This window comes from Delphinus delphis, chromosome 11 (genome assembly GCF_949987515.2).
Source record: "Delphinus delphis chromosome 11, mDelDel1.2, whole genome shotgun sequence".
NCBI lineage: Eukaryota > Metazoa > Chordata > Mammalia > Artiodactyla > Delphinidae > Delphinus > Delphinus delphis.
In genome coordinates, this window is record NC_082693.1 from 94,426,411 (window position 1) to 94,570,589 (window position 144,179).

The window sequence follows — 144,179 nt, forward strand, 5'->3', positions numbered from 1 at the left end:
CCAGGGAAGCCCCTAACTATATATTTTTAAGCAGAAAAAAGGTCCTTTAGTTTTCCTTCTTATAGCATCATTGGCACAAGAACAGAACATTTCTGGTTTAGAAATGATGTTCAGTTTCTACAAAAATGAAGATGTACTTTGTATTAACTTATTAAAAGTCTAAAAAGCACAGGATACATTTTCAGACCAATTTTACTTTTACCCACGTATGGTAATATGTGCAACGTTAGAATGTACTTAGGTAATGTGTAAATCAAATGAAAAATCCAGAAGCAGCTGGTCCTGAATTACAGCACACACTAGAAATTTTGAGAAAGGAGAACACATATTAACAAAAAGAACACCAGCAAGGTCACACTCAAGTTTATATGCTGAGTATTTTTAAAGGGTTTAAAAAGCATAGTCAGCATACAGCTTTTTCTCACTTAACAGATGCATTTCTATTTGCTTGCATACAGCAAAGGGTAAAAACTTGAATCAACTTACTTATGATTTCAGAAATGTACTCCATGGAATTTACTTCACTGCTCCTACCACTGATTCTTCAAATAAGCAAAGTACAGAGGGTCTCATCCCCTGAAACTGCTTTTAAACTAGCACTTTACATTGAAAAATAAGTAGAAACCTAGCAATTCCTGGTACAGTGCCTGGACTTAGCCTCATTTAATATAAGAATTGGATGTACAACAAAAAATTTATCATTTTCTTTATCCTTGGAGGACAGGGAAGGAATAAGGAGAGGTGGGGACATGGCTGCAGTATTTAAGAGCTGAATAGAACAATGCATCTTTCACAATGCTGAGAACTCCACAAAGAAGAATCACCATGAATCTCATCAATTTTTTTAGTTCATGCTGGATTAGGAATTTAGATGCCCCTCTTTGTGTATCAATTAATTCAAACTTCTCCCAAAATTAATACTACAAGATAAACTCTAACTGCAATAGGTATTTCCTAAGTAGGAGACCAAACACCAAAGGGAATCCCTTCTTCCAACATCTTTTGGTATGTTAAGATTTCACCAAAGAGGAAATCTAACACTTAAATATGAAATCTCTTGGCCAAGTAAGAAACTACAGCTATTATGGGTATTACCCTACATAGCCATTATTTGTATTACATATTAAATTAAACCCAGCGTTAAATATGCTTGCATAATTATGCTGTGAATGATGATAGCAGTGATGACGCTAGTGAAAAAGCATCATCTTTACCCCAAGAAGAGTAGGATGAAAAAAATGTGAAAACAAGGAGAAAGCAGACGAAGAGTTGGGCATTTTCTGATCTGAAAAGAACATTTTAAACATAGAAATACAAAAAGAAAAGTATTCCCTTATTTCCCCTGTGTGGCAATGTGAAACATTTATTTTAGATATCAGACAAGAACAGAGCGAAGTAATCCAATTTTACTGCAGCAGTATAAAAATCATCCTTTCACCACAGTGTAAGATTTAAGTTAATCTGCACAAGGGTACACATTATATAAAATGTAGTAAGATTACTGCTGCCCTGCCAAGTACTTCCAGTCCCTACCCAGGTCCTACTGCAAGACTGGTGGTCCCAATAGTTTCATGGAAGCAAATCATTAAAAAAAATAATAATAAAGCAATTAAAAAGACAAATCAAAATGCCTCAGTGACCATATATCCAACTCAAACTTCATCTATTTAAATGTTACATTTGCTTCCCACTAATAAATCTTTATTTCACTCAAACTTGAACAATAAATCTTCCATACTGAAGTATCTTCCTTGCCTAACTAATTCAAAGGAAAAAACCAAAATGATTAGTAAAGAAAAATGTAGGGATTAACACACCCTCGTTTTAAATATTTTTAAGGTTTAAAAATTGTTTAAAGTTTTAAATTTCTAGTAAGAAAACATTATCTGAATGAATATCCTAATGGCAAACCACTGTAAAATGTTTCAGCTGCATTTGGAGCAGAGGGGTAGGGATTATCTTCAAAGCACCCCAGCTTTCTTCATGAGAAGATCAGAGGTACAATGGTTTGTATTATTGCGACATCCATTAGGTGATCTAAGTTGCTTTTTCTTCAGCAGGGGCTTTATTTGTCAGAAGGGCATTATGCTTGACCTCCAAATTTGGCCGACAATTTACTGATGAGATTCATAACCTTTGGGTTGCTCTGATATTTTGACATATTTGCCGGGTTCTGAGCCACATCCTGGAAGGCCACCATAACTTCTGGATCCTGCAAAGAAAGGTGTGTCTGTGTATATATATATGTGTATACATATATATATGTTTAGTATGAAAAAAATGTTCTATGGGTCATCAATTTTGTTATCCTAAATCCTATCTCTTTATTCAGACCTTCAAATTTGTCATGGCTAAGTCAACTCAGGTTTGGACAAGTCCCTGAAGCGTAAACATTATTAATGTGTACTTCCAACTCCAACTCAATGATGTCACTTCAGACAATGAAAAAAAAGATATACAATTTTGATACAAAGAAAAGGACAACAGGATATAATTACCAACTATTACAGAGTATTTCCCTATAAACCACTTTTAAAAACTTAAGCTCATTCTGAAAAAAAGAACATGAATGTCACAACTGCATAATAAGCTATTTGGTAATTCAGCTCAATAAAATATGGCCAACAGAGTAACCTTAACCTGTCTCCACACAGAATTATGAAAGAAATGCCTCAGTGATATAAAGTCCAACTTTGTTCTTCCAAGTCTTACCTGCATGGCTGCAAGAACCTCTGGATCACTAAGAATTTCATTGAGCCCAGGCATTCCTGCCATTCCAGGCATGCCCCCTCCCATTCCAGGCATTCCTCCAGGAAAATTACCAGGCATTCCGCCAGGAAAGCCACCTACAAGAATAAATGAAAGATCTGTACCAAGTATATTCCCAAGCAGTCTGAGTACACTATTTCCTCCTGATTAAAATAACACATGTGCATGCACAAAGCACAAGTGTGCTACTAGACACAAAGTAGTCTGAACATTCTAACTGGATGTAACAAGACATAATTTTTAACATTAATTATTTAAAAATAAGGCTGTAAATATGTTTTTCCTAGTAACAAACCTTTAAAAAGAAAACTAGTCTTACCTCAGAGAGAAAACTAACAGTCCCTTGGAATTATAAAATTAAAAAGTCTCCTAAGTCACCTTGTATCTTATTTTCTCATTCTTTAATATTATTTGTCTGTTTCAATTTAAAGTTAATTCATAAGAGTTTAGTTTTTTTTTTTCCCCAAAAAACTATATTCCCCTAAGCTAACTGCTTCCTTCAAGAACTACCTGAAATGCTTGTTATAAAAAGCTGTGGATTTTTGGGAGTCCCCTGGTGGTCCAGTGGTTAGGATTTGGTGCTTTTCACTGCCGCGAGCCAGGTTCAATCCCTGGTCAGGGAACTGAGATTCTGCAAGCTGCAGGACTCAGCCAAAATTTAAAAAAAAAAAAAAAAAAAAAGCTGTGGATCTTAATCTCCACCCTGACTGCCTCAAATTTTCTGAAAGTAAAACTGAAAATCTGCATTTTTAACAAGCAGTCCTGGTGTCTCTTTTTTACACTGAAAACAATGCTCTAGTAAAAAAGATTTAATTCTCCCAGTATATTTTTAGATTACAGACCCAAACTTTTCTCCTCAGTTTTTCACTACCATAAACCTTTATGTCCACTGGAGATATCCTAAAATCACAATTAACACCAACATAGGGACATCCTAAAAAGAAATACAGGTAACATTAATCTACAGATCAAGGGTCATTACAAATAAAGCTATCATAAAGAAGAAACACCTATAACACAGTGATTTCCATCTGTCTCAACAATACAAACGTGCCCATAAATAACTAACAATCACAGATAAGGAGATCTAATCGGGGGCCTGAAAACAACTTCTAGCTTCTTATGCTACTGCTGACTTTTTAAAACTACTTTCTACAAAAATTACTGACCCAAGGCAACAAAAGTTAGCCAGTCTGCTTGTCAAATCCATATAATAAAACCCACAAAACAAAAAATTATCTCTAGTACTAGTCCACATTAGTGGTCATTTTCTAAAACAAAGGTACCTGATATAAGATATTATCTAATAAACAGAAAGTAAGCTATGAGCTAAAATTTATTTTCTTGCTTTTTCTCCAAGTCATCCCCAATGTATGTTCCTTCCTTTTTTTTTTTTTTTTTTAGTTGCTTGCACATGACCTTTCAGATTAGAGGCTACCCTTCCTAGCCTCTGACCATGTGGTAAATTCTAAGCAAGGGAAGCATAAGTGGTGTGCAGCTGCCTCTATAAACCTTTACAAGAAAGCTAGTTGCAGCTGCTGATCCCCCATTACAATTACAAACTTAAAAAAAAAAAAACCTCTCTTCTCTTTACATAAATTTCACACTGCCTCATTAAGGAAGCATTCTCTGAGTGCCTTTTTAACAGCTCTTCTACCTGTATCGTATAGGCCTCTGCTATCATTCAAGGCTTTGCCTCACTAGTAATTTCTGATCACTTGACATTTGCAAGAAAGGGAAGAATGTGTTGATATATTAATTCTACACTGGATGCAGAACTTTTTGTGCTTAATGATTCCATGCTTTTACCTAGTATCCTCATGAATATCAATGTATAATAGAACAAAATTCCATTACAGCCATTTAGGAATACTCTAATTAATACATCATAATAAATTCTTATAGTCTTTTAATAAAATACAATGCTCAGACCTCAGTAAATTTTATCTATTTTTAAAAAGTATACTACTCAAAATATGAGGAAAATAATATACTGTATTTCCACTAACAAAATTTTTAACAAGAATGAAACTTTATAGAGGCTGACATTCTAAAGACTCAGTGTTCCAGGGACTAATGGTACAAAATACAATATACATACCTGAGCCTCCAAATCAGAATATTACCCAATTATTTACAATATTAAGAGTTTTAATTTTTCTTTCAAAATACCTGGAAAAGAGCCATACTGAGCTCCTGATTGTCGTCTGGCTTCTTCCTCCTTTAATACAAACAGGAAATAAATTATATAATAAGAAGGCGGAAGTCTGCTGTCCACGCCTACCTTATCCATGCAAAACCATGAAAAAAATTGTAAAATAAGCTAGTTAGAGGACTTACAAGTTTTGACAAGTTTCAAATGGCAATGTTGGACTAAAGGAGACACCCCATCTCCCAAAAAACAATTTTCAACTGGATTCTCAATGGGTATTACTTTTGGTAATGATTTCAAGTAATATTTTTGATTTGTAACTAAAACTAAAAAATAACTAGAGTCAATTTTAAATAGCTACGAATCCACTATTAAAACGGAAGTAATCATAAAACTTAAAATATCAGGGCTTGCATCCTAAAGAAAGCAAATAATACTGCCAAGTTTTAAATTAATTACTTGATCAGGAAAAAGTCTTGATTTTAGGAGAACACAAACAAGGATATAAATTGGTGCTATACAAACTCATTTGAGAATTTGAAGACTAAGCAATGAAGGGAAGGAAAACTTCCTTTAAGTAGTATCACTATCCTACAGAACTGCAGCCAGCTCTTTTTATTTAACAAGAGCCAGGAATTAGAATGATATCCAAAAAAGTCTCATCTACTATATTTTGCTTTAATGGTTTAAGTATAGAAACCTTACCCTCTGGGCTCTCTCATGTTCTTCCCGAGCCTTCTTGACTCTTTCTATTCTTTCTTTGATCTCTCGTTCTTCACGTTTTCGCTCATACTTTCTCCGATGTTCAGCAATTTTCTGGGCCTAGGGAAGTAACAGCCACAGAAAAATGTCTTCTCTGAAAGTTGAATAAGGTCAGCACAAATCAATGGTTTTGTTAAAGAATTACTTTTCTTTGTGGAGAGATTTAATTCAACACATAGTTGTGAAAAATGGGTTAGATTTACCCTACAGAAAAAGACCTAACTCAGGCTTTAACAAGTCCACTGTGAAACAAAGAAAAGAGGCTGGGATTTGAAGATAGAGAAAAGTGTTAAAAATTTCAAACAATTACCTAGTGCAAGGATGACAAACAGATGTCAAATTGCATGACAATTTTTGCCTGATACCTGCCATGGGAAGGCAGAGACTGGGAACACACATACCAGTTACTTCCCACAGTCTAACTATACTGAAGTTTTCCTCATCAATAAAATGAGAGGGCAGGGAGAAGTATGTTAGTCTTAACTATAACAATCAAGAGAAAATATGTACCAGGCACTAGTACATAGTCCATGCCAAACATTTGGAGTCTAGTATTTATTCACAGAATAATATAAACGTAAGAGATTCATATTCAACCATTATTTTAGCTTGTTTATGATTATTTTTTAAAAACCTTGTGTCCTAGAATATCTCATCCGATAACCTTGCTGAGTTAGCCCTGTTACAAAAAGAAAGAAAATCAAATCATCTGATAGATTAAATTCAATAAAACGTCCACCATCTTAAAGCCTCCGATAGTAAATTCTTGAACTTCCCACAAAGCTGAAAGATTTACCATGTAAACGCACTAAGTTGTTTTAACTAACAATTTTAGATAGAAATAAGAACCAGACTCAATCTTGGGCTGCATTTTATAAATTTTCTATTTGTTCTTTTGCTGTAAACTTGATGCCCCTTTTCCATTTCTAACCTTCTGGTTATAATTTTGCAGGGTTGCAAACAAAATAACATAGCTTGCTGTAATACTGCATGAGAAATTAAAGCATGAAAACCCAATGAGATTTCCTGAGTTCAACACAAATTTAAGTGATTACAGATTATAACTTCCAAAGATTGTTTCTTTGCATCTGTTTTGCAGTTAATTTACTGCTAGGGAGTTAAGTACTAGAGCCATTAGTAATGACTTTTCCCTTCTCTACTTTACCATACCCTTGGTTGAACTTCTTTCAGCATTGCACTAGCATCTTCATCATAATCCAGCTTACAGGCAAGGGCAAGATCATGGGCAGCTTCTTCCCAATGGCCCAAAAGTCTGAAACAGATTTTAAGTAATTTTTGGAGCCTTTTACACATATTCACTTATGTAGCATGGTGTCTTACTTCCTTATTATAAAAAAGGACTGTTACAGAAAAGGTTTAGATATTCAACTACAAATTTTCATGAACCAATTCAATTAGTATGTTCCACTCCATAAAAATTTAGTTTAAATTTCCTCTATGGTAACTGTGAAGCTGTTCTACTAAAAAATGTTTAAAAGCTTTTAAAAATTTGTTTTAATTCACAGTATTATGATGTTTTAAAAAATTATATAGAGCCACAACTTTCAACTCATTAAAAACAGGGTTAACATGATGCGTATTCAGCATGCTACCTTCTATATGGGATAGAAAACAACATGTGTGCACATATTATTTAAAAAGGAGAGATGGGGGCTTCCCTGGTGGCGCAGTGGTTGACAGTCTGCCTGCCGATGCAGGGGACGCGGGTTCGTGCCCCGCTCAGGGAAGATCCCACATGCCGTGGGGAGTGGCTAGGCCCGTGAGCCATGGTCGCTGAGCCTGCGCATCCAGAGCCTGTGCTCCGCAACGGGAGAGGTCACAACAGTGAGAGGCCCACGTACCGCAAAAAAATAAATAAATAAAAAGGAGACATGAGATGGATCAGAAACTAAAGGCTGATGGAGATAGGTAAATATGGAGTAGAGGAGATAGCAATGGAAATGAGACTTCTCTGGTTATACCTATTAACTCAGTTTTAAACATGCAAATGTTTTACAAACTCAAGTAAGAAAATTAAATCAGAAAGGACAGAAATAAAGCAAGCCCAAACCCTGAATACAAACAAATAAAAAGAGGCTAATTATTTATCACATTGACAACATAAACCATACAGGAAAAATTAATTCAAGTAATTTTTAAACCAGTATTCTGACTGTATATCTTAAGTGAGATATATCCTAGGGATAAGAAAGAACTGCAAAATAAACTTTACTTAAAGGGTATATTATTTTTAATGCATGATTCTAGGAGAATACTGTCTAAAATACAAAATGGAAAACATTTAATGTTGAATTTTAGTTGAGAATATCGGTATAAACTCAAAATTTCTCAATTTCTTTCTCTAAAATCATTATTTTTAAAGGTTTTTTCTGACTGTTAATTGAAATGACAATGACGATATCCTGGAAACAACAAACATACCTAGTGGCCAAATTTCAGTTTCCACAAAATAATCCCCACTAAAACAAACCAAGATTTTCTGGAGAAATGGTCTATTCCAAGCTGTTTGTTTTTTAATGGCTTTCTTTGATGTTATATAGTGTATTTTTAAAATTTATTTTTTATTTATTTACTTTTTTGGCTGCATTGGGTCTTAGTTGTGGCACGTGGGATCTTACTTCCCTGACCAGGGATCGAACCTGCGTCCCCTGCATTGGAATGCAGATTCTTTACCACTGGACCACCAGGGAAGTCCCTGGTCTATTCCAAGCTAAAGTACAAGATGAGTTCTTACACCAGAAGGCCAAGAAATGCTCGAAGACTAATGGGGTCGATCTCAAGACAATCAACAGCAATGCATGACCTTTCATATACCCAGAGAGCATTAATATAAATTTTCCAATCTTTTACCTGTACCTTTGACATCTGTCTTCATAATCACTAGAGCTACTTTTTGAGTCACCTAATACAGAGGGTCCCAAGCATATTCATGTTCATTTCCATCCACACTTGAAGCACAGTACCTTTTCAATCCATGTAAGATGTAAATAGCACAGGACATTTCATCCCAAACCACAAAGACTCATCTGTATATTAAGTTTTGGTTCCAGGTTTGATTACTGATCTGGGTTAAATTCACCTCTTTATTTTCCCCCTTATCTGACTCTTCAAGTGACCTAACAGTGATCGAAGTAGTCTGAAGCTAGTATATTCCTTTTTCCATAATATATTGGCTGTTTAATGTTAAGTTACAAAGTCTGAAAATAACAGAAAGTTTGTAAGACACTGATATAAAGCCACTCTCTTTTCTTGGCGATAACTGAGAAAAATCCTTACCTTACATTTGGCTATATGCGGCCAAAAACTGTTAACACTGGTATTCACTGAATGGAAGCAGTGAAAAGAATTTTTATTTTCTTACTTGTTCCTTATGACATTCTCTCAATTCTACATATTGAGCATGCATTACATTAAAATTAAATCCTTAGGCAATTTTTAAAATATTTTTTTTGATGTGGACCATTTTTAAAGTCTTTATTGAGTTTGTTACAATACTGCTTCTGTTTTATGTTTTGGTTTTTTGGCTGTGAGGCATGTGGGATCTTAGCTCCCCAACCGGGAATCGAACCCACACCCCCTGCATTAGAAGGCGAAGTGTCTTAACCACTGGGCCGCCAGGGAAATCCCGCCATTTTTTTTTTAAAATAAGGTATATTAAAACATCAGATTTAAACTTAAAGAGCTCTGAAAATAACTAAGTCTCATTATTTACCTGTGTGCTTTCCCTCGCCACTTGTATGGCTGAGCAGAATCAGGATTTATTTCAATAGCTCTGTCACAGTCTCGGATGGCAGCATTTGGCTTCTGTAATTTGATGAAGACACTAAAAAATAAGTATGATATTAAAAAGTATTCATTTCAAACAGTAACTTTTTGGGGGTTGCCACAGAAGCAATTCTATCTAAACAAATAAGCAGAAATCAGTTTTTATTTAGAATTCTCACCTCGCTCTCTTGGCATAAAGAATGGCCAAACGAGGATTTAGCTTGATGGCATCTGTGAACAAGTCAATGGCTTTCTGTAGTTCACCTAAAGTGAAACAAAAGTTTATTGAGAAATAGTGGATAAAAAATATTAATAAAAACTGTTGGTCTCTTTAATTAGCCTTTCACATTTCCCTTTTAGCCTAGTAAGACTAGTTTCTGAATTAACATACAAAACTGTCTCTTTAAAGCAAAATCTTTACCATACCTATACTGTAAATCACTCAAGACAGACAATTTTGGGGAACATAACCCCCCTAAAAAATATTAGAATACCACATTCTTGGTAGGACTCATTGGCTTTTAAATTTAGATAAAATCAAAGGATAAGTCAATTTTATTCTATTAATTACATTTTCTTGTATCCATTAAGTTAAAAGGACAGGGCTTCCCTGGTGGCGCAGTGGTTAAGAACCCGCCCGCCAATGCAGGGGACATGGGTTCGAGCCCTGGTCCAGGAAGATCCCACATGCCGCGGAGCAACTAAGCCCATGCACCACAGCTACTGATCCTGCACTCTAGAGCCCACGAGCCACAACTACTGAGCCCACGTGCCACAACTACTGACACCCACGCACCTAGAGCCCATGCTCTGCAACAAGAGAAGCCACTGCCATGAGAAGCCGGCGCACTGCAACGAAAAGTAGCCCCCCCTCACCGCAACTAGAGAAAGCCCGCGCACAGCAACGAAGACCCAGCCAAAAGTTAACTAATTTTTATTAATATATTAATTAATTAATGCAGCCAAAAATTAATTTTTAAGTTGTTTCTATGATACAAAAGCAAGAACTGTAGAAAAAGAGATGTGGAGCAGTGAGGGTGGCAATGTCCAATCTGATTCCAAGATCTGAGAAGCTGTTTAATGCCCAACATATATCCACTGCTCACTAGAAAATAAACATGGTTATTAAAGGATGAAATTAAATATATTTTCTTTCCATTTGTATTATTTTTTTCAAACAATCACTAACTTGTTAGGACATAGATACTTACTAAATTGTTTGAATCTAACTATATTATAAACTAAACTCTTATGTATTTCTTTTGGCCTAGGAGTGCTGTGAAAAAAGTGAAAATGGTGAGGACACTATAAACAGAGCAAGTTTGGGAAACTCTGCCCCAATGCAAAGCTATCATCATTAGCTACCTGGACTACAAAAATTTCTTCCCTCCCTCTGTGGAGTCATGAAAATGCACCTTAGATTTGCTGCAGCGAGCACAACTGCTGGAGAACGCCGCCTTCTAGGCTCAAGGCTATATTCCATAAGCTGCTCCCAGCTAATGACTGAATACAGGAAGGATACCCAGGTAGGCCCATTCTTGTGAGACGTGCAACTCCTCTAATGGGCAACCTTGGCTTGCCTAGACTTTTAGAAACACACACACCGTTGAAGACTTTTCCTACACAACCTTCCATCTCTCCTACAGAGGGTAAGACCTACATGATAGCCTCACTGTCTTCCCAGACTCCTCCAGTTCTCCCTGCTCCCCCACCTTGCCTCACAGATATTTTCCTAATATACCTCTGCCACACCAACTCATGTCTTGGCTTCTACTTCTCCAATGAACATACCCTTAATTTGCCCCTAAAATCTGATCTACACAGAGTAGCAAGAATAATCCTTTTCAAAAGTAAATTCTCACTATGAAATCCTCCTAGTCAAAAAACCCTCAACGGCTTTGCATAATCAAGGATAAAATCCTAAATCCTTAGCATGATCTACTAAGTTCTTTAGTGAGCTGTCAATCATCTGTCCTCCTCACCACCTTCCCACCATCCATCTCCCACCCCCCAAGCACTTCTCTGACCTCAACTCTACCACTGTTATCCCTTCGCTCAGCACACTCCAGATAGTCTGGCCTTTCTGCTATTCCTTGAACACGTAATTGCCCCCAATGCTCTCCCAATTAACCTCTGTATTTGTTCTCCCCTATGTCCCCAAAAGCGCTTCTTTACACGGCTTGCTCCCTGCACTTCATCAGGTGCTTTCCTGACCACCTTATATAAAATATAGCTTCCATCATTGACTATCCCTTTACTCAGCTCTATTTTTCTTCATAGCACTAATTACCACCTAACTTTATATTATAAATTTGTTTATTTTTGTTCTCCCAAAATATAAAGTCTACGAAGTAAAGAACTTGGTCTGCTTTGTTTCCCGCTGTATATCCGGCATCTGGAACATGGTAAGCCTTCAATAAATACTTGTCGAATAAATATATTAAACTAAAAAGCCTAACAGAAATACCTCTAATAATGTGACAGCTGGAAACACTAAGGTCTTAATAAGAAAAGTACCAGTACCTTAATATTAGTACCAGGTACTATTCTAGGCATATTATATACACATTTACTCATTTATTCCTTATGACTCTATTAGGTAGGTATTATTATCCATATTTTACAAGGGAGGGAACAAAAACAGAGGCAGAGAGAGTAACTTCTCCAAGTTTACGTAGCTAGTAAGCCCCAGAGCTGGGATTCAAACCCAGGAACTTGGGCTCCTTAAACCCAGGGTTTAACTATATTCCTGTCTCTCCGACCCCAGGTGGGGCCTGAACCTACAATCCCTAGCTTATAATACTAGTGTTTTATCCCTGTAACATACACCATGAAATTGTACCTATTCTAAAATTAGAACTAGGCTATATTTACACATCAACATAGCTTGGAAAAAAATAAGGAAAAACAAAAATGTGATTTATTAGGTGGTGGCTGCTTCATTTTCACTTTGTTAAATATTGCTTAGACAATATATAAGTAAATTTTAAAAAATACAATATGCCAAAATAAGTGACAAAAATAATGAGTTGATAGTATGGCACAGTAAGATCCTGGGCAAGTCAAAACCCCTCTAAGCCCTCAGATTATTCACTGATCTGTAAAATGGGACTAGTATGAGATTTTAATGAAATAATGCACATTAAAATATAATAAAGCTGGCAGAAATGTAGAAGGCACAATTATATGTTAGGTAAATAGAAATCTTAGGTGGTAGGGAAATTAAGAAAAGATTAGTGTGGAAAAGGAATGGTCAGGAAGAGAAGTGGCTGGGATGAATTGATGGGTACAACTTAAAAGTTGAAATAGGTGAAGAAGAGCTTTACAGAGAAGCACAAGTAAAGAAACATTCTAGGAAAGTGAGGTCTGGCTGGAATGGAAGGTTAATACTCAAAAAGAATAAGGCTGGGAAGGCAAAATACAGGATCTGACTCTAGCGGGTCCAATGCTATGATGAGCTTCAAAATGTATGCAAAAGTTAGTCACAGGTTACAAGCAAAGGAGTGTGCACCAATAAAAACAAGTTCTAAATAAGAATGATCTAGGGGCAGTGAATAGAAAGCAATGAAGTAGAGACATGTCAGGTAGACAAACTATTAAGGTAACTGCAATAGTATAAACATATAAGACATGTCAGGTAGACAAACTATTAAGGTAACTGCAATAGTATAAACATATAAGGACTTAAGCTAAGAAGGTGGTGGGATTACAATGAAAAGGAACCTGAACAGGAATCGATACTGAACTCATTCTAAAATAAAACTTTAGTCATCTTCTAAGTCTAAGGATGAAGTACAAATGCACAACAGCATCATACAATAGCATCTATTCAATGATGGCATTGTGACACACTACACCACACAGCTATAAAGGGGTTTGCACAGTACCCAAGTTAATAAATAATTTGTTCTTATAAATTTTAACTAATTAAACATAATACTTAATACTACCAGCACTTTCCCACTCTGATAGGATTTTCTGAAGGGGTTCTAACATGCAGAAACTAGAACAAGAGTGTTGTATTGAAGGACAATATTTGTCAAGGGTGTTACAATGTAAAAAGTCGAGGATCATCGATCTAACACCATTTTGGGGGAAAACCTTTCAGCTTTTATTATTACTTTTTTTTCAGGTTTTCCCATCAGGCTTTTATTATAAAGAAGGTTCCAAAGCCTCCTGTCAGTGGAGAAACACTAGACTATAGTCAGGAAAGTACAGTCTTTGAGTTATAATCAGGATCTGTACACGCCCTGAGGGAAGATAATTGATACTTGAGTGATTTCAGCCTCTTTATTAACGGGAAAGGGGTGAGTGGAGGACAGGATGCTTTCTTCTCCAGTACCATATACTCAATAAATTTAAGTTCCCTTCCAGTTTCCCACCATTAACAGTTACTGCAGCAGAGAAGTAGAGAAGAGAATATCCAGACTACTATAGGAAATGTAGCAAAGAGAAAAAAAAAAAAATCACTCACCATCATTTAGGGCATCAATGGCAGCCACTTTTTTATCATTTGCCTGATCCATCATCTCCTCAGTTATCTAAGGGGAAATTGAATATCAACTAAGTAGTAGAAGAAAAGCAAAGGGAAGGAGGAAACAATTTGGACTTTCTTAGGGATGTGGTAGTCACAACCCCCATTTCCACTCATTTTTCTCTGGTCTCAAGGGAACAAAGAGGAGAATTATAATAAAGGATTAGTAAGAAATCCTACAGGATACATTTTAATCTTTCATACTAAATAATAAATTTCATTCCCTATACTCTGCCCTAGACATGACTTTTGCTTCCCTCCATCCCGATCGAGCAGGTTTTTCTGCCCTAGTTTTTACCAAATTCTTTCTAGTTATTCACAAGTATAGGCACAGCTTATTTTATTGCACTTGGCAGACAGCACAAATTTTACAAATTGAAGGTTTCTGGCAATGCTGTGAGTCTACTGGAGCCATTTTTCCAACAACATTTGCTTACTTTGTGTCATTTTGGCAACTCTTCCAGTATTTCAAATTTTTTCATTATTGTATTTGCTATGGTGATCTGTGATGTTACTACTATGACTTGCTGAAGGCTCAGATGGTTAGCATTTTTTAGCAATAAAGTATTTTTAAATTAAAGTATGTACATTGTTTTTTAGACATAATGCTATTGTACACTTTAATAGACTACAACATAGTGTAAACATAACTCCTACATGCACTGGGAAACCAAAAAATTTGTGTGACTCACCTTATTGTGGTGGTCTAGAACCTAACTCACAAAGAGATCTTGGAGGTATACCTGTACTAAAACCCAGTCTCCCCACAAGTGGAAAAGCTAGTTCCTAAGAGGCTTGAATCTTAGAAATGTCTCATTCTTTTGGTCCTATGAACATCTATTGAGCACCTATACTAGATAGAACAAACATCGTACAAGATGCTGACAGTACAATGATCATTAATAACGAAAACGTACAGCAAACCTCCTACAAGAAGCGATTTCTTTAACAATCAAAAATCCACTCTATCACCATCACTGTAAAATATTACTAAAGGTGCTGGCTAATCATTAAGAAAATGATTTGATACGTTTAAAAACTGGAAGGAAAATACCAGCTGTCTTTATACACATACCTAGAAAATCTAATAGAACTGACAAGCTATTAGATCTACTATGACAATTCAGTAAAGTTCTCTTTACTGAAGAGAACAACAAGAGAATACAAGAGCAACATAAAAAACAAACCCAGAGTTCTTCCACATCAGCAACAATTATAAAATATAATAGAACAAGATACCATTCTAAGAGCACACAAGACTTTCATGGGAGGGAGCAGGGGAAAAGATAAAATTCTATTAAAGGACACAGATATATACCATGCTCATGAAAAAATTATCAACTGTATCAATCTACCCCCAAGTTACTCAATAAATTCAAAGCATTTCAAACAAAAATCCCTACAAGTTTTGGACAAACTAAAACTTTTTAAAAGAATAAAGGAAAACACACTTTCCACATAGTAAGACATCCTACAGAGCCAGGATAATTTGCAAAAAGACGACCTCAGTTTATGGCAATATGATGCACATGATACTCTGAACAAGTCTAAAACACACCTTTTATCAATAAAAGCCATCTTTGGCCTAAGAATGTAGAAATCCTCAAACAGCAAAATAAAGTGAAGGCTTGAAATCCAGCCAGGTGCCAAGTGCTCCATCTGCTATCACCCTTGTGGAAGGTGTCAAGCTGGGTGACCTTGCAATTCTGTTTTTGAAGATAGTGCAGGACACATGAAACAAAGTCTAGATTCAGGTGAAACAAATGTATGTTGTCTAATCAGACATCCTCCAAAACAAATCTGGAACCCCAAATGCCTATACTTGCAGGCATAATGGTATATCAAAAATAAACCTGTCCCAAAGAGGGAAACCTATATAGAGACAAGAAAAAGAAATCTCCCCTGAAAATTCATAACCACAAGCCAGCCTTTGCACTGGAATTCACATTACTTCTGTAGTTAAATAAGCAATGAAAAAACCATGCTGAGAATCTGAAGTGATCCTTGAGCTGGTCGCACCAACTCAGCGTCTTGATTGAAGCAAACATCTCTCTCTTTGGAGGAACACACCTTCTACTCAGGCCTCAAAACCTTTCCACAGGTAAAGTTTACAAGAACTCATGGTCAACACACACACGCGTGCATGCGCACGCACACACACAAACTACAGTAAACAAAGTACCTCAATGAGCAAGAGTCAGGAAAAATAACAGGAGAATAAGACCAGCAAAACAGTCCGATAAAGAATTTAATGTGTTTAAGAAAATAAATGCAAGTTCTGAAAATGAGTAAGGAGCAAGAGACTTAAAAATAACCAAATGGTCTTTAAAAAGAATCAAAGAGAAAGTATCAAAATGAAAAACAAGCATTCAAATTCAAACATCAATGGAACAGCTGATTAGACAAAGAAAGCATACATAATTCGTCAGTGATAAAGAGATGGAACTTAATAATGAAAGTCTGTATCTAACTACGGCTCCAGAATGAGAGTAGAGAGAATGGGAAAGAAGCCATTTTTGAAAGAGATACTAGCTGAAAATATTCCAGAGCTAAAAAAAGTTAACCCTAGGATTTACGATGCCCAGTAAATCCCAAGTAGGATAAATAAAAAGTATTATAAACCTAGACACACCGAGATGAACGGCACCATCAATAAATAGAACATGATTAATTTTTTTAACAAATATTGACAAAGTATTTATGTTCGTTATGGAGAAAAAGTTAAATTATTTACAGACATTAAAAAAGACCTAAAAATAAAACAGACATCACATTCATGGATAATCTCAACAATGAGGAGATGTAGCTCCTCCATTTGTTAATTTAGGTTTAATGCAATTCTAACGGAGGGGGGATAACAATCTGATTCTAAAATTTATATGGATGAACAAAGGGCCAATAGCAACCAAAATTACTCCTAAAGGTTTGGGGGTCCTTGCCCTACAAGATAACAGACTTAATATAAAGCTAAATACAACAATGTTTCATTAGTGCATGGAAAAAAATTAGACAAGTAGAACAAGAAAACACCAAAACAGACCCACACATATACAGAAACCGTGTATTTTGGCATTGGTGAGGAAAAGGATTTTTCAATTATGGTGTTGATGGTTAAAGGTGAAAGGCAAACATAAAATTTTCGGAAGGAAAAAACCAATATATTACAGCAATTATAACCTTAAGGTAATAAAGCATATAAAAGAACTTTCAATTTAACTATATTAGAAGATTTTGTATGGGGGGAGGGATAAATCAGGAACTTGGGATTAACATACACACACTACTGTATATAAAATAGATATCCAGCAAGGACCTACTGTACAGCACAGGGAACACTACTCAATATTCTGTAATAACCTATATGGGAAATATTCTAAAAAAGAATTAATAGATGTATATGTATAACTGAATTACTTTGCTGTACACCTGAAACTAACAACATTGTAAATCAACTATATTCCAATAAAATTAAAATATTTAAGAAAAGACTTTGTATACTAAGACAATGTAAAGGAAGTGAAGAGAAACCACAAACTAGTAGAAAAAAATGTGGAGCACACAGACGACAAACTGTTGGCATCAACTGTTAGCAGAATATAAACTGAACTTAAAAATCAGCAAGAAAGAGATGAACCAGTAAAAAAAAAAAAAGGGAAAAGTCAGAATAAGACTTCACAAGCACCTGTGAATAACCAATAAACATGAGAATATGTCAACTTTATTAGAAATCAGGAAAATGCAAACTTAAAAGCCACAAGGACATATCATTTCACACAGTAAGGCTGGCAAAGATGAATTATGACAATATCAAGAACTGGTGAGAATATGGACCAATCTTTTAAACTGCAATTAGTATATTACAATGTTTCTCAAGCTTTGTTTCATTATCAACCCCCAAAGAGCCTTTTTAGGCAATTTTTTCTTACTTCTCACCTCCTCCATTTTAATATTGCAGATATAGTGCATATATGTGAATGTGCTATGACCTTTGGAGTACCACTAACCATTGTAACACCTAAGTTTTTTTCAAGCCCCCCTCCCAAGAACCGATTTTCACCACCTTGAGGGCAATATCTTTTGTTGGGACAAAACCATTTTAGAAAACTGGCGATAGATATCCCATTAACAGGCAATTCCACTTGTAGAAATAAATGTTAGATGAACCCTATGGTCTCAAAAGCAGTCGAACCAGATGCAAACTGAAATAGGTAAACAGAATACAAGTATTTCAGAGATCGTTAGAGACTACGATTAAAAATAAAGGGAATTTTCACAAATATTTTAAAGAATAAAATGCTTTCCTAGATGCCTTAAGTCAGAGAAAGATTCAACTTGCGCTTTTCCTAGAAGAGAGATGTCATAAAATTATTACAGTAGGTAGGCTTTCACATTCCTGGCAGCAAGCAGAAAATAAGCCATTGAACTTACCTCTACATTTTCATCTCCCATTTCTTGAGGGGCATCAGTGTCTGGTTCAATCACACCTTCATTGTCAATTTCTGTTGAAGTTAAGAAAATGAAAATAAGACCTGGGCTATCCAATATAGTAGCCACTAGCCACATGAGGCTATTAAAAATGAATTAACCTTGGCTAGTGCAACTGATGAACTGAACATTTTACTCTAGATTAATTTAAATATTTTACTTTGTTAATTTTATTTAAACTGGTACACTGTAAAATATTTCCCTGTTAAACACAATCTTATTGTTTTGGTAAAATTATATTTCATTTTAATAGTCACATAATGCAAGGTATTTATTATCATATTGTAGTAGGTACTCTGGCAAGTGCATAGTTTCTATTCCTATTACATATTACACAGACATACTAATTTAGTCAGTGTCAACAAACTGATTCAGTTGAAATATTGTGTTCTACACACCAATATACTATAATGTTTTTTTAAAAAATATTTTATGCAGATAGCACAAGTTATAGTGAAACTGTGATGTAAATCATGATAAAATATTTAATTTTACCATTTTCTGCCTTTGAAAACATAGTATGGATAAATTTTAAACTAAAAGTATACTACTCGTACAGAACTGACCCCCAAAGATAGCACCACAAAGAGCTATGCTGCAAACTTCATGATGGACAACTGTATAAACAAAACAAAGTAACTGTTATATATCAAAAATTTTTTAAACAATAAACATTAGGAGGCATTTTTAGCAAAGAGTAAATGTGATAAAAGCAGTTTCCTCTCAACTGTCAAAAAAGAATGAAATCAAAATTGGCTACCTGAAATCAGAATTAACATCCAACAATAAATTTTTAATCAATTTTTAACAGGAACTGAGCTTGTAACTTTTTCTAATTATAAAACAGCTTGATTCCTGCACAAAATGCTTTTAGATGGTGTTAATTTTTAAAAAAATATTAGTCATGGTAATTGTTAGAAAATTGTAAGACTAAAAAAATTTTACAAAAAGTAAAAGATCTGATTAAGCCCCCAAACAACAAACCCTTTCTAACATACCAAAGATCAACGGACTCAAAATTTGAAAATTTGAAAAATGAGTATTTTTTTTAAACTTTTAGATAGGTTCTGTGAATTAAGAGACTGCCCAATTAATAACTGGGGTATACATTTATAGTCTCAAAGGACCTCCAAATTTATGAAGAAATTTGTCAGTTTTCAGTCTAAAAAAACCAAACCAAACAAACAAATAAAACCCCAAGCCCATGGCATAGACATCAATTCTTCTAAACTGAACCAGTTTTATTAACACAGATGCAGGTACTAAAGGAAAATAATTTTTTGGTACTGGATTCATTTATTGGAAAACTTTTACATATGTCTAGAAAAACCTGGGTATCTGACCCAACTTATTCAAATACAAATTTCATGAAGTCTGAATACTGATCAAGTATTTCCATTAAAAAGGTAACATCTGCATTGAGATACGCTATAAATACTCTGGATTTGAAGACCTAGTATGAAAAAAGGAAAACAGCTCATTAATAATTTTCCCATATTGATTACATGCTGAAATGGTACCATTTTACATATTGTTTAAAATATATTATTTGAATTAATTTCAACTGCTTTAAATTTTTAAAACGTGGTTACTAGAAAATTTTAAATTTCATATGTAGCTCATGTTATACTTCTATTAGATAGCACTAATTTAGTCAATTTAGTAAAAATCAACACAGGACCATATCATGAGATTATCAAATACAAACTAACTACCATCTCCTCACCTAGATCACTCTCCTCACTTGATGGTTCGTCTGTCTTTATGTTTTCCTCCGCCTTCCTACTATCTGTTTTTTCTTCCTAGCAAAAGGAAGGCAAACAATGCTATCAGCATTTAATATCACACCCAACATATATGCTATTAATTTATACCAATTTATGTATAAACTATTCAGATACGCTGTATTTCAGTTCTTGATGCTCTTTCTTGTTTTGTTTTGGTAAACTAGCTTTTGTTTTCTATTTTTATTTCTCTTTTTAAATTAAAGGGACTTCCCTGGTGGCACAGTGGTTAAGAATCCGCCTGCCAATGCTGGGGACACAGGTTCGATCCCTGGTCCGGGAAAACCCCACATGCAGTGGAGCAACTAAGCCCATGCGCCACAACTACTGAGCCTGTGCTCTAGAGCCCATGCACTGCAACTACTGAGCCCACGTGCTACAACACTGAAGCCTGCGTGCTGTAGGGCCCACATGCTGCAACTGAGTCCAAGCGCCTAGAGCCCATGCTCCGCAACAAAGAGAAGCCACTGCAATGAGAAGCCCACGCACCGCAACGAAGAGTAGCCTCCGCTCGCCACAATTAGAGAAAGCCCGCGCATAGCAACGAAGACCCAACGGAGCCAAAAAAATAAATAAATAAAAATAAATTAATTAATTAAGTATAGGTCCAGTCCCTCATCCAAACCATTTAGAAAATGAGTTTTAGAATTTTTAAAATTTTGGATTTTAGGAAGCTAATAAAGTGGACATACCACATATTATGTAACACCCTTAACAGGCACTGTAGTCCACAACTCTCCATAATCAAACACATACTACTTTCGCAAAATAAAAATTTTTTAGCAGAGATATAAGTTAATACAATTTTGTCTTCACACATGTATCACATGGCAAAATATCTTACCTAGGGCTCAGAATCTACCAAACTCTGACAATTGACTCACCAAAAAAAGAATTACTACTTCTGAAGTTTTTACTTAACTTCTCTCATTTCACTGTTCAAAGATAAGCTAAATAATAAAACAGCAAATTTTCTTATCAATTTAAGATAGCTAGTCAGAAGACTCTGAGGAAAAAAACCTTTTAGACATGAAGGCAGAAAATAGGAGAAAAAGGAATTCCAAAGGGAGCATTCTTTTTTTAAAAAATTAATTAATTAATTTATTTATTTATTTTCGGCTGTATTAGGTCTTCTTTGTTGCTGTGCACGGGCTTTCTCTAGTTGTGGCGCGAGCAGGGGCTACTCTCTGTCGTGGTGCACAGGCTTCTCATTGCGGTGGTTTCTCTTGTTGCAGAGCTCGGGCTCTAGGTGCATGGGCTTCAGTAGTTGTGGCACACAGGCTCAGTAGTTGTGGCTCGCGGGCTTAGTTGCTCCACAACATGTGGGATCTTCCCAGACCAGGGCTTGAACCAGTGTCCCCTGCATTCGCAGGCGGGTTCTCAACCACTGTACCACCAGGGAAGTCCCAAGGGAGCATTAAGAGTACATCTTCCCCCATCCCCATCTCTAAACTTTAGATACCAGCAACCTCCTCCTGTTTGTACACACCTTTTTGGCAAATACGCTAAAGCAACTCCATGAACCACACTCAGAAATATTCCTCAGGTGGTAGGGCAGAAAAGAAAATTGAGAGTAACTATTTTGGGCTGTTTTTTCATTTACTTTCCAAATATTAATAAAGTACCTACAAAAACACTATGCTAAAAAAAAAAAAAAAAAACACTATGCTACGTGCTAAAAACCAACCAACCAAAAATGATGAATGGGAATTCCCTGGCAGTCCGGTAGTTAGAACTCAGCACTTTCACTGCTGTGGGCCCAGGTTCAATCCCTGGTCAGGGAACTAAGATCCCACAAGCAGCGCTGAGTGGCTAAAAAAATAATAAATAAAGATGAAGACTACAAATGCACACAGACACAGAGCTTACCACTTACAGGTCACGCATATAACATATATCCAGCATTTATTCTCACTTACTCTATACAACATAGTGAACATTCAACCCCACATTCTCAGTGTTAAATCAGATTATAGAGATTTGATGTCCAAATAGAAATTTTACAAAGATGTTACTTCCAAGTGATTTCTCGGGGAAATCAGGAATGGCAATTTGAGGGCAGAAGGTGACAAACATCCCTAAGAAACCTTATTGTACTTTATCACTAAACATACAAATGAAATTCATAGCTTACCTTGGTATTTTCTTCCAATTTAGTTTTATGAGTAGCAGGTGGTATTTTACCCCCCATGCTTGAGAAAGATGAAAGAAAAGATATTTGTTTAGAAAACTAAAATTCAGTAAGCCAAGAAACATTTATTTATGCTGAGAAAAAGGTTACATATTTAAATAGTTACCTTTTCAAACCTTTAAGGGTAAACTCATTTGAATGCTTCAGTACTGTAAGTTTCTTTCAGCTTAAAAATTTATTTACTTTTAGGATACTGGTTAATAAAAATCTAACCCTTTCCTTGTCTCAATAAGTCTAGTAAACTTAATTATACAGCTTCTCTGCCCATTCCCAGAGAAAAAGGAAAAGAGGTAGAGAAACATGCAATGACAAAATCATTTGTACAAATTGTTAGAGTTCAGTAGATATACTCGAATCCAAAACTTTGAATTTTTGAATCAAAAGTTTGACATTTAGTAAGAATAGCTCAATTAAATTCAAATAGGCAGTTTATAAAATAACCATACGAAGTCACAGTGCAATGATTCAAAACATTTGTTTCCTCTGACTAGTACCTACAAGGGTTCTTCTTGGTTATATTCATATGCCCCTCACACTGAAGATTTTCTCCTTATCACCTCTAAACTTCACCCATTAGAATTTCTTCTTGGCCTTGCAAGCCCTTCTTTCCCAAATACTCCAGGCCAACGAAGTGAGTTATACATAAATAACTTAAAAATAAGGAAAAAATAAGACCATTAAGAGTTAGTGTTATATGCTCCTTCTAAGCATAAGGGCTACATGCAACAGTCCAGTGATTAAAAAATTCAGTGGATTAAGAGCACTCCACAATAGTGAGAGCTGGAGATCACAAAGACTTAACATGTGCCTTAAAAAAAAAAAAAAAGAGGCCATTAACTTTTATGTAAAACAAAGATATGTTAACTTGGAAAACAGAAAGGAACCTAGTCCAAAACACGTGTAAGCGTCGATTCTTTATAACTTAGAGTTATCAGAGCCATGCTTACATTAATTTCAGTTGGGTGGGATTTCTGGACATAAGGTATGAGTATACTGGATTTAAATAGATATTGGTTTTCCAAAGTTCTTTTACCAACTTACACATCTATTACCAGTGTATGAGAATTCATCTGTTCCACACTTAGCTACTGTCCATCTTTTAAATTTTTAGCATTTTTAACAGGTGTGTAGTGGTATCTTATTGTAATTTGTAGCTACTGTCCATCTTTTAAATTTTTAGCATTTTTAACAGGTGTGTAGTGGTATCTTATTGTAACAGGTGTGTAGTGGTATCTCTTTTCATACATTTACTGGCCATTTTAAAAACCTTTTTCGTAAAGTTCACCTCTTGTCCAGCCTTCTATTAGGTTGTCTATCATGTTTGTAGGTGTTCTTTGTATATTCCGCATATGCACATTCTGTCAGTTTTACAAGTTGCAAATGTCTTCTCCCACCCTGTGGCTTGCCTATTCACTCAATAGTATCTTTTGATAAGGCCAACATGAAGTATAAATGCAAAGGAACAAATGTAATGAGAAACAAAATTTGCAATTTCTTGTATGTACCATTCAATTAAGAAAAATGTGTACCTTTCCCATTCTGTTTAATGTGACAGTAATAAAAAAAATCTTCAGTTACTCAGTACCTTTGATAAGGAAAAATGGCTCCCGTGTGCCAATCATTAAATCATTACACAATCCAAAACATCTAACTAGCAATTCAGCAAAGTGAAATGGTTTAATGATAGGGAACAAGCATACAAACAGGACAAAATTCTTTAAAATTCTATTCTACCGAAAAACTTTTCGAAAGAGCACAGTAATCAAATACCAGTTCTTTGCAGTTAAATTTTAATGAAGGCACCAGACTTCCTAAACTGTGTTTTTCCTAAGTTTCAAAATGCAGCATCCAAGAATGTATTTAGAGTGACATCCAAACACAGTCCTAACAGTGTAATTTATGTTAAAACTTTGGGAGGTGATAGTCCTGCCAACTAATGTGTTAAACTAAATCTAATCCTAAGGAAATATCAGACAAACCCAAATTGAGGGAAATTCTACAAAATAACTGACCCATAATACTCAAAATTGCCAAGGTCATGAAAATCAGTGAAAGACTGAAGAATTATTTCAGAACGAAGAGACATGAGTACGAAGTGTAACATGTAATTCTCAAGATTAGATACTATTAATGTATCAGTATCAGTTTCCTGAGTTGATGGCTGTACTGCAGAGGACTGTCCTTGTTTGCAGAAAACACACCCTAAATGGTGTTGGGGACACAGTGTTGGAAATAGTTCAGGAAAAAATTTCCTTGTACTATACTTGCATTTTGTTTGCAAGCTAGAAACTGTTTCCAAAAAATTAAAAAATTTAAAACTTGGGAGGAAAACCCAAGAGAGTTTATTCATAAACTAGATTTAGAGTTTCTCACATTCCAAATTCTAGTTAACTATTGGAAGGTAGCACCAATTTATAGGTACAGAAGTTTCATTTTATGCTTCCAAGATTTAAAACAAGATAGTTCTCCGCCAAAAATGGCAAACTGGACTTTGCCAATATAGGCATTTATGTGGGACCACACAAGACTTCAGCCATAATTCTCTTAATTTGGTAACATTAAACCTACTCTGTGCTATATTTACTTACACACATGTACAAAACACTGGGTGCTATATTCACTGAGGGTACAAATGCATCCTGTTCATTTCATTTAAAATATCTGCTGAAGGGCTTCCCTGGTGGCGCAGTAGTTGAGAGTCCACCTGCCGATGCAGGGGACACGGGTTCATGCCCCGGTCCAGGAAGATCCCACATGCCGCGGAGCGGCTGGGCCCGTGGGCCATGGCCGCTGAGCCTGCGCGTCTGGAGCCTGTGCTCCGCAACGGGAGAGGCCACAACAGTGAGAGGCCCACGTACCACAAAAAAAAAAAAACAACAAAAAAACCCAAATCTGCTGAAAAGCCATGTGCCATGCATGCACTGTGCTGGAGACTAGAATACAAAGATTCTCCCTTTGATCTTAAATTGCCATAAAATAAAAGGATAAAAGTAACTGCAAGATACAAAGTAGACCGAGTTGTGATATAGGAGCAAATAGCATCAGAAAATACTTCTCCCCCTAGAAAAACAAAAATATTCCAAAACATTATTTCTTGGAAAGAATGTAGTCTCCCTGATTCCCACTGACTATTGGGCCAAAATTTTTTTCTTCATATTTCTCTTGTTCAATTTATTAAACTTATATATTCTTAAAACCAAATAAAATTTTAAGCTATAAACAATAGTAGAAATTATGGCAAATAAGCAAATGGACTGTTCTTCAATGTCTAAGCCTGGATATCCATGACTAATTTAGTATGGACTAAAGGAAAACCTGAGATGGTTTCTACTTGAGGAACCCTAAAAGTAGGATTAGGTTTAGGAATATTACTGGACCTAGAAGTCTCCACATTCAACCCTATCTCCTATAACTTTGGACTGCTTTAAGAAGACTGATACCAAGACAGAAAAGAGAGGAACTGATACACTTCAGAGACTACAATACTTGACAGAATTTTCAGACCATAAATCGGAATTCTCTACACAGCCACAATCACTTCAGCACAAGTTACAACACTGCTCTCGGATGCGTGTTAACTTTTTCCTCAGTGTCCTCTACCTCTCTAGGAGTGGAACATAACATTGTATCAACGCAATATACCACTCACTCTTGGTGCCAGATATTTCTTCCTGCAGTATAGGTCCGCTTTACCTGGAATTTTAAGAACTTATTAATTGTAGGCTCTTTTCTCCAATGAGTAAGTTTAAGAGGAGGACAAAAGCATACAAATATCTTAAGTGACATTTTTGGATCAAGTTACTCAACAGAGAAAATGACTAAAATCTAGACCTCAATTCCTAGTCCTAAAAATTTTTCTGTTAAAAAGCACAATTTGCAAAACGCTATTAACTGTTAACAACTGTTATTAAGCTACTACAGTAACTAATTGTAAGTGTTCTCAGAATTTTACATAAATTAACATGAGCAAAAATCTTACAGTAGCTAGAAACCTGGTGGGGGAAAAAAGGACTGAGAAACTTCCTAGAGGAAAAAAATTACTATCCCACCACAGACAACGTTGATAGATCTGAACTTAAGTTTCTTCGTTAGAACAAGCTCACTGGAAGAAATATTCTTTCAAATGTTGGCTAATCGTTGGTTCATCTTCCCCTATAAAAATGTTACTAAAATAAACAAATCAACGTTTAGGGTAGTACCTTTTACAAGTCATATTGTTTTACACTATTTATCCCTTTTTACTCGCTATTTATCACCGTGAGATGCAATTTGTATGTCATCTCTTTTAAATTCCTCACCAGGAGTACTGACTCTAAAGAATCATCTCGGGGAAGAGTTCCCTTTCTCCCTTAAGTTCCCCTTCAATACGAAGAATACTAATCTCTATTACATGCTAAATACCAAGACGAATTTCTGTACTTATCCATCTGTATCCCTAAATAGATTGTACTTAAACTGTTTCCTAGCTAGCACCTGGCACAATGCCTGTCCAATTAATTTCACGCTCGTAGCGCCGTACTCTGAAGTTAAAGATAACAAGAATAGACCGTGTGAACATGTGGGTCCTTGAAAACTCAGTTTTTTAAAAGTGTTTGGCGTGATGGCACTGCCACTACGGAGGTACAATAAGCGATTCCCAAAATAATTCTACGCACTTAGAATCGCTGTAATTGTAAAAGTAATCAAACACAGTTACCACTTTTATTGTAACTTATTAAATAACTTACACATCACACCACTTTTTAAAGGCACAGTGCGTAAAGGAGCTGCTTCGTGTCACTGCGACCTCAGCAGGACACCACAGATTTCAAGAAAAACAACTCCATGAGAAAGCTAAGTCTTGCCGCTTTCACCCCTCCCCCTCACGGCTACAGTGCCCTGCTGCCCGCAACCATCTGCATCTCCGTATTTCGCCGAAGACACACCCCTGGCGACCTCAGAGCGGAGGAAACCCAGCTCTGCCTTTTCCTTCCCTGCCTCTGAACCATCTAAGCTTCCCGATCCTCCACGAGCCCCTCGACGTCGCCGCCAGGGAGCGAGACTCGCCGCCGAGCTCCAGGTTCCTCCGCCCCGCGCCAGCTCGGGCCCAGCTCCCCCTCCCGCCGTCCCTGTTCCCTCCCCCATCGGCCCTCAGGCCCGGGTCTCACCTCTCCACCCACTCCTTCAGGAAGCGCATTTCCTCGGTGTGCAGAACGCTTGGGTCCTGCTTGCACATTTTCACAAAGGCTCGAAGCTCGCTCACTTTGCGGGGGTCCATGGTCCGGAGGCGGCGGGAGGCAGCAGTAGGCGGCGGGCGCTGCAGAGGCTGCAGCCCGATCCCAAGCCCGGGCTAGCTCAGCGTGACCGCGTAAAGGGGGCGGCTGCTGCGAGGCAGAACAGACTAGAACCTCCCCGGCCGCTGGCTCCGCCTACCCAACGGTCTCGTGACCCCGGGTCCTTCGCCCGTTCATTCCTATTCCTCTGCAGCCGCGCTGTGCACTGGCTAGAATCTTCTAGAAGTGTGGCTGTTCGTGCTGGTGCCTGCCTCTCCATGCACGGATTCTTATCTTCACTCAGAACAGTGCTCTAAATGGATCAACCTTCTATCCGGTGCTTTCAAGGAAGCGGGAGCTGTCAGCCCCTGCGGGGAGTCATTTAGAATGAAATATTCTGTGATTGTGGCCGTTAAATGGAACATGACGTCATGACGCCAGGGTGGCCCTCCGGCCGGAGCGGCGGTCACGCGCCGGGCGTGACGTCAACATACTGCGCCCCTGTGGGAGGAAAGCCCGTCGAGCAGCGCCGGCCGGAAGGGGAGGGACGCCTGGCCTGGTTTCCGGGCGACTCAACCCTGCCGGCGGCGGCATCATCGTCAGTTTTCCGCGTTTACTTCCTGAAGTGCAAGCGTGGCGGTCATGCCTTGGATACTCTCGGCAACTAAGCTTGTTCCCGCGGTAGCAAGCGCCCGCAGCCTCTCAGGTTAGACTCACCTCCCACAGTGTCTCCTTCGGGGCTTGCTCTGAGAAGCCTGAGGCGCACCAGAGGGGTCCAGGTTGGTCTGAGGCGACCCCTGCTTCAGTGGACTCTTCTGCTGGGGTCTCCACTCCCAAACCCCCTGTGCGCTCCTTGGATTTCTTCTCTACCCCCTGTCCCTGGAAAAGGGTGGGCCCGGGGTTCTTTCTGCAGTTGAGGTATTCTAAGAGGTTGAAATGACTGCAGAGAGAAAAGGGTGTGCTGTCTTCCCAGAGGGGCTGTCTTCAAAGTAACTCGGACTCATGGAAGTTGTGTCAGTTATCACACTTGCCCAGGTGACACAGTGTCTCACATCACGTAGCTCTTGTTTCTGTTAGGTTAACTTACAGTCGGATTTTCGTGTTTTCAAAGAGTAGACGTGAGAGCTGGCTGCAGAATGTACGGGAAACACATTTTAGTAGTACACATCTTTTGAGTAGTTCCTCTCAGAAGAGGTAATATTTGAAAATACTCCTGAGGCTTTTTATGTCTGAAAGCCTTGCTCGAAAAGGCAAGGTAGTAAGTCAGGAAGAGAAAAACAAATACCGTATATTAACGCATATATGTGGAGCCTAGAAAAATGATACAGATGAACTGGTTTGCAGGGTAGAAGTTGAGACACGGATGTAGAGAACAAACGTATGGACACCAAGGGGGGAAAGCCGCGGAGGGGTGGGGGTGGTGGTGTGATGAATTGGGCGATTGGGATTGACGTGTATAAAATGGATGACTGATAAGAACCTGCTGTATAAAAATATAAATTAAATAAAATTCAAAAAAATGAAACTTAGAAAAAGAAAAGGCAAGATAGAGTAGTCCAGGAATGGGGGGCGGGGCATTTTTTTAGGGTGTATTCTGTCGCAAGCAGTGAAGATGAAGCTTGATCGGTGAAAGCTGAATCGTCTTTCAGGCAGATCTGTCGTTGGATCATATTTTAGTTTTGGGGGCCGATAGGTGAACAATGTGTGAGCCGGAGCATATGGTATTTGGCACGAGTGTTAAGTCTTGACATGTGTTTTTTACGTTGGTATACCTGAATTTATTGAAAATGGAATGGTAATTATATCAAGACTTACTTCTTACTCTAGAAAGTAAAATTAAAAAGTAATCATTGTTAAGTGCACAGAACTTGCTCTTTGCTTCTAACACTTAAGTTCCATAAAGCTGTCCCTCTCCATGGGAGTAGGTGAATAGATACGCAGTTAGTCAGTCCTTTTTTTTTTTTTTTTTTTTTTTTTTTTGCGGTACGCGGGCCTCTCACCGCTGTGGCCTCTCCCGTGGCGGAGCACAGGCTCCGGAAGCGCAGGCCCAGCGGCCATGGCTCACGGGCCCAGCCGCTCTGCGGCGTGCGGGATCCTCCCTGACCGGGGCACAAACCCGTGTCCCCCGCATTGGCAGGCGGACCCTCAACCACTGTGCCACCAGGGAAGCCCACAGTTAGTCAGTCTTGATCACAGAGGCCATAACTTGTGATTTAGAGCTGGAACCATTCTTTGCTTGTAACTTTTTTTCCATTTGTTGAGGCTTTGTGTAAAACCTGATTAATCAAAATTTAGAGCTAGGTACTGGATTATACACACCAGTGTCCTGGAAAAATGTAGTCATTATGCTTCATTTTGCTTCAGTGGAATAAGTAAATTTAACCACTTCTCATATTAACATCATAATATACATATATAGGCTTTTTGAATGAATGAATGATCTCCTTGGATCTTCACAAGTCCAGTAAGTTAGAGCAAATATCATTTTACTGATGGGGAACTGAAACTAACACGGTATCACAAGTAACAAGTCAGGAATGTTAGTTGTATGATTCCCATCTAGTCCTTTTTCTGTTATACCTCTGCTAGGTCTTACTCTGCTTAGTAGAGTCCTTTTGGACCTTTTTATTGAGCCAGAAAGAATGTATCTTCATTCAGTAACTTTTGAGTTAGCAGTCATTGTGGGTGAATCTCCACTTCCCTGGAGTTACAGTCTAGTCAGATGATAGAGAAGCAACAAATAAATGAATATATATAGCAAAGGATGGTAATAGAGTCTTGACTCAAGTGACATGGGAGCCCAAGAAAGGCAATAATGTGTTGTAAGTATGTTATTCTGGGATTTTATAAAGTTTTAGAATTTGAAAATTCCACCGACTTTAGATGTTCATAAATAGAACTTCAAATGTCTGTGGTGCTCTTGGGTGCTTTTCCTTAGGAAGACTCTGGGAACAGGGTATTGAGTACCATAGGTAACTTCCTATTCTGTGAAAGTCATGCATTCCTAAAGTGAAAATGCTTTGGCTAATTAAGAGTGTGATTTCATTAGTTGTGATATAGTTATTAACACCTAGTCATTTGAGAAAAAGCAAAATAAAGCATTAATGATGCATAAGTAAGTTTTATATTTTAAAAGACTAGATCATTTAAATATAAGTGTGAGATGAGGAAGGGAAATATTGAAAACATTAAAGAATAAGTAGAAAATAATTTTTAAAAGCCTGTTTGCAGTTAATTCTGTTAACATTAATTGAGCACCACATAGGAGAACTAAGCACACACAAAAAGTTTCTACCATCATGCGAGACGGACAAAAAAGCAAGTAATTGTGGGCTTCCCTGGTGGCGCAGTGGTTGAGGGTCTGCCTGCCGATGCAGGGGACGTGGGTTCGTGCCCCGGTCCAGGAAGATCCCACATGCCATGGAGCGGCTGGGCCCGTGAGCCATGGCCGCTGAGCCTGTGCGTCCGGAGCCTGTGCTCCGCAACGGGAGAGGCCACAGCAATGAGAGGCCCGCGTACCACAATAAATAAATAAATAAAATAAAAAGGGCAGAGAGGGGCAAAGAGGAAACGTGGGCGTGACTTCAAAGGTTAGGAGAGTTGAGACTTGAAAGAAGGCTTAAATTCACCAAGCCAACTAGAGTGATGGAGCCATCCTGGCAGAGAGAATGAATGCAAAGGCCCAGAACTCTGAAACAGAATGACTGGTACAAAGCTTTGCATCATTAATAAGCCTGGAGCTTTTTTGAAATATGTTGCTGGGCATGTTAGTAGCTGTTACACCAAAAGGGTTCTGTGGTCAAATAAGTATGGGGAATGCTGCATTTTATAGTGCTCATAATAGACTATTTCCATGTCTCTAAGAGGGAAATGTCTTTGACATTAATTTGCAAAATGTATTTGACCATGCAGCCCTTTTTCTCTGGTGAGTCTTGAACTGGTATCCCTTTGAACACAGTTTGGGAAAAGTTGGGCTCAAGCATGAGATGTGTAAGAAGACACATGATAGAAAGTCAAGTTGGGAAGAAAGCTGGTGGCTGGCTCGTGGAGTGTCTTGTATATTATGTTAAGCAACATTGAACTTTTTCCTCTAGGCAGTAGGAAACGAATAATTTTAAGGTATTGAATAAGATTAAATCTGAATTTTTAGTTATCTGTTAAGAATAAAATAAAAAATGGACCAGAGGGCATGTTATTGCATTCTCAAATTTTCAGAGACACTGGTTTTTGCTTTTGTTGAAAAATTGCATTTTTTCTAAGTCTGATTAGTCCCACATGTGTAACAATAAATAAATTCTACTAAATGTCACATTTTATATAAGTGGCATTTAAAATACTCTGAGCTTTTATGATTTTATTTTCTGTAAATAAGCATTAAATGCTAATTGTCCCCAGTCTCTCCTGTAGAATAAATGAACTTTCCTCCCCACCCACCTACCAACTAAAAATCAAACAAAACAAGAGCTCACGCTTTATTCTAGCAGTCATTTAAAAATAGTTGATCCTAGGGCTTCCCTGGTGGCGCAGTGGTTGAGAGTCCGCCTGCTGATGCAGGGGACACGGGTTCATGCCCCGGTCCGGGAAGATCCCACATGCCGCAGAGCGGCTAGGCCCGTGAGACATGGCTGCTGAGCCTGCAGCATCCGGAGCCTGTGCTCCGCAACGGGAGAGGCCACAACAGTGAGAGGCCCGCATACCGAAAAAAAAAATAGTCGATCCTAGAATTTTTTCTGGTTTCAAAATTTGTTGCATTGCTATATATCACTGAACTATGTTTTTCGAAAGGTGGTTGGGTTTTAAGTGCTACTAGATTATTTGCTCCTATCTTTTAGTCACATTAAAATTTATAGTAATTATATTTCTAAGATAAAAGATTAATATGATCAATAAGATCTGTTAAAAAAAAAGGAAGAATTCAATGACAGGGAACATGCAGGATGCAAGTCAACGTAGGAAATTCTTTTTTTGTTGCTTAATAAATTCGGGTACTTGAATGTAGCACATCCAAAATTTAACACCTCCAGGCCTATCTCAGATTAATGGCACTTCTCTTCTTTCAGTTGCTAAGGCCAAAAATCCTGACTTCTGTCATACCCCACATCCAGTCTGTCAGCAAATTCCATTTGGCCCTACCTTTAGAATATATCCAGAGTCTGATCTCTCTTTACCACCACCGCCTCCACCACCTTGGCCAAGCTACTGCAGTCTCTGGCCTGGATTGTGGCAGTAGCCTGCATTTCCCTGCTTTTACCCCTGCTTACTTAGAGTCTGTTTTTAATGACGGCAACCAGCACAGGCCTGTTTAAGTATGTCAGATTATGTCACTCTTCTGCTCACAGCCTCCATTGGCTTCCTGTCTGACAATTATAACATAGTTCATACTGTGATCTAGCAGTCCCTGCATAATCTGCTCTTCTGTTACCTTTCTTACTTCATCTACTTGCTCTCATACTGGCCACACTGATCTCCATGTTCCTCAAACACACCTTATACAGTCTGCTTTAGGGACATTTCGCTTGCTAGTCCTGCTGCCTGGAATCTTCTTTGACCAAATATCCACATGGCTAACTCCTTCATTTCATTTAGATCTTTTTCCTGGCTACCTTAGCTAAAATTTCAAAACTCATTAATCTTTGCTGTTTTCTAAATTCTTAGTATCACTGTTACCACAAATTCATCTTTTTCTAACATACCTAATCCAAACAGCCACTCATCAGATGTTTACAGTCCTGCTAAATACGTTAAAAACATAATCTTAGTGTGGTATTAAACAAATATTGTCTGCAAAACTCTAACAGAAACACACAAAGATGGTGTGATGAATTGGATTGACATATATACACTAATATGAATAAAGTGGATAACTAATAAGAACCTGCTGTATAAAAATATAAATAAAATAAAATTTTAAAAGAAGAAGCACATAAAGAGCTGTGTTCAAATGTTATATGAACATTATGTGTCTGAAGAGTCAATTTAATGATTCCTTTTAGTTGACTTCTTCTTCTGTACCTCTTTATGCTTCTTTTTTTTCCTCTTACCACCTTCTTTGAGTCCTGCTGAGAAAATAGAGGGATTCCAGTTGCAAAAGTATATTGAGATACATGTTTGGGGCTGCAGGACTTCTTTGCCATATTTATCATAAATGTCCCGTTTTTCATCATTTGATAATACCTCATATGCCTCAGCTACTTCTTTGAATTTTCTCTCGGCTTCTTCTTTATTTTCTGGATTTTTATCAGGGTGCCATGTAAGTGCCACTTTTCAATAAGCCTTTTTAATGTCCACAGGTGAAGTATATCTCTGCAATTCTAGAACTTCATAGTAATCCACTATGTTGTAACAGATGGTTGGAAAGGGGTGCTCAGGGTAGTGAGAACCGTGGTTTCCTCTCAGCTTAGGCTCTGCTGGTGATGGTGGTAGAGGCAGTGACTGCAGATAGGCACATTTTTACATTGAAGACAATGTTATTACCATGGACCACTGCTAGGACACATTAGGATACTGATTATATGGCAAGCAGAGTTACAAGCTTATGTCAGGGAGGGCTGCATTGTGGTGTCATTATGGGGTTGGGGTAGGGACTAGACCTTCCAAACAGAGCTAGTCCAGAGTCATACCAGACCATCCTTAACCCTCTGGACTATTTCCCCTATATTTTCCTGGAAGCCTCAAACAGTGCCTTATAAACCAGTGGGAGCTGTTGTTTATGGCCACAGCATACCTCTTGCATAATATGACCTCTGGGTTACTGAGCTTTAATAACTTACTTCTCAGTTGTTCCATGTTTTGGTTTGAAAAAATGAAGAATTTGTGAACTATGAAAAAATAATCAAGCACTTGACATATTTATTTATTTCAACCTTAGTAAGTCATTGTATTAGTCCTGAGGCTACCATAACAAATTACCATGAACATGTCTGCTTAAAACAACAGAAATGTATTGTCTCACAGTTCTGGAGGCCAGAAGCCCGAGATCATGTGTCAGCAGGACTACACTCCTTCCCGGGGCACTAGGAGAGAATCCGTTCTTCCCCTCTTCCAGCTTCTGGTGGCTATACATATTCCTTGGCTTGTGGCCACATCTCTTCTGTTTCTGCCTCCGTGGTTACATTGCTTCCTCCTCTTCTGTCTCAATTCTCCCTGTGCATTTCTCTTACAAGGACACATGTCATTGGATTTAGGATCATCCCAGATAATGCAGGATGATCCGTTCATCTCAAGTTCCTTAATTACATCTGCAAAAACCCTTTTTCCAATTAACAGTCACAAGTTCTGGAGATTAGGATGTGGACGTATCTTCTGGGGGCCACCATTCCAGACACTGCAGTAATAAAATCATTTTAGTGCACTGAGGCAAGCTTATTTTTAATGGAATAGGGCAGCAAAAATAACAGTCACAGAAAGAATAGTATTTAGTGAAATTTCTATATACATTATACATATATATGTCTGTATATACTAGGTTACTGTGTAAAATATATTTCTTACTGTGGGTCTTGGTTTTAAAAATTTGAAAGCCGCTACCTAATATAACGGCTTTATTTCACAGGTGAAGAAATAAGTACAGAGGAGTTATGTAACATGCCAAGATCATGTAGATAGTAGAACTAAACTAGAACTAGCACTTTTTTCTACTATACCATGCTGCCTTTAATTCTTTCTCTTAGATTGCCTTCTGGAGTACATGCTTATTTCCTTCATTTTTCTCTATGGTCGCTTCATCTTTCTTTTTTTTTCAACTTTTTTATTATGGAAAATTTCAAACATATACACAAGTAGAGTAGTATAATGAACTCTGATGTACCCATCACACAGCTTCAATAATTATCAACTCATGGCCAGTCTTGTTTCATTCAAATCCCCATTCATCCTCTCCGCAATCCACCCCACCCCCATATTATTTTGAGACAAACCTGAGATCATATCACTTCATCTGTAAATATTTCTATTTATATCTCTAAAAGCTAAGTTTCTTTTTAACATAATCACAACATCATTATCACACGTTAAAACAAATATTACTTCCGTAATACCATCAAATATGCAATCACTGTCCCAATTTCCAGTGATCTCATAAATATAATGTATTTGTTTTACAGTTTGTTGCTTGAATTGGGATCCAGTTAAGGTTCACATATTACAGTTGGTTGATAATGTCTTTTAAGGCTTAATCTATAGAGTCCCCCTTCCATACCTTACCACCCCTACCTGCCTTCGAATTTATGTGGAAAAAGCTGAATTGTTTGTCTGGTAGTGTCTTTGTTGATTGCTTCCCTGTGGTGTCACTTAGCAGGTTTCTCTGTATTTTTGTAAATTGCTTGCCTCATCTTTGTTAAGCTTTCAACCTGTGTAGACTGGGCATATTCCTTAATATGTATTCTGTACATTTTCTAAAGACAGATTCCAGGAAATACTTAATATTTTGTCCTTTTTCTCATTTTCCACTATTCTTAACTGTATTTTCATACTGCCTGGAAACCTGTACCATTTTCTCTGTCTTTTTAATCATTCAAGAAGCTATAATTTTTCTCAATAACCCTTTGTAAATTTAATTCAAAGTTAATGTTTAAGACTTCTTAACTCTCCAAATAGATACGCTGTCATTCATGCTTTATAATCCCTACTAAAACCTTTAACTTGATCCAGACTTACCGCGTTTTGCTGTGGTAGTGATTGTATGTTCACGGGGAGATTGTACAGTACTAATTGTATTGTTGGGATTTAGCAGAGAAGACTTACTGAGTGACAGAGTAGAGGGATAAGAGCAAAGATTTTGAAGTTAAGTAAAACTGAGTTTGAATCCCAGCTTCCCTAGTACTAACTGTGTAACATTGCACAAATTACTTCTCTGAGTCTGATTCCTTATTTGTTAAAAAAAAATAAAAAAGAAGGCGATGATAATGCCTACCTCACGTAACAGTTAAAAATCTAATTCCTTAGTTTGGTGTACAAAGCCTTCAATGGTTTGATCCTTACCTTGCTGATCTTTTCCTCTCCCACCAGCAGCAACACTGACCTGAAATTCTCTTTCTATCCCTTTTCCCTCTACACGCACACATGGGCACATGTGAATGTGGTGCTTTCTATGCCTTCCCTTTCATAATCTCATTCATGATACCTTCAGCTCCCCTTGTCACTTTCACTGACTAATTCCTACTCAGAGTAGGCATTTCTACTTCTGCAGTCTCACACAAGTGCCTGTAGTGTGCTTCTCTGTTCCCCAGATCACTGTGTCCTATCGTCATTGTACCCGTCCCACAGCGTTGTGTTAGTTTTTGTGCTCTCAAAAACCTTGTGTATGAATCCACCACTGCGTTCACAATGTAGTATTGCTCTGTCTCACCTCCACTAGACTGTATGTTCTTTCCAGACCAGGACAGATAGTCTTGTGTTATTCTTGTGTCTTTCCCAGCATGTGCCAATCACACACTTAATAAATCTTGCTGAATGAATGCTAATAATATTACTTCTTATGGGCTAAATATGATTAAGCATTTTTCAGATATTTCACTAGCTCTAACATTCCAAGATTAATGAGATAAGATGTGCATATTTTCTCAAACTTCACATATTCTCAATAAAAATGTTAATTCTCTTTTTCTGAATTTTAGGACACAGCATAACACTACCTCAATGAAATACTTCCTACCCCCTCCCCTGCTTTTGTTTGTTGTCTTTCTTCTGTTCCCATAGCTCCTATTCATACATTAATCATACTGTATGTATATATACCTCTATTATATTCAGGTAGACTAAAGTCACTAAAGGTAAAGATAATCTCATTTCTGTATCCCTAAGGCCCAACACAGGCTCTGGCTGGCCCAGAGGAAGGACCATATAAATACTGAAGGAGATACTAATTTGCATTTTTCTAAAGCATCCTACTGCTGGAGGTAGATAAATGTGTATATACTGTCAGGACTTTCTAGGTACACTATTCCATTTCATCCTCTTTATCTCTCCTTCAGGATGCATGTCATGTTCACAGCGAAGGTACTCCCTGCAGCCCATCCCAGAGAGGAGGATTCCAAACCGATACTTAGGCCAGCCCAGCCCCTTTACACACCCACACCTCCTCAGACCAGGTAAGGCCTTTTAACTGTAATGACTGTCTCTCTCTTTAGGGGCTTTGTCTAGAACTGTGCTATCCAATAGAATTTTTGCAGCAGTGGGAATGTTCTAGAGCTTTGCTGTCCAATACAGTAGCCACTATACACAAGTGGCTACTGTACACTTAAAATGTTGCTAGTGCAACTGAGGAACTAAGTTTTTTAAAATTTTATTTTAATTAATTTAAATTTAAACAGCTACATGTGGCTAATAGTACTGTATAGACAGCACCATCTAGAGCAATAAATACGATTAGCCTTATAATTCAGAAGTATCAGTGAAAAGTATGTATTTCAAGATGTTTTTAAAGAAAAATTCTGTTACTTTCTAAAACATGGTGTCTAGAACTGTGTTCTAACTATTGATTCTTTGTGAACTACTGTGTTAAAGACATTTTAGGAAACATTTTTCTTGAAAGCATTAAATGCTCATGTCAATATTAAGAAAAATATTTTTATATAGGTTACACAAGATTTCCAGATGTGATTGTCACAACTTTGAGAAGTGATAACAGTGATAAAGGTGATGCAAAAAGTTGATAAAGGTTTACTTCACTAATTTTTTTTTTCTACTTTAAGATTCCAGCGTTCCTGCTGGAAGATGTGTTATCATTATTGTTCAAATTCATGCCTAAGGTTTTCTGTTTTGTTTTGTTTTTTTAAAGACACTTAAGGGATGAACTATGATGAATGAGTATCATTCCAAAGAGGTAGGCAGGGTAAAACCAAATGCTTTGGAGAAAAATCAGTCAGGTTTTCAAGGGAGATTAATTGTTGCTTCTGCCATGCGAAGTTAAATCTGTATTTACTGTGTAAGCATATATATTAATAATCTAAATTGCCTCTGGAAATATGTTGCTCTTTCACTGTCTCCACTCAGTGAATGATACCAGTGTGTCTCTCAGTGAGGGCTTCCTTTTGCTGATTCTTCATCAGACTGGAATTCCTGCTGGGAAGTCGGCTGAGACTCAGGAAATGCAGCTCACCACTGAAACACACAGGAAATCAGAGTTTTTCAAAGCTGTAAGGTAAGCTTAATAGCAATACAGTTGATATTAATTTAAGTATTTCTCCATCCAATCAACCTACCTGTAGCTTCAATTTAATACTAAGTTTTACCAGCTTTGAAAATTACTGATTTCTCGTGGTGAGATACTTTTACATGGTGAGCTGCATTTTCCAGGCCTTGAAACTAGTAATCATATTGTCAAGAAGATGGCCTCTGTATCTAGACTGTTATTTGTGTTATGTGCATGTTAACTATGTTAAAAATGAATGTAAATAAATACACACATACAAGTTCATATATATACATATGTTCATATAAACTATGGGGGAAAAGGAATACCTATCATAATTTTTTTTTTTTTTTTTTTGCGATATGCGGGCCTCTCACTGTTGTGGCCTCTCCCGTTGCGGAGCACAGGCTCCATACGCCGCAGGCTCAGCGGCCATGGCTCACGGGCCCAGCTGCTCCTTGGCATGTGGGATCTTCCCGGACCAGGGCATGAACCCGTGTCCCCTGCATCGGCAGGCGGACTCTCAACCACTGTGCCACCAGGGAAGCCCACCTATCATAATTTTTATTCTCCTGTACAATAGGGATTGGGGTAAGTGAGAAGGGATAAAAGTAGATAGAATTTTAAAAGAGAATTATCAGTGTTAAAGAAACCACCAGATATACAATAGCCAAAGTGTTAATCACTTACCTTTCTCCACGTAGAGAAGCAAAACTTACAGAAGTGTTAAAATAATTGAGGGGTGGAGGAAGAGTCAATTATTAAGAAAAATTAAGAGGCATTTAATACTTTTTTTAAAATCTCTTTTACAAAGCCAAGGTCAGTTTGTTAGTTTGGGGTTTAAAAGTATGTTTCTATTATGTGGTTTGCTCCAAAAGGTTTCATGTTTGGAATATTTCCCCAGTACTTGCCAGTACTTTAAACTTTTGGAAAATATCTCAGTCCCTTTCCTAATTATTATACAAGTTCCATATATATGATAGACAAATTAGAGAATACAGATAGGGCTTCCCTGGTGGCGCAGTGGTTGAGAGTCCGCCTGCCGATGCAGGGAACACGGGTTCGTGCCCCGGTCTGGGAAGATCCCACATGCCGCAGAGCGGCTAGGACCGTGAGTCATGGCCACTGAGCCTGCGGCGTCCGGAGCCTGTGCTCCGCAATGGGAGAGGCCACAACAGTGAGAGGCCCGCGTACCACAAAAGAAAAAAAAAAAAAAAGCTCCTGAATCACTTAACTCATTCTTGTCATTGTGTGAGAAAACCAGATAATTCAGGGCTTTCATGTAAATAATTACTTTGATAGGGATAATGGTCATCCCTATAAATTTTACTCTTTCAAGATCCTACCTGGCTTTGTATTACCAGGATGACAACCTCTTCAAGTGTAAATTATTTATTGTGGTAATAATTATAACTAATATTTATATAGTGCTAACTGTTCTAAGTATTTCATTAACTTATTAAATCCTCCTGACAACTTTGTGAAGTGGGTGCTATTATTATCTCCACTTTACAGATGAGGACACAGGCACAGAACAGTTTGGTAGCTCTCCCCAAGTCACTCAGTAGGTTGTTAAGCCAGAATTCCAACTCAGCAAAAGTCTGAGTCCACAACCACAAAACAGCACATAACACCCATGCCAAAGAATACTATATGGGAATTTTTTTAAGTCTTTTTTTTGATATAATATTTTTGGTAAGAAGAAATTCAAGTGAGAGAAGTCTTGATGTAAAAGGTATTTCAGGGGCTTCCCTGGTGGTGCAGTGGTTGAGAGTCCGCCTGCCGATGCAGGGGACACGGGTTCGTGCCCCGGTCCGGGAAGATCCCACATGCTGCGGAGCGGCTGGGCCCGTGAGCCATGGCCGCTGAGCCTGTGCGTCCGGAGCCTGTGCTCCGCAACGGGAGAGGCCGCAGCAGTGAGAGGCCCACGTACCGCAAAAAAAAAAAAGGTATTTCAGCTTTAGAGAGTGGTATAGTCATCCCTTAGTATCCTTAGGGGATTGGTTCCAGGACCCTCTCAGATGCCAGAATCTGCGGATGCTTAAGTCCCTTACCTAAAATGGCATAGTATATGACTGCAATCCATGCACATCCTCCCATATACTATAGTCCGTCTCTAGATTACTTATAATACCTAATACAATGTAAATGCTATGTAAGTAGTTGCTCATGCACAGCAAATTGAAGTTTTGCTTTTTGCGACTTTCTGGAATTTTTTTTCCAAATATTTTTGATCTGTGGTTGGTTGAATCCCCAGATGCAGAACCTATGGATATGGAGGGCCAGCTGTACTTATTTTTTTAATGTGATAAAATTTACATTAGGTGAATTGCACAGAGCTTAAATATGCAATTCAGTGAGTTTTGACAAAGGTACACCAATATAACCCATACCCCATTCAAGATATAGGGCATTTCCGTCACCCCAGAAAGTCCCCTCATACCCTTCTAGTCAGTCCCCACCTCCATCCTTAACCACTGCTCTAGTTTCTATCAACATGATTGTTTTGCCTGTTCTTGAGTTTCGTGTAAGTGGAATCATACAGTATGAACCCTTTCTGTCTGGCTTGTTTTGCTCAGTATATGCAAATAAAATCCATTGAGAGTATTTTAAAATTATTTATTTGATCATTTCATTTTTTTCAGAGAGGTCTGTGTTTTACTTTATAAAGGAAATGTTTATTAGCTTTTTCTTTACCCCCATTTTCCAACTACATAGTAATAGATCATTTTATGCACTACTTCCTTATATACAATAAAAAACTCCTAATATTAAACAGAATTCAAGGACACTGCTTCAGGCCACGTTAAAATCCTAACCTAGTTAGTTTCAGGAAATAATTAAAATACATACCTAGATTGTAGCAAAGATTTGCATATTTCCATCCATTTTCTGTCTTCATAAAACTTTTCCTCTCTGGGTTTTCTGCCTGGCTGATAAAATATGAAGAACATTTTTCTTATTCTCTCGAGAGGTCCAATCCTAGATGTCCTGGAAGAGCTTTTCTTCTTGGCTGCACAGTCTCAGGATTGATTGTGAGACTTTGTTATTTACAGAGTCCAGATTGTGACATCTAGGCATTTGATTAATTAAATAACTTGTTAGAGTAGCCCTTCTATCCTTAATTGACTCCACATGACAAAATACTGACTTTGCTTCTTAATACTTTACAATTTGACAAAGTTACCAGAATGTCTATTCAGATGCAGTTTTGTCTGAAGAAAGTCAGGCTAGATAGACTATAATGGTTAGTTCTATGATCAAAGGCCATAACAACTGCCAGGTTTACCTCTAGGGTTGAAGTTCATTGCTTTATCACACTTTTTTTCCCTCCTTCAGTTGATAAGGTGTGTTTTTCCTTGGTTAATTTTTCTGTTGTGATGAAGAGTTCTTCGAAATTTCAGAAGTTTGGAAGCATATAGTTAATGGTCACTGTATAGTGTTTACAATTAGTAAGCTTGGGAAAATGTAGTCAGTGTTTTAAATAAATATTTCTCATATAGTCATTTGTATGAAATTAGATTCAGCAACGAGGAATGCTTTGAAGGGCGAAAAAGGTGGTTTTGCAATCCTGCTTTGATTTTTAAATAATTTTATCTTTTTTTCAGAAGTTACTTCCTAATATACATATATGTATACTCTGTTATTAATGAAAATGAGAGATAACACATTGATTAAGATCATTAATATTGTGAATTTTCTTATTTCCAAAGTTTTTTTAAAAACACAATGAATTGATTTTTTAAGTTTAGTTTTATTACATGGACCATAGCTGGGAAATGACCAAAAGCAAAGCACAGGATAGGGACCAAGTAAAATGACAAAAAGGAAAAGTTGGATAATCCACCAATTATAACCAGCCTCTGCTTTTAGAAAAGAGTATTTGCTGCTTGGGTAAATTAGGAAATTTCCAATATTGAGTAACAGTGGCAGACTTAACATGAATAATTATCAGGGAGATAAATAGTTAAGCTGTTCTTGGGCTCTGGTATAAAGTTCGATATTCTACCCTAGAGCCCCAGGGGACTCTTAGCCAACTCAATCCTCAGAGAAAGAAATGTGATGTGAGCTTTTCTAGGACCAACTCTGTTGCTTTGCCTGGCCTGTAAGGCCCTCTCTTATTTATCTCTTTTGTTTCTTACCAATTTTGTTAATAAAAATGTAAATTTTTATATTGTAGGTAAATAAAAGTTAAATAAAAATTTATTAATGGGATAGAACTACAGAATTTTCTGGAGAGATAAACTATGCATAGGTAAAACAACTAGACAGTTCCAAAGTAATCATAAACAGCTGAGTTGCATGTACTGCACATGAGTACTAAGAAAACTCGAAGGACTTTGATCCACTAATTTCTCTCCTGGGACTATCCCACAGAAATAAAAGCAACAGTACATAGGGCATTTAAAAGTACCCTATGTATATAAGTAGAAAGATGTTCATTATTGCAGCAAAAAGCTGAAAATAATATGAATGCCCAGCAGTATGGAAATGGATCAGGAAGTTATGATACATTCCCCCAAGAAATAATATGGAGACATCAAGCAGAATGAGTTGAAGTTATGCTAAATGAGTTGTTGGGAGGGACTTCTATGAGGTATTGTTGTGTTAGAAAGACAACATAAACACAAGACTGTGTAGTATCCCATTTTTGTAAAACACTAGTGACTCAAAAAACCCTAAATGCAGGTATATGTGTATGTGATTATATGAGTATTGAGAAAAATAGGAAAGGATACATACTAAATTACAAATATGAGGGTGGTTCTAATGTGGGTAGAAGGAGGGAAGGGGAGTGAGGTCTCAAACAATGAAGAAATGGGGGAAAAGTGTTTAACTATTGAAAGAGTATGGTATGATTACATTTATACACAACTATAAGATGTGTATATGAAAATAGTTGGCTTTAAAAAAAATGTAATTCAAAGGAACAAATCAACATGATCTGGGCTAATCAAGAAAGCCTTTTGAATCAGAAGGGTCTAAAAACAAACATATATTGAGCTCCAAGTCTTGAGTGGAATTGCTTTGGAGGGAGAAGAAATTTTAGAAAGGGGACACACTGTAAGGAAGGTAACAGGTTGGACTTATGTAAGATATAGAAGGAATTAATTTCAGAATAATTGGGGGAATGATAAGAAAAAAGTTGGCCACGTCACCAAAGAACACATCTTGTGTGATTTCATTTATATGAAATCTGTACTATAGACAAACCCAGAGAGGCAGAAAATAGATTAGTCGTTGTCAAGGGCTGGATTGGATTTGGAGGAAACAGGGAGTAACTATTGATTGGCATGGGATTTCTTTTTGGAGTGATGAAATATTCTAAAATTGTTTAGGGTAATGGTTGCACAAATCTGTGAATACACCAAAAATCATTGAATTGTACACTTGTAAGTGGGCGAATTGTATGGTATGAAAATATCTCAGTAGAGCTGTTACCAAAAAAAGTTGGCCAGATAAGTTGAAGTCACCTGGTAGAGAACATTAAAATGTTACATTTAAATGTAAGTGTTAAAGTGGCTTAAGAGTATGAATTTGATCTGACAGATGATAAAGAACCATTGTAGGTTATGAGTATGGAGTGGACTGTCCATGGTTTCCCTTTTTTAACCTCTTTTTCTCTTTATTTGGGACTTTAATTATAAGAGTATATATACTCATTGAAACAGAATTCAAATAATGTAATAAATCATGTTAAATAGAAAATTTCAGTTTATGTCACTCTCCATAGGTTACCACTATAAAAATTCTGATTCTTTTCTAAATTCTTTTTTCTCTCTCCTTTGTTTTTTTTAAACATAATGAGAACATATTGTCCATCTTCTTATTTAACTTTCTTACACAGCAGTGTTTCATGGCTATCTTCCCATACTTGCATGTGGAGACTGGCTACCACAGGGAATAATAATAATTCCCCACGTCATAGAGTCATTGTAAAGATAAAATAAGTTGATACGTGTAAATAATTAGAATAGTACAGACACGTAGTAAGCGTTCAATAAGCATTAGATGTTGTTTTACTATTATTATTGTTAAGTGTAGGCTTAGGGATACAGCTTTTGTGAGTAATTGTTTTAGTAGTTCTTTTGTCTGGGAACCTAAAGTGAAAGCAGGCATAATTTCCATTTCAGAAGTGAAGCGTTCACCCAGTCATCACTGGGCTAGCAGCCAAGCAGTCTGTTAGGTACTAGTATTAAGAACTAACACATATTACAATAGCCAGGACATGGAAGCAACCTAATTGTCCATCAATAGATGAATGGATAAAGAAGATGTGGCACATATATACGATGGAATATTACTCAGCCATAAAAAGAAACGAAATTGAGTTATTTGCAGTGAGGTGGATGGACCTAGAGACTGTCATACAGAGTGAAGTAAGTCAGAAAGAGAAAAACAAATACCATATGCTAACACATATATATGGAATCTAAAAAAAAAAAAGGTTCTGAAGAACCTAGGGGCAGGACAGGAATAAAGACGCAGACGTAGAGAATGGACTTGAGGACACAGAGAGGGGGAAGGGTAAGCTGGGACCAAGTGAGAGAGTAGCATTGACATATATACACTACCAAATGTAAAATAGATAGCCAGTGGGAAGCAGCTGCATAGCTCAGGGAGATCAGCTCAGTGCTTTGTGTCCCCCTAGAGGGGTGGGATAGGGAGGGTGGGAGGGAGATGCAAGAGGGAGGGGATATGGGGATATATGTATACATATAGCTGATTCACTTTGTTACACAGCAGCAACTAACACAACATTGTAAAGCAATTATACTCCACTAAAGATGTTAAAAAAATAAATAAATAATAAATAAAAGGAGAAAAGACTAAAATAAAGAACTAACATAACACTTCATAGCAAAGTTTCTTTTTTTATATATATGTTTATTTATTTATTTATTTTTGGCTGCATCTGGTCTTAGTTGTAGCACACAGGATCTTCTTTGCAGCATGCAGGCTTCTCTCTAGTTGTGGTGCAAGGGCTTCTCTCTAGTGTGGCGTGCAGGCTCCAGAGCACATGGGCTCTGTAGTTGTGGTGCATGGGCTCAGTAGTTGCAGCTTGTGGGCTTAGTTGCCCCACGGCATGTGGGATCTTAGTTCCCCAACCAGGGATCAAACCCACATCCCCTGCATTGGAAGGCAGATTCTTAACCACTGGACCACCAGGGAGGTCCCACAGGCGTTCTTAATATGGGTTTTTTGCGTGCACTTACAGGAATGTGAGACTCTTGAAATTGTATGTCAAAAGTTTGTATTTGGGCTTCCCTGGTGGCACAGTGGTTAAGAATCCGCCTACCAATGCAGGGGCCACTGGTTCGAGCCCTGGTCCGGGAAGATCCTACTTGCTGCGGAGCAGCTAAGCCCGCGTATCACAACTACTGAAACCCACGCGCCTGGAGCCCGTGCTCCGCAACAAGAGAAGCCACCACAATAAGCCCATGCACCACAACGAAGAGTAGCCCCTGCTCGTCACAACTAGAGAAAAGCCCACATGCAGCAACGAAGACCCAACGCAGCCAAAAATAAAATAAAATAAATAAATTTTTAAAAAAATGTTTGTATGTGCCTACATGCCATTTAGTAAACAGAATACATCCATAGCTTTCAAAAGATTTTCTAGGATGTCTTCCAATCCTTAAGAACCACATGCTTTATCAAATTTGATTCTCATGACAGCCCCAAGAGGTGGATAATATTACTAGAGTTTCGAAGGATACGAAGATGGTTCTGACCATCAAAGAGGTTATGTATACCCAGCTCACTGTTAATACAAGGTAGAAAGTGAAAAGCCCTGTTAGAAAGATATTATTATGCTTTGGAAATTCAGAAGGAGAAATTTATTCTAACTCTTGAAATTGGGGAAAGCTTTTTGGCCTTCAACTCTAAAATTACTGTAGCCCATTTGACAATTATCAAATGCCTACTATATTCCAGTTGTTATTCTAGGCGCTGGGAATATAACGTTGAGCAAACAGACAAAACTCTGTGTCTTCGAGGAGCTTACATTCCTTTGGGGAAGTCTTACACAGAAAATGTGATCCTTCTTCTCACCTTGTATATTGAAACTTCAGGGCAACTTGGATTATTTGCCTAACAATGCCTTCCATATAATAATGTTTAGTAAATATTTGATTGGATGAGTGAAAGAATGAACCAAAGAGCTGGAAGAGATCTTAAGGGGTCATGATCCCATTTTTCAGGCAGGACCACATGTAATTATCTTTTCTTCCAAATTTTTGCAATGGAATCGAAATTTGAAACCTGGGTTATCTCCTTAATTTGCCGTGTGCTATGAGGAGATTGGGCATAAATTGAAGAAATGAACTTGGGTGTCTCCATCTAATATTAAACTCTCTTAAGTACTTTGGCACTATAGAAATGCAAAGCATCACTGTTTTTTGTCATTTCTAGGGGAGGTGACGCCAGGACTATCCCAGGTGGAATATGCACTTCGCAGACACAAACTAATATCTCTGATCCACAAGGAAGCACAAGGGCAGAGTGGTACAGACCACACAGTGGTACTGCTGTCCAACCCTACATACTATATGAGCAATGATATCCCCTATACTTTCCACCAAGACAACAATTTCCTGTACCTGTGTGGATTCCAAGAGCCTGATAGCATTCTGGTCCTTCAAAGCCTCCCCGGCAAGCAGTTACCAGCACACAAGGCCATACTTTTTGTGCCTCAGAGAGATCCCAGTCGAGAACTTTGGGATGGCCCCCGATCTGGTACTGATGGAGCAATAGCTCTAACTGGAGTGGATGAAGCCTATACGCTGGAAGAATTTCAACATCTTGTACCAAAACTGAAAGGTAACAAATGGGAGCAGAAGTCAAATCATAGGCCAGATTGGGACTAAGACCTTCCTTGCCTGTTTAGACAAAGTTCTTCATTTCCTAAAATAATCATCATAGCAGCATTGCCCTGGGCACCATGAAAAGAATATAAATCTTGGGCTTCCCTGGTGGCACAGTGGTTGAGAGTCCGCCTGCCAATGCAGGGGACACGGGTTCGTGCCCTGGTCTGGGAAGATCCCACGTGCCGTGGAGCGGCTGGGCCCGTGAGCCATGGTCGCTGAGCCTGTACGTCCGGAGCCTGTGCTCCACAATGGGAGAGGCCACAACAGTGAGAGGTCCGCGTACCGCCAAAAAAAAAAAGAATATAAATCTTTTCCACAAGACTTTAAAGATTTCATTTATTCATTTGCTAAATCTTCATTGGATTATTCATTCACAGAGACTTTTAACTGTTCTAGTTTGAAATCGCAGACAGAGAATTTTAAAGTGGAGGATGAGCATGGGCTGCTTTTCAAGATTACTGATTTTCAAGATTACTGATTTTCAAGATTACTGACCAGTCTATTGACCTTTGATTACTACTTATCATACTGCTTTTGCCAACTCTTCAAAAAACGGCAGTATTCTCAAAGAATGATTTATTCATCACCAGCATGAGAATCACCTGGTGATGCATTATAGAATTACAAATGCATAATAGATACTGGAAATGTAAAATCTGCAGCCCCCACTCCATACCTACTAAATCAGGATCTGCATTTTAACAAGATTCTCAGGTGGTTCGTGTACACGGTTGAATTCATGCCCCTTGAAATAGTCACTTTCTCTACGCTTATTCTGGTGAAATTATGATCACTCAGAATGTTTTGGGATTCCTTTTCTGGAACTTTTCAGAATGTACACTGCATTATAAACTATCCTTAGTGATTCTTACAAATCTACAACTCTAGTAAGCATTTTATTTTTTGAAGTGTCCAAAAGTCACTTAGATCCGAATTTGATAAATAAGATAGATGATCAAGTTGGAAAATACTTGATTTTAGACAAAATAATGTATGATCGTAAAATTTTAGTCATTTTCTTGTAAGGTTTATAAACATTTCTGAAGTCAGTCTCTAAAAGAGAATTTCAAAACTGTTTCCAGTGATCATAGATTGAAAGTTTAAAAACCTAAAAAGGTTGGTCTGTGATTTTATAAGCTGACAGCAGATGGTCATGGTTGTTCTACTTTTTAAAAATTACAGCAATTAAATTTCTATTGAAAATAAGATTAGAGTTCTACCTGTAATCTACATTTAAAATCACTTTTATTTTAAAGTGAAAATATTTAGGAGATTGTACCACTAATACATATCCGATCAAAATTTTTAGGATTTTTCCCTCTTCGGTCCCAAAGTCCATCGTATGAAACATACAAACAAACCTTCAGACTTAGATTGTCATGAATACTACTCATAGGTTTCTTTTTTATTATTACTATTTATTTATTTATTTATTTATTTTTGGCTGTGTTGGGTCTTTGTTGCTGCGCACGGGCTTTCTTTAGGTGCGTCGAGCGGGGGCTACTCTTCGTTGTGGTGCACGGGCTTCTCATTGTGGTGGCTTCTCTTGTTGCGGAGCACAGACTCTAGGCACGTGGGCTCCAGTAGTTGTGGCACGTGGGCTCAGTAGTTGTGGCTCACAGGCTCTAGAGCACAGGCTCAGTAGTTGTGGCGCACGGGCTTAGTTGCTTTGTGGCATGTGGGATCTTCCCGGACCAGGGCTCAAACCTGTGTCCCCTGCATTGGCAGGTGGATTCTTAACCACTGCGCCACCAGGGAAGCCCCTACTCAGGTTTCTGTCAGAAAAAAAAGAAAGGAACAAATAGAGACCTGATGTAAATGGAAAAGATTTTCATAATGAGCCTCATCTTATATCTCAGGCAAAAACTGACCATTTCCTTGGGTCTCTAAAGTGAGATGGTGAACTGTGGTTGTCTGTAATGAGAATACATGGCAGATGGAAAAGGAAGGATTTCCTGGGTAAGTGTGGATTAGCATGTATTATCAACTATGAGAGCTCCTTTCACCAATACTGAGATTGTTTGTAAGGGATGGAACACTTTTAACCATAAGGTGATGAGCTGAGTACTTTTTTCTGTCCTTTTGTGTTTAGTTATTTAATGATGCCTCTAGCGCAGTTGTGTGGAGAACAATTGTCATAATTGTTCTTTAACAGTTAATAAGTAATAAAATCAAAGCTTGCATAAAGCTTTAGTCTCATCTATCATCTTTATTAAAAACACTGAAGTTTGAGGACAGAAAAAGCTGTGTGTTCAGTCTCAGAATATCTTGCTGTTTTCAGGGAATGGCCTTTCCAATGATTTACGATCCAATCCTTCAATTACTTCAGTCCTGAGAGTTTGTGTTCAACCCTTTAGAGTTCTATACTACATATTTTATAGTTTTGACTCTTGTTCAAGTCATTATGACAGGTGGTATTTCTTGTTGCTGTTTTATTTTAAATCTGTTTTAAGCCGAGACACATACACTGTGGTATGACTGGATGAGGCCCCCTCACATTCAGCTCCACTGTGACTACATGCAGCAGTTGACAGAGGTCAAAGCCAGGAGCAAGAACAAGGTTCGGGCTGTGCAGCAGCTGGTACAGCATCTCAGGCTGATCAAATCTCCTGCAGAAATTGAACGAATGCAGATTGCTGGGAAACTGACATCACAGGTATGGCTCCTACTGAAAAAGTTCTTTCCAAATTAAAAAATCTCAGCTCTTAGGGTTCAGTGGGCACCTTGAGGTTGTGTACCCAATGTAGTAATCTCATGGCACATGGACATTTAGCTTCGCTTTGATGTTTACTGAATGTGCCTAGAGACTTGCTCAGAACCTTGCAAGGCATATCAAGTATCCCTCTTGTATCTTTTACCCATGATCTTAGTTGTTTCTCCTTGCAACAACATAAATTAATTCATTTTATTTCCTTTCCTTACCATATCTACAATAATAGCAGCAGTTAGAGTTTGTTAAAGAAGATTCGTAGGACCTAAAATGACAGTGCTTACAAAACTGCAGTTTATTACAGGAGAAGGGTACAGTATAGCAACAGCATTAATGTAAGTATACCTGTCACACCCAATGGCTGTCTCACAGCCAGGTCCAGAGAAGCTGGGTGCAGACTTCTGTTGTCCTCCCTTAGGACCGGGCAAGGTGCATTTTCTCTGGCTCAGGAACCACAGATGCATGTATAGAACACCTGGGAACCAGGGAGCCCCAGATAGAATCTCAGCTAGGGATTTTTGGGTTTTGGTCTCATTGGCGTATTCCTGCTAGGTAACAGAGCTCTCACAGAGACCAAGTATAAACCTATAATCTCACTGTTATCAATACTGACAGGCTGATACAAACTGTACTGACCTGAAATTTCTTGCAATACTTTGTTTTTATTGTGGTGAAATAAATAAATAAATAAATAAATATATAAAATAAAATTTACCATTTAGCCATTTTAAGTGTACAGTTTGGTGTCATTAAATACTTTCACATTGCTGTACAATCACCATGACTGTACATCTCAAGAACTTTTTCGTGATTTCATGCTGAAACTCTGTGCCCAATAGGGAGTAACTTCTCATTCCCCCTTCTTGTAGCCCCTAGTTACCACTGTTCTACTTTCTGTCTCTATGAATTTGACTACTCTAGGCAACTCATATAAGTGTAGTCATACAATATTTGTCCTTTTGTTTCTAACTTATGATGAAGACATCATAATGTCTTCAGGATTCATCCATGTTGTAGCATATATTAGAATTTCCTTCCTTTTTAAGACTAAATAATATTCCATTGTATGTATATACAGTGTTTTGTTGTCCATTCATCCATTGATGGTCATTTGGGCTGTTTGCATCTTTAGGCTGTTGTGAATAATTCTGCTGTGAACGTTGCAGTAAAAATATCTGGTTAAGACCTGACTTTCATTTATTTGGAATATATACCCAGAAGTGGAATTGCTGGGTCAAATGTCAATTCTTCGTTTAATTTTTTGAGGAACCACCATACTGTGTTTAGCAATTCATAAGTGTTCTAATTTCTCCATATCTATGACATTCTGGGTTTTTTTTTTTTTTTAATAATAGCAATCCTAATGGGTATGAAGGGGTATCTGTGTTTTTTTAATACAATTTTTAAAGGTTATACTCCATTTACAGTTATTACAAAATATTGGCTATATTCCCCATGTTGTACAATACATCCTTGTAGCCTGTCTTACACCCAGTAGTTTGTACCCCCTACTTCCCGATCCCTATATTGCCCCCTTCCCTCCCCCTCCCCCCAGTAACCACTAGTTTGTTCTCTGTATCTATGAATCTGCTTCTTTTTTGTTATATTCACTAATTTGTTGTATTTATTAGATTCCACATATAAGTGATATCATACAGTATTTGTCTTTGACTTATTTCAGTTAGCATAATTAATGCCTTCCAAGTCCATCCATGTTGCTGCAAATGGCAGAATTATTTCTTTTTTATGGCTGAGTTGATTGTGGTTTTGATTTGCATTTCCCTAATGGTTAGTGATAATGAGCATCTTTTCATTTGCTTATTGCCCTCACAACACTTTTAATCAGTATGTTTCATGCCATGCCTTGACCAAAGTAGTGCCATGCAGAAATTTAGCAAAACAGCTCAAGCTAATTCTAGGAATTAACAGTTCACACCCCCCGACCCATTGTCAAGGCTTTTTCTAATAAAATAAATCCTTAGTTTGATAACAGTTACTTGCCTTACAATGTCATACAATGAGATAGACAGAGTGTCCATGCTGAATCCATTTACAATATCTACAAAATATGGGGTTGGTATAGATTTAAACAGACAGCTGAACCTTCCACTTGTACTTTCTCATGTTTTTGTACTAACCGTACAATTCTTTTGCTTCTCAGATCTATAGCTCTCTGTTCTTTTTGGCATATATTGTCTGAATTATTAAGAATCATAATCTTTCATTAATCAGCTGTAAGTATTCATCAGACCAGTTCTGCTGCATAGGGAATAAGATCCTGAGAAGGCTTTAACTCAGTCTCCCATTATATTAGATCACTATTAGTATCTACAGCGTTAATTTTACTTATGACTCTATATTATACCTTATAACAATACCGCTGTAGTTACAGTATAAATCAGACAAAATAATGGTGTTATCAATTTTTCCCTCCCAACCCAATCTACCTTTTCCCATATACCATGTATTATTCCTCATAGGAGTATAAATCAGAGACCATATCTGTTTTTTCAGGATTCAGAACATCTCGAGTACATAGCCAGATTTCTTCTCTCAGGTTACATGGTTTGACAGATACTGGTCCCCGGTGAGAAGAGTCCTGCAACAGAACCCATTTATCTACCACAGGAAGCACTATAATATTTAAAGTTTGTCCAGTATTCACAAACTACACTATAGGGAAAGAATGGTTAGCCCTCATTTGGGGTGCTGAAGCTGGTAAAGAGCACCTCGACAGGTTGCATCCTCTAGTTAATATCTTCCATAGACTACAGGGCCCATACGTCTCCCACAAATGCATACCCTGGATTTCTGCTATGGGAATTCCTGGCCATAGGGCTTGGGATGCCTTGGACTCCATTTGAATTAAGGAATCTATTAACCTAGCTTATATTAACACGTAAGCTTGTTCCCTTCTCACTGCTGGGTTGATCTGGGCATGTTGTCTTAGTGTATGCTGTAATTAAAAGATTCGTTTTGTGAGCACTGTGTTATTACTTCAAGTATCTTGCCACTTTTGTCTTTACTCCTGGAATAGGATGCCTTCAAGGCACCCTATTCATGTTAGTAGGTCTTTTTCATTTGTAGGTCTTTCCTCATTGAAAGCAAATCTGCCTGGCCAGTTACTCATAGCCCAGCTGCTAATTCCTCTAAGGCTCTCATTTCGAGTGGGCCAACACCAGACATGTTGCCATTGAGTACTAACTGCTTTAGTACAATTAGGAAATAAATTTGGTACCCCCAAAATGGTAATTCCTCCAGGCCTAGATCGTATGAGTTGACTTTGGTCTACTCTTAAACAGACTTTGGTTTGAGTTTTCCATAGCGCTTCCCATAACCAACAACAACAAATTCCAAAATTCTCAGGAATGTAGGCCCACTAAGTTTTAACTTTTTCTTTATCAGTGATCCAAGTGTCCCAAATGTCCCTCCTCCTCTTCATGCCTATTCACCCACAAGAAAAGGGCAAATAGCTATTTTTACACATAATGTTATTATGACAGATGGGACATGTAGTAGATGCCATTCTACTATCACATTGTGGTACCTTTTTTAAACCATCATCACAATTAATGGCTACATAATGTCCATTTAGATTATTATTAATCAGTGTTTTTCAGGTTCAGCCTGTTAAATATGCCCACAGGTTTCTTCCCAACACAGGTCCTCTATAATAGATCCATCCTATGAAATGAGAATCAAAAAAACTAGCTACATTTGTATTGTTTCACGTAGTCAGACACAGAGCTCCCATCTCTTCATCCATTTTGAGGACACATATCACTCTGGGAAGTGTGTTTGTTAGGTTGGCTATTGTCTAGCTCTCTTTTTGGCTCTTCAGAAGAGGAAGAGATTTCATCAGAGCCCTTCACCCAAGAGCTTCTGAGTTAAGGCTGAGAGAAATATTAGTCTCTTGCTTTAAGCATCTCTTGAGGCACCAAAATTGTTAGATTTTCCCTTTTGTGGCACTCATTTATTGGCTCCCTTTCCCTCAGCAACAACCTTGCCTTTCCATTCATCATTAATTTTAACTCATACCTTTCCCCGCTAAAGTATAATTTTCTGGTCCAGCCACTGAGCTAGTCCATTCCCAATTACAAGGGGACAGACTGGATAAATACAGAAAAATGGAACTGTACTGTTCCAAGAAGGAGAATTCTTATTAACAATTTGAGCTTCGGTAGGGGCCAGTGATCTATGTCATTGTCCAGTGCATCTGCCTGGCCTGAGTTCCTCCATGTCCATGCATTTCATGGACCTTTGTTGACATTTCAGCAGATCAAATTAGGCCATCAACTAGTTGATTCCAGTCACCTTCAAACCCTGGCGTAGGGTTTCTTTGGTGAGCATCAACATGGCCTACTTCGTTTTACCCTCAGAGTTTCCGTAGAGATTTATATAGAGTGGTGGCCCACATATGGGAATCTTATTCAGTTATTTATGGCCGATTGTTAGACCAATTTCAAGTGCATTGGCGTCAGTATTTACCCAAATAGTGAGGCTTTTATTTGTGTCCATTTCTTCTATCATGGCTAGGAATACAACATGTAATTCAACTCAGTGGACCAGCTTGTTCTTTGATAAGGATGTTACCTTCTGCTGGACTCAATATCTGCTTTCCATACAGAATTGCCTTTAGTTCTGAACTACCATCTGTGAACCAGACCAATTGCCTGGCATCCTTGGGCAGTTGGTCAAAAGGAAGGATCTGAGGAAAAAAGGCTCATAAAGATGATGAGTCTGTCCCATGGATCCCCTGGTAACATACTCCATATAGTGCATTTCCATTTTATGATGGAATTCCTTTGGGCATTGCCCTTCTTGTTGGAATGCTTTCTGGCATGAAATAATACTGTAAATGTATATTGGAAACCATTCTACATGAATGCAAGTTGTAGGTTCTCACTGGTGATTGATAATGAGGAAAATGCATTAACCAGATCAATACAGGATACCAGTCTCCTTTAGCTTGTTGTATCAGTTGAATAGTGTGGAGTGTATTGGGGACAGCTGAGTCTGTGTCTACTGTTAGCACTCTGTCATTAGCCTTCCTTATTGGCCACTGGGCTAGTACAGTGAATTTATGGACACTAATATACCTGCATATGACATTTCTTTATTCAGGGCAGTACTGCCTTCCAGGTATCCAATAATGTTTCCAGTTTTCTAGTTGAGTTGGCTTAGGTTAATTCTAATGGCTCCCGTGTTGCATGTCCAGTGAGTACTGGATGAAGGGAAGACCCAAGTTATTCTTTTCTTCATATTACCCAGTAGGGGGAGGATTTTCCATTCAAACATTATATCCATATCAGTTATACATTCAGGTAAGGGAGATACCACAGTATATGCTGTTTTATCATATATTTCAACTTTTAACCAGACCTTAATTGTTTTTTAAGTCTTTATTGAATTTGTTACAGTATCACTTCTGTTTTATATTTTGGTTTTTTGGCCACGAGGCATGTGGGATCTTAGTTCCCCGACCAGGGGTCGAACCCACATCCCCTGCATTGGAAGGCGAAGTCTTAACCACTGGACTGCCAGGGAAGTCCCCAGACCTTAATTTTTATTCCTTTCACAGTAGCATCCCCTTATCCCCCTGAATTAATTCTGTCATCCCTAAGGGACTTATTTTCAGCCCTAAGCAGTACTGCACACTGTGCTCCTGTATCCAGTAGACCTAAAAGAATTTCTTCTTGACCTCCAGTCATTGACTTACACATTTGTAAAAGGTCTTGGGTCCCCTGCCAGGAACTGGGTCAAGAGACCTTGGCCTTCATATCTATCTTCTTCTTCCATTACCGCCTTAATATTGAAATCCAGTATTTTGGTATCTGACGATAGTGGCTCATTGGAATCTTTCTCTTTCTAAAATTCCTCTAAATCAGATTAATTGAGTGTATCTGCCTTGAGATTTTTATATCCTGAGGAGTTTGAGGACAAGCAGTTGCAGGTTCTCCACCTTACTGTAAAATTATCATTGTTTGGCACTCTGTCATTTTCCTCCTTTTCATAACATTTTTAATTAGCCATATAAAAAATGAATTGTTGCTCCCTTATTTTCTTTGCATTTGCTACTTTTTATTGTAAAATACACACTACCATTATAACCATTTTAAGTGTACAATTCAGTGGTATTAAGTATATTCACATTGTTTTGCAACCATTACCATTATCTATTTCCAGAACTCTTTAATCATCCCAAACAGAAACTCTGTAACCTTTAAACAATAACTCCCAATTTCCCCTCTCCCAACCCCAATAACCTCTAATCTACTATGAATTTGCCTATTCTAAGTAAGAATAGGCAAATATTCTTCTTGTATAAGTAGAATCATGTAATATTTCCCCTTTTCTGTCTGACTTGTTTAATTTAGCAGAATGTCTTCAAGATTTATCTGTGTCATATATATATATATATATATGTATCAGAACTTCATTTCTTTCTGTGACTGAATAATATTCCATTGTATGTATAGCCTGTATCTGTATTTTATTTATCCATTTATCTGTTTATGAATACTTGGGTTGTTTCTACCTTTTGCCCATTGTGAATAGTGCTGCTATGAGCATTGATGTATAAGTATCTGTTTGAGTCCTTGCATTAAATTCTCTTGGATATATGCATCAGAGTGGGATTGCTGGATCATATGATAATTCTATGTTTAACTTTTTGAGGAACCATGTGGCTTCACCATTTTACACTTCTGCCAACAATATACAAGGGTTCCAATTTCTCTACATCCTCACCAACACTTGTTTTTAGGTTTTGGGGGGTTTTGTTTGTTTGTTTTGATAATAGCCATCCTAATGGATGTGAAATGTTACCTCATTTTGGTTTTGATTTGCATTTTCCTACTCACTCATGGTATTGGACATCTTTTTGTGTGCTTATTGGATTTTAGTATATCTTCTTTGGAGAGATGTCTGTTCAGTTCTTTTGCCCTTTTTTTAATTGGGCTGTTTGTCTTTTTGTTTTTGAGTTGTAAGGGTTCTTTACGTAGTATTCTGAATACTATGTAAAGTATCAGATATATGGCTTGCAAATATCTTCTCCCAGTCTGTAGGTTGTCTTTTCACTCTCTTGACAATGCCTTTTGACACACAACAGTTTCTAATTTTTTAAAAAAATTTATTTATTTTTGGCTGTGTTGGGTGTTCGTTTCTGTGTGAGGACTTTCTCCAGTTGTGGCAAGCGGGGGCCACTCTTCATCGCGGTGCACTGGCCTCTCACTATCGTGGCCTCTCTTGTTGCGGAGCACAGGCTCCAGACGCACAGGCTCAGTAGTTGTGGCTCATGGACCTAGTTGCTCCGTGGCATGTAGGATCTTCCCAGACCAGGTCTCAAACCCGTGTCCCCTGCATTAGCAGGCAAATTCTCAACCACTGCGCCACCAGAGAAGCCCCAGTTTTTAATTTTGATCAAGTCCAATTTATCTAGTTTTCTTTTTTTGCTTATTTTGTTGTCATATCTAAAAATCCATTGCCAAATTCAAAGCTATAAAGATTCAGCCCTATATTTTCTTTTAAGAGTTTTCTTTAGTTTTAGCTCGTAAGGTTAGTTCTTTCATCCATTGTGAGTTAATTTTTGTATGTGTTTCTTAGCAGAAACATAGGGGTGAATCTTCATGACCTTGGATTTAGTAGTGGAGTCCTAGATATGACACCAAAAGCACTAGCAACAACAACAAAATAGATAAATTGGGCTTCATCAAAATTAAAAACTTAAAAAAAAATTAAAACCTTTTGTGCATCAAAGAATATTATCAGGAGAATGAAAAGGCAACTTTGGAATGGGAGAAAATATTTGCAAATCCTATATCCGATAAAGATCTAGTATCCAGAATATGTAAAGAACTCGTAACAACTCAACAAGAAAAAAGATAAGGGTTCAACTTCATCCCCTTGGTGTCCTCTTTCTTACTGATTTTATTTCTCTTGTAAAGTCCTAAACTCCGTATTATCTTTTTTTATCCATATGAGGAAGTTGAGATAAAAAAATCTGAAACTACCTGTTTATATCCTCCTGAGATCCAACAGCAAAGTCATATATGAAGCCCCTGCTGGTGAGCATCCTTTATCACAGTGTCTGTTATAAATTTAGTAAGGGGCATTCCATAAGGGTGCTCATTTCCTTCATCATACAGCCAGTGCAATACTGCCTACATCTACAGCATTTCTGCAGCTTCAGTAGGCACCAACCATTTATAAGACAAGGGAGAAGCAGGGCAATTGCCTATGTCTGGATATGTATGGTGGACCCCTCCCTTAATGCATTCTGGTAAACCAGGGGTTTCTCTGAAGCTACAGTGAGCCCTAATTCCCCTCCACTCAACAGTGTTTAAAGCCAGAGACACTGCTCCTTGATCTAAAATTCTTAGGAACCATTTTTAGTTCATCAGGGTGTTGCATGTAAATCTGAAAAATGGCTCATTTCTTTCACCGAATAACCCCTTTCGAGATTTTTTTTTGTCCCCTATCAAACAGTTTGCCCTACCTGAATTATCTTAGTTGTAGTGTGTATCACAAGCTTAGCTGGTTCATCAAAAATTACAGTGGCCCAGGTTCCTTTGGTTAGAGCTTTACCTGCTGCTCAAAGTGGGTGAAACTCATCTGAAGAGGATTCTGAACTTTCTCAGATCAATGCTGAAAGCCGCAACCATATCACTGAGTTTTTAACAAGACCACTATCGGTTTGCAATTCCTTTCTAGTCCATTATGCTAGCTGCTAAAGTTCAGGTTCTGTTATTTTCAGATTCCACTGATTTCAAAGCCAGTACTACTTTAAACCAGTGGTGGCTTGGCAATCATCCAAGCTCATAATTTTCTTTTTTTTCACCCTTTTTATCAGAATCATTCTTTTTCTTTCAAAATAATACCTTTACCATATATTAAGAATAATTCAGATATGCTGGAACAACTGGATATCTACATGCAAAATAATGATCTTGGACCCCTACCTCATACCATATATAAAAATTAACTCAAAATAAATCAAAGACCTAACCTTAAAAGCTAAAACTATATAAAACTTAACAGAGGGTGGCACAGTGGTTGAGAGTACGCCTGTCGATGCAGGGGACGCGGGTTCGTGCCCCGGTCCGGGAAGATCCCACATGCCGCGGAGCGGCTAGACCCGTGAGCCATGGCTGCTGAGCCTGTGCTCCGCAACGGGAGAGGCCACAACAGTGAGGGGCCCGCGTACCACAAAAAAAAAAAAAAAAAAAAATTAACAGAAACATAGGGTGAATCTTTATGACCTTGAATTTGGCAATGGATTTTTAGATATGAAATGAAAATAAGCAACAAAAGAAAAACAGATAAAGTGGACTTGATCAAAATTAAAAACTGTTGTGTGTCAGAGGGCATTATCAAGAGAATAAAAAGACAACCTACAGAGTGGGAGAAAATATTTTCAAGCCATAAATCTGATAATGGTCTGTATTCAGAATACTATGTAAAGAACTCTTGCAACTGAAAAACAAAAACACAAACAGCCCAATTACAAAATGGGCAAAAGAGTTGAATAGACATCTCTCCAAAGAAGATATACAATGAAAAGATGCTTAATATCAGTAGCCACTTAGGAAATGCAAATCCAAATCTAAATGAGATACCACTTCACACCCAATAAGACAGCTTATTAAAAACTAAATGCACAAACAAAATAACAAATGTAGGCGAGGATGTGGAAAAATTGGAACCTTTGCACATTACCAGTGGGAATGTTCAGTCACTGTGGAAAATACATGGGGGTTCCTGAAAAAATTAAACAATTATCGTATGATCTGACAGTTCTTCTCTTAGGGATATACCCAAAAGAATTAAAAACAGGTACTCAAACAAATACTTGTACACAAATGTTCATTGAGACACTATTCAGGATAGCCAAAAGGTGCAGACAACTCACATGTCCGTCAGTGGATGAATGGAATAACAAAATGTAGTATATATATCAATACATACAGTGGTATACTATTCAGCCATAAAAAGAAATGACATACCTTCCACAGCATTGATGAACCTTGAAACCATTATCCTAAGTGAAGCAAGCCAGACACAAAAGATCACATATTGTATGATTCCATTTATATGAAATATCCAGAATATGTAAATCCATAGAGACTAAAAGCAGATTGATACTTGCCAGGAGCTAGGGTGAGGGGGATATGGAAAGTAACTGTGTACTGGGTACGGCATTTTCTTTTGGGGTGATGACAATGTTTTTGAACTAGGTAAAGGTGACGGCTACACAACGTTGTGAATATAGTAAATGCCACTGAATTGTTCACTTTTATTGGTTAATTTTATGTAATGTGAATTTCATCTCAGGTTTAAAAAATGAATGAATGAATTAGATGCCAACTGTACTAACCATGGCAGTTAAACAGGTCAGTTGTTAAAGAAGACTCAGTGACAGTGCTTACAAGTCTACAGTTAGTACAGAAGAAGGGTAGAGTATAGCAACAGCATTAATGTAAGAATACCTGTCACACCCAATGGCTGTCTCACAGCCAGGTCCAGAGAAGCTGGGTGCAGACTTCTGTTGTCCTCCCTTAGGACCGGGCATGGTACATTTTCTCTGGCTCAGGAACCACAGATGCATGCACAGAACACCTTGGAACCAGGGAGCCCCAGATGGAATCTCAGCTAGGGATTTTTGGGTTTTGGTCACATTAGCATATTCCTGCTATGAAGCAGCATAGCCCTTCAGAGGTCCCAGGGAGACCAAGTACAAACCATTAATCTCACTGTTATCAGTACTGACAAGCTGATAACAAAGTGCTTGGAAACTCTTCTCAACGCTGTTAACCAGCATATTTCAGACTTTGACCAGGATCAGTGCCGAGTGGGAACTTTAGCAAAACAGCTCAGGCTAATTCCAGACCTGCTGGAATTAACCTCACAGCAGAACAGCACACAGATATTTGAAGGCTGCTTTCCTGTGTTCTACCTTAGTCTTTCCAAAGTGAAGACTTGTTTTCCTTAACTATTCCTCATTTGTTATATTTTCCCTTATTTTGGTAACCCTCCTCTGTGCTGTAGTTTGTCAGTGTCCTTCAAGTACAGTGTCCAGTGCTCTTGCCACAACCAGACCAGCAAAGACTACTTATAGCTAATTATAAATGTGATAAGCGTTATGTCTTTGTCTTCCTGCAATCACTGATTTTTAAAATAAGGAAGAAGAACTAAGACTAGATCTGTTGGGATAATGTTAAGGGCTCCAGAGGAATTGATATCAGTCCAATGATCAGATGTCTTTGAATAAGGTGTAAAATCAGTTTTAAATCTACCTAGGAGTATTCTGACCCACACTTCTGTCACTTGTCCTCACATAGTTATCCTGAGAGACTATTTTAAGTATTGTCCTACAATTTAGAAGTATTAAGTCTGTGGTATTCCCTTTATCTACCAATTCAGTAATGACAACAGACAGGGAGATGGAATTTGGCCTTATTTTTCTTTCTTTCTTTCTTTTTTTTTTAAGAAATCCAAAAAGGATTTTTTAAATTTTATTTATTTATTTATTTAATTTTTGGCTCATTGGGTCTTCGTTGCTGCCTGCGGGCTTTCTCTAGTTGTGGCGAGCAGGGGCTACTCTTCATTGCGGCGCGCAGGCTTCTCATTGCGGTGGCTTCTCTTGTTGCGGAGCACGGGCTCTAGGCGCATGGACTTCAGTAGTTGTGGCTCGTGGGCTCTAGAGCGCAGGCTCAGTAGTCATGGTGCATGGGCTTAGATGCTCCATGGCATGTGGGATCTTCCCGGACCAGGGATCGAACCCGTGTCCCCTGCATTGGCAGGCGGATTCTTAACCACTGTGCCACCAGGGAAGTCCTGGACTTATTTTTCTTAATAAACAATTTCTAGCTGTCAGTGATTTTTATTCCCTCAGTATTCCCAATTCTAATCTAGAATGTTTCTGTAAGATTTTTGGATATTTGGACAAAATAGTTTCCTTAAGAAAAGTCATGGTAAGAAAAGCAAAAACAAAAACCCCCAAACAACAAAAAAGAATAGTTATGCTATATTTCTGTGGCTTAGCCCAAACAAAAATTTCCCTTCTTTTGGGGGGCAAGCCAAATATAATTTGTGCCTATGTGATACTAATCAGTTGGACTGTGTGGCACTCTGATTTGGTTTAAAATAAGTAAAGGACCTTGCCATTAGAGTTAAGTAATGTTTACAGACAGAGAATTGCTAGAATATTTGGGCAGAAGGAAAAGTGGGGTAGGAATCAGACTTTCTCCAGGTCTAATCTCTCCTGTGGCTGAACACATATCCTGCCTCCTGGACATCTCTCCCTGAATTTCCTGTAAGTATCTAAACTTGTGCTCTCCCTCCACCAAACCTGACTCTCCTCCTGTATTCTTTCTCATGGTTAATAATATCAATGTTTACCCAACAACCATAGATAGAAATATGGAAATTATCCAGATAATTGCTTCTCCCCAACCCTTATATCTAATTAACTAGTCCACAAGTGCCCTCCTAGGGAGGCAGAATAGTGTAGTAGAGAACAGACCTGGGTTTAAATACCAAGCTGTGTTATTTTGACCTATGCCTAGCACAGTGGGACACCTACTATCCCTTTGCTGTCTATTTGCTTCCATTATTGCCTGAGTATAACTCTACCATGGCAGAGTGAACTTTATAAATCTGATGTCCCTCTCCTACTTAAACAACTGGGTGGCTCCTTGTTGTTTTCAGGATTACATTTCAACATGCTCATGCAAGGCCTTTCATGGTGTGGCCCCTCCTACCTACCCTTCCAGCTTCATCTCTTCTTGTTCCTCCATATGTGCTTGACATATGTGCTGACATATGTGTTCCAGCATATGTGCCGGCCATCCTGAACTCTGAGATGGGCCACAGTCCTGTGTCATCCCTCTGCCCTGAGTGCCCTTCCCCTCCTTTCCAAATGGCACAGTTTCCTTATTCTAACCTCATCCATATGGGGACACACACACAAAACCTTTATGAAATCATTCGTGAAATGCTTCTTCTCTCCACTCTCCCTTCTCCATAAACTATACAGTATCCATTCATGATGTACTCTGATTATGAGATGCACAGGGTGAAATGCAAAGAAAACCCATTTTACATTTTTAAAGAGTCAGAACACAAACATTTAAATAGCACCTAGTGGGACTTCCCTGGTGGCGCAGTGGTTAGGAATCCGCCTGCCACCGCAGGGGACATGGGTTTGATCCCTGGTCTGGGAAGATCCCACATGCCACGGAGCAACTAAGCCCATGCGCCACAACTACTGAGCCTGTGCTCTAAAGCCCATGAGCCACAACTACTGAGCCCACACGCTGCAACTACTGCAGCCTGCACACCTAGAGCCCGTACTCCACAACAAGAGAAGCCACCGCAATGAGAAGCCCGCACACCACAATGAAGCGTAACCCCCGCTCGCCGCAACTAGAGAAAGCCCGCGCGCGGCAACAAAGACCCAGCGCAACCAGAAAATAAATAAAATTTTAAAAAATAGTAAATACATAAATAAAACAAAGTTAAAAAAAAAATAAATAGCACCTAGTGAGGTAAGAGAGTTAAGTGTTAGTTGGGAGTGTGGGCTACATTGTGACAAGACAACCTAATAAGTGGCAGTCTTAAGGTTTGCCCCTTGGTCTTTACAGAAAAGGTATCACACACATAGTGAGGATAGGTGGCATGAAGCACGTACCATATATACCTGGAATCATCTGTGAAGAAATGGATTCGTAGGAAGCACATTGATTACAAAAAGAAGTAAAGCAAAATCAGGCATTTGACCACCTATGAAGCAAAAGGAAGTTTTCTATCTTGTTTAGTCTGCATAGCATTGTAAAAGGACCATGACTTCAAAAATTCTCTGTACTATTCATTAACAGTTTGGAAGGAAATAAACAAAAAGACAAATCCCTCTTTTAAGTTTATAAGCCTCAAGACTTCCCTGGTGGGTCCAGTGGGTGAGACTCCGTGTTCCCACTGCAGGGGGCCCAGGTTGGATCCCTGGTCGGGGAACTAGATCCTGCATGCATGCCTCAACAAAGATCCCATGTGCCGCAACTAAGACCTGGCGCAGCCAAAATAAATAAATAAAATAATAAATATTTTTCTAAAAAGTGTATGCGCCTCAGTAGAGCTACCACACTTTTCCTTTTTTCTGTCGTGTTTTTTAATTTTCTTTCCTTTTGGCCGCGCCTCATGACTTGCGGGATGGGATCTTAGTTCCCCTGTCTCCAACCAGGGATTGAACCCGTGCCCCCTGCAGTGGAAACTCGAGTCCTAGCCACTGGACCACCTAATTAGTCCCTAACTAATTTTAATTGCTAATTCATTCAGCAGATATTTATTTTAAGTACCTCCTGTGGTGGCAGGCACTGCTTTAGGTTCTAAGGATACAGTGGTGAGCAAAACAGACTGTCCCTGTGTCCCTATCCTCAGTCCACATACATTACTGAGGAGAGACAGTAAACAAATATTTGATATATAGTCAGCTGGAATTAAATACTGTGAGGAAAAATGAAGCAATGGAGGGGGATAAAGTGTGATGGAAAATGCTAATTTAGATATAGGGTGGTCAGGAAAGGCCTCTCTGAGGATGAGACATCTGAAGAAAGATGAGAATGAGAAAAGGCAGCAGGCCATGCAGATATTCCCATTACATCCCAGTTGCTTTTCTTCTCTTGGGCTTTATGATGATGTTACCTTGTATTAAGAAGTGTTATTGGGCTTCCCTGGTGGCGCAGTGGTTGAGAGTCCGCCTGCTGATGCAGGGGACATGGGTTTGTGCCCTGGTCCAGGAAGATCCCACATGCCGCGGAGCAGCTGGGCCTGTGAGTCATGGCCGCTGGGCCTGCGCGTCCGGAGCCTATGCTCCTCAACGGGAGAGGCCACAACAGTGAGAGGCCCGCGTACAGCAAAAAAAAAAAAAAAAAAAAATTAGTATTAAAAACATTTCTTCCTCAATTCATTACTTCATTTAACAACTTGAGAGAAATTCCTTTCTAGTTGTAGTATCATATAATCATATTCCTGTGCAACTGGTTTGTTTTTATCCCACAGACACTGGAAATTATATAGCCGACAGAGTTTCCCCTTTCACATTGACTGCTAGAAAACTCAGAGATTAATTTATGGCCTGTCCATATTAGCCATAGTAGTTGTGAAGGTCATTATGGTATGCCTCTTTTTGGTTTGGTTTTGTTTAGCATCATTCCTCTCAAGCCTGCCTTTTTTTTAACTCTACCATGAGTTCATGCTATCTTGTATTTTATGTATCCATGTAATCTAATCAGAAGCCTTTTTGGAACAAGATACAGTGGTGAATTGTAAACATGTATGTTTATAAAGGTAGAAAACATGACACATAGAGAATTACAGTACTTACATTGGTAGTATAGGCCGGTGGTTCTCAACTGAGGGCAGTTCTGTGTCCCCCAGGGGACATTTGGCAACATCTGATTATCACAGTTGGGAAATGCTACTGTCATCCTACATTGAACAGGACAGCCCTCAAACAAAGAATAATCTAGCCCAAAATGCTGATGGTGCCAGGGTTGGGAAACCTTGCTGTAGACTGGACCAGTCAATCCACAATTTCATACATTCCAGGGCTGTAGAAGCATTTTGTAATGTAAATGTCAAATGTGTTTCCATGTAGCTTATTCTAATATACAATGTATATTCTAAGTGGGTAGGTTGGGTGCCCTTCCACTAAGTCTGTCATCAGTCAGCTATTACTGAAAGCAATATTTTCCCCTTTGGAAATCTGTATTATGATGCCCACAAAGCCATAACTTCAGGTTGACAAAGTTGGGGAGAAGTGTGCTTTTTGTTTGACCGCCAGTATTTTGAACATTTGAATAAGCAGCGTAGTTAAAATGAGACTATGTTCTTTTCATTCTTCATTCTTTTTGCAGGCTTTCATAGAGACCATGTTTGCCAGTAAAGCCCCTGTAGAGGAAGGCTTTCTTTATGCTAAGGTGAGCATTAAATGGCTGGAAAAGTTTTGTTGGACGCAAATGTAATTTCATTGATTTGCATATGGCATCCAGTTGGCTTTCATGGAAGTGAGCAAGATATCAGTGGAGAGGATTTGGTTCTTAAATGTCAGTGGTAATTTATTAGATGAGTCTAAAATATGTAGAGCTACAATTAGATGGAGAAAATTGCGAAGTAGAACAGGTAAAGAAGGAAAGACTTTTGCAAGTGTGAGTTAAGAATAATACTGTTTAAGTAATGTAAAGGCAAAGAATCTGAGGTGGTGTTGCAGATAGTAGCAGATATGAACCAGTCTCCAGGTCCATCCTAGGATATAATGAAATTAGTAGAATTTACCATTTCCCTAGCATCCTTTTTCACACTTCCAGAGCATGTAGGTCGGTAGCTATTTGAAAGGTTGAAATTGGTAATTTAGAGCTGTTGTTGAAAATGCAAGCCATATTTCAGTGTTGATCTAAATAAGAAAAAACAAATAGTAACATGTAAAGTATCTGACCGTTTCTCTGTACTCAGCCCAATCATAGGCTTTCCATGTTCTCTTCTGGACTTAACAGTTTGAAAATCACAGGAAATTTAGAGCACTCAGGAGAAAAGAACAGATTTAATAATAGAGTTGAATAACAGTATTGGGGTGAGCATAAAAGAAATGACCTGAAGTTACAGCATAATAGTTTGGTTAAAAAGATGTGACGAGGGCTTCCCTGGTGGCGCGGTGGTTGAGAGTCTGCCTGCCGATGCAGGGGACACGGGTTCGTGCCCCGGTCCGGGAAGATCCCACATGCTGCGGAGCGGCTAGGCCTGCGAGCTATGGCCGCTGAGCCTGTGCGTCCGGAGCCTGTGCTCCGCAACGGGAGAGGCCACAAACAGTGAGAGGCCCGCGTACCGCAAAAAAAAAAAAAAAAAAAAGATGTGACGAATAGTTTTCCATTGTTAACTTAAGATAAGTACTTGAATGGAGGTATGGGCTGTTGAAGAGAGCCTGTGCTGGAGCTGCCCTGAGGAAATCTCAGACTTTCAGTCATACTTTGCTGTTGTTTTGCAGTTTGAATTTGAATGCCGGGCCCGTGGTGCAGACATCTTAGCCTACCCACCTGTGGTGGCTGGAGGTAATCGGTCAAACACTCTGCACTATGTGAAGAACAATCAACGCATCAAGGTACACAGACCCCCTTCAGTGCTGCTTCCTCTGGGTCCAGATGCCTTAGTAAACTCTAACCTCATGGTCCCCTAACCTTCAGCTTTCACAAACTAACTGCTATTTATAAATCCCTTACAGACATGATCTCATTTGATCTGCACATTAGCACTGTGAGATAGGAACAATTATTAACATGCTTGTTTAATAGATGAGGAAAATAAACTAAAAAATTAGGTAACTCGTTAGTGCAGAGCCAACTATTCTAGTCTAAAGCCTCTGCTCCTTTCACTTGATAAAGCTCCTTTGCTAAGGACTTGTGGCAACAGTGGGCCAAGCATATTTTGGGAGCAGACAGGTTTTACGACTATCTTGTTAGCTGTGAGGGAACTTATTTTTTATGGTTTTCTCCCCAAGTGACTATACAAGTAAAGAATTGTGTATTCCTTTATTAAGTCTATTTTTAATTATCTACTTTAATTTACAGTAAATTCAAAAAACAAATATAGCAAACATAAATTATACAATATAATTTTTTTTAATGAATACCCATGAACCAACGAGTCAACTCAAGAGCCAGAACATTACCAATGTTACATCTGCGTGCGTACCCTTATGCTCTGGCACCCTACTGCCTCCCTCCCAAAGGTCACTAACCAGTATCCTAAATTTTGTTTGTCATTCTCTTGATTTTTTCAATTGTTTTATCACAGAGACATGATTCCCCAAACAATATTAATTAGTTCTGCTTGTTTATGAAATATATAAAGATCATATATTGCTATATGTAGTTTTGGGGACTCAAACTTTTCTTTTAACCTCAAGTATGACAAGATAATACAAATTTTTTCTCAGGTATTTGTATCTGTTTACACTCCTACCAGCAGTGTATAATTCTGTTGACCACATCCTTTCCATCCCCTGATATTATCAGACTTCTTAATTTTTGCCATTTTAGTTGGAATAAAACAGTATCTCATTGTGGTCTTCATTTCCATTACCTCAATTACCAGAGAAGTTAAGCATCTTTTCTTATCTTTGGCATTACTGCTTTCAACTTGCTAATGTGTTGTTTAGGATATTCTGATTTGTGTACATGAATGAGATTGTCTTATAATTTTTCTCATACTGACTTTATGGTTTTCATTTCAAGGTCAAACTAAACTCATAAAATGAATAGTTTATTTTTTAATATTGTAAAATGGTTTGAATTAATGTTTCTTGAAAATTGGGTAGGACTCTGCTGTGGAATTATTTGGGCCAGATATCTTTTGTGGGATTTTTAACTATGATTCAATTTCTTTAATATACTGAGGCTTTCTATTTTTCTTTTTCTTTTTATTTATTTATTTATTTTCCGTTTCTTATTGTGAAATGTAACTACTGGAAAAGTACTTAAACCATAAAAGAATAGTTTAATGGGTAATTATAAAGTTAACACCCATGTGACCGTTACCCAGGTCAAGAAATAAAACATGTAGGCAAGCTACAGCCCTCTGGGTGAAATCCAGCCTGCCACTTTGTTTTTTAAATAAAGCTTTATTGGAACACAGTGGTTTCCACTCCCCCACCCCCACCCCATGGCAGAGTTGAGTAGTTGCACCAGAGGCAGTACGGTCCACAAAATAAATATTGTCTAGCCCTTTACAGGAAACACTTAACCCCTGAAATAGGACATTACTGTGACCCCCCCACCCCCAAGAAGCTTTTCCACCATGTGGTCCTTCCCTCCCTGTGATAACTCCCTCTCTCCCTGATAGGGTAACACTCTCCCAATTTTGATGGTGATCATGTCTTTGCTTTTCTTTTTATTTTACAATTAATAAAGTAGTTTATATAATTTGGTTTTGGTCATGTTTGAACTTTATATATTTGAAATGTTATGTCTGTGTCTTCTTTTGTACAGAAGTATATTGTTGTATGCCGCTGTAGTTTGTTCATTGTAATTGTTAGAGTGTAGAATAGCAGGTAGAGTATGGTCTGTGAAGTTAAATATATTTTCATAAGAATGCTAAGACATTATATTATGTGCTCTTTTTCACTCTTATTTTCTCTCAACTGTACTGTGAAGTATCCCAGAGGCCTTATGACATGCAATATCACACCAACTTGAATGCAGAAGCAAATATGAGACTCCAGCTGTCTTCTCTTTGTCTATGCTAGACAGAGATTTGCAAAAATGTAAAACAATGCCACTTTTCTAACTAAATATTTTTATTTAGAAAAATAGTTATTTTCATTAAAAATATTATTTTAGCATGTAATTAGTGGGTTTATTGTTATTTTTAAATGAATAAATATTATAAAATTTTCTCAGTTTGAATTTCTTAATGTGATAAATATCCATAGGTGGATATTTATATATTCTCCAGGTTTTTACCATTATGAACAATGTTCTGTAAACATTCTTGTACATTATTCATGGTATGTAAGTTATCAAGGTTGCCTAAGAGACACCTAATAATGGAATTGCTGGGTGATAGGATATGCATATTTGCAACTTTCATAGAAAATGCCAGACATTTCCGAAGTGTTTTTATCAGTTTATATTTCCATTCTTCTGGAGACAGTTTGGTAGATTATATTTTTGTACCATTTTGTCTAAGTTTTTAAAATTGTAGTATTATCTTACATTTTAATCTTTTGTGTTTGTAGTAATGTACCCTTTTACATTCTTTTTTTTCTTTTGTTTTGTTTTCCCTTTATGTACCTTTTTACATTCTTGATATCCTTATTTGTTTGTTTGTTTATTTATTTATTTTTGGCTGCATTGGGTCCTTGCTGCTGTGTGTGGGCTTTCTCTAGTTGTGGCGAGCAGGGGTTACTCTTCATTGTGATACACATGCTTCTCATTGCGGTGGCTTCTCTTGTGGAGCACAGGCTCTAGGCATGGAGGCTTCAGTAGTTGTGGCACAAGGGCTCAGTAGTTGTGGCTTGTGGGCTCTAGAGCACAGGCTCAGTAGTTGTGGCTCGCAGGCTTAGTTGCACCACAGCCTGTGGGATCTTCCCGGACCAGGGCTCGAACCTGTGTCCCCTGCATTGGCAGGCAGATTCTTAACCACTGCACCACCAGGGAAGTCCCTTTTCTAATAAATCTTAATAGACAGTTTCTTTAAAAGTAAACATACATATTCTCTGTGAACCAGCAGTTTCTTTTTAGGTATTTTTCCAAGAAAAATGAAAACATATGTCCAAAAAATGCCTTGTACAAGAATGTTGATAGCAAGTGTACTCATAATAGTCCAGGGGTCCATAACCAGGATATTAGATATGGAAATTACCATGTGATATATCCTTGAGATAAAAAGGAGCAAACTACAGCACTGCCAACAGCATGAATGATCCCAAAAGCATTACACTGAATAAATAAGCCAGACACAAGAAAATTGCGAACTATATGATTCTATTTATATGAAGTTCTGAAATAAGCAAAACTAATCTATGGTGATAGAAATCAGATCAGTGGTTGCTTCTGATGGGGTGTTGACTGGGTAAGGCCATGAGGGTGTGGTTACATGGGTGTATACATTTGACAAAACAGACTTAATTCTGTATACTTAAGATCTGTGCAAAGAAATCTCAGCAGAGGTTTGTGGGTTTTTATTAGTCTTTTAAAACCATCTTCTCTCCTGCATGCCTCAGTGAAGATCCTGCGTACCGCAACTAAGACCCAACACAGCCAAAAATTAAATAAATAATAACTTTTAAAATAAATAAATAAAAATACTAAAAAAAAAAAAAACTTTGCACATCATTAATGCTATTTTGTCTTTGTTTATTATCTCATCACACTGTGCCCTGGCCTTTGTTAATTTCACTCTTTTACTCTTTGTGTTTATTCTCTTGTTCTTCTTTTAAGCTTTTTTTTTTTTTTTTTTTTTTTTTGTGGTACACGGGCCTCTCACTGTTGTGGCCTCTCCCGTTGTGGAGCACAGGCTCCAGACGCGCAGGCTCAGCAGCCATGGCCCACGGGCCCAGCCGCTCCGCGGCATGTGGGATCTTCCCGGACGGGGGCACGAACCCGTGTCCCCTGCATCGGCAGGCGGACTCTCAACCACTGCACCACCAGGGAAGCCCTAAACTTCTTAAATTAGATGCTAAACTCTTTTTTCTGGCCTTGCCACATGGCTTACAGGATCTTAGTTCCTGGACCAGGGATCAAACCCGGGCCCCCTGCAGTGAAAGCACCGGATCCTAACCACTGGACCACCAGGGAATTCCCTAAACTCATTAATATTCATCCTTTCGTCTGTTCTAATTATAATTATTTAAGGATTAATATTTTACTTTCATTATATTCCATGTGTTTTTTTCATTATATTTCACTGTTTCTTTTTGCTTTTGCTGCATTAAGATTTCTTTTTCTTTGGTATTTCTCAGTTTTATTATATTTCTAAATACAAATTTATCATATATTATAAACAATAAATATAATATACTGTTTAAAATAATAATGATAAAATGAACAACCATGTATTCACCATCAAGGATAAGAAGATCGTTGCTTATAGCTTAGTAGTCCCTTGGGTGATCTCAAGCACATCTCCCTTTCTGTCTCCTACCATCTTGACTTTTGTTTTAACCATTTTTTTTTTGTTTTTCTTCATAGTTTTACCACCAGTGTACCTATTCCTAAATATAGTATTCATCCTTGAAAAACTAGAGAATAAGCACAAATCTAGCTTTACAGGGAGAGAGACATATTGCCATTGTTGGATAAAGTGACCTAAATAAGAAATAAGAGAAAATAGTCAAAAACTTCTAGGTCATAGTCTGGCTTCAGTTATCTGAAACTTTTCAACTTAGCGGGCAGGGTCATCAAGAAGCCGTGAGAAATGCAGAGGTCTGCTGGGGCATCTGGAAGGACTCTGTCATGGACCGGCTGGTAGGCATCTGGCAGAGATCTAGTCAGAGACAGCAGGCTGCCCTGTGGTTCTGCCTCTGAGCTCACCACGGCTACATCTAGCTGTCAGGAATAGGTCAAAGCAGAGCCCCCTTCTAACAGAGTTTGTTTAGATTTACCTGCATGTTGATCTTTCCTTCTTGCATCTTAGATGGCCTTTCTGGGATCACCTTCCTTCTACCTGAAGAACATCCTTTAGATGAAGGTGTGTAGCTGATAAACTTTTTCTACTTTTGTTTAGCCAAAACATCTTTATTTCATTCTCATTCTTGAAAGATGGCTGTGCTGAGGAAAACCATCCTAGATTGACAGTTATTTTCAGTCATCAATTTTAATAGATTATACTCCTTTCTTCTGACTTTCAGTGTTGCTGATTTTAAAGTATAATAATTATCATTCCTTTATGAGATTTCTTTTTGCTTTTGCTGCATTAAGATATCTTTTTCTTTGGTATTTCTCAGTTTTATTATATATCTAAATACAAATTTATTTTTACATGTCCTCATTATGATACCTCTGCTTCCTGAATCTGTAGATTCATGTCTTCATCAGTTCTAGGAAATTCTCAGACATTATTTCTCCAGATATCATCTCTCCTACATTCTCTCTGTTCACTCCTTAAAGGTCTTCAGTTACATGTATGTTAAACCTCTTTTCTGTTTTCAATAGCTAATGTTTCTTTCATGTTTACATTTGCCTTGTCTGTCTGTGTCGTACTCTAGGGGATTTTCGTAGGTCTGTCTTCCAGGAAACTAAATTTTCTCTTCATTTGTCTAACCTACTACTTCAGCCATACACTGAGTATTTTATTTCAGCAGTTGTTTTTATTTCCATTTGGTTGCCTTCGAATCCACAGTTATTCTCAGTTGTCTCTTGTTGCTTGTTATCCTTTGTGATTCCATTTTTTATCCCTTTAAACATTTCATAATAGCAATTCTGTATCTCATAACTCCATTGTGTGGAATTCTGGAAGATCTAAATTTGGTATTTGTTGTTCCTGCTGACTCTCACTCACAGTGACCTACTGCCTTGTGTGCTTGACAGCCTTTGGTTGTGAGCTCATATTTGCTTGTTATTTTTGGGAAATTATGCAATCCCAAATTTGGGCGCTATTTCCTCTAAATGTTATTTGCATATGCTTTTGCCAGAGTGAAGTGGGTCCTAATGACCTGGGGCCCTATGATCCCCTGTGAGTGTCCTGGGTTAATGCAGGAATCTCCACTTCATCTTCCCCACTCTGCAACTCCTTCTTTCCTATATACTGTAACACTTACCTTATCACTACTCAGCTCTAGTTTCAGTTCTGGGTTGATTTTTTTTTTTTTTTTTTTGCGTCACGCGGGCCTCTCACTGTTGTGGCCTCTCCCATTGCGGAGCACAGGCTCCGGACGCGCAGGCTCAGCGGCCATGGCTCACGGGCCCAGCCACTCCATGGCATGTGGGATCTTCCCGGACTGGGGCATGAACCCGTGTCCCCTGCATCGGCAGGCGGACTCTCAACCACTGCGCCACCAGGGAAGCCCCTCTGGGTTGTTTTTATTCAAGAAAAAAAGTCTTTAAGATGTCTCTTATATGATGTAATGTCAACATTTCATAAAATATATTTTTGTCCAGGATTTAGTTGTTACCTAAAATTTATTCCGTCATGTTTCCAGAAACAAAAACCACATTGATTCTTCTTGCCATTATTATATATGTAATTATTTGACCATTATTCTACTATGTGCCAAGTTCTGTGCTTATTTAGATGTGAATAAGATATGGCCTGTCTTCAAGGGCATAAATAGAAAATTTCAGTATAACATGACAAGTAGTAAAAGAGAGATGTACCCAAAGTTTTTTGGTTTTTTTGGTTTGGTTTTTGTCTGGGGTTTGTTTGTTTGTTTGTTTTCCCCCCACATGTATTTTGATGGAGAGCAGAAGGGAAAGTGATATTCTAAAGTTAAATGGTTACGGGTAATTATATTTGAATAAAGGCCCTGGATAACAACCTATATAGAATTTTTTTAATTAATAGTGATAATGGTAATATTTATGATGTTAATAAATCATAAATGCTAATGTTTACACCTGGTAATTCAAACTCCAGCACTTTGGTTCCAGAGCCAATGCACTTAACCACTCTACAGTGCCATCTTTCTTGAGCCAGTGTGAATTCATATGAAAAACTTAGACACTATTTCTTGTGAGAAGGAACCAGAGAAGATTAGTCTCCTTTAAAGTAGAGTTTTTGTTTTGTTTTGTTTTTTATAAAATGAAAGGCATGAAGAGTTTAAATTAGAAGAAGAAAGAACTGACATTAAGTCACCTACTTTTACCTGTCTTACTTTTGTTCCAGGATGGGGAAATGGTGCTGCTGGATGGAGGTTGTGAGTCTTCTTGCTATGTGAGTGACATCACTCGTACCTGGCCTGTCAATGGCAGGTAGGGCTTCCAAAGATCCCACTGCTTCTTAGGAGTATGAGTTAGAATATGGGTATATTTGGAATAAAGAACTAAAGAAATATACAAGTTCCCTCTAGCACACATTAACTGCCTTTACAAAGCTCCTGATTATTTTCTAAGACTGTTTTTTATTCATCATATCAAGGATCAGGCACCTAAAAACACCTAGTTAACATGTGCGCACACACATTTTTTGAAAACAAATTTAAGTTTTTATTTTCTGAGTACAAAGATAATATTTAGGTTATGGTAGAATAGTTTGGCCAGATTAACCCTCCGATAACAATTATAGAATCTGGACAAGATATTAAAAACAAGTATTTAAAGGCACTAGAAAGCTTCCTAAAAGCCTGTAGAAATAGCAGCATAAGTCTGTCCTTGAAAGAAGAGCTATAATGGGTTAGATCTAAGTGGTTAGTATATTTTGCTTGAGGGAACTTCCCAATTCACACAGCTTGGCAGCAAGAAGCCACAGCCTAGTTGGCCTGAGGTGTCAAAGGACAGAATTAGATACTAGCAAGGAACCAGAAAGATGGGAAATCCTGAAAGAGAGCGTACTGCAAAAAAGGGTGAGGTCCAAAATTTGCATATAAAATATTCCAAAATCCTTGGCTGATCACTACATTATATTCTAGGGTGAGATCCCAGGAGGCTCAGCAAAATACTGGCAGCCAGAATTTGAATGGACTGAGCAGAGACTTTAGTTACTTCCCACTAAGAGCAGAGCTTGCAGTTTGAATCCAGCCAAGTTAACAAAATCACTCTTCAGAAGAACATAACAGAATTTTAGAATCTCTACATTGTATCATTCATAACTTCTACTGTTCATTTTAAAAAATCACTAGACATAAGAATCAGGAAAATGTGACCCATAATCAATAAAATTATAGTCAATAAAAACAGATCCTAAATAACCCTAATGTTACAATTAGCAGATGAGGACTTTAAGGCAGCTAACAATAGCTGTGCTCAAGGAGTTAAAGGAAGATATAAGTGTAATGTGTGAACAGATAGAGAATGTCAGTAAGAAACCAAAAACTATAAAAAGATTCAGGGATTCTGGAGAGATGGCAGCAAATAATAGTTTTTCAGTCTTTCCAAATTTTCAAATAAGAATAGAACAACTAGGTAGTGACTGGTATCCCAAACACCAGGTAATGGGGTATCCTTAAAATCTCAAAATACGAATAGTTATGAACATACTATGTACAACCACAAGACCTGGGTGGTATCAGTATCTGTGTGGAAGGAGAAGGAAGCAGCAATGGTGGGGGGGGCTAACAGACCTGAAAACAGGAGAACCCCAAAATAACCAACAGCTATTCACAGTCAGGATAATGAGCCAATTTCAGAACAGAAGCTGAAAACAGGAAGGATTTGCCAATCCAGTGGCCCAAGAAAGTCTGAAGGTGCTGGGCTCCCTTCTAAGACAGGGGCTCACACTTAAGGTAAACTGCTAGAAGTAGAACAGAAATTGAGCAGGTTAGGAACTAAAGAGGGGAAAGAATGAGATGATCCAAATCAAAGAGGGGGGAAAGGGAGTCCCTTGGCGGTCCAGTAGTTAGGATTTGGCACTTTCACTGCCTTGGCCCGGGTTCAATCCCTGGTCGGGGGGAAAAGATCCCAAGGGCCATGCAGTGCAGCAAATAAATAAATAAAACCAAAGTGAGGGAGAGCTAAGGAAAGATCTGAAACAAGCTGCCTTGTTTTTTACCACTACACCAAAACAACAGATTATACTCTGAAGTTAAATCTTTTATAAATCCTGCCTTATTCTAAAAGTACAGGAAATTAATTTCATATAAAATAAGCAATTAAAAAAGCATCTAGGGGACTTCCCTGGAGGTCCAGTGGTTAAGACGCCATGCTTCCACTGTAGGGGGTGCAGGTTTGATCCCTTGTCAGGGAACTAAGACCCTGCATGCTGCCCAACACGGCCCAAAAAAAAAAAAAGCTTCTAGGTTAAATCTCATAAAAAGTTATTAAAAGCAAAAGGAGAATAAGGAGCAGAATAACATCCCTACAGAAATGAAAGCATGCCAGAAAGACATGACTACAAAATAGATCAAAACAATGCCCTTTTGTTTTAAAACAAGCTAAAAATTTTTAAAGCAAATCATTCAAAACATGAAAAAACAACATATATCAGAATTAGAAAATCTTGGTAATGAAGTGACAAACTCAGAAAAGAATTAGAAATAAATTTAAAATCATTTCAGGGGCTTCCCTGGTGGCACAGTGGTTAAGAATCTGCCTGCTGGGCTTCCCTGGTGGCACAGTGGTTAAGAATCCGCCTGCCAATGCAGGGGACATGGGTTCGAGCCCTGGTCCGGGAAGATCCCACATGCCACGGAGCAACGAAGCCCGTGTGCCACAACTACCGAGCCTGCGCTCTAGGGCCCGTGCTCCGCAACAAGAGGAGCCACCACAATGAGAAGCCCGTGCACCGCAAAGAAGAGTAGCCCCTGCTCCCCGCAACTAGAGAAAGCCCATGTGCAGCAACGAAGACCCAACACAGCCAAAAATAAATAAATAAATAAATAAATTTATTTTTAAAAAAAGAAATCAAACCAATTAAAAAAAAAAAAGAATCTGCCTGCCAATGCAGGGAACACGGGTTCGAGCCCTGGTCCGGGAAGATCCCACATGCCGCAGAGCAACCAAGCCCATGCACCACAACTACTGAGCCTGTTCTCTAAAGCCCACGAGCCACACTACTGAGCCTGAGCACCACAACTACTGCAGCCCACACACCTAGAGACCGTGCTCTGCAACAAGAGAAGCCACCACAAATGAGAAGCCCACACACCGCAACGAAGAGTAGCCCCCACTTGTTGCAACTAGAGAAAGCCCGTGTGCAGCAACAAAGACCCAACACAGCCAAAAATTTTAAAAAAATTTTAAAAATAGGCAAAGAGTTAGAACATACACATGAAGGAAGCCCTGAAGAAGAAAACCAAAGCAAGGGAGCAGAACAAATACTAAAAACTATAATTTAAAATTTTCCTGAAAAAAAAATATTGAAACTACCTTAGAAAGAGCACACTGCGTACCTGAGAATATCAGCCCAGGAAAAAACAACACCAAGACATAGTCTAGTAAAATTCTGAACCTGCAAGGAAAAGAAAAATTCTTTTGGGGACTTAGAAAAAAAGAGGAAAGGAAACTAGACTGTTATCAGACTTTTCAAAAGCCAGGCTTTATGAAAGAAGAAAATAGCGTAACGTATTGAAGATGCTCAGAGAACAAAAGTGTGAGCCAAAGATTTTATCTGCAGCAAAAGAAACTTTCAGCTATAAAGGGTACAGATCGTTAGGTGGGAACTTAAAGAACATTACTCCCATGAATCTGCTGGAGCTGTGTGATCAGGAAAGAGGATATCACAATAAATCCTACAGATATCAAAAGGATAATGAGATAATATGTGAACAAATATGTGCATTCATCATTGTTAGTCATTGAGGAAAATGCATGTTAAACCTCTACACATCCACTAGAATGGTTGAAATTAAAGAGACCAACCATACCAAGTGTTGGCAGTGGTGCAGTGCAACAGGAACAAAAAGACTTGTACAAGAATATTCATAACAGTTTTATTCACAGTAGCCAAAAACTGGAAATGACCTAAATGTCCATCAGCAAGAGAATGAATACACAAATTGTGGACTATTCATACAATGGAATACCACCCAGCAATAAACAGGGAACAAACTACTGATCAAAATAACACCATGGACATTATTCTTAATGAAGGAAGTTCAGCACAAAAGCATACATATTGTCTGATTCCATTTATATGACATGCTAGAATAGGCAAAACTAAGGTGAAAATAATCAGAACAGTGTTTCCCTCTCGAGGTAGGGGTGTTGATTAGAAATAGACATGAGGAACTTCCACGAGGGGGAGGGCAATGTTCTGTGTCATAGGGATATGGATCTGGATCTCAGTTCCCCAGAGAAACAGCCAGTGGGATATATTATGTATGTATGCATATGTAGGTAGGTGGGTTGGTTGATGATCGATTGATTTTAAAGAACTGGCTCATGTGATCATGGGGATTGGCATTTCTGAATTTCAGAGGGCAGAAATGCAGGCTGGAAACTCAAGCAAAAGCTGATGTTGCAGTCTTTAGGCAGAATTCTTTCTCCAACATAGCAAAGTAGTTCTGGTATTTGAATTCATTTAGTGCAGGCTACCTTTTGATCCATGTTTCAGCCAACCAACCAAATAAACCGTTAGAGCCTTTCTGAGCCCTCAAGCTTCAGCATTGAATCCAGAATCTCCTTAGTGGACCCCTATCAATAAATTCAGCCTGATCCAACTTTATGTTCCTTCCACCATTAGCCCACACATGAACATCCATTTCTATACATATTCCCAGATTTTTTGTCTATATAAATAGGAAAAATCGTGCAGTTCTTTTTGGATTATAGTGCATCTCGTCATGGGTCACACTTTGTACCTAACTTTTTGGGACCTGCTGGGAGTAACGTCTAGTTGTGGGTCTAGAAGCAACTACCAAGGCAGCTGCCTTTGGGGAGATACCTGTAGGTTCTCAGTCAAAACAGGGTTGGCCTTCTCAGACTGGGGTAGAAGGGCTGCTTCTCCTAGCAAAGATGACTCAGCAGAATTTAGGGGTTCAGTGTCCCCAGCTTCATCACCACCAGCACATCCATTTGTCAGAATTGTAGAGCTCAGATTTGTACATTTCAGTGTATATAAAATTTACATTAGAAAAAGAATTGTTAAAAAATGTTTAGTAATACTGAGATGGGGTGGAGCATGTTTATACTCATCAATGACAAACATAACAGTGTTAATAATGGCTGAACCTGGGAGATGGGTGTGTAGGTTTTCATTATAGCATTACCTTGCTGACTTTAACCATTCTTATTAGGGGACATTTATAATTATAATTATTTTTAAAATCACAGTGAACATTTTTGTATATTCAGCTTTTTTTGAATTTCAAATATTTTGTCAGGATGGCTTCTTAGAGCAGAATTACAAACTTAAATTTTATGAGTACCTTTAAGGCCTTTGATTTAACTGGCTGTACTAATTTACAATTCCATCAACAATGTATAGGGACTTCCCTGGTAGCACAGTGGTTAAGAATCTGCCTGCCAATGCAGAGGACATGGGTTCGAGCCCTGGTCTGGGAAGATCCCACATGCCGCAGAGCAACTAAGCCCGTGCGCCACGACTACTGAGCCCAAGCGCCTAGATCCCGTGCTCAGCAGTAAGAGAAGCCACCGCAGTGAGAAGCCCACACACCACAGAGAAGAGTAGCCCCCATTTGCCGCAACTTAGAGAAAGCCCGCATGCAGCAACGAAGACCCAACGCAGTCAAAAATAAGTTAATTTTTTTAAAAATGTGTTAAAAACACATATCATATACCACCCGAGCTTGGTATTTTTCCCTCATTTTTCCCCATTACTGACGAAGAAATTATTATACTAAGGACACCTGGAAACTAGTAAGTTATTAGTAGCCAAAGTATTTTTTTTAAAACAAATACATTTTATTTACTTATTTTATAAATTAATTTATTTTACTTTATTTTTGGCTGTGTTGGGTCTTCAGGTTGCTGTGTGCGGGCTTTCTCTAGTTGCGGCAAGCGGGAGCTAGTTTTTGTTGCAGTGCTCGGGCTTCTTATTTGCGGTGGCTTCTCTTGTTGCAGAGCACGGGCTCTAGGTGCATGGGCTTCAGTCGCTGCGGCAGGCGGACTCAGTAGTTGTGGCTCGCGGGCTCTAGAGTGCAGGCTCAGTAGTTGTGGCATGTGGGTTTAATTGCTCTGCGGCATGTGGGGTCTTCGCAGACCCGGCTCAAACCCATGTCCCCTGCATTGGCAGGCGGATTCTTAACCACTGCGCCACCAGGGAAGTCCCATAGCCAAAGTATTGATTAGTTTATCCCATGACATCTACTTTGCCTATAAGTGGATCCTTAGGCTCTGTTTTTTTTTTTTGTTTGGTTGGTTTTTGTTTGTGTTTTTTTAATGGTAAAAAAAAAAAAAAATGGAGAGGATCAAGAGTAAGCCTGATCTGGCCCTCTGACTGCATTCATGGCTGGGTGCATCTTTTAACCTCACCCCGTGTCTGTCAGCTGACCCTTTGAAGGAGAGATTGTTGTTGCTGCCCCAGCTTTAAGGGTTATTGCTCTTCCTGTTGAGCATCTAGGCATGGTTGAGGTCCTGTCATTAATGATATACTGGTACTGACTAAATATCAACAATGCCCCATCATCATTGCCTTGGAGTTTTTCTAATCAAACTTAGAAGCAAACTTCCTACAATATCAGAGAGTTCCAAATTCGAGTTCTTGGGTTTTCCTATCCCCAGGTTCACGGCACCTCAGGCAGAACTCTATGAAGCTGTTCTAGAAGTCCAGAAAGATTGTCTGACCCTCTGCTCCCCTGGAACAAGCTTGGATAACATCTACAGCATGATGCTAACACTGATAGGACAGAAGCTTAAAGAGTTGGGGATCGTGAAGAACATTAAGGAAAATAATGCCTTCAAGGTACTTCACTTCCTTTGACCCGATTTCTTAAGAACACCTGACATGCTGCTTAGTTTTTATCCTACGTAAAACTAATGAGATTTAGAAATGGTGTTGGTGATTCTTCACCAGTAAGAGGGACTTTTTTTGAACATGGATTAAAGCAAAAGGTGCAATACTTATTTCTACCAGAAGATGGCAGCACATCTGGTTCATTGCATACTGTGTAACTAGCTCAGTATTCAGAAAACAAAATGAAGTCTGGTTCAGACAGGGGGGAAGAGGACATAAAACGGAGGAGAGGTTAACTCTTAATTCTTTTGTAGTGATTTTGAAAAGGTAGAGGTCGAAGGGGAGGGTGTTTCTTCCTTCAGTAACATTGTTGAGACTTTTAACAATATCCTCAGTTGCCATGTTTAGTGAATTTCATCTGCATCCAAAATGTGATGGTGTTCAGTAAAAATTTAAAGCCTCAGCTTTAAATTAAATGGTATGCGACCATGCCAGGTGGTCAAACGAAACAGACCAGTAAGGCATCTCCTAGCTCCAAGTTTAGGCTGCCAGGGTTTCTTTTATCAATAGGAAAAAAGCTATAAATTCCTCCTGTTCATGCCAACAAATCTTGAATCAACGGATAGAAATATCCAAGCTAGTAAATGCCTAATAATTACTGTGTTACATGGTGTTTCATACCTACTCCACAAGTTGCTGTGAGATACTTAGAGTCTCCAGAGTAGCCTTCCTAAGAGGGACATGCGAACATTGAAAAGAGAACTATTCTAACACAATTATCTTCCCTCCCCCAAGAAAAGAGATTTTCATTTGCCGTAGTCATTACTGGGCTTACCCCAGTTAGCATGTGTGTAGTATATTAAATTGTAAGAATAGAAATGTGGATTAGTTAGAATGCTGTTGGCAGAATTGCATACAAGAGGTGGCAGTTTTCAAGTCTCTTAAGCATTAGCCCGAGGATAGGTGAAACAAGTGGCAAAACTGGGGGCAGGGGTCAGTGTTAACACATATCTCATGGCGTTATAGTTGCCCAACTTTCCCCTTAAGGGGTCATTGCTCTAATAACACTGAGGTAATATCTTTTCCAGGCTGCTCGAAAATACTGCCCACATCATGTTGGCCATTACCTGGGGATGGATGTCCACGACACTCCAGACATGCCCCGCTCCCTCCCTCTGCAGCCTGGCATGGTAATCACAGTGGAGCCAGGTAAGGGGAGGTGCTAGCAACCTCTGATCCCTTGGGACATGTAATTCTAATGTTAGAACACTTTATTTTTACCTGAACGAATGTAATTAAATTAGAAGAGACAGGAAAATGAATCTCTCCAGTAGATTTTTTCGTGAGCTTTTTTATTTCACATCACACAATTTGTTTAATTTGACTTCTCCAATAAACAACAGATGGGGAATACTTTCGATCAGTAGATATTAAGAAAGAAATCTTTTTCTAACCCTGCCTTTGCCAGGGCCAGTTTGTACTAGTCCTTCCCATCATCTTGGTGAGCTGCTGACACTTGTGAAGCCCCTGGCACTTTTCTGCAGAGACACTCAGACTCCCCATGTTCTCAGTTGCAGCTCCTCTGCATTGAACTGCCTGCATTATTCCACTTTTTAGTATCCAGATCCTTTCTTCTAAGCTTCAGAGAGAGCTGGCAGTCTAATGGTTCTCCAGCTTGAATGATGCTGGATGTTGGGCAGGATTCAGTAGAAAAGTGCTGGCCACGGTGGAGTATAAGATTGATGTTACCGGTCAGGTTTTTTTTTTCCTTTTTTTTTTTTTTTTTTGCGGTACGTGGGCCTCTCACTGTTGTGGCCTCTCCCATTGCGGAGCACAGGCTCCGGCTGCGCAGGCTCAGCGGCCATGGCTCACGGGCCTAGCCGCTCCGTGGCATGTGGGATCTTCCCGGACCAGGGCACGAACCCGTGTCCCCTGCATCGGCAGGCGGACTCTCAACCACTGCGCCACCAGGGAAGCCCCACCAGTCAGTTTTAAACATCGATGCTGCTTCTGTCATGAAAGCAGATCTCAATCTTAGATTTCAAGCGTTTTCACCTCTAAATTATGTAAGTTATAGTTGGGACACATCTTTTATGCCACCCTTTAAGTCCGGGCATATGTTGCTGTCTGTGACCTTACGTACTGTTAAGTCCAATCTAGTTGATGCTTCCTTAGACTTCGACTACATTTTTCTTTGCTGGTCTTTTTATTCTTATCACAGAACAGCATCTGTGAGTACAGAGAAGGAAGTTTACAGTTTCTTTAATATGAAAAGACCTGGTGTCTGTCTGACTTCATGATTAGAAAGGGAACCTTGGTTTCTTAGAATTTTTTAAACGTTCATTAAGGTCTTCCTTTTTCCCTCTTTACATCATGTACACGTCAGTTACATTTATGACTTATTTGAGTATTTGTGCAGCTTCTGGTTGTTGAGGCTAATAATATCTAAGTAAGTGTTTTTTAAATACATTTTAAAATGCCTTAAGTCTTTATTTTAGCAAAGTGCCCTTTTTCCACGGAACTGTTAGGCAGAGAAAGAATGCATTTATATAATCTACTGGGTCCCAGCATATATTGACATACTCATAAATTAAGTAACTTTAGTGGCCCATTTGAGCCATTAGAACGTGACAGAATCATGATCAACATTATTGTAGTTGTATAGATCTTGTAGTCTACTATACAAAATAACTATAATAATAGTTCTAGTAATGATAGGCAACACTTACTGACCATTTATGTACCAGACATTTTTATATATATATTATCTCATTTAATCTCCACATTTCTATTAGGTAGGTACTGTTAGGATCCCAACTTTATAGAGGTTAACTTACTTGCCCCAAATCATCCAGTTACTGCCATTTATGAATAGAATGTTCTGATTCTTTTTTCTACTTCTCAGGTATTTATATTCCGGAGGATGACAAAGACGCCCCTGAGAGGTTCCGTGGTCTTGGTGTACGAATTGAGGATGATGTAGTGGTAACAGAGGACTCACCTCTCATCCTTTCTGCAGATTGTCCCAAAGAGATGAATGACATCGAACAGATATGCAATAGGGCCTCTTGACCCTCAGTGTGGCCCACATGCATCTTAGGTTCAGAAGGGGTGGACGTTGGCCTCTGTGCACGTGTGCTTTCTGGGGGTCTCTGTGTGGACATTTATACACGTGTTCCACTGGGGAGTGCAGCAGCTATATGAGTGTATGTAGTTGTGTATGTGGTCTTTTCTTGTTTTATGTAGCTAGAAATCTGGGAAATTGAGTTTTGGGATTGTATGTTACTGCAACTTTAGTAACATTAATTCTGTAGAATTAATGACTCAGACAAGTTTAGTTTTCAGATGTAAAGAAAGATCTTGGTTACATATGTCCACGCATCCCAGTTAGCACATGGAGAAAATTCTCTGCTTCTCTCCAGGTCCTTCCCCTCTGCACTTTTCCTGAGATCTACCTAATATCATAAGATTTTTGTGTAATGCTTATATATTTTGAGCCAATCACCAAGGTCTTTCCCTACACTGAAAACAACCCATCAGTGATTGTGGGTGGCCAGTACATACCTTCCATAACACCTGCCTACCTATCCAGGAGCCCATGTATCTACCGGAGCCATGTGAGCCCTCAGGACACTGGTGTCCTACAGTCACACCATTCAGCCACAGTCCAGATTCCAGCAACACTAGCTATCGAACAAAACATTTTTGAGCCTTTCTTGCTATTTGGTTACCTGGGACCTGGAAGGTGTTTAGATTCTTGATAAGGAAGGAAATGAAAGAGAAAGAAAAGTATGTGTGTCTGCTGTAGATCCAGACCGCCATCCGTCTGTTCTCAGTCTAAAGTTGATTCCTTTCCCAGACATCCATGCTTTCTTTATAGATTCTTAATGCATTGACCCTCAGCACACCCTTGAAGCTGCTTCCCTGGCCAAGGGCAGATCCTCTACTTACCCTATTAAAGTCAGAGGAATGGCACCCAGTATTCAGAGAGACACCCCAGTTATTATTCTGTGATTTCCTCTAGTGCCAATAAAAACAAAATATGCAACCCGCTCAGTACCTGTAAACACCCTGTGATCCTTTCCTTCCTTGGATGTTAGCACTGGAAGGACAATGGTAAAGACTCATGTTTCCCTCAACACAGTGTTGGATGCAATTATATAATACTCAGTTTGTGAAGTGAACAGGGCTAGACTGCTGCAGATAGGTTATTTGGGAGCTCCTATCATAGGGGAAAGCTTTAAGAACTAGTGTGTTCACCTCCTTTAAACCTGCATATGAGCTCAAGATGTATAAAACATGCTGATTATTAGAACATAAATTCGAAAAATTTTAAGAAAATATTTGCATTAGGGAAGAACAGGCTAGGAGATTAACACTCCTTGCAGTGCTAAAAGTTTGCCCATCTTGTCAGAAAAACCCAAGGTACAGAGCCCAGAGCAGACAGGCAGTGACTTCATCAGGAGACAAAGATAATGTTAGCGACCAAAGTGATACAAATTGTGTCCTGACAGTGCTCACCCGCAAATGCTTGGCTGTGCTCAGCAGCTGTGGGAATGGATGGCTGCACAGCTGGAGTCATCATCCCTGCACCTGCCCTCCTCACCCCTCTCCAACTTCTCAGTCCTGTGCTTGTTACTTTCTAAGAGGGGACTAAAAAGAAACCCACAACTCTGGCTTCTCACTCCCTTGGCCTGTATGGCCTCAACAACCTTTTTCTGGAATTGGGTTACCTTTGTTCACTTACAATCCTGGAATAAGGAATTTCCTTTTCTTCCTATAAATCATTTTCTGTAGTCTTCAACTTTCTAGCTAAAAGCTTAGGCGGCTTTTATGAATAGCAGCCTACTTGGACATGAAACAGACTTCTTCCAGCTGGACTCCTGGCAAGTTCTACAGGTGTTGCAAGTCACACGTAGAACAGCCGTTGTGGAATTCTTCTGGTGATTTATAGTCCCTGACCCAGGCATATTGTCCTTTGAGTCCCCGATTAACCACAGCAGCTAACATTTGCATCAGACTATCAGAACCTTCAAGAAGTGACACAGTGTACATCTCAGAGCAGCGGTTCAGGGACTGTCTGATCTGTTCAGGATTGGTTGAGCAGATAATTGTGCACAGTGCTGGAATCTCATTAATTCTTAGCCTTACCACAGACATGCCCCACATTTCCCTCCTGGTTTCAGTATAATAAATACTTCATATATACACCAAGCTCTCCTAATGAAAACCTTAATTTTTAAAAAATGCTTCAAATGTTACACTGGAATTTTTCTCCCTGAATTGAAGAGATACAGCTAAAATATTAACAATAATCTAAAGGCAAGAAGTATATCTAGGGCTTCCCTGGTGGCGCAGTGGTTGAGAGTCCGCCTGCCGATGCAGGGGACACAGGTTCGTGCCCCGGTCTGGGAAGATCCCACATGCGGCAGAGCAGCTGGGCCCGTGAGCCATGGCTGCTGAGCCTGTGCATCTGGAGCCTGTGCTCCACAACGGGAGAGGCCACAACAGTGAGAGGCCTGCGTACTGCAAAAAAAAAAAAAGTATATTTAGATGGCCTCTGCTGCATACTTTTATGGTTTTATTTCAGGAATTGTTATTTTTCTCTGTAATTAAACTGGGACTGTGTTTTTTATTTGAAACACAGCAGTAGAAATAGAATAATAACTCTCCTCTTCCCATAGTCATACCCAAGTTAGGAAGGTACTTCTTATGGTGACTTAAAGTTCTCTTTGTGTGTCTTCTTTCAAAATATTGTTATCTTTTTTATTAATTTTTGTAAGGTCAGAAAAGGAAAACTTCTACTATAGACATTATATCTTAATTGGGTTTAAGATCCATAAAATAAGTTAAATCCCCGGATAAAGACATTGTAACTCATTAAAATAGAAAACTTGGGCTTTGTTGTTTTTCAAAACATACATAACCAGCATCCTCCTTAGCTTTGTTAATAATAGGAGGAATGCAAATATGATGCATGAGTGCTGCCTCTCCCTGTCCTGTGTCCATGTCACATCACATGTACAGCATAGTGGCTGTCCCACCAGTTCCACCTGTGACCCCAGAGTCCTTTGTAACACAGTGTTTCCAGTAACTGCTGTCAGTAAAACAAGAGTTGGGATTTGAGTGAGACTCTGTCTACCATCCCTCAACTGGCATATGATCAATAATAATGTAACTTATTTGTGCTTGTATGTTAGAAACTCAATGAGGGCCCAGGATGGTGGCAGCATAAGGGATCTTGCTTGGAAGAGGTTTTTACCGTGTGGTTTTTGTTTGTTTGTTTGTTTTTAATTTTAGTTTCCTGAAGTGGGATCTGTATCCCAAAACTTAAGCTGATAGGGTTAAGTTTTAAGCCTGGACAAATATACTTCAAGCTGAAGTGTTTAATAATCCTAATATGAGAAGGTGAATACATCATTAAACCCTAATTCTAGAGCAGAATTCCACTGTCACAAAGCACGTTTGTCTTCCTGGCTCCTTTCACCTCTGCCTATGTGTCACTGAGGAACTTGGGGTAAGCATCAGTATTATTCAGATCAGGGATCCCCACTGAAACCAAGGCCTCTTGGGGTGTGCTTCATGAGAAGCTGAGAGAACTGCAGTCTTTGTGAGCATTTCTTAATGCTTTGTATGACTTTTGTGCAATTATATAAGTTCAATTTGGACAAAATGCTGTTACTTTTTAAGGCCCTATTGACTGAAAGTAGGTATGTCATTTCCCAACAAGGGAAGACCATTTGTTATTGTCATTTTAAAAATAAACTATAAAACGATGTAAGAGTGTTTGGTTTGTGCATGTACGTGTGTGTTATTTTCAAATCTAGAGTTTATAGCTTTAAATGTGACAACAGTTTGTTTTACAAAGTATTTTATTTTACAGAGTATTCATTAACTACTGTCACAAAATCATGATAGCAAACGAGATAATCTTAGCAGTCATAGAAGGGGGAAAACCAATGGATTAGATTGACTCAAGGATCAAACGTATTAACATGGTGAATATACTTGATAACATTGTATTTTATAATTGAAATTTGCTAAGAGAATAGAACTTAAATGTTCTCACCAAAAAAAAAAAAAAGATAAATATATGAATTGATGGATGTGTTAATTAACTAGATGAGGGACATCTTTTCACAATGTATACGTGTGTCAAATCATCACCATGTACACTTTAAATATCTTACAGTTTTGTCAGTTACAGCTCAAGGAAGCTGGGGGAAAAAAGGCTGACTCTCCACAAAACTGACACATAGGTCTGCAGACAGCCCCTGTAGAACTCAAGACATTACACTATAGCCATGAGCATTTTATGAAGGGCAAATTTTGCAAAATTTTAAATATGTAAACTTTCTCAGCAAGCCATATAAAGAATCCTAAGTGTAAGCATCTCTTTATTTGTTTGTTTGTTTGGCTGTGTTGGGTCTTCGTTGCTGCGCGCTGGCTTTCTCTAGTTGCGGCGAACGGGGGCGACTCTTCGTTGCGGTGTGCGGGCTTCTCACTGCGGTGGCTTCTCGTTGTGGAGCACGGGCTCTCGGCGCGTGGGCTTCAGTAGTTGCGGCTCACGGACTCAGTAGTTGTGGCTCACGGGCTCTAGAGCGCAGGCCAGTAGTTGTGGCGCAGGGGCTTAGTTGCTCCGTGGCATGTGGGATCTTCCCGGATCAGGGCTTGAACCCGTGTCCCCTGCATTGGCAGGCAGATTCTTAACCACTGCGCCAATGCGGAAGTCCCCAAGCATCTCTTACTATTAGGAATCCTCTTTAAAATCTGGGGCTCTCTAAGATGTGCTCTCCAACATTTTTTTTTTTTTTTTTTTAAACAGAGAACAGGAGTATTTATTTATTTATTTTTAAATTTTATTTATTTATTTATTTATTTACGGCTGTGTTGGGTCTTCGTTTCTGTGCGAGGGCTTTCTCTAGTTGTGGCAGGCGGGGGCCACTCCTCATTGTGGTGCACGGGCCTCTCACTATCACGGCCTCCTCTCTTGTTGCGGAGCACAGGCTCCAGACGTGCAGGCTCAGTAGTTGTGGCTCACAGGCCTAGTTGCTCCGCGGCATGTGGGATCTTCCCAGACCAGGGCTCGAACCCGTGTCCCCTGCATTAGCAGGTGGATTCTCAACCACTGCGCCACCAGGGAAGCCCAGCTCTCCAACATTTTTCACATCCTGGAACACATAAAAAGATATTTTTTATATGGCACAATGGAACAAACTTAAGGGGACTTAGAAATGTGTACATGTGACTTAGAGAAGAAAATTAATTACATACCCTTTATATAATTATAACCACAAATTCGTGCAAAGTTTTACAGGAATTTTTAAATTTGCATAACACTTCCAAAAGATAAATTTTAAAATGTCAATAAAAGACTTAGCTTCCTTTGGAAACATGACTTTTTGATAACAGGCTGAAGCACCTGCACACAATTCCTGATCCAAACTTTGTAGTGATATTGTCTTCAGATTCCTCATAACCACCATTTACAAGAAACTGTACAAGTAGGTGACAAGAAATTTAAAACCATTTTTATGATCATTCAAAACTGTGTAACTGGGGACTTCCCTGGTGGTCCAGTGGTAAAGAATCCGCCTTGCAATGCAGGGGATGCGGGTTTAATCCCTGGTCAGGGAACTAAGATCCCACATACTGCGGGGCAACTAAGCCAACGTGCCTCAACTAGAGCCCGCGTGCCACAAACTAGAGCCCACATGCCCTGGAGCCTGTGCGCCACAACTAGAGAGAAGCCCATGCGCCACAACTAGAGAGAAGCCAACGGACCACAACAAAGAGCCTGCGTGCCACAACTAAGACCAATGCAGCCAAAAATGAATAAAATAAATAAATAATCTTTTTTAAAAATAAAATAGTTTTTTAAAATGTGTAATTGAACTGATGAATGGATAAATGAAACGTACATCCATCAGCAGATGAATGTATGAAACGTGGTCTATTCATACAATGAAATATTCAGCCATAAAAAGGAACAAAGCACTGATACAGGCCACAACATGAAAGAACCTTGAAAACATTCTAAGTGAAAGAAGCCAGGCACAAAAGGCACATATTTTTTATGATTCCGTTTACATGAAATGTCCAGGATAGGCACATCCATGGAGACAAAGTAGATTAGTGGTTGCAAAGGGCTGAAGGCAGGAGGAAATGGAGTGACAGCTTACAGGTATGCTTTCTTTTTTAGGTGATGAAAATGTTTTGGAATTGGTGGTAGCTGCACAACTCTGTAAGTATACTAAAAAACATTGGTACACTTTTAAGGGGAATTTTATGGTATATGAATTAAATCTCAATAATTTACAATTGAAACTAAATTTCAAAGACTCTAATAACTTCCTTTCGTTGACAAATGCAATGTGAAATTTTTTTTTTTTTGGCCTCCCCTGGCGGCATGTGGGATCCTTGTTCCCTGACCAGGGATCGAACCCACGCCCCCTACGTTGGAAGCGTGGAGTCTTAACCACTGGACCGCCGGTGAAGTCCCAATGTAAAATTTCTTATAATGTGGATTTCCAATCAAATCGAAATCATTTCCATCAAATATTTCAAGTTAAGCTATAATTCACAGAACGTATGTGCATTTTTGGAACAGTCATCCTGCCTATACCTTTGACCACAGAGGTCAGAGGTGTCCAATGTATGTGAAGCAGAGGGCGGGGCTGTCGAGAGCTGCACCTGCAAGGAGCACTGGCCCAGTCTTCACCCCCATGACACCCTTGGCCAGCAGCAACTTAGGCATTGGCACCTGAAACACCAACTGCTGCAGTGACTCCATGGCTCCCTTGTCTTTGATGAACAGCAGCATACTCAACACCTGCTGCTGAGCTGGGCCAGGTGGTCATGCTGAATATGACCAGGTGGTAGCACCCTCTTGGCCATATTTCAGTGAGTCCACAGCTCATGGTGATACGGTGACAGGTAAGGGGGCTCTGGCTCCTCCAAGCTCCATCCATCTGGCCATCTTAAGGACAGGAGGGACCAGTATCTCCCAGCATACTAATTTCAAGGCACATCACTTAAGGTATTTAATTTAGGATTATAAAATCTAGAATTATGCTGACTAGAGCTTACTTACCTTCGACATAAAAATGTGTGGCACTACGTAAATATTGATTCAAATTTCCAGTTTTTAAAGCTCAGTGGTTCTGGATAGTTGCCACTAAATGCTGTCTTTCTTTTCCTAGCAACCTTGAGATTGGGAAGCCTACAATGGTATACCAAAAATGTTTATAAAAATAGTCATCTTGAAAAAAGTTATTTAGTATTTCATTGATCGGTGTTTGGTTATGCTTATCTTCATGTTACATGGATTAAAATCTCTCATGAACTATAGCTAACTCCTGCACTGATTATAATCTGGGCAGTGTACTATATGTTATATGTGAATGATTCTACTTTACTATAGGGATTGCTATGCATAATAAATTGTACTCGACATTTCATAAAGTAGTTAGAGCAGGCTCAGAGTCCACCTGCAGAAGCCTGATAGAGTAGTTTTTGACAAAAATATGAGTATGGTTGTTCCTCAAAAAATTAAACAGTTATCATTTGATCCAGCAATTCCACTTCTGAGCATATACTCAAAAGAATTGAAAGCAGAGACTCAAACAGATATTTGTACACCCACATTCATAGCAACATTATTCACAAAAGCCAAAAGATGGAAACAACCCAAATGTCCACCAACGGATAAATGGATAAACAAAAATGGGGCAAAGCCATACAATGAAATATTATTCAACTTTAAAATGGAATGAAATTCTGATACATGCTACAACATGGATTAACCTGTAAGACATTGTGCTAAGTGAAATAAGCCAGGTACAAAAGGACCAATATTCTATGGTTCCACTTATATGAGGTGCCAGAGGAGTCATTCATAGAGATAGAAAGTGAAATGATAGTGGTTTCCAGAGTCCGGGGGAGGGAGGGTAGGGGAGTCATTGTACAAGGGGAACAATTTGAATCCAGGAAAATGATAAAGTTCTGGAGACGAATGGTGGTGATGGTTGTACAACAATGTGAGTGTGCTTGATGTCACTGAACTGTACACTTAAAAATGGTTAAAATGGGCTTCCCTGGTGGCGCAGTGGTTGAGAGTACGCCTGCCGATGGAGGGGACACGCGTTCGTGCCCCGGTCTGGGAGGATCCCACATGCCACGGAGCAGCTGGGCCCGTGAGCCATGGCCGCTGAGACTGCACGTCTGGAGCCTGTGCTCTGCAACAGGAGAGGTCACAACAGTGAGAGGCCCGAGTACTGCAAAAAAAAAAAAAAAAAAAAATGAGGCTAAGCCCCCCAAAATGGTTAAAATGGTAACATTTATGTATATTTTACCACAATTAAAGTTTTTCAACTATATTAGCTTGTGGGCAAGGGGAAAAGGAGGGCTAAAGGCAAACTGAGGTTGACAGTATTTAAGTATTTAAAATAAGAATTAATAAAATGCTAAATTAGGGACTTCCCTGGCAGTCCAGTGGTTAAGACTCTGTGCTTCCACTGCAGGGAAGTTCCCTGACCAGATATTGAACCCAGGCCCGTGGCACTGAAAGCGTGGAGTCCTAACCACTGGACCACCAGGGAGTTCCCTGTTGCTCCATTTCGTAGTTACATTTCTTGAGTGAATCAACAGATTCTCTACTAAGCAGGTACTACTACTCTGAAACCAACCAGAGTGACAAAAGGATTATTATTCATTATCATAATACTTAACCACTAAAGGCTTAGGGACATATGTTATCAGTCAGACTCCAGTCAGGAAAACAAGCTACTCTAAATATTTAAACAGAAAATGTAACATCCAGAATTGGTCTCACAGGAACTGAAAGAGCAGCCAGATGGGATGGTGAGGCATCCTAAAGATTAGCAACAACAGGAAGACACTACCTCCAGGCTGGAGGAGGACAGAAGTAAGTGGAGTTTCTCTAGACCAGGAGCCAGGTCAACTGCAGAAGCTGGGCCACAGAAGGCCTGCCTGCTGACAGGAGCTGAGATCTCAGACTCAGCTGCTTCCAGATGCCGCCCAAGGCCAAGAGAGGGAGGGACATCCACTGACTGTCCTTTTACACCATCCTCTCCTCTCCAGCCAGTGCATCCCACTGGCCAAGCCAAAGGCCAGCTGACGCTGACCTCTCTAGGTCAGGGCCGCCCCCACCTAATGACATGAAGCGACACAGGGAAAGGGCAAGGAATAGACCTGAAGGCAAACAGATTTTGTGATTTTTATGAGCGTACAAATAGCTAAGTTACACAGTGTATAAACCTTCTTCCAACAAAATGACTAAGTTTGATACCATTCTTTCTAAAAATTACCAGCTTTTCTGCCATTTTATTGTCTTACATCAAGTTGCTAATTGATATAACACACCTTGTAACTTGCACAAGGTCACACTGAAAATGAAATACATTCTTATTTTTTAATATTTATTTATTTATTTATTTATTTTGGCTGCACCGGGTTTTAGTTGTGGCACACAGGATCTTCGTTGCGGCATGCGGGATCTTTTTTTTTTTTTTTTTTAGTTGTGGGCATGCGGGGGTCTTTAGTTGTAGCACACGAACTCTTAGTTGCAGCATGTGGGATCTAGTTCCCTGACCAGGGATCGAACCCGGGACCCCTGCATTGGGAGCGCAGAGTCTTAGCCACTGGACTACCAGGGAAGTCCCCAAAATATGTTCTTTTTTAAAAAAAATTTTTTATTTATTTTTGGCTGCATTGGGTCTTTGTTGCTGCACGTGGGCTTTCGCTAGTTGTGGCGAGCAGGGGCTACTCTTCGTTGCAGTGCATGGGCTTCTCATTGTGGTGGCTTCTCTTTGTTGCAGAGCACAGGCCCTAGGCACACAGGCTTCAGTAGTTGTGGCACGCGGGGTCAGTAGTTGTGGCTCACGGGCTCTAGAGCGCAGGCTCAGTGGTTGTGGAGCACGGGCTTAGCTGCTCCGTGCCATGTGGGATCTTCCCGGACCAGGGCTCGAACCCGTGTCCCCTGCGTTGGCAAGCGGATTCTTAACCACTGCACCACCAGGGAAGTCCCCCCAGAGTATATTCTTGATTGAGTTCCTTCTCCATTTTCTTCCCAACTTTTGGTTCTGAACCGTCTAGAATCCATCTTACATCTGATTCCAATCCTGGGCAACCACTTTGATCATATTTACCTAAAACATTTCTGGACAACCAAAACACACCCTGATAAACTAATGTACAACCGAAAGGTGTTTTCTGAGAGACTTCAATTACTTGTTTTAATATGTACATGGAGAGGATTAAAAACAATCCTCAACTCATTTATCTTTTACTTTGGAATTTTTTTTATGGAATGGTATCATTTTATGTTAAGATTACATTCCAAGAAATCTCCAAGTTATAGAAAAGGGGGAATTATTTTCATAGGAATTAATATAAAAAGTCTAGCTGCAATCCCAGCCAGCTCCATCCAATATATTACTTATAAAAAATTGTCCCCCATAAAGCAACTATACTCCAATAAAAATTAATTTAAAAAAAAAGAGTTACAAACTACGTACTGTATACACAGGGAATATAGTCAGTAATATTGTAAGGAGTGTGTATGGTGACAGTGACTTACTATAATCATTTCATAATGTATAAAAATATTGAATCCCTATGTTGTACACCTGATTCTAATATAATCTCGTATGTTAATTATAATTCAATAAAAAATAAGTGAAAACAATTTTTAAAAAAGCATGGTGGCACTAAGAATGATTTCTTATTCTATGAATTGTGCCAGTAAAAATTCAACATTAAAATTATAATCCCAAGGCTTCCCTGGTGGCGCAGTGGTTGAGAGTCCGCCTGCCGATGCAGGGGACACGGGTTCGTGCCCCGGTCCGGGAAGATCCCACATGCTGCAGAGCGGCTAGGCCCGTGAGCCATGGCCGCTGAGCCTGCGCGTCCGGAGACCACAGCAGTGAGAGGCCCGCGTACCGCAAAAAAAAAAAAAAAAAAAATTATAATCCCAGATGTTAAGTAGACTTATTGTGCTGATCATTTCATGATATATACAAATATCAAATCATTATGTTGTATACCTGAAGCTAGTATAATGTCAATTATGCCTAAATAAAAATTTTTTTAATCAAAAAAAAATTGTCCCTCCCCAAATTATCCCCAAACTCTTTGAATGACACGATCATTCTTAACTTTAAAATGTTGATTCTGAGCTTGAGAGAAGATTATGCAGATAGCCTTTGTATTGCCCAAGGATGACTATCCACGTGTAGCTCCTGACCAGAGCGAATTAGGCAAAGGGTGAGGACAGATGCATACCAGGAGACAGCTCAATAGTGAGTGTGGGGATACACAGTTGACTAAAGGACTGAATGCCCTTCTTTTTTCTGAGATAATGAAGTGTCCGTTTTCCCTCTACAGTAAATCTTGGCCTCAAGACTTTCACAATAGCACACATCAGCACAACGTAACTACAGAATGCAGTGATTTATACCAAAATGCATCCCAAATAATTAAGCTCCTCGATGCAAAAGGGAACAAGATAGAACGGATCAACGTAGAACTCTATAGACCTTTTCTTTTAATAACAAATGTAGTTTTGTATTCTCCACAAACAAACAACTGGCACAAGAGAGAGGCAGTGCAGATGTGTCCTGCTGGGCCACAGGAAGAGCCTCCCTGCAATTGAAATTTTGCTGCGGGGGAAATACACGAGTGGAGCAGCTACACGAAGCTGCTAGGTGAGGGGTCCCCAAGCGAACACAGCGCCCCATGTGCGAACAGAGGGGCAGGGTCCATACTCATTCAACTTTCCCTAGCTGCAACTGAGCCAGGTGCTAGGTGAAGGGGCAACACACAGTCCCTCCCTCAAAGAGTTCTTAGTCTGCTAAGAGACACTGGCCTATAAAGAATTACAATGCAGAGACTTCCCTGGCCGTCCAGTGGTTAGGACTCCAGGCTTCCACTGCAGGGGACACAGTTTCGATCCCTGGTTGGGGAACTAAGATTCCATATGCCACGTGGCTCAGCCAAAAGATTAAATAAATAAACAAAAATAAAATAAAAATACCTCTCCCTTTTAAAAAAAAATTACAATGCAGTATCATGTCATATTAGAGCTACAGCGATGGCACAAAGGTCAGAGGGACGAGCTGAATTTGAGAAGAAATTGGGACCACTGGTCAGAGAAAATACCCTATGAGTTTTATTATAGAATTGCCACATTTGGATAGCACTTTTACTTACATGATCTCATTTATGCTTGTGATGACCCCATGAGGCACTCCATTCTCCTAATTTTACAGATGAGGAAAATAGGCTCCCTAAGGATGTGATTTACACAACTTCACAGAGTAAGTAGAAGATCTGGATGGAATTCAGTTCTTTGGACTTGAAACTGATTTATAAACTCATTGAACACTTACTAGGTATGATGTGCTGGGCTGATCATTCCATGTGCGGTATCTCATTTAATCCCTGTAGCAACAATTCCTATCACTCCTCGTTTTATAAATGAGAAAAGCAAGACTTTTTCAGGAGTTAAAATAAGCTGTCCAAGCCAGGATTTGAATTTAGCTATGCCTCAGAACCTGAGCCCTTAAAAACTCTACTACACTATGCTACTTCCCATCTTTATAGGAAGTAAGTGAGTACTTTCCAGACTGGCAGGGTGCAGTTGGTGTCAGACACACGCGCGTTAGAATTTCTCCTTGGCCATTTGCCAGCTCTCTGATCTTAAGACAATTTGCTTAACCTTCTCTTACCTTCACTTTCCTCCTCTATAGAATAGTAATCGTACATATCTGGCCACCCTAGTTATTCTACTCACAGCATCTCCACTTATTCTTTTATTTTGCATTTAACCCAATCTGTAATTCATTGCTGTTATCTGCCTCTACCTGTAGCATATAAGCTACATGAGGGCTAGGACTGTCTATATGCATCTTGTTCACCATTGTATCTCTGATGTGTAACACATGGAAGATACCCAATAAATATTTGTTCAATACATAACTCACCCCAGAGGAAACAGAGTTCTCTCTCTCCCTGCTTTATTATATATGACTTCCCTGGAAGGATTCTAATAGAAGTAACCAGGGCAATGAGATATTATGAATGACCACTCCTGGGTGATTCAGGGCCATCTCCTGCCAAGGGAGGTGAGAAGGGGATTTTCAATCTTACCAGAATCACAAGCAGAGCCAGCATCACAAGAGTGTGACCTGTGCAGATGCACCAGACTCTGAGTTCAGAAGGGCCCTCCACATGTTTTATGCTCAGCTGTTGCCGTCTTGAAATTCTTAAATCATTTCTAAACAAGGACCTTTGCATTTTCAGTTTATACAGGGCACTGCAAATCTTGTAGCTGGTCCTGATCACATCGAATGGATGGTGAGGGAGGAGAAAGGGGAACAAGAGGCAATATTTCTACCAAAACAAGGTCAGAGGATTCTGGAAAGTCCAAAACTTTGGAAACTGTGTACATCTACCTTGAGCAATGCAGCTATATGCTCAACTCCTCACGAGATAGACTATGAGTTCCTTGAAGGCAGATATAATACCTTATTCAGTCCTGTCTATAGTTTAAAATGGTGCCTAGCATTTTCTTTTAATTAAGCTGATTATTTTGAGATAATTGTAGATTCTACTTGCAAGTTGTAAGAAATAATACAGTAAGATTCAATGCCCTTTACTCAGTTTTCTCCAGTGGGAGCATCTTGCAAAACTCTTGTACAACATCATCAGCAGGATATTGACATAGCTACCAAACATTGCCATCACCACGAGTTTTCTCAAGTTGCCCGTTTATGGCCACACCCACTTCCCTCCCACCTCCTTCCCTCCTTTCTTTTCTGAATTTTATTTATTTATTTTTTTATACAGCAGGTTCTTATTAGTCATCCATTTTACACATATTGGTGTATACATGTCAATCCCAATCTCCCAATTCATCACACCACCACCACCACCCCTGCCACTTTCCCCCCCACCTCCTTCCCTCCTTAACCCCTGGCAAGCACTAATCTGTTCTCCATTTCTGTAATTTCATCATTTCAAGAATCATTGAGTATGTAACCTTGTGGGATTGGCTTCTTTCACTCAGCATAATTCTCTGGAGAGTCATCCAGTAGTTGCGTGTGTCAATAGTTCATTCCTTTTTCTGGTTGAGTGGTATAGAGGTACCACAGTTCAACCATTCACCCACTGGAGGACATCTGGATGCTTCCAGTTTGGGGCTACCGTAAATAAAGCTGCTAAAACTTGTGAATGGATGTTAAAATGGACAGAAGTCTTCATTTCTCTGAGGAAAACGCCCAGGAATGCAACTGCTGGGTTGTATGGGAGTTGCATGTTTACCTTTTAAAGATACAACCAGGGCTTCCCTGGTGGCGTATCGGTTGAGAAGCCGCCTGCCGATGCAGGGGACACGGGTTCGAGCCCTGGTCAGGGAAGATCCCACAAGCCGTGGAGCAACTAAGCCCGTGCGCCACAACTACTGAGCCTGTGCTCTAGAGCCCGAGAGCCACAACTACTGAAGCCCATGTGCCACAACTACTGAAGCCCACGCGCCTAGAGCCCGTGCTCTGCAACAAGAGAAGCAACTGCAAAGAGAAGCAACTGCAATGAGAAGCCCGTGCACCGCAGCAAAGAGTAGCCCCCGCTCGCCGCAACTAGAGAAAGCCCGCACAGCAACAAACACCCAACACAGCCAAAAATAAATAAATAAATTTATTTTTTTAAAAAAAAAAGATACTACCAAACTGTTTTCCCAAGTGGCTGTACCGTTTTGCATTCCCACCTGCAATGTATGAGTGATCCAGTTTCTCTGCATTCTCACCAGAATTTGGTGTTGTCACAGATTTTATTTTAGCCATTCTGACACGTGTATAGTGATATCTCATTGTGGTTTTTTTTTTTTTTTTTTTTTTTTTTTTGGCGGTACGCGGGCCCCTCACTGCTGTGGCCTCTCCCGTTGCGGAGCACAGGCTCCGGATGCGCAGGCTCAGCGGCCATGGCTCACGGGCCCAGCCGCTCCGCGGCATGTGGGATCTTCCCGGACCGGGGCACGAACCCGTGTCCCCTGCATCGGCAGGCGGACTCTCAACCACTGCGCCACTAGGAAAGTCCTCTCATTGTGGTTTTAATTTGCATTTCTCTAATGACTAATGATGTTAAGCATCTCTTCATGCGCTTATCTGCCATCTGCATATACCATCAATAAAATATCTCTTTCTGTCTTTTGCCCATTTTCTAATTGGTTTGGTTTTTGACTGTTGAGTTTTAAGATTTCCTTCTATATTCTAGATACTAGCGCTTTGTCGTAAACTTGCTTTGCAAATACTTTCTCCCACCCTGTAACTGTCTTTTCATCCTCTTAACAGTCTTTCACAGAGCAAAAGTTTTTAATTCTGATGAAGTCCAATTTATTAATTGTTCCTCTGACCTCTCTCTCTCTCTCTCTTTTTTTTTTTTTAGGGGGCCGCGCCATATGCAGCATGCAGGATCTTAGTTCCCTGACCAGGGATCCAACCCGAGACCCCTGCAGTGAAGGGCAGAGTCTTAACCCTGGACTGCCAGGAAGTCCCACGTCTAAGTACTCTGTCCCTAAATCCTGAATATTTTCCTCCTATGTTTTATTCTAAAAGTTTTATGTTTTTAAGTTCATGATACATGTTGAGTTAATATTCATATACGGTGTGAGAATAGGTCAAGGATTTTGTTTGGTTGATTTTGGTTGCCTATGAATGTCTAATTACTCCAGCACCATTTGTTGAAAATGCTCTTTTCTCCACTGAATTGCTTTTACACGTTTTTCAAATTTTAGTTGGGCATTTTGGGTGGGTCTTTTCCTGGATTTTCTGCTCTGTTCCATTGATCTGTCTGTCTATTCCTCTACCAGTACCACACAGTCTTGATTACCCGTAATAAGTCTTAAAAGCAGATAAAGTAATTCCTCCCATTTTATTCTTCATTTTCAAAATTGTTTTAGCTGCTTTAGTACCTTGGCTTTTCCATATAAATTTTAGAATAATTTTGTCTGTTAACTAAAAACAAAACAAAGAAATTGCTGGGATTTAGATGGGAATTGTGTTCAACTTTATCAGTTTGGTGAAAATTGACATCTTTGCTATGTTTAATCTTTCACTCCATGAACACAGTATGTGTCTCCATTTATTAAAAAAGTTTTTTTTGGAATTCCCTGGCAGTCCAGTGGTTAGGACTTGGTGCTTTCACTGCAGGGGCCCGGATTTGATCCCTGGTCAGGGAACTAAGCTCCTGCAACTTGTGCGGCATGGCAAAAAAAAAAAAGTCCAAAAAGTTTTCTTTTTTTAATTTCTCTTATCAGTGTTGTTTAGTTTTAAGCATACAAGTCCTATACGTATCCTGTGAACTTACTGATCTTACATATTAGTTCTAAGATTTTTTTTTTTAATTCCTTGAAATTTTCTACACAAACTATGTGTCATCTAAAAATAGGACAGTTTTGGGCTTCCCTGGTGGCACAGTGGTTAAGAATCCACCTGCCAATGCAGGGAACACGGGTTCGAGCCCTGGTCCAAGAAGATCCCAAATGCCGCGGAGCAACGAAGCCCGTGCACCACAACTACTGAGGCTGTGCCCTAGAGCCCACGTGCCACAACTACTGAAGCTCACGTGCCTAAAGCCCGTGCTCTGCAACAAGAAAAGCCACTGCATTGAGAAGCCCGCACATCACAACAAAGAGTAGCCCCGCTTGCTGCAACGAGAGAAAGCCTGTGCACAGCAACGAAGACTCAATGCAGCCAATTTTCTGATCTATATGTCTTTTATATCACCCCCCCCCATTATTGGACTGGCTAGAACTTCCAGTCATATTGAATAAAAGTGATAAAAGAAGCCATCCTTACCTTGTTCCCAATTTTAGGGGGAAAGCATTCAGTTTTTCACCATTAAGTATGGTAGCTGCATGTTTTTGTAAGTATCCTTTATTAAGTTCAGGAAGTTCTCCTCTATTCCTATTTCTCTGAGAGTTATTTTTTTTTTTATCATGAATGGATGTTGAAATTTGTCAAAAGTTTTTTCTGTATATACTTATATGATCATGTGATTTTTTTCATCTTGAACCTTTTAATATGGTAGAATCCACTGACTGATTTTTAAATACTGAACCAAACTTGCCTCCCTGGAATAAACCCTACTTGATCATGGTAAATAATTCTTTTTATATATTGATAAATTATGTGAGCTAATATTTTGTTAATAATTTTTGTGTCTATATTCATGAGACATATTAGTCTGTAGTTTTCTTTTTTGGTACTGTCTTTGTCTAGTTTTGTTAGGGTAAAACTAGCTTCGTAACATGAATTGGAAAGTGCTCGTCTATTTTCTGGAAGAGATTTTGTAGAATTGGTTTAATTCTTCTTTAACCATTTGGTGGAATTCTCCAGTGAAAACCAACTGGGCCTGGAGATTTCTTTTTTTTTTTTTTTTTTTTCGGTACGCGGGCCTCTCACTGTTGTGGCCTCTCCCATTGCGGAGCACAGGCTCCGGACGCGCAGGCTCAGCAGCCATGGCTCACGGGCCTAGCCGCTCCGCAGCATGTGGGATCTTCCCGGACTGGGGCACAAACCCGTGTCCCCTGCATCGGCAGGCGGACTCTCAACCACTGCGCCACCAGGGAAGCCCTGGAGATTTCTTTTGAGGAAACTTTAAAATTATAAATTCAGGGACTTCCCTTGTGGTCCAGTGGTTAAGACTCCATGCTTCCAATGCAGGGGACTTAGGTTCAATCCCTAGTTGGGGAATTAAGATTCCACGTGCCGCATGGCACAGCCAAAAAAAAAAAAAAAATTGACTGTGGTGATGATTGCACGTATCTACAAATATCCTGAAATCTTTAAAATGTACGCTTAATGGGCGCCTTCTACAATATGTGTAATACATCTCAATAAAGCTGTTCAAATATTGATAACTCAATGCATGATGTGTTTTTTAATTATAAATTCAATTTCCCTAATAGTTATAGGGCTATTCAAATGATTTTTTTGTGGTTTGTTTGTGTGAGTTGTGGTAATTTGTGTTTTTTGAGGAGATAGTCCACTTTGCCTAAGTTGTTAAATTTATGTGTGTAGAGTTTGTGGTATTTCCTTATGATACTTTTATGTCTGTAATAATATCTCCTGTTTCAATCCTGATATTGGTAATTTGTGTCTTCTCCCTTTTTCCTTTGTCAGCCTTGCTAGAAGTATGTCAATTCAACTGATCTTTTCAAAGAACCTATTTTTTTGTTTCCTTAATTTTCTTTATTGTTCTCCTGTTTTCAACTTTAATGATTTCTGTTCTTTATAATTTCTTTCAATCTGCTTGCTTTGGGTTTATTTTGCTCTTATTTTTCTAGGTTCTTGAAATGGGAACTTAGATTACTCTTTTCCTCTCTCTTTTTTCTTTTTTTTTTTTTTTTTTTTTTTACTTTTTTGGCTGCTCTGCGAGGCATGTGGGATCTTAGTTCCCCAACCAGGGATCGAACCCACACCCCCTGCAGTGGAAGCTCGGAGACTTAACCAGTGGACCTCCAGGGAAGTCCTTCTTTTTCTCTCTTCTAAGGTCTACATTTGGTGCTAAAAATTTTCCTCTCAGCACTGTTTTAGCAGTGTCCCACAAATCTTGACAAGTTCTGTTTTTATTTTCATTCAGTTCAATATACATATTTTTATTTCCCTTAAGACTTCGTCTTTGGGACTTCCCTGGTGGTGCAGTGGTTGAGAATCTGCCTGCCAATGCAGGGGACACAGGTTCGAGCCCTGGTCTGGGAAGATCCCACATGTCGCGAAGCAACTAAGCCCGTGCACCACAACTACTGAGCCTGCGCTCTAGAGTCCGTGAGCCACAACTACTGAGCCCACGTGCCACAGCTACTAAAGCCCGCACACCTAGAGCCCATGCTCCGCTACAAGAGAAGCCACCTCAATGGGAAGCCCACGCACCGCAACGAAGAGTAGCCCCCGCTCGCCTCAAGTAGAGAAAGCCTGCGCGCAGCAACGAAGACCCAACACAGCCAAAAATAAATTAATTAATTAAATTTAAAAAAAAAAGACTTCATCTTTGACCCATGGATTATTGTTTCTAGGTGTTTAGAGAATTTTCTGTTACCTTTCTCTTATTGACTTATAGTTTGATTTCATTGTGGTTGGAGAATATACTATATGATTTCAATACTTTAAAATTTTTTAAGGTTTGTTTTATGGCCCAGGATATGGTCCATTTGGTATATGCTGCATGGCACTTGAAAAAGAACATGTATGCTGCTGTTATTGGATGGAGTGTTCTAAAAATGTTTATTAGATCCCATTGGTTGTTGGTGGTGTTTAGTTCTTTTATATTCTTGTTGATTGTCTAGTTGTTCTATCCGTTGCTGAAAGAGAGGTGTTAAAAGTTGCCACTGTAATGGTGGATTTGTCTATTTCTACTTTAAAAGCTATCAGTTTTTCTTCACATGTTTTTGCAGCACAGCTTTTTTTTTTTGATGCATATACATTTTGAACTGCTATGTCTTCTTGGTGGATTGATTTTTTTTTAGCATTTATGATGTTACCGTCTCTCTCTGGCAATATTCTTTGGTCTAAAATCTACTTAATCTGATATTAATATAGTCATTTCTACTTTCCTTTGCTTAATGTTTGTATGACATCTTTTTTCCATTATTTTACTGGCACCCTTCCTATATCATAATTTTTGAAGTGAGATTCTTGTAGACAGTATATATTGATTGGGTCATTTTTTTAATCTACTCTGCCAATCTCTGGCTCTTAATTAGTATATGTACACCATTTATGTTTAATGTAGTTATTGATATCTTAAGAATTTAGTCTGTTTTATTTTTTGTTTTCTGTTTGTTCTCTCTGTTTTTCATTTCTCTATTTTTATTTTCCTGCCTTCCTGTGGGTTACTTAAGCATTTTTTAGAATTCCATCTTGATTCATCTATAATGTTTTTAAGTGTATCTCTTTGTATATTTTTAAGGTGGTTGTTCGAGGTATTACATTATATATACATAACTTATGACAGTTTACTGGTGTCATCATTTTACCAGTTTGAGTGAAGTATAGATAGCTTACCTTCCTCTATGTTCATTTATAATTTTCTTAAATATTTCCTCCACATAAATTTAGAACCACGTAAGACAGCCTTATAATGTTTACTTCAACTGTCAAACATGATTTAGAAAACTCGAGGAGAAGGAAAGCCTATTGCATTTACCTCTGTTTTTGCTTACTGTGTGTTCTTTCTTATTCCTGATGTTCCAAGGTTCCTTGTTTTATTGTTTCCTGCCTACTTTAGAGAACTTCCTTTAGCCATTTTTTGGGTGGGTATGCTGCTGACAAATTCTTTCTTAGTTTTCCTTCATCTTAGAATGTCTTGATTGCCCCTTCATTGCTGAAGAATATTTTCACTGGCTATAGGATTCTGGGTTGACAGATTTTGGTTTTGTTTTTTCTGTACTGAAAAAATATTTTGCCACTTCTTTCTGGCCTCCATGGTTTCTGATGAGAAATCTGCTGTCATTCGAATTATTTTTCCTCAATAGGTAAGCTGTCATTTTCTCTGGCTGCTTTCAAGACTTTTTTCTTTCTCTTTAGTTTTTAGAAGTTTAATTGTGTCTTGGCATGGATTTTTTGGGCTTGTCCTATTTAGGATTTACTCAGTTTCTCGAATCTATAGTTTTATGTTTCTTGCCAAATTTGAGAAGTATTTCAGCCATGACTTCATCAATTACATTTTCAGCCTGGCTCTCTTTGTCCTTCCTTTCTGGGACTCTTGACGACACAAATGTTAGATCTTTTGTTATTTTCACTCTGGAGATTTTTGGTTTTGTTTTTTCAGTCTATTTTCTCTCTCTTGTCCAGATTGAGTAGTTTCTATTGTTCTATCTTCTATTTCAGTGACTTTTTTTTTTCTTCTCTGTCACTTCCATTCTGCTGTTGAGCCTATCCACTGAGATATTTCAGTTATAGAAGTTTTCTGTTCTATAATTTCCATTTGGGTCTTCTTTATCTCTTCTATTTATTTCCTGAGATTTGTTTTAAGTTTGTGTGTAATTGCTTGTTGAAAAATTTTTATCATTGCTGGTTTGAAATCTTTGTCAGATAATTCTAACATCTGTCATCTTGGTGTTGGCATCTATTGATAGATAGTCTTTTTTCATTCATTTTTAGATCTCACAGCTCTTGGTAAGTTGAGTGATTTTCAACTGAAATTGGACATCTTAATATTATTTTATGAGACTCTGGATCTTATTTAAACCTTCCTTTTTTTGACACTGCTCCTGCAAGGGAGGGTAGAGGTAGAAGTCCAGATTCCCCAGTTAGTCTCCATCAACACCCAAAGGTGAGGGTGCTCCTCATTACTGCTGGGCAGGGGTGGGAGTTCCATCTCCCTACATGGTCTCTACTGACACTGCAGTGGCGGTTGGGGGGCTCATTATTGCTGGGTGACGGTGAAAGTCCTAACTCTCCATTAGGCCTCCTCCAATACCACTCCAGCAGGGAAGGGAAGGGGTGCCTCATTACTGCTGAGTGGGAGTGGAAGTCCATACCCCTTCATGGTCCCCTGTTACACCACAGGGGTAGGGGAGCTCGTTAACACCTGGAAAGTTCCAACTTCCTAATTGGCCTATACCACCTGGTTACAGACTTGTGAACTGTACAGTCTAAGCTCCCCACTTGGGTTGGAGTGGGGCCACTTTTTTTTTTTCTGCGTAATTTGAATGGAGTAGAGAAGTTATTGTCTAAAACTTTTCTGTCTGCTAGAGAAAGCAACCTGTTGCTGTTGTTTTATCTGCACTCACTGGCATTTCCAGGTTGCTGGCTTCTTCAGTTCCAAGACAGGGATATAGGAGGTAAAAAGAAAACCTAGAGAACTCACTACCATGTCATTCCTCAAGTCCTGAGGTCCCTAACAGGTCTGCCCTCTTCTCTCCATCTTTCAGAGTCTTACGTTTTAAAAAATATATATCTTATCCAGGGATTTTAGTTGTACTTAGAGAGAAGAATAGGAAAAAGTATGTCTACTCCATCTTCCCAGAAGTGGAAGTCCTGCCGAGCACTTTTGAAAAAGGCATATCTGACCATGTGGCTGACCGGTTAAAATCCTTCAGTGGCTTCTCATCACTGAGGATAAAGACCAAAACTCTTTGCATGGCTCTACTGAACATTCTTGCAAGACCTGGCCCATACCAGCAGTAAATGTTTAACAACTGACTCTAGGAGGGTAAGGGGACCCCTGGTTTGTAGTGTTGGCTGATTTCCACAGTGTAAATACTTGATTATGGCCAATTTCAAGCTAACAACATGACATTGCTAAATATAGAATTGGGAAGAGAGACTAACAATTGATTCTTGCACATCTTTGCAGACATTTTATATCATCCTCATTCTCTTCATACTGCAGCCATTCCAGGCTTCTTTATGAGTGCACTATGCATTCTCCAGCTTCCAGCTCCTTCTGTACACTGTTGGCTCAAACTGGAATGCCACCTTCTTCCATATCCCTCAGTATGTGTGAGTGCTGGAGCCAGCTTGCATCAGCTTATGGAAGCAATTGTTAAATTTTCAGGAATTTTGCAATCTGGCTGCTAAAGCTACAAATCAGGACTTTTTTCCCCCCCTTTCTTTTGTTAAGAGCTGGATTTTTTAACATATACCAGCATACCACTGCATCCACTCCTCTTTGTCTGGCTCATCCTTCAATCTCAAAACATTTCCTCTAAGAGGACTTCCCCCACCCTCCAGACTGTCCTTCTGCTTCAAGGCACCCTGTACTTCCCCTTTCCTAAAATTCATTGGAATTATCATGAACTGACTATTGCCTCTCCTGTTACACATCATAAGTTCAATGATGAAAGGGGACTTTGGCAAGTACTTAAAATGTCAGATGTCTTTTTATCCAGATCAGCATGGTATAATTAACACACAGCACATTCTGTAGATGTTTTAGAAATATTTGTTGAGGGGCTTCCTTGGTGGTGCAGTTGTTAAGAATCCGCCTGCCAACGCAGAGGACATGGGTTCGAGCCTTGGTCTGGGAAGATCCCACATGCCACAGAGCAACTAAGCCCGTGCGCCACAGCTACTGGGGCTGAGTTCTAGAGCCCATGAGCCACAACTACTGAGCCCACGCGCTCGCCCGTGCTCTGCAACAAGGGAAGCCACCGCCATGAGAAGCCCGCGCACCACAATGAAGAGTAGCCCCGCTCACCACAACTAGAGAAAGTCCGTGCACAGCAACAAAGACCCAACACGGCCAAATATTTAAAAATATTTAAAAGTCCAGGTTGTTACCTGTGCTTCTGACCTACCATTGTCGGGGAGGGGAAAAGTTTTAAATAAAAAATATTTGTTGAATGAAAGAATGGCTGGATGGATGAACTGAATAGAACTAAAGTAAAATTACAACCTATGGCATTGTAAACTAAGTAAAATTTTGAAGGATAGGAATCTGTACGGGGCCTACAAAAAGTTTTCTTAGGTTTATGCAGCAGGATCTAGTACAGAACGCGGTGGCCAATCATCACAGCAAGGTAAATCTCCAAAGGAGAGATCAGTACATGAGGTTTTCATAGCTTAATGGAACTGCCCCACTGTAGCTCTTTACAAAGCAAACAACTTGTAAATCGTTGGTGCTTCCTCTCTCGTACCTCTACCATACCTTCTTCCTACAAAGCTTAAAAACTTTAAAAAACTTAAATAAGATTATGTCACTGTTAGTCCCCTCCCCTACTTTATCCCTCCAGTATCTTCCCATAACATCTTCAATAAAATCCCTACCTGATCTGGCCCCTGCCTGCCTGTCCAACCTCTCTTACCACACTCCCCTTGCTCAATAAGCTTCAAGTTTATTCATTCAACACATACTGAGCACCTACAACTTACCGAGCACTGTTCTAGGAGTATTTGTTGCCAATAAAGAAAACAATAACAAAATTCCTCTTGGTGGGACACACAAAAACCAATAAATCTAATGAGTAAGTGAAAAAATATGTTAGAAGGTACATGTACCATTAAAGAAAAGAAGAAAAGCACAATAAAATGAATGGGAAGCATATCATACAGGGCCTTTTAAGCCCTTGGAAGGACTTCAGCTGTAATGTTACTCCTCATAGGGGACTTATTTGATCACCGAATTTAATACTGCTTCCATCTCCCTTCAGTCTCATGACCTTGTTTCCACTTATTGATATCTGAGATTTTCTGGTGTTTATTTGTTGACTTGTGTATTATCTCCGTACCAGGAGTTAGACTCCTTCATCACAGTCTCTCCTGTTTATAACAGGACCTGGTACATACTCAGTGAATTTGTTGAATGAAGGATAAATATGCACTCAATACCTTAGTTTACTATGCGTTTCGGGTATTCCTGCAGGAACACAATAAATGACAGAACTCTTAACGTGGAAGCATTAATTTAACAAAACTTGGGCTTAGAAAAACTTTGTAAGGTTCCTATAATGCTTTAAGGTCTCACACAATTATTCTCTATTCTAGTCTGGTTAAAGCTGTGGTGGTGTTTTCACAGATTCGTTGTTCTTGTTTATGATTAAGACAAAGAAACAAATCCTACTTCTTCTGGTTTAACAATGGAGTCAACACAATCAATCACTCTTCAATTCTCTTTTAATAGAAAATATGAGATTTCAAACAAGCTAATACAAAATTTAAGAGTTATCTAGCAGAGTCATACCTCTGCAAGATTAGAGATGAAAAAGGGGCGGGGGGCTGGTCTAGAAAAGGGAGGGTGACATAAAGTTCAGGTGCTTTGGCTGGGAAGGAATGACCAGTAAGAATAAGTGGCAAATACCTCACACAAACACTTCAAGAAGTACAGTGACTGCAGATGTGATCATGGCTCAAAGAGAGGAAAGAGGACCGAAATTAAGGAGAAAGGACCCCATAGTCCGATGACCAACTGAGGAATGGGAAGTGTGTGCTCAAGTGAGTTAAATGTAAATCGTGTTCTTTAACCGAAGGCCATTCCGAGTTGGACTGGTATTTTGGGTGGGCTGTGGCTGTCATCTCCCAGTCTCCTAAGCCTCCTCCCTCCACCTATTTCAGGTGGGCAGGTGAAGGCAGGGCTACATAATGCCTGCTCAATTTGATCCTGCGGAGAACACGGAAGCGGGGGGCTCCAGTCTCCCCATCGAATCCTGAGTATTTCCCGAATTGGAATTAGGAAACCAAACGGTGCTTCAGGCCTCCCAGGGAGGGTAGCAACTCAGGCCGGGCTCGTAAGCGGGTCAGGATCTGGAAAGACCAGTGTGAGGTTTCGGGTTTCGGCAGCGGGAGGCGGGACGCCCACCCTCGCCCCTTCCCCAAAAGAACGCGACGAGGACCAGCGAGCCGGGGAGCTCTGCGGCGCCGGGGAAGGCGAGGCGGGGCCGGTGCTGCAGGTCGCGGCCCAAGCGGAGGAAGCAGCCGCCGCCCCAGTTGAGGGAGTGTGGCCGGGGGCTTCCCGGGGGAGGGCGACGAGAACGAGCCCTTTCGAACGTTTCCACCCGGCTCGCTCACTTCGGCCCAGCCCCGCCCGGCCCCGCCCCAGACGCTCGGGCCACCGCCTCCTCTCCGCCAACGCTGGGTAGGTGGGGGGTGGGGGAGGACAGCGCCAGCGCCTTTAAGAGGCGTGGCCACATGCTCCGCCCCCACCTGCCCCTCGCGCGCCAGTGAGGGGTGGGGCGCGGGAGGAGGTGCCGGGGAGGGAGGGGGAGCGAGGCTTGCGCTGACGCGCAGGCGCAGTAGCCGGGCGACGGAGCGTGTGTTTCCAAAATGGCGGCAGCGATGGATGTGGATACCCCGAGCGGCACGAACAGCGGCGCGGGCAAGAAGCGCTTTGAAGTGAAAAAGGTTGGGTCTCGCCAGCGCCTTCCTCAGGGAAGCTAGAGAGGCGTGGATCTGGCTGGCAGGCCCGAGGATGGCCAAGGCGCGGAGGAAAGGGCTTCATTTCAGGGCGTTCCTGGGACAGGGTACCACGAAAGGAAGCCGGTGGGCGGGTTTTAGGGTTGATCGGCGTGACTGCCGCCCACTGTCAGTTGCAGTATTGGTTTCGTTAGGAAGCTGAGGGGCCAATCACGGAGGTGCTTATTGAGATACGCGGGATTGCGACTTGGCTGCAGGAGCCAAGCGCCTGAGCTGTCACTGGAGTGGTGGAGGGGTGGGGAAGGAGAGGGTGGGGTGGGAGGAAGGGGGAGTCGGAGTGCTGCGGTGGATGGAGGATGGGGCGGTGTGGCGAAAGCCGGGAACCTGAGGTCCTACCGCTTTGGAGGCGTCTGAGGACCCGGGCTGGGGATCTCCGTGCCTCGCCCCTGTCCGAAGCTTGGGGTCCCTCTGAGGGACCCCGACCCGGTCCTCGCCTAATCGAGGCCTCCATTAGCCCTCTCTGGTCCTCGACCCTGCCGAGTTAAAGTGTCTCGAGTGTAACTCTTGGCTCTTCTGAGAGGTCTGTTGGTTTGTCACACAGCTGCCCCAGTCCTGTGGTCATATTCAGAATCCCGCTGTCCAAAAAAAAAAGAAACATGGTGGAATTTGTTAAAAAGAAAATGCGAGCCCAAATCTTGTGTCATTTAGGCAGGGTTGAGTACTAGTTGCGAACGACCTGGTAAAAGTGGGAAAGCAGAAATGTGGGACGTGTCTTTTTGCATGAAATGCCTTATAGTTGTTTGCCAGCAGTTGGGGAGAAAAGTGCCGATTCCCACCCAAGATAAAACAGATCTGTACAAAATGAAGACCTGAAATAGGGAAGATGTTATTCCTGGAACATCTGGCTAAACCCTGACAATATTCCCCCTCCTAGTGCTTTTTGGCGTTTCATTGTGGGCCCTGCATGCTCAGTTACAGCCAGCAGCCATGTTGAAGAATAGAAGTAGGATTTTTTTCCTCCAAGTTGAAACTGTAGGGTGAAAAGTGCTGAAGAAGTTACTAGACACTGAGAATTAGGCTTGAAAGAGATGAAGGTTTGAGAAGTAGCACCAAATTCGTGGATGAAAGGGAGTTTGGGAATATTTATAATTGCAGAAGCCAGAGGGTTGAGTTACTTAAATACTACTTTTAGATAAATTCTTATGGAAATTATCTTAACTGAATATAACAGTTTGAGCATGTAAAAGTTGAAAACAGTTTATTTGATGATAGGAACTAAACAAAATTCTGGTGAATTTTAGAGTTTGTTGTGCAGCTATCTTGTAAGATTTAAGTGATGACCTTGTTCTGAGTATTGACACTGCGTAGTTATCCAGCTTATCCCACGATTACCCGTTTTATGATCCAGTCATCATCTTAGTTCATTGTGTTCCTTGTTTTCGACCTCCCCATTCCTGCTTCCAAAGTCTCCTTGAAGAGCAGATATTTGTTTTTGCAGAAATTGAGCTCTTCTGCAACTGCCAGGAGAACCTGCACAGTAATTCAATTTTGTGATTATTAGACCTAAAACAGGCACTTATAAATTATTCCTGATTTGTTTGCATTGATATGGCTGACTAAACTGTAGGAAAAAATAAAATTAAAAGATGACATTCATTTCTGTATTTATATACTCAACTGTTTGGAGAATGGGTGAGCGTACGTGTAACCTACTCTTGCTGTCTGATATAATAAATAAGAATAATGTAACCTCTAGAAGCTCTTTTGTTTAGTGGTCCTTGTGGCCAAAAAGATGATAACTGGAGCATGAAATCCTAGTAGAGTGTCGTGTGTGTGTTCTGTGTGTGTCTATGCTTGTGTTACAAGGAGAGTAGAGTGCATTGTTACCCCTTTCTCTCTTTGCAGTGGAATGCGGTAGCCCTCTGGGCCTGGGATATTGTGGTTGATAACTGTGCCATCTGCCGGAACCACATTATGGATCTTTGTAAGTAATTGGAGGAGGATGGGAGGAAGTTGAGAAGGTTACAGAGATTGCGGCCATCCTGATGTGACCAGTTTTCTTCTTCCCAAGGAGATTTAAAGTACAGTCAGAGCACTTGGGGTCTTGTGCATCTGGACCATTGGTGTGTTTGAAATAAAGTAGTTTTTTATGATGTCCTGCAGGCATACCCCTCTCTCAGAATAAATCTACTCAATCTAAAGATGGCAAGGCCACATTTAGAATGAATTGTGGACACAGAGGTACTATTGATTATATCCTCTCTGTTTCCCATCTTGTAACCAGACTCAAAGGCAAAAATAGTGAAAGAAAGAAAAAGAACTTTGAGCTAAAATGTTCTGTTAGAGCTAGTTTTTGCTGGGGATTTATGAAGAAAAGAAACCTGAGTATGGATTTTCAGTGTTAGCCCAAGTGTAGTTAAGGGGACATCTAAATAGGCAGTTAATTGCTCTAAAGAAATTTAATTTAAATTTCCACATATTGCATTACACACAGTGGTCAACACATAGTGGACTTAGTATCCTTGTAGTAATAGGGGCAAGAATGTTGATCACACCAGGGACAGTCACTATTCATTCAGGTACTAAAATGGTTTGTTATTGAGATCAGGAATAGGGCAAAGAAATTGCAACTTTCTCGAATTGAAATTATAACTTATTTTTTAAATGACTTACCTGCCTCCTCAACTTTATCTTGAGCCACTCTCCTGCATACTCTGGTGGTTCCTCTGACTTTCCTTCCATTCTTCAAGTGTCCATGCTCTTGTTTAGAGCCCTTACATATCCTGTTCCCTCTGCTGAAATGTTCTTCACCTCTTCTCCCCCATCTTTGTCTAATGCAGCACTGTCTAATCTAAATGTAAGCCTCAATTGTGAGCACATACGTAATTTAAAGTTTTCTAGTACTCATATTAACAAAGTTAAAAGAAACAGATGATTTGTATTTTATTTATCCTACTATATCCAAAATATTTTTATTTCAACATGTAATCAACATTTTAAAGTGAAATATTTTACTTTTTTTTTTTTTTTTGTACTAAGTCTTCAAAGTGTATTTCATACTTCCAGAGCATCTCATTTCAGACTAGCCACATTTCAAGTGCTCAATTCTCACACGTGGCCAGTGGCTACTTTATTGGGCAATGTAGAACTAACCCATAGTTGGTCTTCAGATCTCACCTTGAACTTGCTCAAAGATGTTTTCCCTGACCATACTTACGTACACACAAACACAAGCTATGCCAGTTCTGTTAAATATTTCCAAGACATCCTATAGTTTTCTTTGCAGCAGTCATTTAATTTAGTTGGTTCTTTATAATTCCATGTTATTTACTGATGTGTTCCTAGCATCTAGCATAGTGTTTTGTACTATAATACTACTATATCTAGTGATAAGCTATAATAGGTTCTCACTAGATATTTGCTCAGTGAATAATAAAAACACAAAATAGACTAGTCTGTGGTCATTGCAACTTGGAAAGCACAAATCAAATATTTTGTGCAGGAAAACAATCATGGCATGTGTTGGTAGTTTACTGCCCTTGATTTCTTTGAGTTTTGACCCTGTTTACCTTTTCACACAACAGTCAAAGCAGATCAGCAGCTACCATGATGTTTAATGTAGAGAGAAGGAACCCATCACAGAAATACACATGCACAGTGTTAAATGTGCTAGGGTGGGGTTTTTGATTACGTGCTTGCCAATTCCTTGTTGTGCATTTTCACAAGGAGTTGTGCCCAGAGAAAATTTTACTTTCTTGGGGCTCTTTTCTGTAATCCTGACTTGTTTTTAACCTCTGTATTTAAGTCATTGTGTGTCTTTCTGGATGCAAGAGAATGCACTTCTTGGGAAGATGGTGACAGACAAAGGCCACTGATATTCTGTCTTCTCTTAGTGTTGAACACTTGAGGGGTCAATGTGGGCTTTTAGTTAGACACCTGCTTTATCATATATTTTAAATGTCAGATGCAGAAGTAGGACGTTGAATTCCTATAACAAACAAAGTATTTTCAAGTCATGTCTTATGTTCATTTGATGAATATTTATATCCTGGGCATTTTGCAAGGTCTAGGATAAAAGACCTGAGATCAGGTCTTTACCCTTATGGAACATACCCTTCTGTTTATTACAGACACTAAAGAGAAATCTGGTTGCTGCAACTGGGCTTGTCTTCCTTTCAAAAATAGATGAATTATGATGCTTTTAAAAGACACTTTTGGGGCTTCCCTAGTGACGCAGTGGTTGAGAGTCCGCCTGCCGATGCAGGGGACACGGGTTCGTGCCCCGGTCCGGGAAGATCCCACATGCCGCGGAGCGGCTAGGCCTGTGAGCCATGGCCGCTGAGCCTGCGCGTCCGGAGCCTGTGCTCCACAACGGGAGAGGCCACAGCAGTGAGGGGCCCGCGTACCGCAAAAAAAAAAAAAAAAAGACACTTTTGTTAAAGATGAAAATAAGAATCTTGATCTAGCAATGGCCATTTTCTAATAAATTCTGGTCTGGCATTAAATGAATAATTGTATACAGAGCCGTAAATAAACGAGTGATTATGGCTGTGCTCCAGTTGAACTCACCTACAAAGCATTCTTGGTCTGAAGACTTCCTCTTTGGAATCCAAATTGTTACTACCTGTCCTACTATAGCTTCATACTTATTTTGCATTGCCCTATTTCTTGGTTCTTTTAGAGAACACCATCTGCTAGGTGTAATTTTCTCCACTGCCTCAGGTAATCTTGTTCCAGATGAAGGGGGCATCCAGAAGTGCTTAGACCCAGCCTCTGCCCCTAAGTTAGTCTTTTCCTGAAACCACAGGTCCATCAATATTTTCAAAGTGTGAAATCTCTTCACTTCCAAGAAGAAGCCATTGCTTCCTTAGCAGTCCTCTGGTTGTAATGCTCTTGTATTTAAGTATAAAAGTCCTCAAGCTTTATAAGTCACATGAAATCAACTTCTGCCTTTGCACACCTGTTGTGTGCTGCCTTTCTGTCTGTTCTAGGCTGACAGAGAACAATTCCTTCCCCTGTTTAAACAAATGACTAAACCCCAATGCTCAGCCTCTGGACCAAAAGCTTGAAAACATTTTATCTTTGAGGACATTTTACACTTGTATTTAGTAATTTTTCATGCCTTATCCCCTTTTATCTGACGTTCTGTATTGCAATCCTATTTCTGATCTTTTTTATTGTTATTAAAGTATAGTTGATTTACAATATTAATTTCAGGTGTACAGCATAGCGATTGAACGCTTTTATAGTTTATACTCCCTTTAAAGTTGTTATAAAATATTTCCTATATTCCCTGTGCTGTACAATATATTTTTGTTCTTTGTTAGGAGTTTTCTGATAAGAAAAAATGTATATTTGGCCCCCATTCTCTCTATTTATAGAAGTATTTTTTGTTTGCTTATTCAGATACTGAAAGCCTAGTTTGCACTAGGCATAGAACGACAGCCCCTTAAAAATACGTAGACCTAGAAAAATTTAAACATGATAATGTACCTTGAAACAGTTTCATTATTTACTTAAATAATAATTGTGCCTCTTGCTTAGCTAATTTCTTAATACATAGTCCTCATCTAGGTGAGATGATGCAACTTGAAGGACATCAGATTTTATCTTCTCTGCCATCTCTTTGAATAGGGTGCATTCACAGCCCCCATACATTCTTGAATATATGGCATAGGCCCTAGATTCTCCACTTTTATCAGAAGGAAAACCAGTTATTCTCTTTGTAGTGTGAATCTGGGTAGCATAAGCAACTTCTGTGATTTCAGATCCTTTGCCTTTCATATTTTTGAAGGGTGGGGGAAAGAACATTATGGTATATCTCTTCCCCTAAGACCAAATGTATGCATTAACATCTCAGCATTACTTTCATACAATGTTAGTATTTTCCGCCTATGGAAGTTTGAAGTAATTGTCTCATTAAATAGTCTTTCCTGAAGCTTTTTGTTCTTCAGAAGGGAGACTCCATTTAGTTACCACCTTCAGAGAAAGCAAATTACACATTAGTAATTCTTGTTCGTTGAATATTTATCCCCAATAGAGCTTTACTCATCCTTTCTGGATCTCAGTCAGATTTTTTATTCTATTTAAGTTCCCTCCCTTCCCCCTCTATGAAATTGATATTTGGATACATTTGCAGCAATTTGCTCCATTCACCGGTGAGAATCACCTCAGGGGCAATAAGTGTCACTTAAGTGGTAGCCCTGAGTCTCCTCTAACCCGTTGGCCTCACAGATCTGCTGTGTTGACGGTGTTTTAAGGACTTGAGTTTTGACGTCCTCATGCAAAGCGTACACTGCTCTTCGCCACAGGCCTCTTCACCCCCTTTTACTTGCTCTCTCCCAGCTCCATATGTCTGCCTGACTCCTTTAGGGACTAGAGCTTGTCCCCCAGCTAGGCTTTCATGTGGCAAACCTGGGTGTTGTAAGGGCCTGAGAGGAAGCATTCACCAAGAATAGAGATGCCAGTTCTCAGAACAGTAAGAGTTATGAGGTGGCTTTAAGAATTTAGTAAATTTACCAGATTAGGAGGAATCACTGTCATTTGGACAAGTCAGGTTATGTTCAGAGTTTAAGAGTACTCTTTCCTTCGTTACTCTGTTTTTGAACAAGGGGAGGGATTCATCGCAAAGCATGCTGTTAAGTCATATCTCTGCCTTCTCTATTCTTCACCCCTTTCCACATTCATTAAAAAACAATTATGACTAATTAACCACTTGAGATTTTGTTCATGTTTATGCCATCACCACCAACCCCCACCCCCCACCCCCAGTCGTGTCATCGTGTAATCGTGCAGGTAGGGCAGCTGTAGGTGAAAAGGTTGTTGCCAGGGTCCAGTGCTGTCTGCTCTTGTTCCCACAGGCATAGAGTGTCAAGCCAACCAGGCGTCTGCTACTTCTGAAGAGTGCACCGTTGCGTGGGGCGTCTGTAACGTAAGGAAACATCTTTCCCTATCAGCATGGCTTGTACACATAGTACCACTTTTCCTGCTTTGCCAGTCTTGAAACTAACTAGGAAAAAAATGACTAGCCCACTTTTCTCCCAAAAGGTACACAAATATTTAAAAAAAAAAAAAAAAAGATTTAAAAGCATTGTACTGTTCACCTGTTATAGGGTTAAAGTTATTAGTTATTGCAGAGACAATAGTTTGTCTTAATTATAAAGTGTACCAACTTTTGTCAGCAACATTTTGGGGATACATCTTTGGGAATTGCCTTCAAAGCCTATGGTACAGTCTTTGGAATATTCTGTTAGTGGAAATCTTTACTTTCGTAACACATTTTTAAAAGGCTAGGTGTCTTGTGGAACTAAGGTGAATAAATTGAGTGTCCGTGTGTGTGTGTGTGTGTGTGTGTGTTTGTGTGTGTTTTAGGTGTGGCAAATGTACTAAGTTAGGATTTGGGTTTTTTTTTAATGTGGCTCATGCCAGAAATGTTTTGTACAGCATCTCTGGACTGAATGTACGGCCTTCCAGGGAGTGACAGCTGTGAAGGATAATAGACATCAAATATGTTATTTCCAGCACGTGTTAAAAATTCATCCTTATAGACATGTAGTCCCCGTCATAGGAGCTAAAATTGTCCTGTCCGGGCGTCCTGTGCCCAGGGATCAGAGGGCTCCCAGCATGACACAGGCCTAAGAAATCAGACTCTGGAGTCAGACCATCATTCCCTGTCTCTGGGACTTGCTAGGTGACTTTGGGCAAAGTATTGGCCTCTCTAAGCCTCGTATGAAATGGAGGTGATAGTAGATTGCATAGTGTCACAGTCACGATGAAGTGATTTTATGTTAAAAAGTGCTTAGAGGAGTTGGGGTTTTTTTGGGACATGAGCCACCCATCTCTTTGCATGCCCCTGCAGTAAACCTTTCTCTGCTCAAAAAAAAAAAACTGCTTAGAACACCTCCTGCATGCAGTAAGCGTCTTTGTTAATAGATATAAATAAATAAAATTTGGGGTGGCTGTAGTTCCTGAAGAGAGAGCTATCAGTACTTTTCTCCCTCGGGTTGAGGCTCTCCTCCCAGCCCACACCTTGTGGGGCACCTTCTCCATGCTGTTGGGGCCCTTTGACAGTTTCACAGTAGCCTCTGGCCAAGGGACAGTGTTTATCATTTATGGGGATAAAGAATAAAGCTTATCGGGCTCTTTGCTCTCCCTGGCATCCAGGCGTATACTAAGAACCTTGTCACTTTGTGGTGGAAGGAAAAGGAGTGAGCTCCTCCTTAAATTCAGCTCAGGAGAGTCGAGCTCAGAGAGCCTGCCACCAAGAAGAGCCAGCAGGTGTGCCTGAAACCTTTGGACTAGTCCCAGGTTCTAGTGCTGGGTCTCCTACTAACCTGCTCTATGAATTAGGCAAGTCACTTAACTCTTCGGTTATGCAGACAGTTTCCTGTCTGTAAAATGAAGATAGTAATAGCCGTCATGCTTGCTTGCCTGGGTTGCTGGAGGCTCCAGTGAGGTAATAGATGTTTACAGACTGTCTGCAAAGTGTGAAGCACCAGGCAGTGTATTTTGAGACTGCTCAGTGTACTCATCAATATGTCTTAGATGGTTAACAGGAAGAAAGCTGGGAACAGGGGCATTCAGGGATGCTGTCACCAGCCCTGCAGCCTCATTTGCAGCCCGTCTTTCCCTCTGTCTTCGGAGGTGGCTGGGGAGTACAGGACCCTGTACTGCTGCAAGGTGCCTAACGGGGCAGCTGGGAGGTGGAGAAGGGTGTCCTGAACGCCCTTAGGTGAGCCTGTCACCACCGCCTGGGGATTGAGAAAAATGCCTCCGCTTGCTGCCTTTTGGAAATTTTGTTTTTTCTCTTTTTCAGAAATAATGAGTTGTGTGAGCGTCAGGAGGAAAGGGATCTTGCAAAGGGCCACTGCTCTGGGAGAGTGTTTGTCCTGTTGAGTAGCCCCAGTGCACCAGCCGTGGACTCTAGTGTTTGTCACAGAATTCTCTTTCTGTCTTTGTGCAAAGACAGTTCACAAATGATAATCCACATTGTGATTCTTAAGTTCCATGTATGTTTGGGGGGACACGCTGACCAGCGTTCAGGGCTGTTACTAAGCCAAGCCTGCCAAGGCTTTCATGGTGTGTTGGGGTGTCAGCACTTCTCCCCTGTCCCCACTCAGCCGACCCGTCATGGCTCAGGTGAGGAGACTCTTGTTGTTCCGTCCGCGTTCGCTGCTCACACGAGCAGGGGCAGAGGATAAACATCCATTACAGAGGTGCTGTGGTTAGCGTCTGCACGTCATTAACGTACCAAAAAGCTGCACAGGGACTTTCCTTCTCCCCATATCCGAAGGCCAACTCCTCGCTCCCTGTACCAGTAGTCTTGGTACTTTTGCCCTTTTACTTCCTGTCTTGATCATGGAATAAGCCCTTCGACGCTCTTTCAGCTGTTTGCGTGCAGTGTGCCCATCGTAATACTTCCTTTTACCCTAAGTTTTTATCTCATTCCTTTTTAAGACACAGTCTCTCACCCACTAAAGGCTCACTGAGTACCAGGCTGTTGTCATATCAATACACCTATAAACAAATGGGGAAATAAAGTCCTTTGGAAAGAGTTGAGCTGCGTGTGGAAGGTCGGGGAAGTGCCCCTCTCAGCTCTGGGTGATGTCAGGGATGGCGCACTACCCGCACTGAATAGATGCCTCTGCTCCTGGGGTTCCCTTCTCCAAGGTGGGGAGGGCAGCTGGGTCCCAAGAAGGGGGAATGTTTGAAATCCACGTGTGATCAAGGGCCTCCCTGCGTGAGCCCCAGTAGAGTAAGCCCCCCCTACAGGCCGCATAGGACCAGGAAGCCCCACTCCATCTTCCCTTAGGGAAAGAGAGCTGACTGCTAGAACACTGCTATGCTTCCTAAATGCACTCTTCCCTTTGTAGGAATGACGTTTCTGACATGTTTCACTGGACTTAGCCTCGTACCTAACCAAGGTGTAACCCGTTGTTGACCTTTTGTCTCCCGTTGTGTGTTGCCTTCCATCACTCTGCTCCAGCCCCTGTGTGTAACTACCCCACTGCCCTTGAGATGTATTGTCATCAGAGAGCTGAGCCTTCATAGGATTATTTTTAATAAAATGTATCTTTTCTTCCAGCATGCTTTTCACTTCCACTGCATCTCCCGCTGGCTCAAAACACGGCAGGTGTGTCCGTTGGACAACAGAGAGTGGGAATTCCAAAAGTAGGTGTCTCTGGATGTTTTGACGTTTTAAGGTTGGGCTTTGTGGTCAGTATCATTCTTGGACTCACGTCAAGCTGGAGGGTGCACAGTCTTAGAAAATGGAGACATGGAACATGCCTTGTTTTCATAAACTAGCTTTTGGTTAGTTAGACAAGGACTCATCTATGTGGAAAATGCATAGGTGAATCCACATTAGAAGCTTGCAGCCTAGAGTTTCCCAACTATCCAGGTTCTATGAAAGTAGAAAATACAAGAATTTGCAAACTATTAAATATTTCCAAAATCACATCAGTAATAAGGCTCCAGAGGCTAACTAATGTCAGGTGTCTTTGCTTTGGGCTAGAATTATATCCACCTATCATGTTTCATTGGTTTTATCTCATGCTGATTAATTCTGATACAGCGTTCATGGCTATCTCAACTAAATCATTATTGTTGTGGCTGTTAGTAGTATGTAAATAAAACATGACATGTAAATTTTCAGAAATTCAAGTGGTCAAAGGGTTTACCACAAAAGATGAGTCTCACCTTGTTCTCCTCATCTCTTTCCTGGAGGTGGCCGTCAGCAACAGCTTCTTAGTGGCGTTCCCGAGTGTCCCCGTATATGTACTTGAATGTATTTGGATATATATATAGAATTTTTTATATCTGTAGTAGTAATTCCTAAAAGAGGAATTTCTGATTAAAGAGTATGTATGTTTTTATTTTTGATAGTGTCAGATTTTCCTTTCCCAAGAATATGTGCTAATTCACAGTCCCTACAAACAGTGAAGCAGGAGGCTCCATTCTCCATTTCTTGCCAATGTTCTGTTACCAAACTTTTCCATCTTAGCTACTGACAGGTGAAAATTAGTATTCAATTGCATTTTTAAAACTTTTCAGTGAAATTGGGCTACTCTTTATATATTTTTATGCCTATTATATTTTTGTGTGAAACGCTCTTTTATCTGTTGAATTTTCAGTCATTTTCTTGATCAAATTTTTAATGAAAAGGGAGATTTTTACTTAAATATGAGTTTTGACTAGCAGAATATTCTTATGTTTAAAAACCAATAAATAGGGTTCTTTAGTTTGTGAAATGTTTACAAATCACTTATTGGTACAGTTATTTTGTTTTTAGACTTGATTATTTATTTTGGTAAAGAATTTTGAAAGTCTTGTGAAATGCATGTTCATTTTTTAAGAAACCTGCCAAATAACTCAATATCTTCATACCGTCACATTCCTTTCAGCAAAGTATATGCTAAGTAATGTGTAAGATATAAAAATGTGTGAGACAGTCCTTCGCTGTCCTTGGGGAGCTTGCATTCTGAGTGGAGCCATGACATGACAAGTAATACATGTCAAGGCAGAAGCACTGTTCTAAGTTCTCAAGAGGCCTTTGTAATTGGCTCTGCCCTGGAGCAGGCTCCAGGTTCCGTCTTGGACCAAAACTGTCTCATGTAGCCCATTACATGTGCCTGGGGCTGAGCCTAAGAAGTGGGGGGTGTACAGAACCCTCCTGTTGGGCTTTGACACTGTCACTGTATCCAGCTGGTGACTTTGCCTGGCCATGGTTATCAGTGCACTGGGAAAACAAATTCATAAGAAGCAAATTGCAGCATGCTTAAATCTGATGGACAACTTCTGGGTTATTCTCCAGCCCTCGTAACACACACTGGAGCTCTACCCTATGAGGACTTTTTTGGACAGTATTTAAGTGAATTTCTTACGTGAAGTGCTTAAAGAATCTAGTACCCCTTCAGGATGATGGAAGCAGTGATGCAGAGTTCTAGTGCCCTGGTTTCCATCCATATAACAAAATATTTTAATCAGAGGTGAACTGCCCACAAAGAACCACGACAAAAGATTATTAAGTAAGATAATAATGAAGGATTTTGTGTTCACAAAATCCATTTAGGGACTTGCCTGGCGGTCCAGTGGCTAAGACTCCATGCTCCCAATGCAGGGGGCCTGGGTTTGATCCCTGGTCAGGGAACTAGATCCCACATGCCGCAACTAAGAGTTTGCGTGCCACAGGTAAAGATTCCACACGCGGCAATGAAGACCCTGTGTGCCGCAACTAAGACCTGCTGCAGACGAGTGAATAATAAATAAATAAATACTTTTTTAAAAAAGGAGAAAAGAAATCCATTTATATGTGGAAGAAATTTCCTGCCCTTGTTTGTAATCTTGCTAGAGCCAACTTTTGGCTTCTGGGGAAATCAGAAAGGACCTGAGATCCATACCTAGTTTCTCTCCACAGTTCTCTTTCTGCAGTGCTGAGTGGACTCAGGGCTATAATTGGAACTGGTGATAGATTTTGAAATTGAAGGCTGTTCAGTCACTGGTTTCTGTATTTGCCTTGCCCTAAACTTGCCTGAGGACTGGAGTTGAGGTGAAGAGGCCACCACAGGTAGGGGAGGCCAAGAGTTCATGCTGTCTGAGCCCCTGCCTGGGGCAAACAGGTGGAGCTCCCTTTCACAAGCACCGGCTCTGACTTCTCCCTCTCGCCTCCCTGTTACTGCCTGGTGTCTGCCTGGTAGCTGGAAGGAGTCAGGTGGGTGCAGCTGAGTCCGTGGTGAGGCGGGACCGTCATAAGAAGGGGGTGATAAGTAAGATGTTATAGGGGCCGGTAAGATGAAAGGGGCAGAGACCAGGGTCGTAACCCGGTCTTGGCACACACTTGTGGTCACTTACTTCTTTTCAAAGTTTTAACCAGGTTTGCGGATATATTTAAGCAGGTTTTATAGTCTCAAAACAGGAAATTACCAAGGAATTAATTAAATAATTTACCTTGTCTTTCAGGTATGGGCACTAGAAAAAGAGAATTGTTCCGTCAAGCTCAACTGTATCATTAGCCACTTAATGACTTGCCCTCCTGTTACTTAATTATAAATTAGGTAGAACTGTTTTTTCTGCTTTGTCTTTTCGGTTTGCTATTCCTGCACCCATATTGTATTCTGTGTCAAATAAAATCCAGTTGGATTCTAGAACAGATGCCGCCTCTTGTGTATGTGAAAAAAGTGAACATAAAAGGACCCCTCTTTCTAGGTTGGAAAGCCAGCTTTTGAAAGTGAGGTGTTTGTTCGTTAGAGCCAGAGCAGAGTCGTCCTGCGAGCATGTCTCTTGGTCATGAGGAAGCCTGGTCCACAGCCCGGCTACTGATGGCAGTGTTGGGCAGGTCGCCTCTCTGCTCCGAGCTCTTCTTCTGTAAAGTGGCTGCCGAGGACTAAATGGCGTCATGTGGGCACAGAAAGAGGCTTTGTGAACTGTTAAGAACACTATACAAATGTTAACTTTGTGTATGACATGTTGCTTTCTCTTCTTAGTTTAGAAAAGTAAACTTGGAGAAATCTAATAAGTAATCTTGGCTGCCAAAGGTGTAATCTATGAACTCAAGTTGGAAATCGATGTCATTTAAAATTGAATTAACAGGAGAATTCAAGTTTCCTTCCCCACCACCACCCTTTGCAATTTGTTTAAAATGCCTTGGCCATGGAAAGAACTGCCAGGTCTAATACTAATTCAATGGCTATATAGTCTTTAACTGAGAGGCAGGTTAGTTTACTGCAGTGGTTCTCAAAGTGTAGGCTGAGGACTTCCGAGGGTTCCAGAAACCCTTTCAGCAGGTTCACAAAGTTCCTTTTCCGACTGCATGACTGTACGAGGCCAGCTTTTCTTTATATCCTTCAACCAAAGCAACATATTGAGTGAAGAAGCAGAGGTGAGAACCCAGCTGTCTTCTACTAAGTCGGATATAAAAGAGATTTGCAAAAATGTAAAACAATGCCACTCTTCTAATTTTTTGTTTTGAAAAATAGTTACTTTTAATAAAGATTTTTACGTTAACATGTGACGGGTTTTTGTTCTTTTAAAATCTTTTAAATTTCTCGGTCTGATTTCCATTGTAGTAAATAGATATAACCCACACCAAATCTCTTTGGGGTCTTCAACTTTTAAGATCATAAAGGGACCCTGAGACTAAAAAGTTTGAGAACCTCTAGCTTAGTAATTAAGAACTTCGAATTCAAACCTGGATTGAGCCCAGCTTCCCCACTTTGCCACCACACAGAGCAAGTGCTCACGGAGAGGTGGCTGCTGCCATCGCTGTTACTTTAGGGCTTCCACCCTCGGCAGAAATCGGCTCCTTTAAACCCTTTTCAAGTGGCCATTCAAACTGCGTGAATACTTGAGCAGTGAAGAGCACAGCACTTTTCACACAGGTGGCGTTACACGTTTGGAGAGTTCTGCTTGGGTATCCATTGGGACCCTTGGTTGCAGGGTACCCGAATCCAGCTTCTAAGGCACGGGACATTTATGAGAGGGCTATGGAGCTATGTCCTGTAATAAGAGAAAGGGACAGAGAACTAGCTGGACCTAAGAATGAATGAATAGAACTGAGGCATCGCTGCTGGGATTCTCCCTGCCTGTGTTTCGCAGAGACTAGCTTTGGTTTTTTGTTTTTTGTTTTTTTTGGCTGCGCTGTTTGGCTTGCGGGATCTTACTTCCCTGACCAGGGATCAAACCTTTGCCCTCCGTAGTGGAAGCGCAGAGTCCTAACCACTGGACCACCAGGGAGTCCCTGAAACTAGCTTTATATATGGCAAGAAAACCCTGGATGCTGACACCTCTTCTGTCACCTCTTCTCCCAGTTTCTGCCACAAGAGAGGGACTTACTCCAAGTCCTAATTCCAAAAATCCCAGCTGTGTCAGATGCCGACACCTGGACTAATCGGTAGATTCACTTAGAAAATAGTGACCGCCTTGAGAACCTCAGAGTTGAAAGGTAGAGTGACAGTTCCCAGAAGAATGGGAGTGGTATGGGGCAGACCAAACAAGGTGTCTACGTCTGCAAGACTTGCTAGGAAGTGTTTCTTACATTGAGCCAGAATGTCTCCTTGTAACACAATTCAGTTTTTCTTGTGTTGCCTCATGAAACTGGTGGACATAATTCTTCCCTAAGATATTAGTGGAATTATTTGAGCGCTTACTGTGTTCCAAACCTAGAGGACACAGCTGAAGTAGACAAAGTCTTTTCCCTCAAATAGCTTACAGTCTAGCAGATTTTCTTAAAATGAATGAGTGGTGGAAGCTACCTCTGGAGAGCTTGACAGGGCCCATATCTGGGCTTGATCTTGACTTGCCCATTCTCTCTTAGATTCCTTCCAGCAGCCCCTCTTCTTCAGTCCATCCCTGAAGATTCTGTTCTCCGGGTTCTGCCCTGTCTGGGAGACCTTAGCCTCACTCACAGTCACCATAGTGGCCCCCCAGGTGGCCTCTTGACAACTGATTGTGTGCATCTCTTCCCAAATCCACTCTTTTTTTTTTTAATGTTTTCATTTTTAACTTTAATGTTTTATTTATTTATTTTAACATTTATTTATTTGGTTGCGCCGGGTCTTAGTTGCGGCAGGCGGGCTCCTTAGTTGAGGCACGTGGGCTCCTTAGCTGCAGCATGCATGTGGGGTCTAGTTCCCCAACCAGGGATCGAACCTGGGCCCCCTGCATTGAGAGCACAGTCTTAACCACTGTGCCACCAGGGAAGTCCCCCAAATCCACTCTTAGTAACCTTGTATTGATACCTAGAAATTGGCCATAGTGGTTGTATTTACACCACAGAATTGAGAAATGCTACAAATCAGAATTTCTTTTCTCCGGAGAGCCTGTTGCTAGTCATTTACCAGCACCCCACTGCATAGTTCCTGTCTAGGAACATGGCACCCAAATGTGTCCATTGTCTCTCCCTGGCTGTGCGTCTCTTGGACGCTTCAAACTCAGCCTGTCAAAAATGACTGACCTGGGCTTCCCTGGTGGCGCAGTGGTTGAGAGTCCACCTGCCGATGCAGGGGACGTGGGTTCGTGCCCCGGTCTGGGAGGATCCCACATGCCGCGGAGCGGCTGGGCCTGTGAGCCATGGCCGCTGAGCCTGCGCGTCTGGAGCCTGTGCTCCACAACGGGAGAGGTCACAGCAGTGAGAGGCCCGCGTAACGCAAAAAAAAAAAAAGACTGACCTGTCATTTTCCCAAAACATACCCCTCCTCCTGGATGACTTAGCCTGGTTAATGGCACTGCCACTCATCCAATTCATGAAGCCATAGGCATTCAAAGGCATTTTAGATATTCTCCTCTCCGCCTCTGCATCTAAGTAGTCATTAAACTCTATTCACTCTGCTGTTGTACTCTCACTACAGTCTGTACCCTCTTCTCCCTTCCTACCACCACTGACAGGGCCCAGGCCTTCTTCATTTTCCTCTGAAACAACTGCAGTTCCTTGACTGGTCATTAGCTGTCATTAGTCTCCTTGCTACAACCTGAAACGAGTCTTTAATTTGGTGTGATGCCCCCTCCACTAGTTCAGAAAGCCCCACCTTGAAGGATGCAGAGTTCACTTCCCATTGTAGGCGTTGAGCATGCCGAATCCTGGCTCCTCCAGTTTCTGTGCAGCTGGAGCAAGGTAGGGTAGCTAACCTCCGTCAGAGATACTCAACCTGCCATCCCTTACGGCTGTGGGCAGCACCCAAGTCCCAGTGCAGACGGCCAAATGGGTGGTGGCATCCGGTGTTTAACAGCCTCAATAGCCAACACCTCCCCAGACTAGTTTTGTGGCATCATTTTGGCCGTGGTCCCAGTTGCCACCCATTTTCTGAGCCTGATTGATTCCACAACATCCCCTGTGGTGCTGTGAGCTCTCCAACATTCTCTCCCAACATTCCCTCCGTATCCACTCTGCTACACCAATCAGCCAGGTCTTTGGTTTTCAACACTCATTATTATCTCCTCCTGTCCCTAACGGGTAGGCCCATACCATTTCCTTTTCATTCTCAAAACGTTCCTAAAAAGCCCATCATTTTATTATAATGTCATCTGATGTTTTTCACTCATTTCCTCAGCCAACAGAACACTCTTCTAAGAGTCCTTTGCCTGTCTTTTCTCTCCTTTGTTTTTGTCCCATATTTGATCAATTTCTTTTCTTTTTCCTTTTTTCTTTTTTTTGGCCGTGCCACTTGGCATGAGGGATCTTAGTTCCTCAACCAGGGATCGAACCATTGTCCCCTTCAGTGGAAGTGTGGAGTCTTAACCACTGGACCACCAGGGAAGTCCCATGATCAATCTCCTTGCAAAGAACTCACTGAAGAGTTGATGCCCTATGGAGTGCGTTTTTTCTTTTGATACCTTTTATTTTCTTCCTACTTGGACAAATTTTCAACCTACTGTTGGAACACCTTTTGTGGGCCTCTTGCCCCTGCTGAGCCCGCTGCCCTGCCCTCTTACCTGAGCCTTCACCCCATGGTATGTAGAGCCACACACGGCCTGGAACTTCAAAGCACATCTCCATCTCTGTTCATCTCTTTCCGGCCTGGCACAAGCTCCTCTGACTCGATCCCAGTGCTGTGTTGTAGCTTCTGCTGGACTTGCTTGAACCTCTTCCATCCAAGAACCTCGGTCCTGCCCAACCCAGTCAAGCTCCCTACTCCCTTGTCTCAGTGCCAGGTTACCTGAGAGGCTGGTCCTCCCCTAGACTCCTCTAAACGGAGACAGGGCACTTGCCTCCCATTAGGGCCCCCAGCATTGAGGCATCCCCTTTTCTCTGCACTTTTTGAAATCTCCCCCAAAGCAAGGCCATATTTCTAGCTAAACCCAGGCTGTGATGAAGTCTGAAACAGCGTGGTCTCTTTCACCAAAGCGTCCCCTTTCTTCTACTTTACTCAGAGTAAGCTCAGAGTAGCAATTTTTCAGACTAGTGGCGTCCACATTTTGCATTCTGAGACGTGAAACTATCCATTACACAAAAGTAGAACCTATCATCCTATACTTACAGGAGAATGAAACTGTTTTCAGATGTCTTGATAATTATTCTATTTTCTGCCAAACTCCTCCTCCTGTAACTGACAGCCTCTATCTTGCTCAAAGACACCGCCATCCCATTAAACAGTCTAGAAACCTTAAAGTCATCTTTAATGCCACCTCGACCCTCATCCCCAATATCCATGTGGTTACGTGTCCTATCTATTGTGCTTCAATTTTACATCACTCAGATGCAAGCTCACCTGCTCTGCCTCCACTATTCAGGCCTTGATCATAATCTGAATTGTTGAAATGAGTCCGTTACTCTCCTCACCTACAAGATTTAGGAGCCCTGGGACTTCCCTGGTGGCACAGAGGTTAAGAATCCACCTGCCAATGCAGGGGACACGGGTTCGATCCCTGGTCTGGGAAGATCCCACATGCCACGGAGCAACTAAGCCCGTGCGCCACAACTACTGGGCCCGTGAGCCAAAAGTTCTGAAGCTCACGCGCCCAGAGTCCGTGCTCCGCAACAAGAGAAGCCACCAAAATGGGAAGCCCGTGCACCGCAACGAAGAATGGCCCCTGCTTGCTGCAACTAGAGAAAGCCCGCGCGCAGCAACGAAGACCCAACTCAACCAAAAATAAATAAATAAATTTATTTATTTAAAAAAGAAAAGATTTAGGAGCCCTAATAATAGAAAATTTCATAAAAGCATAATTCAGAAGGCCCAGTTCTATATTGTCTAAAGATTCTGCCCCTTAAACAAACTCATGTTCCCTGAATCTTCTGAGCTATATTCTCCAGAGTCTGCAGAAGGCATCTCCATTCATCCAAAGCTGTTGGGGAACATGGCAAAGACAAAGGAAGAAGGAGGTTACTTTTGCCAACTATTTATTTCTTTATACCATTAATGTTTAAATCTCACTGAATTTTATTTATTATTACTATTTTTTTTCGCTGCGCCACGTAGCATGTGGGATCTTAGTTCCCCCACCAAGGATCAAACCCGTGCCCCCTGCAGTGGAAGGGTGGAATCCCAATCCCTGGACCATCAGGGAATTCCCATCACTGAATTTTAGAACTTCTTAAAAATACTATTGCCCACAAGGTATAAACATACGGAAATGCTCTAACACTAATCAAGTGGAATAATAATTACACGATGGGACTTCGATGGGGTAGTATATTTTCTTAAATTGTGCCAACTGATAAGAAACACAGGAAAGCATTTATTATATGATGCCGAAAGGAAATAGAATTATCATGGGCATTGTGATCACAACAATGTAAAGAAATCTACAAGATACCTCAGTAAAAATTATATACAACATGCAAAAATGAGATGGCACTTAGGCAGATTACACTGTGGGTTGTTCATAACCATGTTTCATTTATTCTTGCTATGTTTTCTCTCACATTTAAACTAAGGAAAAAAGAATCCCCCCCCAAGATGCTAAATTGTCTTCGGACTCTGGAAGGCTCCACTTACCAAGATCAGGGACTCAGGCTCTTGAAGGCTGAGCCTCACAGCTCACCACCTCCATCAGGCTCTCATATCCACAGTCTCATCTCATCTCCCTAATCGCTGCTTCTATCGGATCTTTGCTTTTAAACAAAGTCAGTTTCTGGGCTCCTTGTTTCCACTCCCATCCTGGGGCATCTTGGAGACACCTGAGACTGCGTTTAGCCCCTTGTGTCACACTGACAACTTCACTCTTCATTACTTACCCACCGTGTGTTGCTATAAAGATGGCAGATGCTGTAAAGCTCTGGAGCCCTTCTCTCTCTCTTGCTTTACCTGAGTTTCCAAGCACCTCCTCTGCTGTCATTATATCTTACTTCGTTATATCCCTGTCCTCTTGAGTACACAGCATTATCTGTGTGTTTTCACACTCCTACTCAGGTTTCTCCCTAAAGCCTTCTTCATCCCCACTGTCTTCCCATGGTGAAGGGTCAAATGAGTTTAGGTTAAAATCCTGGCTCTGCTACCAACACACGAGGTGACTCTGAACAAGGTTCTGAGCCTGGCATCCTCATCTTTAAAATAGGCATAAGAGGGACTTCCCTGGAGATCAGTGGTTAATACTCCGTGCTTCCACTGCAGGGGGCGTGGGTTCGATCCCTGGTGGGGGAACCAAGATCCCACCAGCCTCGTGGCATGGCCAAAAAAAAATTAAATAGGCAGAAGAATAAAAATGGTATACGTAGGGATGAAAAATGAGAAACAAAGAAAATTAGATTACTTGCTGAAATTAACATCGAAGAGCTCAGAGCTGGGATTACTGACGGGCAGACAGAGAAAAAGTGGATTCTAGGCAAGCAAGAATGGACTGTAAAGGGATTGAGGGTGTTAATATGTCCAAATAAATAACACGTTGACTCCTAAAGGGGCTTAATCTTGGAAACCTAAAACTGGAGCCTCACTGAGGCAAAAGTAGGCAGTGCCCACCCCTACTCTCTGCAGAAGAAGCAGTCTTGGCCAATAGCCTTCGACTAGTAACAGCCCATTGACAAAGCTAACCTCTGTTTGGAGATCTTAGTCTGCTTTAAATATATGCATCATCTAACTAACTTTAAAGAGCTCTTCCTTGGCCACCCATTGAACTTAACTAAAATTGAAACTTCTTACCCAGAGCAGCTCATCCCCAGGTGAGCTGACCCCTGGCTTCCTTCCCGAGGTCATCTAAGAATGTCATTCCCTCTGGTATTCGCAGAGCTCCATCCCTCTCCCCACCTCTGGGAGTCATCACCTGGCCATTGGCCTTTGCCTGGGGCTCTCCCACATTTCTGCATGGCTGGCTTCTCCAGGTCTCAGAACTCATCTTAATTGTCACCTCCCCAAGGAGGACTTCCCTGCCACCCCATTCACTCTATCACATCAACCCATTTTATTGTCTGCACAGCACTTAGTGATCTACATTGTTTTGGTCTCTTATGTGATCACTTGTTTACCTGGTTCTGAATTTCCAGGAGAACAAAAACCTCACCTGTCCTATTCACCCCTGAATCTCCAGCACCTACCACAGTGCCTTCACTAGTTGAATAAAAAAAACAAAGGAATGAACAAATAAACTGCTCTTTCGTTTATTTTGTTCATGCCTACCAAGCCAACTGTCTGATCAGGGTTTGGTGGTCTACTGGGAAAGAGTATTAAACCAATGGTGTAGATGTGTTTTTTTCTGATTCCTGTAATAGTTGTGGTTCGCTTTGAAATTATTTTTGTGTTATCTTTTTATATATAAGTCTAAGAGCTTGGTAATTATTACTGATGTTTACTTTTATGACTATTTATTATTCATTGGCTGTTAATGATGTGCCAGCCATAGACGGGAACTTTACCATCCACTTAATCGTCACAAAAATAAAATCTATTTTTGAGATTAGTGCTGCTCTGGACCATGTTCCAGATCAGGAAAATGAGACTCAGAGAGCTTAAATGACTGTGTAAGTTCTCACTGTAGGGAATCATGGCAGAGACAAATTTTTCATTGAGGTTGGTCTGACACAAAAACTTGTGTGCTCTTCCCCGGGCCCACAGTTGACACTGAACCCTCCCCCTACCTGCACCCAGGGGATTCAGCTCACCCTCTGTTGGTCTTTGGTGATGATGTTTCCACCTCACACTTGCAGAGGCCTGCCCATCCTGCAATGCTGTCATCCATGACCCAGAGTAGGCAGTCTTTTTATTTTAAACTGTGGCCAGATATTCCTCTTTTAAGCTCTTTTCTCTTCTAGAGACATGACCTTTAGGGAAGGAGTGAAGATGCCACCTGTTGTTTTTTGTTTGTTTGCTTTGTTTTTTTAGAAGCTCAGTTCTTAATATATTGAAGGTCAGAGGTGAATGTACAAATCAATAATAATAATGCTGTTCGTTAAGTTGGGGCTTGGAGGAACAGCCATGTTCCCTGATTGATAAGGAGGCCTGACATTTGTGTAGCCCTTAACCATTTACAAAGGGCTTTCACTCCATTATCTCATGTTTCCCTCACACTAGCCCTTGGAGAGGCAGCCTGGGCTGGTGGAGAGGAGGCAACCTTGGAAGGAGATAAACCTGGGTCCACATCCCAGCCCACCACCGAGGAGTCATGTGACCTTGGACAGGTCACTTGATCTGAGTCACTCATTTTTTTTAAAATTATCATACAATGAACTGAACTTTGTAAAACATCTTGGTGAATAGTTTTATGAATCTTAATGTGTATACAGATTAGTATAATCATCACCACAATCCATTGCCCCACAAACCTCTCTCGTGCTCTCTTTCCCCCACCTCTAATCCCTGAGGACCACTGACTTGTTCTCCCACCATACAGTGTTGTCTTTTGAAGAATGTCATATAATGGAGTCATACAGTATGTCACCTTTCAAGACTGACTTCTTTAATATAACATAATAGCTCTGTGATTAATCCAAATTATCATGTGTGTGAATAGTTTGTTCCATTTCATCACATGGAGGTACCACAGTTTTCTTATTCATTCACCTGTTGAAGGACACTTGGGTTGTTTCCCATGCTTTTGTTGTTGTTTGTTTTTGTTTTTTACAAGTTTTTGAAAATGGCGATAAAATATACATGACATAAAATTGACCACTTTAAGGGTACAATTTGGTGGCATTAAGTGTACTCAAACATAGTAGAACCATCACCAACTATTTCCAAACATTTTTCATCGTCCCAAACAGAAATTCTACCCATTAAACAGTAACTCCCCACTGCTTCCTCCCTCCTGCCCCTGGTAACTTCTGTTCTACTTCCTGTCTCTATGAGTTTGCCTATTCTAGGTACCTCATGTAAGTGGAATCATACAATATATGTCCTTCTGTGTCTGACTGACTTCATTAGCACAAAGTTTTAAAGGTTCATCCATACTGTAGCACATATTGGAATTTCATTCCTTTTTTCGCTGAATAATATTCCATTGTATGTACATTCCGCATGGTGTCTATGCATTCACCTGCTGATGGACGCTTGGTTTTTTTTCCATCTTTTGGCTACCGTGACTACTGCTGCAATGCGCGTGATGTGTACAGATATCTCTTTGAGACCCGTCTTTCAGTTCCTTTGGGTAATACCTAGAAGTGGAATTGCTGGAAGTGGAAATGTTAAATTTTAGCTTTCTGAGGAGTTGCCAAATTGTCTTCCACAGCAGTGCACTGTTTTGCATTCTCACTAGCAATGCACTCTAATTTCTCTACAGCTGTATTAGTCTGCTCAGGCTGCTGTAACAAAATACCACAAACTTGGCAGCTTCGACAACAGAAATGTATGACTCACAGGTCTGTAGGTTGCCAAGTCCAAGATCAAAGTTCTGGCAAATTTGCTTTCTGGTGAGAGCTCTCTGTCTGGCTTGTAGATGATCACTTTCTGGCTATGTCCTGTCTTTGGTGCATGAACTTAGGGAGAGAAAGTGAAAGAGAACTCTGGTCTCTCTTCCTCTTTATGTTTTTTTTAAATTAATTTTTATTGGAGTATAGTTGCTTTACAATGTTGTGTTAGTTTCTGCTGTACAGCAAAGTGAATCAGCTATACATATACATATATCCCCTCTTTTTTGGATTTCCTTCTACTCACCAGGGAGCACTGAGTAGAGTTTCTCTTCCTCTTCTTAAAAGGGCACCAAATCTATTGGATAAGGGTCCCATCCTTATTACCTCATTTGACTTTAACTCCCTTATGGGATTTCCCTGGTGGTCCAGTGGTTAAGAATCTGCCTTCCAATGCAGAGGATGCGGGTTCAACCCCTGGTCAGGGAACTAAGATCCCACAGCCTGTGGGACAACTAAACCCAAGCTCTGCAACTACTGAGCCCGCGAGCCACAATGAAAGATCCTGCATGCCACAACGAAGATCCCGAGTGCCACAACTAAGACCCGACACAACCAAATAAATAAATAAATAAATATTTACAAAAAATTCCCTCAGCCTGTATCCAAATACAGTCACATTGTGGGCTATGCCTTCAACTATGAATTAGGGATGGGGGAGAGACACAATTGGATCCACAGCAACATCCTTGTCAACACTTATTATCTTCCATTTTTAAAAAATAATAGCTATTCTAGGGGGTGTGAAGCAATAGTAGTTTTGATTTACATTTCTTTAATGACTAATGATGTTGAGCATATTTTCATGTGCTGATTAGCTATTTGCATGTCTTCCCTGGCAAAATGTCTATTCAAACCCTTTACCCATTTTTTTTTTTGGGTCACACCATGTGGCTTGGGGGGTCTTAGTTCCCCACCCAGGGACTGAACCCGTGCCCTCGGCAGTGAAAGTGTAGAGTCTTAACCACTGGACCACCAGGAAATTCTCACCCATTTTTTTTTTAATAACTTTTATTTATTTATTTATTTATTTATTTTGGCTGCATTGGGTCTTCATTGCTGCACGCGGGCTTTCTCTAGTTGCACGAGCAAGGGCTGCTCTTCTTTGTGGAGCACAGGCTCTAGGCGCACGGGCTTTAGTAGTTGTGGGGCGCACGAGCTCAGTAGTTGTGGCGCACGGGCTTAGTTGCTCCGCAACATGTGGGATCTTCCCAGACCAGGGCTCGAACCCATGTCCCCTGCGTTGGCAGGCGGATTCTTAACCACTGCACCACCAGGGAAGTGCCCCCACACACACCCATTTTAACTGGGTTGTTTGGTGATGAGTTGTAGGAGTTCTTTATATAAACTGGATATTAAATGCTTGTTAGATATACGATTTGCAAAAACTTGCTCCCTTTCTGTGAGCTCTCTTTTCACTCTTGATAATGTCCCTTAATACACAGAAGTTTTAAATTTTGATGAAGTCTAATTTATCTTTTTTTTAAAAATGTCATTGCCTATGCTTTTGGTGTCATATTTAAGAAACCATTGTCAAATCCAAGGTCATGGATATTTGCTCTTATTTTTTCCTCTAAGAGTTTTATAGTTTTAGCTCTTAGATTTAGCTCTTTGATCTACTTTGAGTTAATTTTTGTATATAGTGTAAGGTAAAGGCACAAATTCATTTTTTGTGGATATCTGGTTTTCCCAACACTATTTGTTGCAGAGACTGTCCTTTCCCCATTGAATAGTCTTGGCACTCTTCTCAAAAATCTTTTGACCATATATGTGAAGATTTCTTTCTGGGTGCTCTATTCTAATCCATTGGTCTACATGTCTGTCTTCATGCCAGTACCACACTGCTTTGTTTGTTATAAGAGGATATTACCCCCCTTGCAAGTTGTCATGAGAATGAGAGATAATGAAAGTGAAGTGCCTGGTGCAGAGCTCGGCACATAGTAGGTGCTTAACAAACGACACCTATCCTTAGGGGAAGGCTGGTTATGTGCTTTCAGGCTAGAAGGCCCAGGGACACACTCAGGTTCCCTCAGGCACACTGGGAACTTTGTCTAATGGGAAACCATCCTCATCTGCACAGTCAGCCTGGGGAGACCAGAATGTCTCAACAGGCCGTCATCTGGTTGTCTCTGAGCAAGTGTCCACTGCTTCTCAGCACCTGAAGTAGATCTTCCGTTTTGCTTCTCTCTTCTAGTGCTACTGTCTAAATTCACATTCCCCCAAAGAAGACCCTGAGACAAGAACTTGATAACTTATTTTGGAGGAGATTCCCAGAAGCACAGCAGGGGAAAGGGAAAGTGAGACCGAAAGTGAAAGGGAGAAGGAAGTGAGGAAAGCCTCTGTGGGCAGCTGGGGCCCAGTGTCACTGGGAGGAGCCTCGCAGAACTCAGCACAGCGCTGTGCTCCTGGGGGATTTATCCACTGACTCCCACTGTCCTAGAGGTTTCAAATCTCTGGCCCTTCTGGGCTGCCCAGCAGAAAGGGCTGAGCGAGTCCCCACAACTCCAGAAAAAAACCCTCAAGCTGAGAAGCAGAGCCCTGAGAATACTAGAGATAAAAAGTGCATGCAGGGACTTCCCTGGTGGCACAGTGGTTAAGAATCCGCCTGCCAATGCAGGGGACACGGGTTTGAGCCCTGCTCCAGGAAGAGCCCACATGCCACGGAGCAGCTAAGCCTGTGCACCACAACTACTGAGCCTGTGTTCGAGAGCCCATGTACCACAACTACTGAAGCCTGCAGACCTACAGCCCGTGCTCCTCAACAAGAGAAGCCACCGCAATGAGAAGCCCATGCACCACAACGAAGAGTAGCCCCTGCTCGCCGCAACTAGAGAAAGCCTGTGCGCAGCAACGAAGACCCAACACAGCCAAAAAGTAATTAATTAATTAATTTTTTAAAAAAAAGTGCATGCAGAAAAGCATCTCCTGTACATGCAGGTAAATTAAGAAGGACGGAGGGGCTGCGGGGCAGGGCACCAATAGCGTCTGCAGCTACCACCACCTACCGCCTCTCCGCCTTTACTACTTCATGAGTTCTGCACGCTCAAAGCTTCCACTGCAGCAGACTTCTACTTTTGGCTTTAATCTCTGGGCATCTCTGGGTTTCTGTGTCACTCTGCTGCCCAAGTCTCTGTGTAAGTCTTGCATTGAACCTGTCCTCCAGAGAAGCTTGGGTGGCTGGTGGAGTCACCGTCTTGACTGGGCAGGGCTCTTCACACTCGCCTAGCTCATCAGGCACTGGCCTCCAAAACTGGCTGCCCTGGTCACAGGCCCTGATCTCTCAGTCCCCATTTCTGAGGTCCCAGGAATAAAACATAACAACTTGTTCACAAGGACCATTTCGGATTCTTTCTTCAGCCTCAGGTCTCCCAGATCATCAGTAGGATGTACTCACCAGTAGGAGTACAGTTATCCCCCTTTACGAATGAGGCTATCGGGGCTTAGAGCATTTAAGAGTCTTGCCTAAAGGCGCACAGTTAGTCAAAGGCAAGCTTAGACTTGCACGAAGTCTCAATCATTTTACCTCTTACACAGGGAACCCAAATCTCAAAATGTGGAGTGTTAGAAGAATCTTCCTATTTGGTGGATTATCTCACAGTGGAAAGGGATCCGTCCAGGAAGCCTCAGACTTTCAGGACTCTGGGTTCCTGAATGGCAGAGCACAAGATGGGGGTTCGTACCAAACCCACAACAAATAAGCCCGTGCGAGCGTGCCACACCCAACTGTGTCAGATCAAATACCAATTTTTATGAAATTCTAGTTGAAACAAGCAGTAGTAGAAATCAAATATTTCAAAACATTTGGCTAGCTACTCTGGGTGGGTGGAAGGGGGTGATGTCTGATCCATTTCTGCTCCTGTGATAGGAGATGGGGGCTTGAAATAATGCCCCAAACTGGAAGAGTGTTTGGAGGCCAGGCAACCACATGACAAATATTTTCAGAATTGCTGTTAACCTCAATAGGTAGGCTCAGGCCTACCACGTTCTTTTTCCTCAACACAGTGGTTCAAGCCTCTTCCTCCCTCATGAGACTTCCTCCTGCAGCTCATCTCTCCTCACAGCCAGATTTCTTGAAAGGACTGTCCACATTCACAGTCCCTACTTTGTCACCATCCCTCCTAGCAGTCTGCCATTTCTTACCCATCATTCCACTGAAACTGCCCACCCAGGTCAACAGGAACTTCCAATAACAAACCAACTTGCCACTTTCAGTCCTTCTCTGTAAGAATTCAGACCTGCACTTGGTGAAACCCTCCACTCTCTTATTGTCTGCCTCATATCTCTTTTTAAAAAAAAATTATTTATTTTTGGCTGCTTTGGGTCTTCGTTGCTTCATGCAGGCTTTCTCTAGTTGTGGCGAGCAGGGGCTACTGTTTGTTGTGGTGCGCGGGCTTCTCGTTGCGGTGGCTTCTCTTGTTGTGGAGCACAGGCTCTAGGTGCATGGGCTTCAGTAGTTGTGGCACGCAGGCTCAGTAGTTGTGGTGCATGGGCTTAGTTGCTCCGTGGCATGTGGGATCTTCCAAGACCAGGGATCGAACCCGTGTCCCCTGCATTGGCAGGCAGATTCCTAACCACTGCACCACCAGGGAAGCCCATGCCGCATCTCTTTTTAACTGTTGCCATGCATTATATAGTATGATGGGGCAGGTTCAAGTTTTTTGGGTCCTGAAGCTTATGCATTTGCGGGGAACCTCTTTAAGAAAAATATTACAAAGTTACATTGAGAAATTGCTAGATTCTCTCCTGGGCTGCTGCAAGTGAGGGGCCCTGAAGCTTAAGCTCCATTAACTTCACAGTGAATCCTCCCTGAGAAGAGACAAGTTTATGTAAGCATTCTCTACCAATGGACAGGGTGGATGCGCCATTACAACAGTACTGCAAAGAACTTTTTTTTTTTTGGCCACGCGGCTTGCGGGACTTTAGTTCCTGCACCAGAGATTGAACCTGGGCCCCCAGTAGTGAAAGCACTCGGAGTCCTAACCACTGGACAGCCAGGGAATTCCTGCAAAGAACATTCTTACACGCGACTCTTTTGTGAACACGTGTATTTCTCCAGGGACAGAAAGAATAGGAATTGCCAAGTTCTAGGTCATGGGCCTTTTCATTTTCATTTGACGGTTTACTGCCAAATGCCCTCCCAGGAAGCATCACTAAATTCCACTCCAGTGGGCAGTCATGGGGGGAATTGTCTCATGTCCTTGACAGCACTGGATGTTATCATCTTTTTTGTTTTTGTTTTTCCAAGCTGATGGGAAAAATAAGAAAGCATTTCAGTGTTATTTTAATTTACTGTATTAGTTTCTAGGGCTGTTGTAACCAGGTACTAGAAACCTAGTGGCTTAAAAAAAAAACCAGAAATGTATTGTCTCACGGTTCAGGAGACGTGTGGCTTAAAAAAAAAACCAGAAATGTATTGTGTCATGGTTCAGGAGACAAGAAGTCTGAAATTGAGGCGTCAACAGGGCAGTGCTCCCTCTGAAACCTAGGGACGTAGGGGACCATTCTTCCTAGCCTCTTCCTAACTTCTGGTGGTGTCTGTCAGTCTTTGGTGTATCACTCTGATTCTCTGTCCCCACAGGGCATTCTCCCTGGGTCTCGATTGTCACATGGCCCTCTTCTTATAAGGAGGCCACTAGTCATATTGGATTAGGGGCCCACTCCACTCCAGTATGACCTCATCTTAACTAATTATATCTGTGACAACCTTATTTACAAATAAGTTCACATTCCGAGGTACTGGAGGTTAGGACTTCAGCATATTTGCGGGCGGGGGGAGTGGACACAATTCAACCCATAATATTTACATTCTTCTAATTCTGGGAACATCGAACATCTTTTCATATGTTTACTGAAAATTTGGATCCTTTCTTCTGCAAATCGCCCTTTCATATCAGTTGCCCGCTTTTCTATTGGGTTGTTTGTCATTTCTGTTTCTTTCAAGAGCCTCTATATTTTCCATGACGAATCTGTTATATATGCGGCAAAGGTTTGCTCTCAGCCCATCGCACGTTCTGTGACTTCAGTATTGGTATCTGCCTTGACGTCTGTGATGCCAGACTCCCCAGATTTCCCTCCTGCTTTCTGGTTCAGGGTCTGTCCTTCTTCCTCTGCCTCTTCCTGTGAAGTCTTCCCCATGTCATAAACGGCACCACATCCATCTAGGCTTCAGTAAGAAACATAGGCATCTCTCTCTCTCTCTTTTTTTTTTTGGCCATGCCGTGCCACACGGCTTGCTGGATCTCAGTTCCCTGACCAGGGGTTGAACCCGGGCCACTGCGGTGAAAGCCCAGAATCCTAACCACTAGGCAACCAGGGAGCTCCCCATGGGCGTCTCCTTTGATCTCCCTTCTCCCTCATCTATACAACTTACCGCCAATCTCCATCAACTTAACCTCTTAAATACCTGTCAAATCCATGCATCAGTGGCCAGATGATGGGAGAGTTCCTGTCTGAAGGCCTCCAGTTTCTATGTGGAATAGAAGGTGAGGTCAGAGGTTTGGGGAGAGTGGCGAGGGTTTTCAATAGCCACTGTGGAGGGTGGCAGGGTGAGCCGACGAGGAAGGCAGCGTCGTTGATGTACGGTACTTGTGGGCCCGGTTACGGTCACCGTCCATGAACTGATGGCACCAGACTCTGTGGTGCTGTGATTTTCTTCAACAGAGCTCAGGGCCCAGGTGCTCCCCGGGAAAGGAAGGGCAATCAGACTGACCCAGAGTTGGGGCTTCCAGGCAGGTACAACAGAGAGGCAGGTCGAGAGAAGTCAGAATGTTGTCAAGAGAGTGGCCAAGGTGGGGAATTGTGGAATCGGTGAGGGAGGGGAAGGAAGTGAGGACAGGAGTGGAGTCAAAGAACAGGAAGTTCAAGCAACGAACAAACAGCTGGAAAGTAGGGAGGGCCTCAGATGTGGACACGAAGGAGGGGGACTTCCCTGGTGGTCCAGTGGCTAAGACTCTGTGCTCCCAGTGCAGGGGCCCGGGTCTGATCCCTGGTCAGGGAACTAGATCCCACCTGCTGCAACTAAGAGCCCATATACCGCAACTAAATACCCCGCACGTGCAACAAAAGACCCCTCACGCGGCAACAAAGGTCCTGCGTGCTGCCACCAAGACCCGGCTCGGCAAATAAATAAATATTAAAAAAAAGAAAGAACAAAGGAGGGACTGGGGGAGAGAGGAAGATAGAAAGTGAGCTATCTGTGGATGAGCACAGCTGAGAGACAAGGACTTCAGAGGAGGCAGGAAAGGACGATGGTCTGGAAGAAGCCTTGGGGCGGGTGCAAGAGGAGCCAGGAAGCAGGGAGAAAGGAACCGCTGAGCGAGGGAGGGGTGCTAGGAAGGGGTGACCTCACAGCAGAGCGTGATTTCTGTTCAGAGGTTCTGAACTGGTAGCCTACAGGCCAAACCTTACTTTGCTTTGCTTGCTCAAAAATTAAGTCAATATGAAAAATATCAGGTTTCTCACAAACAGCCAGATTGCTGGCCTCTTTCTCTTTGTTTCTGAGATATCATTCCCATACTATAAAATTCACCATTTTGATGTGTGCAATGCAGTGGTTTTGAGTATATCTGTAAAGGTGTATAATCATCACCATTATCTAATTCTGGAACATTTTCATCATCTCTGAAAGAAAGCCTGTACCATTAGCACTCACTCCCCACTCTCCCTTCTCCCCCAGCCCCTAGCAACCACTCATCTATTTTCTGTCTCTATGGACTTACCTATTCTGAACATTTCATATGAACGGAATCATACAGTTAGTGGCCTTTTGTGTCTGGCTTCTTTCACTCAGCATGTTTTCAAGGTTCATCCATGTTGTAGCACGTGTCAGTCCTTCATTTGTCCTTATGACTGGACAATATTCCTTTGCATGACTAGACCACATGTTCATATATTCATCCCTTGATGGACTTTCTCGTTGTTTCCACTTCTTGGACATAATGTTGCTGCTATGAACATTCATGTCCAAGTTTTTGTGTGAACCATTTTCAGTTCTCTGGGATATATACCTAGGAGTGGAATTGCTGGGTCTTATGGTAACACTATGTTTAACTTTCTAAGGAACCGCCAAACGGTTTCGGCAGAGCTGTACCACTTTACATTCCCGTCAGGGGTATATGAGGGTTTCTGGCCTCTCTTGAACCATCTGAAGGTCTGGCCCTATTGGGTCCACATTCTTACGTGCCGACAGTCAGCCTGGAGTTGATCAGGGCACAGGAACTCTCCAGCTTGCCCAGTTCTCACCACACAGTGCGGGCACTGGCATTCACCCCTTGACCTTCACACTTCACGCGTTTTCTTTACCTGCTGGGCACCAGAGTAAACCCTAGGCTGTGCCGGCAGAAGAGTGAGGGTGTAGGTGATTTTCTTGCCGAAGAATCAGCTTTCCAAAGAGCCAAGGAAAAAGGTTCCAGAAGGTGGAGAGCAGAGGGTTGTTAAAACAAGAGGGGAATGACAGAGCAGTGTGGAGAAAAGAAACGGCCGAAAGAGCTGATATTTGGGGCAGTGACCGAGGACAACAGGCACGGTGGGATGAACATCCGTGCCTGGGCCTCAGAAGGCTGAGGCCGGGTGGCTCCCACAGTGGTCCTGGTGGATACGGAAGGACCAGTCCTCCAGGCCCTGTAGCTCAGTGACTTAGCAGCTGAAGGGAGCATTTGTTTCAGTCTAGATCAGCACTATTCAACTGAAGCCCGTGCGGATAGAGCCTGTGCTCCAGAACAGGAGAAGCCACCACATTGAGAAGCCCACTCGCAGAAGTGAAGAGTAGCCCCGCTCGCTGCAACTCGAGAAAGCCCGCGTGCAGCAACGAAGACCCAACGCAGCCATAAATAAATAAATATTAAAAATAATAATTTAAAAAGTGAATTCTGGAACTAAATTCACTAGGTTCCAATTTGGATCGGCCAGGGCTTCCCTGGTGGCGCAGTGGTTGGGAGTCCGCCTGCCGACGCAGGGGACACAGGTTCGTGCCCCGGTCCGGGAAAATCCCACATGCCGCGGAGCGGCTGGGCCCGTGAGCCATGGCCGCTGAGCCTGCGCGTCCGGAGCCTGTGCTCCGCAACGGGAGAGGCCACAACAGTGAGAGGCCCGCGCACCAAAAAAAAAAAAAAAAAATTGGATCGGCCACTTACTAGTTGTGTCACCCTGAACTATTTATTTACTGCTTTTGCCTGAGTTTTTTCATCTCTAAAATGAGAACAATAATTTATCTTCTTAACAGGATTATTGTGAGAATTAAATGAACACAACACTCAGAACTGTATCTGCCACATGGGGGCTCAATAAATGTAGCGGATTTCTTATTATAATTTCTAGGGTTTGGAACCATTTGAATGGCATTTTTATTCATCACTCTTTAAAGTTTTGGTTGAATTCACCTGAAGTCTTGTTTGGACTTGCTACTTTTTTTCCCCTTTGTGTATGGGAGAACAGCTCTTTAATAACATTTTCATTTTCTTACGTGATATTTGGTCTGTTTAAAATTTAATGGTCTCCAAGGATTGATTTTGGTAATTTATGGTTTTCTAGAAAACCACCCGTTTAGTTCAGGCTTTCTCATTTACAAAATAATCACAACTCTTTTAAGGTTCTTTGTAGCTGTGGTTATTTCCTCATTCTCACTTCTTATTTTGTTTGGAATGGACTCAAGAAGCTATGTTCCATATTTCAAAAAGTCCAAACCCTTACAGGCATGCACTACTTCATAAAACTGTCAAGTTTCTGACTTGGGGCTAAAATGCTGTCAACCCTGTGGGGGGGATGGTGGTTGTCTCCTGCTGATGTGAAGCTCGGGTGGTAGCTCTGAACTGTTGATGTATAAAGAGCGGGGTTACAATTTCATTACCACTTACAGGGAGATGTCCTCAGTAGATACCATTTTTTAAACCAGGGATGTGTGGTGAAGGTGGCAGTGGTGGGGTAAACAAAGGGTCCTTGGTCAACAAGGATGGTCAAGAACAATAAGGTACGTTAAGGAATTTCCTGTCTTTGCTGCTTTGTGTTAACCTTTGTCAGCTTGGACAGAAAAGCCTTAACTAGTGCAGCAAGAGAAGGGTTCGCTGGTTTTGTCCTGGATTGCCTGCAGCTGCTATTTCTAAAAGTTCTAAAAGTTCAGTTACCATGGCAACCATGTGACAGCCCCAGAGCGTCTGTTAACTCTGATCAGGGTGAAGCTGGATGGAGGTGTGGGAGACTGGAAAGAGCTTGGTTCATTCATCCATTTCCTCCGTATTGGGGATACACATGTGAAGACAGATAAAGGCCTAGCAAAAATTACAGATTGTAGGAGTCAGGTAGACCTCTATTCAGCTGCCAGCCCTGCCTCTTAATAGATGCATGATGTCAGCCTGGTCCCTAAACCTCCCTGAATCTCATCTGCAGATGGAGCTGCCAAGAGCTGTTCGCCAGAGTGGTTGAAGTAATGTCCCTGAGGCTCCTGGACGTGGAGTGGGTACCATATCCACGACGGCTCCCTTCCTCCTAGTCTCAGCTCAGCCGTCTACTGGCTGGGGTACTTGGGAAAAGGTATTTATCTTTCTGGAGTTTCCATTTCCTCATAGATGATCCATAAAGTCCCTTCCAGCTCAGGAGCCTTGACCCTGAAGGGTTAAATAGGGCAGCTCT

General features: G+C 40.4%; 3 protein-coding genes across 7 annotated transcripts; 2 read left to right on the plus strand and 1 right to left on the minus strand.

The window, feature by feature from the left end:
- Positions 1-1,345: 1,345 nt before the first annotated feature.
- On the minus strand, positions 1,346-27,871 carry ST13 (ST13 Hsp70 interacting protein). The gene is made up of 12 exons (XM_060025720.1): positions 27,611-27,871; positions 22,407-22,464; positions 20,215-20,290; positions 18,432-18,502; positions 13,944-14,010; positions 9,649-9,733; positions 9,417-9,527; positions 6,854-6,956; positions 5,627-5,743; positions 4,942-4,990; positions 2,713-2,846; positions 1,346-2,212 (listed from the first exon to the last, which is right to left on the minus strand). Exons 1-12 carry the CDS (start codon positions 27,718-27,720, stop codon positions 2,084-2,086), a joined length of 1,110 nt encoding a protein of 369 aa, XP_059881703.1. The 5' UTR covers positions 27,721-27,871; the 3' UTR covers positions 1,346-2,083.
- Positions 27,872-28,286: 415 nt separating this feature from the next.
- XPNPEP3 (X-prolyl aminopeptidase 3) lies at positions 28,287-90,669 on the plus strand. 4 transcript variants are annotated; one of them, XM_060025722.1, is made up of 11 exons: positions 28,287-28,421; positions 37,687-37,803; positions 47,262-47,669; positions 50,170-50,372; positions 66,338-66,400; positions 67,462-67,575; positions 74,796-74,881; positions 81,248-81,428; positions 82,508-82,628; positions 84,325-84,404; positions 90,622-90,669. In XM_060025722.1, exons 1-11 carry the CDS (start codon positions 28,358-28,360, stop codon positions 90,649-90,651), a joined length of 1,467 nt encoding a protein of 488 aa, XP_059881705.1. In that variant the 5' UTR covers positions 28,287-28,357; the 3' UTR covers positions 90,652-90,669. The 4 variants fall into 4 exon arrangements, with proteins under 4 accessions (XP_059881705.1, XP_059881704.1, XP_069397314.1 ...); XM_060025721.1 differs by lacking the exon at positions 90,622-90,669 and having other exon boundaries at positions 84,325-88,197; XM_069541213.1 differs by lacking the exons at positions 28,287-28,421; positions 90,622-90,669 and adding an exon at positions 38,708-38,855 and having other exon boundaries at positions 37,722-37,803; positions 84,325-88,197.
- Positions 90,670-110,147: 19,478 nt separating this feature from the next.
- Positions 110,148-124,289, plus strand: RBX1 (ring-box 1). Of its 2 annotated transcripts, none has more exons than XM_060025723.1 (5): positions 110,148-110,278; positions 112,196-112,274; positions 117,151-117,221; positions 120,375-120,460; positions 123,494-124,289. In XM_060025723.1, the coding sequence occupies exons 1-5, from the start codon at positions 110,201-110,203 to the stop codon at positions 123,576-123,578; spliced, it is 399 nt and encodes a 132-aa protein (XP_059881706.1). In that variant the 5' UTR covers positions 110,148-110,200; the 3' UTR covers positions 123,579-124,289. The 2 variants fall into 2 exon arrangements, with proteins under 2 accessions (XP_059881706.1, XP_059881707.1); XM_060025724.1 differs by lacking the exon at positions 123,494-124,289 and adding an exon at positions 123,248-123,437.
- Positions 124,290-144,179: the final 19,890 nt, after the last annotated feature.

Excerpts from the sequence above, each read along its gene's own strand:
- ST13 (XM_060025720.1), bottom strand. The coding sequence starts at position 27,720 with ATGGACCCCCGCAAAGTGAGCGAGCTTCGAGCCTTTGTGAAAATGTGC. Across the intron at positions 2,847-4,941 it reads TCAGTATGGCTCTTTTCCAG|GTGGCTTTCCTGGCGGAATG; the intron begins GTATTTTGAAAG and ends TTATTCTTGTAG. Across the intron at positions 2,213-2,712 it reads AGGTTCTTGCAGCCATGCAG|GATCCAGAAGTTATGGTGGC; the intron begins GTAAGACTTGGA and ends CTTTCTTTGCAG.
- XPNPEP3 (XM_060025721.1), top strand. The coding sequence starts at position 28,358 with ATGCCTTGGATACTCTCGGCAACTAAGCTTGTTCCCGCGGTAGCAAGC. Across the intron at positions 67,576-74,795 it reads AGAACAATCAACGCATCAAG|GATGGGGAAATGGTGCTGCT; the intron begins GTACACAGACCC and ends CTTTTGTTCCAG. Across the intron at positions 81,429-82,507 it reads AGGAAAATAATGCCTTCAAG|GCTGCTCGAAAATACTGCCC; the intron begins GTACTTCACTTC and ends TATCTTTTCCAG.
- RBX1 (XM_060025723.1), top strand. The coding sequence starts at position 110,201 with ATGGCGGCAGCGATGGATGTGGATACCCCGAGCGGCACGAACAGCGGC. Across the intron at positions 110,279-112,195 it reads AGCGCTTTGAAGTGAAAAAG|TGGAATGCGGTAGCCCTCTG; the intron begins GTTGGGTCTCGC and ends CTCTCTTTGCAG. Across the intron at positions 112,275-117,150 it reads GAACCACATTATGGATCTTT|GCATAGAGTGTCAAGCCAAC; the intron begins GTAAGTAATTGG and ends TTGTTCCCACAG.